The 126,809-nt window shown below is 44.9% G+C and overlaps 3 protein-coding genes across 5 annotated transcripts; all 3 read left to right on the top strand.

The window, feature by feature from the left end:
• The first annotated feature begins 34,520 nt into the window (after positions 1–34,520).
• Positions 34,521–57,087, top strand: LOC138819735 (dimethylaniline monooxygenase [N-oxide-forming] 2). The gene is made up of 9 exons (XM_070011290.1): positions 34,521–34,615; positions 34,959–35,096; positions 44,966–45,154; positions 47,888–48,050; positions 49,423–49,565; positions 49,869–50,068; positions 51,386–51,741; positions 53,243–53,315; positions 54,531–57,087. The coding sequence occupies exons 2-9, from the start codon at positions 34,965–34,967 to the stop codon at positions 54,880–54,882; spliced, it is 1,608 nt and encodes a 535-aa protein (XP_069867391.1). The 5' UTR covers positions 34,521–34,615; positions 34,959–34,964; the 3' UTR covers positions 54,883–57,087.
• Positions 57,088–64,630: 7,543 nt separating this feature from the next.
• LOC138819737 (flavin-containing monooxygenase 1) lies at positions 64,631–91,094 on the top strand. Of its 3 annotated transcripts, XM_070011292.1 has the most exons (10): positions 64,631–64,819; positions 72,058–72,223; positions 74,004–74,141; positions 80,323–80,511; positions 82,048–82,210; positions 84,687–84,829; positions 85,574–85,773; positions 87,613–87,968; positions 88,809–88,881; positions 90,222–91,094. In XM_070011292.1, the coding sequence occupies exons 3-10, from the start codon at positions 74,010–74,012 to the stop codon at positions 90,562–90,564; spliced, it is 1,599 nt and encodes a 532-aa protein (XP_069867393.1). In that variant the 5' UTR covers positions 64,631–64,819; positions 72,058–72,223; positions 74,004–74,009; the 3' UTR covers positions 90,565–91,094. The 3 variants fall into 3 exon arrangements, with proteins under 3 accessions (XP_069867393.1, XP_069867392.1, XP_069867394.1); XM_070011291.1 differs by lacking the exon at positions 72,058–72,223; XM_070011293.1 differs by lacking the exons at positions 64,631–64,819; positions 72,058–72,223 and adding an exon at positions 73,657–73,782.
• A 5,292-nt stretch (positions 91,095–96,386) lies between these two features.
• Positions 96,387–116,938, top strand: LOC138819662 (dimethylaniline monooxygenase [N-oxide-forming] 4-like). The gene is made up of 9 exons (XM_070011150.1): positions 96,387–96,723; positions 100,532–100,671; positions 102,609–102,797; positions 103,700–103,862; positions 108,129–108,271; positions 109,321–109,517; positions 112,298–112,650; positions 115,366–115,435; positions 116,270–116,938. Exons 2-9 carry the CDS (start codon positions 100,540–100,542, stop codon positions 116,691–116,693), a joined length of 1,671 nt encoding a protein of 556 aa, XP_069867251.1. The 5' UTR covers positions 96,387–96,723; positions 100,532–100,539; the 3' UTR covers positions 116,694–116,938.
• Positions 116,939–126,809: the final 9,871 nt, after the last annotated feature.

The following is a 126,809-nucleotide window of genomic DNA, read 5'->3' as shown; positions in this document are numbered from 1 at the left end:
CTCAAGTTCATCCCTTCTAGTTCACTCTTTCCTACAATCTTTAAGGAGTTTCTCGTGGGTTTTATTATACTATATCCGGGTACCTATATAATACACTCTTCTTGGTCCGTTGTGGGGCTCGAACTCAGGGGCCTCTGAGCTCTTTTTTGGCTCAAGGCTAGTGCTCTACCACGTTGAGCCACAGCTCCACTTCCTATTTTCTGGTGGTTAAACGGGGATAAAATTCTCGTGGACTTTCTTGCCTGGGTGGGCTTTGAACTATGATCCTCAGATCTCATCCTCCTGAGTAGCTGGGATTACAGGTGTGAGCCATGAGTGCCCACCTTATATAACACATATATAATATTCACAACCATAACACCCTCCCTAGTCCTCCTCCCTCTACCCACTGGTCCTCCCTCCCACCAGTCCCCTGTCACATTCGTCACTGAAGGAGGACAGAGATTTTATGGCCCCTTAACTCTCCCAGCCTTCTATTGAGAGAGCCCTGTCATTGGCAAAGCCCACACTACAATCCCTGAACTCCTAGAAGGCCATTTAATAAAAGCACTACTCCTTGAACACTGGAGATTTGCTAAGCTGCGTCCTAAACAGTGGCACAAGAAAACAAGGATCAAGGAACCTCTTTTTGGAAGACCCCATCTACCTAATTGTTGAGCTACGACTGCTACTAATCAGCTGTAAAGCTGATTAGTAAAGTGAGGAAAATGTAGAAGGAAGAGCCTGGGAAATAAAACAAACTACTACTTTGAATTTGGGATAAACTGCTGTCACTTAGGGATGCCTCGTGCAAGGCCAGGACGTGAAAGCTAACGGCCACAACGCGAAGACTTGCAGTCAGACCTCACGTGCAGAGGGAAGTGGAGGCAGAGTTCCCATGATTGTGTTCATGAGCAAATGTAGTTTTCACCGGTGTATTTACAACCACTGCACTCCACATCCACCCCAACCCTTCATGAATTACAGCAGCTCAGTGATCTCTGACCGGCGGCTCTACCTGACTGATGCTGCCTGCCCTCTGACACCTTTTGGTTTCTGCTCCTCAAACCCTTCCATTACAGGCGCTGATTCCCTCTATTCTACCCCTGTCATCACGAAGTAAGAGAGATAGCTGCCTTCTGGATCCATAAATGAGTGGAATATGGAGTGACAACACTGAGTGCAAGCGAGAGGCTCTTCCCTGCAGCATCAAGCTTACAGTCAGCCAGCAGCTCTCCACAGGCCCGCCTGAAGCTCTCCTGTGTGATATGTCCACGACGCAGTTCTGTGACGTTGCTCCCAGCATCAGTGATTTAGGCTAATTGGAGCAATGGCCTATGTGTTGACCTGGACTCTAGTCTGCCCTCGTCCCCACGTAGACCTGATCTCATCTGATGTTATACTTCCTTGTTCAGAATCCTTGAAAATCAACCACTGTAACCTAGATGGCATCCAGGTCTTTCAGCGCGGTATTCTAGCGGCCTTCCTAATCTGTGGCCTGCCTGTAGTTCACTTGCTAGTCCCACCCCTTTCAGCCCCTGCCACACAAAGCAACTTGTACCCTCCGCCATGCTCTCTTACTTTTCTGTGCACTTGAACATATTTTTCTCTGTTTGTTGTATGTTCCTTTGCCCTGACCCGGCAAACCCACATGTATTCTTCCTGCAAACCCAGCTTTCTTCTCCTGTCCTCCGGAAGTCATCTTACTTTCCTCCTAGATAGACTTAGATGTTCTTGTTCTTTCCTGGGTGTTTGCCCTCAACCTTGACATATGGTAGGCACTGGTTACAGTGTGAGGAATGAAGGAACGGAGTCAGGGAAGGAGAGAGAAAAAATTGGAAGGGCAGAGGTAGAAGGCACAGAGTCAGAGACAAGACTCCGTGGCTTTGCAATGCTGACCTTTTGAGTTACCAGTTTCACAGACTCACACCTGCAAGAGTTACCTCAACTTCTCAAATCCAGTCCTCCTGAGTCTCCAGAAACCTGACCTGCCTCGCGCTGTTAGCACAGCAAAATCTTTCCTTATAGTCCAGGTGCACAGAACGTGTTTATGTAGTCTATTGTTTCAAAGCAGAAAGAAATAAAAGAATGATCAGTCCCTTAATCCCCCAGAACTTTCAGCTTACGGCTCTGCTGACCATATCAGTTACGCTGCTTTATTTTATTTTTTGGAACCAGGACCTCATGCCATTCTCCAGAGGGCAAGGTGGGGGGTGGAGGGCAAGGTGCCCTCCCCCACACAGCCCCCCCTTCTCTTATTCCTGCCACGCTCGCTCTCTTTCTCCTAGGTTTTATCATGAAATAACAATGGATTTTTAACTCTGAGGAGAATGGATTCTCTTTTCTCAACACTTACATCAGAAGACCAATTAACAGCCATTCTTTCCCTCACCTGGAGACCTGCGCTGGCGGGTTCAGAAGTCAAGTCTTGGAGTCTGCCATTCCGTATGCACAGGGCTGATTTTGTACTGTGGGTTACAGGCAAAAGCTCTGGTTTCTACTTCTGACCCCTTTGTTTCTTAGCTCTGAAGACAATAGAAAATTAATTTTGAGTCCCAAGTTGTCAAAACTTCATTTGACCTTTAGTGCATTGGATGGATTTATGATCGTCAAACTCCTTTCTGGGTGGCATTTTCTGATTCTGCTTTTTGGTGTTTTTTTTTTTTTTTTTGTATATTGAATAATCGGGAGAGGAAGCCAGTTTTCATGTTTTATCATAGCAAAGGTGGTACAAAAAGCTGCTCATGAGTATCTATTCCTTCTGTGCTAAGGTGAAAATCCTGGTATGTAAACTCTGGCTGGTGATTTCTACCAAAAAGCTCTAAACACGAAAAGGCCTTCTTCTGAAGATGTCTCTTCCAGCTCTCAGATAGCCATGGGTGAGAGAGAGGCTGTCTTCGGAGCTGGCGTCAGGGGCACGGCAGCCGCACAGCGCCCTCTGGACGTGAGCTAGAGCACACCTGCTCTCAAAGCAGTGAGGGGATTCTCCGTGAGTGAATCCTCTCTGGGACAGAGGAAGGGGTGGCTTTCTTGGTGGGGGTGGGTTTCTTGGTAGGGGTGGCTTTCTTGGTGGGGGTGGGTTTCCTAAAACCCCGACTCTAGACAGCAAAATATTCCCTCTCCATCGCACTAACATCTGACCACTCAAAACTATTTCATAGCAGCAGAGATTGTCTACAAAGGGCATCCGCTCACAAGCATCGCCTGCTGGCCGCTGCAGCCCAGGCTTTGTCTTCTATAAAGAGCGTGAGCATTAGTAAATACAAATAAATACAAGCCTATCTTTCCATATAACTGAAAGGATTCTGAGTCTGTCGTTCATTGCTCTTAAATTCTAAGGATACAGTTGAGAATGAAAGGTCGCTCAGACTGGAGTCAGTTCTAGTCTCAAGTCAGGCTTCCTGGCACCTGTGATGTAAGCAACTTGCTCTTTTCTTAATAGACCCCTCAAGTGCTCACTCGTCAAATGCAGACATTGGGCATTAGGATGCCTCTCCTGTGCCTTCCAGTTCTAGCAGGATGTGATACCGAAACGGGCTTACGTGATATGCTGGTGTGTGTGTGTGTGTGTGTGTGTGTGTGTGTGTGTGTGTGTGTGTGTGTGTGTGTGTGTGTGTGTGTGTGTGTGTGTGTGTGTGTGTGTGTGTGTGTGTGTGTGTGTGTGTGTGTGTGTGTGTGTGTGTGTGTGTGTGTGTGTGTGTGTGTGTGTGCGTGCGCGCGCGCGCGATTGTTGGAAAGTCTAACAAGTTCAAGTTCAGAGAAAAAATGATCGTCCTTGCCATCTTCTTGTCTCTCTCTGGCTCTGTCGGTACACATCCTGCAGCAGGTGTGTCAGTGCTAATGCAGCGTGCAATTCATCTCAAGAGGTTTGTGCACGGTTAAACCAAAAGTATTACATGAGAAATAACATCACTGGTTCTTATTTTCCATTAGAGAGTAATCAATAGGTTTGCTTTTAGCTGGTTTTTTTTTTTTTAGAACTGCAATGTCTTTATTTGCGTTTGACCAGCTTAGACTAAATCATGATCTGGCTCTCCACTCCCTAATCAGTAATGACTGAATGCTGCATGGGCACCATGTTTGGGCAGAGTTTTAGGCGAGGGATCACAAACAATCACTTTATATAAATGGTTTCTTCATCATTTGATGAAGCAAACCATAAAATAAACCCACAAACCTTTGATAGCCAATGACAAGGACTCGTTTAGTAGCAAGGCCCTTCTGGAAGTCATAAGGTCAAAAGCCATGAGCTGAGTCAACGTGCAGTTCAATATTACTTGTGTACACTGTGAATGACCTACTGCACTGGGACCCCTCTGTACATCACCTTTACAATAAAAATGTTTAACATTTTTACAGCATTTGATCATGGAGTTTGTACCCTAGATCTTACAAGAAGTATTATGAAATGAAAATGAAAACCGTACACATTCTAAAATATAACTAATAACAAAACTGATTCTACAATATAACCAATGACAAACTGTATAGTCCTGGTGATGGTCAACGCCATGGACAGGACTTTGACACTTCAGGAGGGGTTTTCTACCGAAATCTTAGTAGGTCAAGGGAAAATTTCTATAGGGATAACACTTCGCTGAGCCAGAAAGGAAGTCTCAAAAGAAGATAGCCGAGCACTCGGTATGAAACCCCAGAGTGCCTTCATGGGGTAGTGTAGGACAGTTACACACACACACACACACACACACACACACACACACACACACACACACACACACACACACACACACACACACACACACACACACACACACACACACACACACACACACACACACACTGTGCGTTCATGGAGGGCGGGCCCGAACCACAACTACGGAAGAGACGAGCTGTGCGTTCAGGTAGGGCGCTGAGAAGGGAGGGATCCCCGAGTTCACCTGTGTAGCTACAGAGGAAAGTTTGTTTAAGGAGGGACTGCGCGACAGATCAGCAAATTTGGACAATAAACGCCGATGGACACGTGAGCACCTTCATCCACTTGAAATCTGAGCCTCCTCCACACATCACCAACCCTCCCTTCTCTCAGAGAAGTTGGTTGGCACAGTATGTGATCCAACAGGGAGTTTTGGAAAAGAAACAAACAGATTATATAAGCTTTTATCCTGCCAGGCTCTGCTAGGTATGAGGTGTGCCGGAAGGCAGAAATCTGAGAGTTCTGACCTTTTCACTGTGTGCCTGGTCTTTGAATCGCCTCTCCCTCCAACCTCCTTCCACACCTCCCCGAGTGTGTTCACAATCCTACGTTTTTAATTAATTGTTCAAAATATAGTATCATTTTCCCCTGCAAAGTGAACAACAGGACGAAACAATAGACCGGGACTATCAGAACTTTTTCCTGTCATGGGTCCCTCCACTCGCTCCACAAATGCCCCCTGAGCACAGGATGTAGGGAGCACTATAAGGAGTTGCTGCAGGTAAGGAGCACTCCAGGTAGTTGAAGGACCGGAAGTAAGATTGACATGTCTCTGACCTGAGTGAGTATGTGCTCAGAGTAGCAAAGGTGACGATGCCAGCAGCTGCTACGAGGGAATGAAAGGGAGGAATCATAAGGCAGCACCTGTTGTTTACGTTTTCCTTTGCCTTTGCTGGTTGGTTGGCTATCTTATCTTTTTTGGTGCTGTGACTCGAACCCAGGGCCTCATATGTGCTGGACAAGCACATTACCACTGAACAGCATCCCAGCCCCACCAGAGGCAAACTTTTGAGCTGGAGCTTCAGAGCATGTTTAGACAATGGGTGTATCTTTAGAAATGTGAGTGGAAGGCTAAGATGGAGAAGGGAAAAAAACGTAGGACTGTTTAACGAATGCCTGCTTGGCATTCTTGAATCAAACTCTGATCTTGCCCTAGAGATGCTTCCACTCTAGAAAGCAAGATGAGGGCTGTGCAGAGTGAATCCCGGGTTTACCATCGACACAATGGCATGGGCCACAGCCTCTGGTTTGCTGCTTCCGGGCCAGGGCTCTCAGCCAGAGGCAGCTTCTGAATCTAATTTTCATCTGCACACGTTGCGAGCATGGGAAGGCATGGTCTTCCGAACACTCATCCCTAGTTATATATTTGTCTTCCCTTTGGGTGAGAACAGTCCCGCAGAGAAATTTCCAACTGTTTGTGGTAGGCCTGGCTGGAATAAAGGGGGAACACAGCAGAGATTCACTCAAGATGGAAATAATCCCAGGCCTTATTACCGCTATTTCCCACAGTGGAGTCCCACACCAGACCTCGCTCCTCCCTCCCTCCTCTTTGCTAATCATCAGCAGGAGGCCCGAGCTGTGAGGGCCCGAGAAGGGCCGGGGCCTGTCGGGCATCGGCCTCCACCCTTTATCTGGCCTCCATACAAATTCCAAAGTGAGGCGTAAATGGTCAAAATCTCTGAGCTTAGAAATTTATGAGAGATCCCGTGTCCATGATTACAGGGGCTTGTAATTTCCATTTGAGGAGTAAACCCGAGGCCTTACGCAGCAAACCCTGCTCCCCAACACCTTCCCTGAGACACAATCCTGGCAATCTTTTCCAGAACTTTCTGTCTCCATCTTCCAGAGGTTAACTAGGGTAGGAGAAAGAAGTCTTGAATCCAGCAACAACAAGACATTCCAACCCTTTCCTCTATTGCCCAAGAATTCTTTCAAGCCTGGGAGATCCAGAGGCGTCCAGCTTTGAAATGTGTTTTCAGGGCAGCACATCGTGTCCACTTTTATCCGGTCCTTGCAGAAGACAGGAAATGTTTATTTTCGATTTAGCTTTCAACCGCTCCTCAACAAAAGACACTTTTCAATTACACAGTGGCTTTAAAACGTAGTGCCAAGATTTAACACATGCTCTGAAGCCTGTGGTTTCCTGTGCTACTCTGGGAGAGTGAAAACCAATAACTGGCAGTTACGAGACTTTTCAAGCACAGAATTCACCAGGACAGAGCAGTGGTTCTCAGTCTCGTTCCTGAACCACAACACTAGTCTCCTGCGGAACTTCTTTATGTGGACGGCTGCTTCCGTATGTTAAGGCCAGCTTGTACTTTTCTATTTTTTTAATAGTGAAAGGGTTTAGTCAACCAAGAGTTGAATCTTCTCTGCAGATTGGCTGCTTGTGAAAGCTTTGCCATTCTTCCTAGGACCATGTAGAACAAGGAAGAGCCACCATTTACCAGTCTGATTTCACCAACGCTTACAAAGACATGATTTGCTGTCCAGACTTCTCTTACCCTGGTGATTACCCGGACTACATGCGCCACAGCAAACTACAGGAATATATAAAGATCCTTACTCAAAAGAAGAGGCTTAGCCAGGCACTGGTGGCTCACGCCTATAATCCTAGCTACTCAGGAGGCTGAGATCTGAGGATCGCGGTTCAAAGCCAGCCCGGGCAGGAGAGACCATGAGACTCCTATCTCCAATAAACCACCAGAAAACCAGAAGTGGTGCTGTAGCTCAAGTGGTAGAGCGCTCGCCTTGAGCTGAAGAGCTGAGGGACAGCACCCAGGCCCAGAGTTCAAACCCCACGACCGACAAAAAAATAAAAAGAGGCTTATAAGATATAAACCGTTTGGGATAAGGGCCTGGCAACTTATATGGTTGACACTAATATGTTGTATAAGACAAGGAAGACTATAGCATCTGTTATAGAAGTCAGTACCAAATGTTCATCATCTCACCAGTTGCTGTTGCTTCTGATTATTCAAATATTCATGCATTGTTTTCCTTTCCCCCAACAGTGATTCTCCTCTCTCTCTGACACACTTTAGAATATGCTGGGCACTGTTTAAGTAGTATCTCCTTCTTCATGCTCCGATGTTTTTGGAATAATGTTTTACTGTTCACATTTAGATTCCTGTGGGCTCTGTGTAAATATGACATTTATGCCATTATGAAAAGAATAATAACTTAAATGAATGACTAATATAGTGACCATCTCCTTTATCTACTTAGCTCATTCGATTTCTCTTTGAAGACTTGTAAATATTTTGTGAAAGTGGCAAAGGTATTTTACATTTATTTGCAATTCTTAAACTCAATTATTTACTATGAAGTGCAAAACACATGCATCTAGGGAGAAAAAAGTATGAATTGGGGCTATAGTCACATATTTACCTAGGGTATTTTCAAATATACAATAATACACAATTGTATACTTGTCATTTCATCTCGTTCATTCCATTCATTCAATTGCGAAATCTTAAATGACATTTATGACATTCTAAATGCCACTAATTGCCTCAATTTATAGCAGTAACACCAATAAAGATTAATGAAGTTCCTTAAAAGAAGGCTAATAGTCCTCAAAAGGCTTATAATCTATAATTGGGGATTAAAAGTAATTTATAGGAAGTAAACAACAACATCAGATTCAAGTAAAAATTTAAATCAAGGGGCTGGGAAGGTGGTAGAGTGCTTGCCTCGCATGCATGAGGCCCTGGGTTCGATTCCTCAGTACCACATAAGCAGAAAAACCCAGAAGTGGCGCTGTAGCTCAAGTGGTAGAGCGCTAGCCTTGAGCTGAAGAGCTGAGGGACAGCGCCCAGGCCCAGAGTTCAGGCCCCAGGACCAACAAAAAAAAAATAAATAAATAAATAGAGGAAAAATTTAAAAACTGTCTATAATTTAGAAGTTAAATAATACAATGGAAATCATGAAGCATGGATCAACACTTTGGAGCAGATATTGTTCTGGAGAAGACAAAATTTGAGGAGTGTTTGGTAGATATCCTAGATAAGTGTGTGTCATAAAAACTACAGTTATTGAAAAAAAGGCCTTCTTTGTCTGGAGACCACTAAAAACAGAAGACGGTTAAGAGGAAAATTCATAAAGCTGATAGGATCAGACAAAATCGTGCAAATAAATAAACCAGTGTGTTCTGAGGTGAGGCTTTAAAAAATAGAGGATCGGGGTGGGTGTATCCAGTCAATAAGGTCAGCTTTAGCTTTCTTAGCAAGAGGCCTACATCAACACGGTGGCCTCCTGGTCCAAAACAGGGCAAGAGCTATAGAGTCATCACCCACCTCTTCCAGTGAGAAAAAATTAAATAGGAAACAATGCAGGGCAAAGGACATTGCTTCCTGCTGACTTAGCTCCCTCTCAGAAATTCCACTGAAGAGCCGATCCGGCGTTCCCTGACTGTGTCTCTGAGTATTGTTACACGGTCACGCCAAAATTCAGGGTTCTATGATTCAGGAAGAGGGGAGACCGTCTCTATCACAGAAGAGATGTAGAATATGAGAAAATAAGACCCCCCCAAAAAAAGTAATTTTGAAGAAAATGGTGTAAACTTTTAGTGATAGCATTAAGGATACAGAACCCGTTCTAGACCACAGTGACTCTGAGCCAGGAACACCGAACGCAGTCCTTTAGAGAGAGGACACTGACAGGCAAGGTGGAGGGAGGAAAGTAGGGAACCAGACGCAGAAGTCAGGATATTGGTAGACTCGTGAAGCAGTCTGGCCAAGAAGTTATCAGGACTTGAACCAAGACAGTATTAGCAGGGCTGAAAAGGAAGCGGGGGACAGTGAGATTCTGAGCTAAATGTTCATGTGCACATGAGGATAGAGAGCTCTAGCTGACCGCGAGCAGTATGCCTTCCAAAGAACCGGGAAAGTGGAAACACATTCGCCAGAAAACAGAAATATGTCCATCACAAATGTGCTTGATTTGGAGAAGCATAGAGGCCCTTCCAGACAGAAAGGTCAAGCCAGACGTGAGAGCAGAGGAGAGACCCGGGCTCAATGTTTGCAAAGACCTTATTCTAGACATTGCCCGTATTTCCCAGGAAGAACATTGTACAGAGCAAAGGAGAGGACACAGATCAAACCCTGAGACATGTTCCTATTTACTGGCAGAATCAAAGACCTAAAAGTCAGAACTAAGACTGATGTTGTTCTTATTTCATAGAAAATAATTCCAATAGAAGTCCTGACAACATATAGGGTCTATGAGCAGAATTAAATCCAAAGAAGTAGGGTCCAGGTAATAAGTAATTGAGAGAGAGAGAGAGAGAGAGAGAGAGAGAGAGAGAGAGAGAGAGAGAGAGAGAGAGAGAGAGAGAGAGAGAGAGAGAGAGAGAGAGAGACACACACACACACAGAAAAACACAAGATTCTAATTTCATTTTCATCTGCCATTTGTAAGTAAACTTTAGCAGCCTTGGTGATGTGTTTGTATGTGTGGTCTCTGCTAGCAAGGAAGTTCCTTCTACTGAAACCTTGGCAACTGCCAGCATGGATGAGGATATAAGTCAGTGTGTATGTTTATTTCTTGGTTATTCATTATTGGTTCTGGGTTGGGTGGTTGGTTGTTTTTCAGTCATGGGGCTTGAACTCAGGGCCAATGGGCTGTTTCTTCTTTTTGCTCAAAGGTAGCGCTCTACCACTTGAGCCACAGCTCCACAGCTGGTTTGCTGGTGGTTCATTGGAGCCTTTCAGACTTTCCTGCCCAGGCTGCCTTTGAACCATGATCCTCAGATCTCAGCCTCCTAAGAAGCTAGGGTGGCAGGTGTGAGCCACCAGCACCTGGCTATCTCTTGGCTTAATTTTATGTTCTGATGACCTCAAAAGCAGGATGCTCCTACTCAGGCTCCATCTTTACCTGACAATACTTCTTACCACCGCTCTACCAGGTGAGATGCACTGTGGTTGCCACTAAATCTCTGGAATATCAAATTTGGGGGTTCACCATCTCTTTTATTCAGTGGCAGCCAGTTACTAAAAATACAGTCACAAGTTAGCTAGTTCTTGACTGTGTCCTGACAGCCAATGAGTGATGGCGTGGCAGGCACGCAACCACCACAAAGGGAAGCGCGAGGCTTCCGGCGTAATCAGGTGCGCGGAGAGCCGCACACGGGACGAGAACTCACCTTCCCCGGGTCGAATCGCCATGGGAAGGGAAGCCACCTTCCCCGGGTCAAGTCAAGGGACATTCTCAGAGCACTGGGGCATGACCAGCAGGCCCTCCCCAACGAAGCCCAACATGTCTTCAAGGAAAAGTTACTCAGTAACTAAACTTTAAAGGCCATTTAAAAATCTAAAGTCTGAAAGTAGAATCCCTTGAGTTATCACCAAGATGGTAAACTAGCCCTGCAACCAGGCTTGCATTGGGCTGCAGCGGCTGCGGCGGTCTGGGATACAGGGGCACCTGGGATGTTAGGGTGTATGCGTATAGATGACTAGCAAAGGAAATGGGGACCGAGCGCAGGACTAAACTCTGGTATCCCGTCGGCCTGATTTAAATGGAGACTTAGCTACAGTGCCATACTCAGGTCACTGGTTTTCATCATCTACCACCCCGAGAGCCCACTGAGTTCAATAGTACCAACCAGACCTTCCATCTTAGTCTGCGGGCTTGTAAAGATCAAATGTGTAGCGTTGACTGCAAAGCCTTCTTACGTGAAGTAACACAATCCTAATTCTTTCAAGAACAGTCCACTCGTCCTGAGGGGCCCAGAAGAGTCTTGTCTCTGCCCTGTTTCAATGTCAGACGTCATCTGGGTTTACCTCCTCCATAGTGTTCCCACCAAAATACTGAAGAAAATGGATAGGAGGGCCCAAAGTATATCGTGTTTGCTTACTGCTTAAGCCTGTGCTGCTCTTCCCGGAAGCGGTTGCTGGGTCATGAGGCTGGCCTGGGTGATGACTGTGCTTGGCATACGGGAGATGTGACCCACTTTGCATCCTTCCTCCTAGCATTTGTCTCTGATTGGTTACATGTCAAGAAGACAAACAGGCGGTTTAGGGATGCATCCTATGGGCTGATTCCTTTCCATGGGTACTACAACCATTACAAGTTTTATTATTCAAATAGATGACTAGGTCAAGTGAATTCTTTCTCACTAGATATTATCTTAGCTATCCCACAGAGGCTGGTGGGATTAAAGACTCCATCGACGACAAGCTATACTCAAAGACCACGTATGAGTCAGAAATTTTTCTGAAGTTAGCCTAGTGGAGAAACAGGTTAAAGACAAAGGTGGCGTGGGGATCGATTACACACTAGGTCATCTTGACCTGGAGGATTCATTTAGGGTTGCTACAAACCATAGCATAGAACTTGGAATGCCTGGACTGGGAAGGTGGCTCAGTGGTAGAGCGCTTGCCTTGCATGCCTGAGGCCCTGGGTTCAATTCCTCAGCACCACATAAGCAGAAAGAAAAAAGCCTGAAGTAGTACTGTGGCTCAAGTGGTAGAGCGCTAGCCTTGAGCTGAAGAGCTGAGGGACAGCGCCCAGGCCCAGACTTCAGGCCCCACGACCAGACCCCCCCCCCCAAAAAAAAGAACTTGGAATGCCTAACAAACTCAGTTTGATTTTTGAAGAGCATCTTGACCAGGTTCATAGGTAAATGGGCACATCAATAGTAATATGTACTTCTCAAGTCTGTTGTGAGATGAAGACAGATATCATTGTAAATGATAAAGCTTCACAAAAAGCACCTAACAAGGCACCGTTATTCAACTTATATCAACAAGCAGGAAGTCTCAAAACAAAAGACAGTTCCCTTTATGTATGAAGTCTTCACAGTTTTGCAAAACAGGAAATATAGAATATATCACATAATAAAGATTCACAAAATTAATATGGCTTGTAAAATGGTAAGATTCATGTAGCTTCTTCTTTGGGATATAGAGCCCAATAAATTAATTAGGAAGGCGTTCTAGATAGAATAATCAGTATATCCATAGAATAAAAATAATATGTTAGTGGGTGGGAATAAGAAGAATTCACTAAGAAATTTTACCTCTGGCTAAGCAAAAAGTTCCATTGTGTTTATAGAAACTAGTTAAGGAAAATTAAGAAGGAACCATAAATCAGAATGCCAAATGCTAGATGTAGGAGCCAACTTCTCGTTCCAAGCCTTGAAGATGACTATATCACTAAAGACACAAAATACAAAGAAAAATGTTGATTTGAAACATTGGAAGTTATATTCAATATAATAAATGTTCCAATGCTTGATTTTTGTCTTCTTATAAGAGCAACTTCATGTGAAGCACTGGAGGATCACACCTGTAATCCCAACTATGCAGGAGGCTGACATCTGAGAATTATGGTGGGAAGCTGCTCAGGCAGCAAAGTCAGTAAGACCCTGATCTCCAATGAAGCTTCAAAAAAGCCAGAAGTAGAGTTGTGGCTCAAGTGGTAGAGTCCCAGCCTTGAGCAGTACCCGGACCCTAAGTTCAAGCTCCAGGATCGGTGTGCACACATGCACGCACGCACACATGCGTGCACAGACACACACACAGTAATTGCAACTTATATTCTGGCTTCACTGTTTAGACAAAACATCATTTTAGAAATCCATTCATTCTAAGAACTAAGCTGTCTCTCCCTGAAAGGAGTCCAATTACCCTAAACTGCTGATACTACCTTGCACCCCTCCCTCCTTGGGTGGAGTGGAGGAACAGGGAGAGAAAACAGGTTTTGCTGTGACCTGTTTCTTGTCACCTTTTAGAACAAAAGAAGAGACCTTAGAGACACAGAGGTAGAAAAGAGTGTGGAAACACATAGATCATTTCCAAATTCACCAAGTTTCTCTGTGTGTGAAATATTTAGAGGAAATTCCAGAATCTCTGAAGGAACCTTAAGTCAAAATGAAATATGTTGTGTGAAAAATATCATTCCTAGGATTTGGGCAACCAAAACACAGTATCAATGTTGTTTTCCCTGTTTTGTTATCACAGCTAATGGAAGAAAACCAAAGCAGGCAATAAAACATTCTACCACCAGGAATCAGATTTCCCTGTTTAAAACAGTACATTTACAGCAATGGTGTTTGCACGTGCCAAATGCAACAGCTTTGTAGTCACTTGATTCTCACAACAACCCTATGGGGAAGATTCTATCATTTTCCACACTGAATAAATAAGAAAATACATTGAGAATTAATGGTTAAAAAAAAAGATGGAAAGAGGTGATAAAATTGGACCACCTGCCTTCAGAGTCTAAGCTTTATAATGTCTAGAATTAATTGTATTCTAATATAGTGGATCAATCTCCAAGATAGATGGATATAGGTAGGTATGTATAGATATGGTATCTAACTCGGTATCTAGGCATATATAAATGCATGCATACATATGTGAGCTTCACATTTCAAAGGTCAAAAATTCCCAGACAGAAATCCTTAAGGACAGTAACAGACAGGAGAAGAGACGTCCGTGGCTTTGCCGCTGTTTAAATAACCAACTCTGGTTACAGTCGTGAGGGCTGTTAAAGGCGTTCTGTGGAAATAAGGCACTATGACGAGACGGCCTGCCTCCTGTTTCTTCTTCGTCCCTTGAGGAAAATCCCAGGGCTCGCAGCTCGCATCCTCTACGGCCAGCGTCCATCAGGCTACCAGTATGATGAAGTTCACAGAGACGCTGGGCGTATTTGAAGGTGGAACTGTGTTCGAGGCCACTGTCGGTGTCACCTCTGCCACAGGCTTCAGTTATGCTCACCCCTTTCTTGATGGCTCCATCGCCCACACAGAAGCTGTGGGTCACCCTGTTGAAAGCTCCCCGACTCGTGGAGATGGCCTGTTGGCTCTGGCTGGAGACGCTGACGTGCTTGCAAGCAGCCGCATCACAGGCTCTCACTCACTGGACAGTGGGTTACCACTCCGAATCCGTGCTAGGAATCACACGGGCGCAAGACAGACATGCTTCTTAACCTATGAAGTAACAGAAGGAAAAGCTCTGGGGAGTAGCACGGAAATGTGTGAAGAACTAGAAAGATGTCGGTGTCGGGCAATAGAAAGCCCAGGGAGGGAGGAGAAGGGTATGGAGGAGACAGGCTGTGGAGGAACAACAAGCGCCTTTAAAGAGCCTGGGCTCAGGGAAATCGGGAGAAATGGGCAAGGGTTTTGTGCATGAGCCACCCTGCAGTGGGAAAGCGGCAGCGTTGAGCTACTTGCCAACGTTGGGAGGACTCTGGTGGTAGTGGGTCGCAGTATGGCCGTGACAAGTACTGCTGGCCTGCTGCTGGCCTCCTATGAGGAGAGACCGGGGTGCTGCGAAGCCCCTGATCGCGCCGGGAGCCGTCACCCAGGAGTCTGAGTTAAGGAATGAAGCCACGGGCTCCCTGGAGCTGCTCCTCACCAGCACACCTCTGCCGGCAAGCCAGCCAGCGGGGCGGTGCAGGCCGTCCGCTGAGCTACGCTATGAAAGCCAAGCGAACACTCAAACATGCGTCCTGATACCTCATATTTCCTACCAAGAAAGAGATTTTCCCTTTTGGCTCATACAACGCGTTTTCAAGTGTAATATCAACGAGCGCATAAAAAGTCATTTAAGTGGCAAGAGACCCAGATATCGTAAGTGGAGGCGTTCGGGTTAATAATTCCTGCTAAAGACATGATGTTCAAGTTGCATCGTAAAATAGATTGAGAGACTAATTAAGCACCGATTACGCTTGGATGAAGGCATGCTTGTATAGGAGGCTTGCTTCGCTTTTCGAGACTCCAGCGTATCTCGCACAGAATGGCCCAAGGCAGACACTGAGGCGGACATGCAGTGCCCAGCTCGGGTAGAATGGCTCCCACGTGAGCTGATCCCATTCACAAGAAAGATTTCAGCAGTGCCAAAGATTCCTGCAGCTTGATATCAATACAAGAGGAGAGGAAGGGCCTGAGCTTACGGAAAGCCGGTCCTCCTACTTCTAAAGCAAAGGAGGCCAACTAAAACATAAAATCTACGTGAACACATTTCAACTTTATTAAAACCAGACCCAACCCCAATTTTAAACAAACCAATATAAAAACTTAATGTTGGTAGATATCAAGCAATGCCATATAAAGAATAATCACGGGATGACCAGTGAACTGAGGTGATGTGGAGATGCCGCTGGGTGGAAAAGCATTTGCTCTGCATTTAATCACCAGCACACACACACACACACACACACACACACACACACACACACACATGCACGTGCCACACGCACAAGTGCGTACACACATGCATGCACGTGCCACACACGCATGCACGTGCCACACACGCATACATGTGCCGCACACGTACATACTCACACACATGCACACACACGCACACACACATGCACACACACGCACACACATGCACACGCACACACACACGCTCAGCATCGCCACAGATGTGCTGGGCCTAGACATGCAGTCATGGAATATCTCACTCACACACTCACACGCACACACACACACACACTCAGCATCGCCACAGACCCCCTCCTTCCCTCCCTGCTCAGGTAAAATGAGTTCTGAGCCACTTTTTTCAGAGTATAAACAAGACAGAGCATTCCGAGCACATTTCTGATGAGAACTGTTCTCCAAAAGACTTTTCACATGCTGAAATAAAGCCGGAGACTGTTTAAGATAAAGAAAATCTGATGGGAAGTTGAAAAGGCATAAACAGAGGCCTCCAGACTAAACAAAGTTTATAAAGCTTTATAAAGAACATCTTATCTTATAACCTAGAGTATCAATCCATGTCATTTCCACAATCTTAACGAAAGTGCTCGAAAATAAACTAGTTTATACCGATACAACCACTTGGATAAAATGAACACACACCACAAACCAAATACAAAACCTTTCTGGCCAAGGCTTCACTAGTGGATACCTCTGAATATTTTACAAGCGGTAATGTCAGTTGTATATAAACTCTGTCAATAGAAAGATAACACTCCCACAATAATGCTCTACAGATATTAACAGTCTGATACTAAAACAAGACAAAAAATCAATAAAAATTAAATCCAGCTTCATATACCTCATACACATACATGCAAAATTACCTAACAAATGTCAGATATAATCCAGTGATATATAAAATGGATAACATATGTGACCAAGTAGGACTTATTTCAGAAATGGATTATTGGCTTAGTAATCAATATGATACACTTTATTAACAACTAAAAATGAAGAACCAAATAATAATTCCAATCAATGAAGAAAAAGCTTCTGACAACAGCCAACATCTATTCTTGATGAAAACTCTAGTAAGTAAACTTAGAAATGAACTTCCTCAGCTTGATAAAAGATACATATATGTTTATGTATATATATATATATATACGTATCTATATATGCATATATATATATATATATATGAAAAACCTGCAGCTAACATCTTAGTCAATGGTGGAATATGGAAATCCATATTCCTGAGATAAAAGGATGTGCTCTCTCCCTATAGCTATCCTATGTTTTACTACAGTTTATGCCAGTTCGATAAAGCAATAACAAAAAACAGAAGTCGTAAAATTGAAACAGAAGACAAACCTCTACTCTCAGACAATATGCTATCTGTATAGAAATTATTGGGAAATCTACTTAAAAGTAACTAAAACAAATTGCTTTATTTCTATGGACGAGCAATAAACAATAATACAATGGTTGGCTACCAGTTAAAATTACATCAAAAAAAATCCATGAAATACATGAAATAAATCTGGCATTAGATAGGTAAGACCTGTGCATTAAAACCCACAAAGCCCTGCCGAGAGAAAATGAAGACTTGGAGAGATGCATTTTGGAACACTCAAAGTTGCTGTGATTCCAGTTCTCCTATGAACTAATAATTTCAGCGTAATATTAATCAAAGTTTGCCATAGAAATTGAAAGCCTCTTCTGAACCGCATAAAAAATATAAAGGACTTAAAATTGCTGAAAAGGATTTGAAGGGAACAGGAGTGAATATGGAGTGCTAACAAAATCGCTTCAAAATTTAGGTTAATACGTAACCAGTGAAAGCCATGTGATAAATTGGGTAAAGATCAACAAATACATCAATCAAATAGAATGCACTTTCTAGGGGAAAAACTGCACATATCCAAACAAAAATGCAAGATACCCGGTGAGGACAAGAAGAGTCTTTCCACCAATGGTGCGGAAGCAAGGGACGCTCGCATGAGACCGGAGGAAAAAGAGCTGTGGGAAATTCCTTTCAGAAAGTAGCTCAAGATGATTACAAAACAAAAAACTAACACAACAAGCCTTTTAGAAGAACACGTAAGAGAAAAATATTTGGATTATACCCTAGCTGCAATACTAAGTTTATGATCCATTTTTTTAAAAAAAACATTCATTGGATTTCATCAAGACAGATAATAATTCCAACAGGAACCTTAGGAAAAGAAAACAGTAAATATATTGCTAAGTATGACATTTATATTAAGTGTGCATGTATCTAGTAGAAGCAACATGAATATTCTAACTCAGCTCATCAAACTGGAGAAATAAGCATCATGGAAAAGAGAAAGCTGGAGAAATAAGATAATGATTTGAGAAGATACACTCTACCCCAGTCTACCGCAATTTGTTTATAGGATGTGTGAATCTCCTTCTAGTAATCAAAAATAGATCAAACCAGGTGTGGCTCCGAAGCACTTCTGTGTGTAGCTATGTTTGTGTACATACACACATATTTTGTTTCGTGTGGCACTACATCACATAACAGGGCAAGCGCCTATAAGATCGGCAGTGTGCTTTGGAACGCCGTCGGTCCACGCTCCTTTGAGAGCGGCTATCTGTGCTTCTGTGACATGTTCAGGGGCTGAGAATTTCCTCTTCTGCTCAGACTCCCTCCGTGCCAGAAGGGTCCCCTCCCCGCAAACACACTGTGAATGTGGGGCTAGTGCATTGTTGCATCCTCCAGGTGTACAAGTTTTGGGGCCAAATGGAAACATTTTTGATCGATTAAGCCTCATACCTCCCTCAGAAGGATCACAATAATTTTCATTAGGCTAAATCTGATGGAAAGCTATTTGCAAGCTCGGCATGCGTGATTCTGGTCAGCAGCAGACGCAAGGACTCCCTTCCCCATCATGTTCACCAGTGAGGCAAATGAGAGGTGCACAGGGGATGCGAGCGGAGATGGTAGCCAAGAACGAGGAAGCACGCTAAGTCAAAGGACGTAGCATTCTGGGTACTCGGTGGGTGTGTCTATGTGGGTGTGGGCTAGACCAGTCATTAGCAACAAATAAAACCAGCTGGGCACCCGTGGCTCACGCCAATCATCCTAGCTACTCAGGAGGCTGAGATCTGAGGATCGAGGTTTAAAGTCAGCCTGCCAAGAGACTCTTATCTCCAATTAACCACCTACAAACTGGAATTGGATCTGCGGCTCGAAGTGGTAGTGCACTAGCCTTGAGCAAAAGAGCTCAGGGACAGTTTCCAGGCCCTGAGTTCAAGCACCATGACTGACAAAGCAAACAAAACAAAACAAAAGGCTATTTTACACTGCTTATTATCAACGATAATCATTGACTCACCATGTATTTCTAGGCTTGCCTCAAACGCTCAATCCTCTGGCCTCAGCCTCCTTTGTACTGGAATTACAAACATCCACACCCAGCAAAAGGCTACTTTTTATTAATGATACACTTTCCTTCTAAAATCCCAGCATTAATTAGCACCTGAAATGTAATAATAGGTCAGGGAATATGATGTAGAAACTTGTTACTGTTGATTATCTTCTCTGTGTTATGTTTATGTATTATGTCATGTTTAAATCTTGTACAAACATTTCTTCATTAATCTCTATGGAATTTCCTGCAAGTATTAACACTACCCTGCCCTGCTTTATAATGAGGAAATTAAAACTTTAAAGTAGCGCAGGGATTAGGAGCAAAGCTAACGCTCTTGCACTCTAATCCAGCAGTCAGTCAATGAGCTATTTCCTCTAAATTGCACACAAGTGCTTTTAGAACCAAGAAGACATGCTGGTGGTCACCTTGCTGCATCCTTCATGCATGAAGTCGGTAGTACTCATTAGAGATATGAATAAATGCATTGTGCCTGTATCTATATGTGCCCTACACACACACATATATACATATAGATAATGTATAAGGTACACAAAGTTACATGGCATATGTATATATAGAAAAAATGTACACATAAAAACAGATACAATGTAGTTAATCATATCTAGAAGTATCCTTTACAGCATGTATAAAGATTGTTATATGTGTACATGTGCATACATATATACACACATATGTGTATATAGTAGGTAATAAAATATAAACATTGTATGAAGATTGCCAAGGAGCTGTGAATGGAGTCTAGAGCTCCTTACTTTCAGAGTCTCCATGGTCTTCTGTCTCGGGCTGGGGATGTAGCACAGTGGCCAGGAGTTTGCCTCAGCATGGAGGCTGTCCTAGCTCTAAATCCCCAGCACTGAAAAAAAAAGTATCTTACACTTAATTGCTGTGACCTAGTTTTTCAAGTCTCCTCGGCTTACAATTAAAAAGGGATGCTTCACCAACTGCCTTTTTCATATCATGTAAATACAAATGATGTCGATATATTAATTATGTATCTTAGAGTGAAGCCAGAGCCCTGGGCCAGGTGGGCTGGCCTCCTCTTTGTGAGAGGGGCGTCGTCACCCTCAGGCTGACTTTTCTTTTCCAACAGTGCTGGATATTGGACTTGGGCCCTTGCTCGGCAGGCATTCTCCCGCTTGAGCGGCACCAAACCCCCATTTGCCCTGGTTATGTTGAGGGAAGAGCCACGGTGTGCCCAGCTGGCCGGGCTGTGTTCTCCTCTGTGTTCTGGGAGACAGAGGAGGCCATTACACTGGCCATGGGGCTTTCCCCGAAGAGGGGTCACAGGTGCTGCCGCTACACCAGCCCCCCATTAAGAGAAAGACAGTATACCAAAATGCTGAAATGCCAAAATAACAAAAGGCGGAACCAAGGATACAGGTTGACCCTTTGTAACAACGAGACGTACAGACACTACGTTGAACTCAAACTTTACAACTTGGGGGGAGGAGGGAGGAGTTGGGGAGGTGAGAGGGTGGGGAGGGTAGGGGAAAAACAAAGGAGGAGGTAACAATGCTGGGTAGGAAATGGACTCATTGCTTTACTCATGTAACTATAACCCCTCTGTATAGCATCTTTGAATTAAAAAAAAATTTAAAGATAAAGACTCATGACTGTTTATGCCTGGGCTAACCTTGAACTCTGATCCCCCAATCTCCACCTTCCCGGAGGCTAGGATTCCAGGTCGAGCCACTGGGCCTGGCCTCGACAGACACTTGAAGTGCTTACATTTACTTACCCTGTCCTGCGGAGCATCTAATGAGCATTGACACTTACTAAGGAACCGGCCCAGATAACCTAGGTATCATCTTCATGCTTTAGAGAGTTCTTGAAAGGTGCAGTTTTCAGGACAGTTGGCAAAACTGGAGATCATCGTGTTGCATGAGATCAGCCAACCTCAGAACACAAAATGTCACCATCACCTCCCAGCGGTCTCAGAAAAGCTCTGTAAAAGCCAGGCTGAAATTCAGAAGCCACAGCTGCCTGACCAAGAACTAAAACCAAGATCAACTAAAACCTCGGTCACTTCACTGCAACCTAGATTTCTTGAGTATAAAGCATAATTAATAAAAGCAAGTGAATGTGAACACTTGTCCTGACAGTCAGGAAAAACCGGAACTACCCCAAACACTCATCACAAAGTAAAATGGAATACAGTGACATGTGAGACCCACTGATAAATGTCGGTATGACTGCTCTCCAAATTATATTGGTGAAAAAGCAAGTAACAAAATAATATGCACAACATTTTCTCTTTTATGTAACTTTACTTGTATGTGTACATTGTGTTTGTCTGCATGGGTTGTTATGTATTACTTGTCTGTGCACATTGTGTTTGTCTGCATTGGGTGTTATGTATTACTTGTATGTGCACATTGTGTTTGTCTGCACTGGTTGTTACGTATTACTTGTATGTACACATTGTGTTTGCATTGGTTGTTATGTATTACTTGTCTGTGCACATTGTGTTTGTCTGCACTGGTTGTTACACATTACTTGTATGTACACATTGTGTTTGTCTGCATTGGGTGTTATGTATTACTTGTCTGTGCACATTGTGTTTGTCTGCACTGGGTGTTATGTATTACTAGAAATAAACAAAAGTCCATTCTCATCAGCAATGTCCTCTGAACACTGGGTTTACACAAGGAATGGGAGGAAAAGGGAAGGGAGGCTGATTTTTTCTATTTACTTTGGATGGGTTTGGTGTTTTTTTTTTTTGGTATCTTAGTAATGTTTTCGTGTAACTTGTGTTATTTTCTAAGGTTTTTTTTAAGAGGTATTATTCAGCCTAGAAAAATGTCTGATTGTTCCTTGTGAAGAGAGGAGAAAAAGAACTGTGTCCTACACAAAAGCCAGGCTCAAGTGGAAATCATCTCTGGCTTTCTAGTGGCCTGGTGTCCAGCCGTCAGGTTACCATGCCCGGGCTCAGATGGAGAGGGGTTTGGTCAGGGTTTGTTTGGTTTTCAATTAACATTACATAACAGTACCTGCTCCGCCACTGCTGGAGAAGCTGTGGACTCACTGGAATGCACTTCACCAGAACAAACAACTGCAGATGAACTAGATGAACTAAAAAAACAATCAGACCGGGGCTGTGGGCGGGCTGTCCACTCAGCACCCGCCCTGTAGGTAAATACTCAGGTGACTGTTCAGCAGCAACTAGCACAATAGAGGCAAGGCACTTGGCTCTGTAGATGAGAAAAGTAAACGCAGTGGACTTCTGAAGGTGCCCATGGCCTGTGTGCTTGGTGCTTCCTAAGGGATCACCCTGCTGAGCACCGTCCTGATCCCTCCTGATCGCTCTGATGCACTTGCCACAAATCATTCCAATCCCTCTTATCACCTTCTAACAGCGATCAGACTTCTGTATCCCCCTCTCCAGGAGGCTTTATTCAAACAAGGTATCCTAAGTCTCACCAAATCTCTCCGTAGAACTGACCCCACGCTACCCTGGGACCTCAGGTTTACTCTGGCTGGATTCGGGGTTTGGCTAATGAGATCATCAGGGGAAGGCCTCAGAAGCACAGGTTCTCTCTGATCTCTGTCTCTCATCTTTCATGTTCCCCAGAAGCAAACAAGAATTCCTCTTCCCACAGGGAAGGCATAAGAGCTAGTATCATTTTCCCAAACTAAGCCAGAGAGCCTAGAAATATTAGCCTACCTTTGACCCACCTGTCTACCTAAGAGCTGATCATAAAGGAGCTCTCTGCCTTGCCTGCCGGACAGTAAGTCATAAGATCCCCATTTCAGAAAGAGTCCTGAGCCTGCCCACAAAGGAATCCTGTACAGAGAGGCCAAGAAGATGGAAACAAACAAACCTACTTGTATTTTCTACATAGCTACCCAAGCTTCATCAAACCTAAGCATTTGTGGCCATTCACCCTGGTTGTGTGTTTTGTTAGGCTGTCCTAGGGTTTGAACTCAGTCTCACAAGTGCTCTACCACTTGAGCCATCATACTGCCTACTCTGGGTCTTACACCGTCCAATTTTAGAACTCCCATGCCACATAAAACTGTAACCAAAGGCATTTCATGCCTTTTCTCTTGTTAGTTTTCTTTTGTTATGAGTGTATCAGCCATAACCCTTTATACTGGCAAGAAAGGAATCCCCTCTTTTCTGACCCTTCTCTAGCTCCGGCTTCTAAGTTTGAAAAGCAAATGAGTAAAATGAGCAATTCAATGGAACCTTGAAATAAACTGCAACCAGGAACTATTATAACACAAAAAGTCCAGAAAAAATTTAAATTATAACAATTACAAACGAGTATCTCTGCTAAGAAGAAATCCCCACGACCCCTGCCACACATAACAACAATAGCACCGAGGTTATGGAAAAATAAATCATTATTTTAAAACTTTCCACTAAATTACACTGATACCTTAAATTATACTGGTATCCTACAAGGTAAACATTAGTCAGCCTCTTTGCCTAAAATCCAAAAAAAAGAATACCATAAATTAAACACTAGCAAGACTGTCAGCCATTTCTAGGTACTATATATATATATATTTTTTTGCTTAATGATCTCTTTGTGGGATCCATGCTTCTTAATATAAGCAATTTCATTTCACTTGTTTTCATCAAGTGAAACATTCCCTGATATAAATATGATTCAGCCATTCCTCCTTGATTATGTTCATGTCATTTCAGTTTCATTCTAATACCAACAATACTGTCGTAAACGTTATTGTACTCGCTCACTTGTGTGCATGTTCAAGACTTTGGGCAGAGTACATATCCACTCCCTCTTATCCCTTTCCCCCTCCTTCATTCCTCCCTTCCATTGAGCTATCTGTATACAGCTCATTCCCATCTTTCTGGATTTTATATTTGGTCGGTTTGCTAGATTCCACATCTAACAGTGCCCTCTTCTGAATGAATAGAAAAGTTCAGCTATTTTAGTCTTCTTTTCATTCATTTTAATTGTGGGGGAAAGTCCTCCTACTTTATGAAAGTTTTCTTTCTCATCTTAGAGGATTTTAATTTTTCTCTTCCATTTTTCTTCTTTTTCTTTTATTGCCAAATGTTAAAAGGCCTGTCTTCTTTATTTTTTCCACGTATCCCCTGTATATTACAAAGGTTTTCTGTTTAAAGGGCAAAGAACTTTTGAAATACGTTTTTAAGGAGCGTGAGTATAAACTGAATAAGAAAACCCCACTGAATTGTTTTGGTAAGGGAGGAAGAGGGGAAAGAACGATGCTGGAGGGGTGGGATGGTATTGGGCGATGCTGGAGGGGTGGGATGGTATTGGACGATGCTGAGGGGTGGGATGGTATTGGCTGATGCTGAGGGGTGGGACGGTATTGGACGATGCTGGAGGGGTGGGACGGTACTGGGATGGTATTGGACGATGCTGGAGGGGTGGGATGGTATTGGACGATGCTGGAGGGGTGGGACGGTACTGGGACGGTATTGGACGATGCTGGAGGGGTGGGATGGTATTGGGCGATGCTGAGGGGTGGGACGGTACTGGGATGGTATTGGACGATGCTGAGGGGTGGGATGGTATTGGCTGATGCTGGAGGGGTGGGATGGTATTGGACGATGCTGGAGGGGTGGGATGGTACTGGGCGATGCTGAGGGGTGGGACGGTACTGGGATGGTATTGGACGATGCTGAGGGGTGGGACGGTATTGGCTGATGCTGAGGGGTGGGACGGTATTGGACGATGCTGAGGGGTGGGATGGTATTGGGCGATGCTGAGGGGTGGGATGGTATTGGCTGATGCTGAGGGGTGGGATGGTACTGGGCGATGCTGAGGGGTGGGACGGTATTGGCTGATGCTGAGGGGTGGGATGGTATTGGACGATGCTGAGGGGTGGGACGGTATTGGAACCCGCGGGGAGTGAAGCACTGACATCTTCCTCCGGGTAACTAATGCAAGCTAATAAAAAAGCTCCTCTCTGAACATGGCCTGCCTTTAAATCACCCCCGTCCCTGCACACTGTGACAATTCTTTTCAGTACCCTCGGGTCCTCGGCAATTCCTTTTCATGAGTCTGTGCTCTGCTCCGATGTTCTTCCTGATTTCCTAGTGTGTGGTGAAGTTACTTCAGAGACGCTGGCGTCGCCCTTCAGACCCTTCCTGGCGTCCCACTCTGTCTTCTGTCACGCAGCTTTTCTTGGCCCTGGCAAAGTCTTGCAGCTTGAGAGGAGTAGCAGAGTGAACAAACACACTCACACACTCACACTCACACCCACACACACACCCACTCATACCCACACACCCACACTCACACCCACACACATTCACTCACACACACTCACACACACTCACATTCACTCACACACACTCACACACACCCACACACACTCACTCTCACACACACACTCACACACTCTCACACCCACACACATTCACTCACACCCACCCACACCCACACACACTCTCACACACACTCACACACACACACACACACACACACTCTCACACACACACTCACACCCACACACTCACACCCACACATTCACTCACACACACCCACACTCACACACTCTCACACCCACACACATTCACACACACACACTCACTCTCACACACACACACTCACACCCACACACATTCACTCACACACACTCACACCCACACACACACTCACACCCACCCACACACTCTCACATACACTCACACCCACACGCCCACACTCACACACTCTCACACTGATACCCACACCCACTCACACACTTACACACATACACACTCACACACACATACACACTCACACACACTCACTCACATACACATACACACTCACACACACACATACACACTCACACACATACACTCACACATACACACTCACACACTCATACATACACTCACACTCACACACACACACACATTTCTCCTTGCTCATAGTTATTTGACAGCCCGGGAATTCTTTAAGCTGTACGGGCCTGTTTTGGTGGAAAACTTTTTTTTTCTTCAGTTGCTTCAGTTGGATGAGGAGACCCTAGGAGACAGGACGCCATGTAGCCATCTTGACTCTCCTTTCCGATTTTTGTTTATATGTAGGCTTGTGCATATGCATTAATTTAAAGAATGAGTTCTTGAAAGGCAATATATAATTTCTTTTTCCTTATAATATACATACTAGGTGCTAAATGATTTGGATTAGCCCCTGCTAGAAACTGTCCCTGGAGAAATAAAATCAACTTGTAGCAACAGTAAAAAGAAATGTACAAAGGAAAATAGTTGTGGATGCGTTCACGAGTGTGTTACCTTTGGCAGGAAAGGAAGGATGAAGGCAGGGAGCGGCACAGAGGGGTGTAACCGGGCAGGGAGTCTTTGTGTATAAGTTCCATTACACCTGCCGTGTACTAAATGATAGTTAAATGTGTTTGTAATTTTTTAAAGAAATTTGTGTCTCCATATTTGCAGTGCCATAGGGAGTAGGGAGAGGCTGTCTCGAGATCAGATAAATACAGTGTTAGGCGGTAAAGGCTAGCTATGACAAAAATGATACTGCATAAAGGTGATCAGCAATCGAATACTGGCAAGATGAAGAAACAAAACCAGAAGAAATTCAAATGTTTCTGGACCTATAGAAAACAGAGATGTCCAAAACTGTTTTGTTAAATGAAAATCATTGTCATTTTTCTAGCTATTGTATTGCCTGCTGACTGTATTATCAGACCAGCCTTTCCACTGAGAACTATTAAAACTATAGAAAACATTCATTCTGAAGATTACTTCAAGAATCACAGAACTATCAAGACATGAAGAACCTAGATCCTAAACAAGAGAGGACACAGTCATAGCATTCGCTGTAAATAGGTGAAACTGGGAACTGGGAAAATGGGGGGGGGGTGATTGGTGCGGGTAGAGATTGGGGAGATGACATTGGTCCTCCTAAATTGACATGGTGAATTGCAACCCCTTTACACAACTAAAGATAATAAAATAATGTTTTTAAAGGACCTGTTTCTCTTTAACAAGTGCCACTTGGAAAGCAACACCGAGAGACTGGACGTTGGGAAATCCCAAGGGGCTGCAAAAGCAAACATTGAAGTTCAAGGGCAGGTAGCACTGGAAAAAACCGGAGGCTTTTGTGACCCATAAAAAGCGCTTAATCAGTTAAACCCAGCCTGCCTTCCAGAACACCCAAAATGATAACCTATGCCCTTGTAATAAAAGGAATCAAATCAAAACACAAATCACTGGAGTATAGAGAGTAAGCCAAACCACCAGCGTATAAAAAGGAACAACAGTCTGACAGACAAAAGACTAACGACTTCTCAACAGAAATAATGGAACTCAAAATAGTAACTAAGTAGTATCTGCTACGTGTTGTGTGAAGAGTATTGCCAATACGTCCCCTATACCTTTTAGAAATAGCCTTTTAAAAAATAAAGGTAAAGTACTTTATACCTCCAAAAGGAAATAAGATAGTCACCAACAGACTCATCCTGAAGGAAATAGTGAAGTTCTTTGGGCAAATGAAAATTATCTTAGTTAGAAGGTAACAGAAAATGTTGTGACTGAAGGTAGCAGTCAGTGCTATAGTAAATTAAGAACTCATCTTGTGATCACAGACGGCCTAGATTCAAAGCCCTGCTTGTGTAATTTTCATTTTACTCAATTCTTGCACAGATCCTACCCCAAAACTGCAACTAACAAGGTTAAAACTCTCTCCAAGGATTGTGCTAACAGTCAAGCAAAGTTATGTAGGAAAAAACTTAAGATAATCTCTGGCAAACAGCAAGTACTACATGAATGGGAAGCATCAGAAGTCCTCAGGGGAAAGGGGACTTCCCAGCTCGGCTCCCAGCTTTTTCCACCTGTCCCGACCCACAGCCTCTACCATCTCTCCCGACCCACAGCCTCCACCATTCCTCCTGACCCACAGCCTCCACCATCCCTCCTGACCCACAGCCTCCACCATCTCTCCCGACCCACAGCCTCTACCATCTCTCCTGATCCACAGCCTCTACCATCTCTCCCAACCCACAGCCTCCACCATCTCTCCCGACCCACAGCCTCCACCATCCCTCCTGACCCACAGCCTCTACCATCTCTCCCGACCCACAGCCTCTACCATCTCTCCCGACCCACAGCCTCCACCATCCCTCCTGACCCACAGCCTCTACCATCTCTCCTGACCCACAGCCTCTACCATCTCTCCCGACCCACAGCCTCCACCATCTCTCCCGACCCACAGCCTCCACCATCCTTCCTGACCCACAGCCTCTACCATCTCTCCCGACCCACAGCCTCTACCATCTCTCCCAACCCACAGCCTCCACCATCCCTCCTGACCCACAGCCTCTACCATCTGTCCCGACCCACAGCCTCCACCATCTCTCCTGATCCACAGCCTCCACCATCCCTCCTGACCCACAGCCTCCACCATCTCTCCCGACTCACAGCCTCTACCATCTCTCCCGACCCACAGCCTCCACTCTGGTGTGTCAAGGTAATGCCATACCAATTCTGATTTTCAGAAATTTCATCAAATCTATTCCACAAGTAGGCAAAGACTTATCAGATATGATACCAAAACATGCAAAAGAAAAAGAAAACAATACTTTGTCAAAAGGAAAACTTTGGCCGGGAGTTGGTACCTCACATCTGTAGTCCTCGCTACTCTGGAGGATGAGATCTGAGGATCACAGTTCAAAGCCAGCAGGTAAGAAAGTCTACAAGACTCATATCTCCATTGAATCACAGAAAAAGCCAGAAGTGGTGCTATGGCTCAAGTGGTAGAGCGCTAGCCTGAGCAAAAGCTCAGGGACAGTGCCCAAGCCCAGATTTCAGGCCCCAGGATCAGCAATAAAAAATAAATAAAAATAAAAATAGAAAAACTTTGGTCCTTAAATGACATCATCAAGAAAGTTAAAGAGTAACAGAGAGAATCCAGGTGAAAATCGTGCATCTGATAATGGACTTGCATCTGGAATATATAAAGAAGTCTCTCAAGTCATTAACAAAATGGACAAAAGATCTGAACAGACATTTCTCTCTCTACACACACACACACACACACACACACACACAATGAAACTCCACTTCATGCCTATGGCCATGACTAGAATTAAGAAAGACACGAGAGGACATGAGGGAATGGGGATGTCCACACAAGCCGGTAGGATGTAAGACTGTGCGGCTGCTTTGGAAACAGTTTAGCTGTTCCTCCAATGCCAACCGCGTGACCATATGAACCACCATTGCACTGCTGGTCCTATCCAAAACAAATGAAAACATGTGTCCCCACAAAAACTTACACACAAAGGCAGCGTTACCCATGCTGCCCAAAACGCGTACTCCAAGGTCTCACCGTCGATAAATGGATACGTAAAATACGGCATCCACACAATGCAATACTGTTCAACGAGGAAGAGACCCGCAGCTCTCACCGCGCGCTACACTGGGGATGAGCTCAGCGAACGAAGCCATCACCGAAACCCACTTTAAAACATGAATTGCAGCATTAACTTATTGTAGGCAAATCTAGGCAGAAAGTAACTGCGTACTCACCTGAAGGCCGGCGCAGGAAGTGGAGGGAAACAGGACGGGAAGTGGGATTGCCCACGGCGCTCTTTAGGGGATCATGAAGACGTTCTAAAGTCCATTTTGGTGGTGATGGCAGAATTCTCTGAATGGACGAACGCTGTTGAATGTGGCTGATCTACGTCATGAGTTGTATCTCAATAAAATACATTTTGAGTGTGTGTGTGCGGTACTAGAGCCCAGGCCCACAGCCTCATGCCTTCCCTTTGGCTGTCTTGCTCAGAACTGGCTCTCTACCACCTGACCACGCTCCTGAGCTAGTGTTTTACTGGTTACACGCAGATGGAGTCCCGTAGAGTTTCTACCCAGCTGCTTCAAATTGCAATCCTACAGACTTCAGCCCCCGACGTAGCTAGGATTACAGGCGTTACAACTGGCACCCAGCTTAAAACTGTTGTTTTGTTTTTCTCTTTTATTTAAAAACGAGTCCACAGAACATTCCCCCTCTCACAGCTGCCATAGTTTACTGCTTCTGTGTCGCTCACCTACGTCTTCCCTGAGATCACAGGGTGGGGTACAGGTGCTTGCTCATTCTCTCCCCTAATCCAGAGGCGACAGAAGCAGCTCAGAAAACACGTCACACGGGGACTACCTGGGATTAATACAGGATTATGCTCATCACACAGGAAGTACAAATGAGCCCCTCCAAACAGAAACCCCAGTCCAGGCCTGCGTCACACGAGCTGCAAGGTCTCAAGTGTCTTAGAGAGAGAACTCCTCCCCCCCCCACCCCTTTGCTCGTCAGCGTGGGTCAGGTGGTGCAAGTTTTCTAAGCTGAGCACAATGGCTCACACCTGCATTACCACTCAGGAGGAAAAAGATGGATGTTCAAGACCAGCCCAGGCCAAAGCTGCACAACCTATCTGAAAAAATAGCTACAGCTAAAGCAAAGGAGCTCAGCGGGTCGGGAGCCTGCCCACAGTGGCACAGGCCCTGATTGCAAACTCTACTCTTGGGTTTGTTTGTTTGTTTTCTTAAAAAAGGCAAGTTTTGCCGGGCGTCGGTGGCCCTCACATGTCATCCCAGCTACTCAGGAGGCTGAGATCTGAGGATCGTGGTGTGAAGCCAGCCCAGGCAGGAAAGTCTGTGAGACTCTCGTCTCCACTAAATGACTCCGAAGAGGCTGGAAGTGGTTCTGTGGCTCAAATGGCAGAGCCCTAGCCTCTAGCAAGAAGCAGCTCGGGGTCAGCGCCCGGGACCTGAGTTCAAGCCCCAGGACTAGCGCAACAGAAAGGAAAACAACGCGAACTTTTTGTTGAATCCGTAATAAAGAGAAATGGAAGAAGACACTCTGGAGATGACGGATGGAGGCCGACTATTCTCAAGGGAGTCTCCCCAATGGTTCCCTTGCGGGCATGGTTTGGGGGTGACTCCCGGTGCCCTACCATGTGGCCTGGTGAGTGAGGCCACCGGCCTGCCATACTCCTCGGGTCAGTGGGTACTTCCAAACCCCAAATCAGCTCGGCATCTCCAGGGCTGCCTCAGAGCTTGGCCGGATAGCGGTGACCCCTGCTTCCGGCCCCCCTCACTGCAAGTAGAACCGCTTTCCTCCTCCTCACACTCGCCCAGGACCCCGCTGCTTTCCACAAACATCGAATCCCTCTGCTTGCCTCTGACCACCTGACCCCTCCCAGTCCTGAGGACCCGACTCTCCCCCAGCGTATCCTGTCCAGGTGGGGAGGTGCATGCCGGCATCTCTGCTTCCCAGGTGGAGATTTGGGAGGATTCTGGTCCATACTGGCCTACGCAAAACACCAGCAAGACCCCATCTCAACCCACAAGCCGGGCGTGGTGTGACAGCCATGCCTATGAGCCCAGCTACACAAGAAGCATAGGTTGGGGGTTGAGATTTGAGGCTAGGCCCAGGCAACACTGTATAAACCCATCCAAAAAATAATAATAATAACTAAAGCAAGCAATTAACTTGAGCACTACCGTGGGCTGCGTAGCCAGGGAGGAAGCCCTGACTGCCACAGCCAGGACTGACTGCCAGAACACAAACAAGGAAAGCATCTCATTGTCTACCGGCACGGCATTGTGGACTAGAAAGTTCCTCAGCGGGCAGAGAAAAATGAGCGGTTTTGTTGGTAACATTCCCCTATGGGGTCCTAGACAGGCTTCTACTTCACGTAGAACAGAGCTGCTGATCTTTCACCTGGAGCAGCCTCCGGAGAGCAGTTACGATTCATTCAATAAACAAGTCCTTCTGGGATAAACACCTGACATTTCTTCAAGGGCTTTTTTTTTGTTTTTTGTCAGTCATGGGGCTTGAACTCTGGGCCTGGGCGCTGTCCCTCGGCTCTTCAGTTCAAGGCCAGCGCTCTTCCACTTGAGCCACAGCGCCACTTCAAGTTTTCTGGTAGTTTATTGGAGATAAGAGTCCCACGGACTTTCCTGCCCGGGCTGGCTTTGAACCGTGATCCTCAGATCTCAGCCTCCTGAGTAGCTAGGATTACAGGCATGAGCCACCAGTGCCCAGCTACAAGGGCTCTTGATGTAGAGGTTTTAAGAAAACTCGTCGCCATCCTAGTAACAAACTCTAGTAACAAGGAATGGTAGTTCACCAGGCCTGTCTCAGAACAGGCTTCATGAAACAGGTGTGGGTGGTGCAGCCTAATGTACAGCCAAGGACATTGTAAACAATAGTAAAGTCATGTATGTGGAAGTATTGTTACAATTTACACATTGTAAATATAAAACACTATTTAAACGTGTCTGCTTTCTTGAAGTCAACTTAGCCAAACATATTACAGTTTTTTAAAATGTGATTAGGAGACCCCTCTGGGAATCAATCCTATTCAAGCTTGTTAGAAATAAAGATGCCCCAAATCTCTACCTTCAAATTTGAGGAGCACTGTAGTCTTAAAAGTGTGCAAACACTTTGACCTGGCAATTCCTGCCTTGAGTATTTATCCAGAGAAAAATAAACATTGTTAGAATAGCAAGAACTTGAAGCAAAGGTTTACTAGGACAAAATCGTCCCAGTGCTCGGTTTGTTTGCCTGCACGCACGTCCTCTCTCAGGAAGCGTGGCATGTGGCATACTAATGCATGCACACACACACACACACACACACACGGACGTGTGCTTAGCCTGACATGCAATGGCTCTAGTGTCTCCACGAGGTCATCTCTGCCCACCTGTCTCTGTCCATTCCGCTTCACCGTGGGCTAAGGTGCGTATCTAGGTGTTTCTTCTTCCCCATTTGATGTACAATTACTACTGACCAGGCTTAATGATACCAGAACTAATTACAGAAGAGCTGCTGAACACATGATTAGAAAATTGTTCCTGAGCTGTTCCCAAAATCTGTGACTCAGCTGTGAAGGAGTCACTGAGCGTATTGTTCTCTGAGCCTGTGGAATGTGCTCAGCGCTTTTGTCTCACGGCCACTGGAGGTCATCTTTCTTATCAATTGATTGACTCAACCACTGATTGTTCTTTCCTCGGACGGAGAAAGCCTTTCTCGTGCTCAAGTTCAGTTTGGGAAATACTAGGGGCAGCGATGCTCCCCAAACGCGCTCCACATCATAAACTACCCCTGCTTTACCGTTGATGTTCTTCACAGTTCCCTCATCAGCTCCTTGTAACTCCATCTCACTGAATAACTGTCCGTCTCCCTCCATGAGCAAACCAAGTCAAGGAGTCTGGCTTGTTTGTTTATATCCACAGAACCTGGGCAGTGGCTGGCACCCAGGAAGAGTTCAGTGTTGATCTAAGGAGTGTGTGTGAAATATCTCAGCGTCCTTAGAACCATGGGCTTTATTGGCTTGTGGTACAGAGTCCTTTGCTTGTATCAGTTTGACGACATTCAAGCTATACAAGGGCTTTGTAGCCTCCTGACTTAGTGCCTGCCGCCAGACAGGAGAACTGTGACCATCGACTCAACAGGATTCAGGCAACTGTTAAAAGCATTAGTATGGAGCAGGGGGAGGAGGGGGGGGGCTCACGCCTGTAATCCTATCTTCTCAGGAGGCTGAGATCTTAGGGTTGCAGTTTGAAGCCAGCCTGAGCAGGAAAGACTATGAGACGTATCTCCAACTAACCACCAAAAAGCTGGATGCGGAGCTGTGGCTCAAGGGGTAGGCTTGAGCAAAGAAGCTCAGGGATAGTACCCAGGCTCCATTTATAAGCCCCAGGACCGGCACACACACACAAAATGTGTTAACATAGCCAGGCATGATGGTGAGTGCCAGCCATCACAGAAATTTGGAGAACATAAATAGTCACTGACAGGCGCGGGGCATGGCTCAGGTATCAGGCAGCGGCCTCGCGTGCAATGCACGAGACCCTGAATTCTGCTCCCTAGGGCGGAAAAAGAAATTCTTCCTTAGATCAAAAGTTACTGGCACAATGGAGGATAAAAACTCAAGTCAAAAATGAGGCACTATTGTTTCTGTGAATGTGTGTGTTATGATTAAGTTGTCGTAAGAACATACTGGAATGTTAACCCTAGCTGTGATTTCTCCCTGGTGGTCAGATTAGGGAGGATGTTCGTTTCTTTTTATTCACGCATTTTTACCAATTTGCTAATGCAGTTATTGTTTCCATTCTTTTAAAAAAAATGTCTTAACCCATCTGTGTGCCCGGTGTGTGGTGTATCGCTGTCAACATAAACACATTCCACACTTACGCTTCGTCTCAGGACAGGAGACTCTTGCTTGAGTTCAGGCCTTCTAGCAAAATCCTTGGAGGTCTACTGGCAGAGCAGGGAGGAGGAGGGGAAGCTCCTCCCATTTCTCACAGCCGCTTCCATCCCTTAAAAACTCCGGCCTCCACACACAACTGACAGAGAAACAACTCCACCCAAGGGACGGCGCCAGAGAGGAAAAGCAAAGGTAAGGCGATCGCCGGGGAAAGGGCTCAGCAGGAAAACCTCAGGTCTCTCCAGAACGTGGCCAGCCTTGGCTCTGGTCCCTGGCACTGGTTCATTGAATGGGTCGGCTCTGTCAGATGAGCTGCTTTTTAATGTAAAACCAAGACACTGAACACAAGATGCTCAGTGGGGCGCAGAAGGTCACTGAGCTTGCCTCAAGGGGAAAAGACAGTGGGATCTGGCTAGAGAAAGTGGTGCTGCCGACTGGATCATCACTGGGACGGCTGGGAAAGCCTGACGGACCGAAGCACTCTCTGAGCTGGGCCTGGGTGAAGCAGCAATGACCCGGGCTGATTCCTCCACAGGAAGCAATGGCCAGGAAGGTGGCGGTGATTGGAGCCGGAGTCAGCGGCCTCATCTCTCTGAAGTGCTGCGTGGAGGAGGGGCTTGAACCCACCTGCTTTGAGAGGACGGAAGACATCGGAGGCCTGTGGAGGTTCAAAGTAAGCCAGACTTCTTTCCCTCTCTCTCCTCTTGGGACTGGTGCTGCTGTCTGCCGGGGCACAGCGAGCAGCGAGGGACCTTGCTGTCAGCTTCCACTGGGTTGTAGCTCGGTGTATTTACGCAGGAATAGAGGCCGGGAGCAGCACCTTTCCCTCCCTGGCGACACTGTGCTAGCCCGGTGGGCCAGTCCAGGCATGTAAAGAATCTCTTCTTTTGTACCCAGCAATGGCGTTTCAGCAATCCCTGAGACACTACTCAGAGCATATACTCATATCACAGACCAATTTTCCACATAGAACTAACAGGGATTCTTTTCAAGATACCATTCCTCTTTCAGCTGGTGGGCCGCGTGCTTTCGTTAGGAAATACCTCCTCACTTCTGACAAAGAAACCGTGCTCGAGTCCGGAGCTTTACCGGCTGTACTCTAGCACAACTGTTTTGAAACTCTTCATTCAATGTTTTCTAATAATTTAAGGCACTCCGTTCATAATGCCAGCTGTCCTTCAGCGTTTGTGTTAGAATCAGAACGATCCGTAGACAGTGGTAAAGATGCATAATCGTTTCAGCCAGCAACTGTTTCAGGTGCTCACCACTGTGGTCCTAGCTACTCAGGAGGCTGAGATGGGGAGGCTTGCAGTCAGAGGCCAGCCCAAGGAAAGAGTTTGCAAGGCCCCCATCTCGGCCAACAGAAAGCTGATCGCTTACAAACTGACATGTGGAATGAAAACCCCTTTGTACAACTACTTAAATAAGTAGCCATCAGTAACTACTTCAACAGTACAAGATTAATCAGGGGGGGGAAAGCTTATAATTACAATAAAAAAATGCCTGTCAGTCATCTCAGCAATGCAGGAAGTAGAAATAGAAGGATGGAGGACCAGAACATCCAGTTGCAGAAGTAAGATGCTATCACACATAACAACAGCTAAAAGATCCGCAGGCACGGCTCAAGCGGTAGAGCGCCTCCCTAGCAAACACAAGGCTGTGAGTTCAAACTAAGTTGCCAAGGATTTATAATTATTCCTCCCCACCGTCCTGTGAACTGGCTTGCTACCTCCTTCCTGTGAGACACTGGGCAAGTTAGTTGCATCCCTGTATCTTTGTTACTCAATTTCCTTAACAGAAAATTAATTATCTCCTAGTGTAGTTTTGAAGATTAAGTGACATAATTCATGTAAAGAGCTTAAAGTAGTTCCTGACTCCTAATAGAGTTCTGTAGGGGTTAATTGTGCATAACCTCTTTATCTTATACACATATGCAAATAGAAAATAAGGGAGGAATCAGTGAATTATTCGTGGCCATATAGCTGGACGAATGTGCATTCGTGCCCAGACCCATATGACTCCAAGAACTAAGTCTCTACTTAGAACCATGACCCAGCCTTCATTCCTGCTTTGGAGAGGTTAAAGTTTTAAGTCCAGCACTCAAGAGAAGTAAGTTCATAATTGTGCTTAAGGTAAGTCTGAGTATCTTCCACATAGGAGGGAATGTATCTAGCTCTGTGAAGAGCAGATTCCCATGTTAGCAGAGCACATCCAAGGTTCTTCCTGAAGACAGACCAAGGTTCTTCCTGAAGACAGACCAGCCATGAGGAAGGCAAAGTCACCCAGCGTGCGTGCTCAGCTCTTCAAGCTGAAGGTCAAGCCCAGAAAGATTTCCTTCGTGTTAGCCTTCCCCAATGTATATGACCATTATCGTTTTTTTTGAGCTGGTCATGGGGCTTGAACTCAGGGCCTGGGTGCTGTCCCAGAGCTTTGTAGTTCAAGGTTAATGCTCTACCATTTGAGCCACAAGTCCACTTTTGGCTTTGTGCGTGTGTGTCTAATTGGAGATAAGAGTCTCACAGACTTTCCTGCCCAGGCTGGCTTCAAACTGCAATGCTCAGATCTCAGCCTCCCGAGTAGCCAGGATTACAGGCGTGAGCCACCAGCACCCGGCTTTCCTACAGCATTTTTAAAGATCGATTACCAGGCCTGCAGAATAAAAAAATCTCCTGGAGACTTCTAGTATATATTTCAGATAAATCCTATGTTGAGACAAGTTTGGCAAAGATGGTGAAAATACCAAGTGAGAGATTCATCCAACTAAACAGAGTTTATGAGAATTTATGGAGGATTATCTGAGCTAGATAGCTTTGCAAAGAACAAAACTGGAAGGAAAAAACCAGCTTGAGTCGTTTTGTTTCTTACTAACAATCAATGGTTGGGTTCGTGAGAGGGTGAGGAAACCAGGGGTGATTCCTGTGGAAACCAAGGACGTCTGTCCGTTCCGGGTCATTACAGAGGGCAGCTGGGGTGTGCTTTGGTCGCAACGCAAAGAATGAAGACACTGTAACCAATTCCATTCAATAATAAATCACTGCCGTGTCTCCTCACTCATGAGGGGATTCAGTATCTAAAAGCCAAGGTCCCTTATTTTATTATCTCTTATCTATTGGCAGAAGTAAGCGTTACTTAGAGCAATCTGGCAACAGTGAGACTTGATGAATTCCAGGAAATTACTTCGTGTCCCAAACATTTCATGAGCCAATTCCCAGTATCAGGAATTTCGGTGTTAGGAATACTCTCTTATGGACTGAATAAGTTGAGTGAAAACCTGAATTCACGGAGCTTCATTGGGTTTTTAGGGGTTAAATACACCTTGTCTAGAACCTGGGATCAACATCCCATCACAAGCCTCTCTCAAGACGACGCCCCTTAGAGAACCGTAAGAGAGTGTCTGCACTCAAAGGCAGTGTCTGCAGAGTGAAACCTGTCCGAAGCAAACCCGCTGAGGCTGATGGCGGCTAGGAGATGGGCCTGGCCTGGTGTGGGGGGAGGGGGGGGCTGACGCGAGGGTGGGGCCCGCTACCTTCACCTCAGGTGAACTTCGCCTCTTCACAACTCGACTGTTCCAGAATCCGTCTGGAAATGAGTTAGTCGTTCATTTCTCTGTGTGTGCACAATTCTAAGACAACTTCATAGACCTAATATATATATAATTTGTAAAGACACTGTACAGAGGGGCTACAGTTACGTGAGCAAGGTCCATTTCCTTTCGAGCACTGTTACCTCCTCCACTACCCCAAGTTGTAAAGTTCATTTTCAACATAGTGTCTTAACTCTGACAAGTTAAAAACTAAACAGAACTTTGAAATCTGTGAACCAAGGCCAGCTGTGATGATACTGAATGCCCCCTCAGAGGCTCTCCAGCACCCCCTGGTGTTTTTGGGGGGACATGGCAGGGGTGAGCGGCTAGCTCTGCATCCTTACCCCAGGCTTGGGGATTATACAATTCTTAACCCTTTGTGGATAGAAGCCGAGGGGGGGGGGGGGATGAACTCGCCCCAGGGAACATAGATGATAGACAAAGAACTAAACTGGATGTCTACATAGTTCTTCATGTGACTGAGGTATTAAGGAAGGAAAACAGGACTTCTTTTTCCAGCCATTTACCTGCCCTTCTTCCTTTGTTATTCTTGATACTTTGTATCCACAGGGAAATTACCAGTATACCTTGCTTTTCTAGCTTGGGAGGGTGTAATGGGTCAGTAATCTTAATTATTCTCGTCTAATCATGTCTAGATTTCTGCCTGCCACAGAATCTTTCCCCTGGAGCCGATCTGAAATATCATTTGTCTCTGTAAAATGTGACTCCAAATACATTAAATGTATTCAAGGTTTTTTAAAGTAGGAAGAGTGTCCCGGGCACTGCGGTGGGCCACAGAGGGCGGGTCCAGGCAGTCACTGCCCTCCGCGAATCTATAAACAACGGGCCTGGCGATTTCCCACTGTGGCTTATACCTCTCTTGGCTTAGATATTGCATTTCCACGGGAGACGTGGCGCTGTTTTGCAGCACTCGAGAAATAAAAGCGAGTGTCTGCAAAGTTAGAATCTGTAGAGTTGTTATGCACATTATCTTGTTTTATACTCACGCTAACTTCCTGTTTATTTATCCATTATCATGCCCCACGTACAGCCTCAAGTGGTGAATGATAAATATTCAAATGAGGCACAGTGCTGAGCTGTCACGTCTCAGCCTGGCTCCCTTCACATGACACCGACAACACATATTTATCTGGGGGTCAGTTAAAACTCGGGGCTCTTTTCTGTGTGAACAATTAACGATCAAGTCATTGTTAGCCTATCCTTGTGAGAGTAGTTTTCTCTTAGCTCTATTTAGATGAATTCACCTTTGTGTGTAGTGAACGTTGTCTAGACCCACGCTCTGGCCGCACAGCCCTGCAAGCCTGCATACCGGGAGGCTGAGATCAGGAGATTGCAGGTTGAGGCTGGCCTGGGCCAGCAGCGTGTGGGATGCCCTCCAGCCCAGCGGCGGGGCCGTGCGACGCAAGGGGTCTTCTCGGGTGGTGCAAAGGCTGCGCGCGGATGTCATGGCTACGGGCCAACAGAGACGGAAAAGACCCGAAGACACCATCTTAATGGAAGAAACGGGGTTCGGCCTTGCGTGCCTGACAAGAAGCTAAAACAGGCAGGTTTGGATCAGGCACACACCCAGGAAGGACAGGATATCCAAAGTAAACCATACGCAGAGGGCTGGACGCAGAGCTCGGTGGGGGAACAGCAGCCCACAGGCCCAAGGCCTCACGCTGGAACCCGCCACCAACAGAAGATAAACAAGCAGACAGACTATCGGACTTAGTCGCTCTGAGCTTGGGTCAACAAGAGTGTGTACGAAATTTCAATTTTGTCTCTGCTGTGAAGCACTCAGAAATATGGCCAACCGTGAAATTCCTGCAGCATTATTAGAATGTTGGTCGTAAGGCTGCTATCATGCTGGACTGGCGTCTGCAGTCCCCGTACTCGGAAGGCAGAGGCAGGAGGACTGAGTTCAAGGTCAGCCTGGGGTATAATGAGACTTGGTCTCCAGAAAACAAACAAACAGAACAACAACAACAACAACAAATGATCAAGCTAGGATGGTGGCTCATGCCTGTAATTCCAGCTGCCTGGGAGATACAGATCAGAGGATTGCCGTTCAAAGCTACTCCATACAAAAAGGAACTGAAACCTTCATTTCAACCAAAAACACTGGGTGTGTGGAGACGCACGTCTGCATCGACTCAGAGGGAGATATAAATAGGAGGATTTCAGTCAGGAAAAAAAAAATCTCAAAATAGCGTGGCGAGTGCCTGAGAGCCGAGGGTGGTGGGTCACACCTGTAACTCCAGCATGTTAGAGAGTGAAGCAAAAGAAATTCAAGCCAGGTGCCAGTGGCTCACACCTGTAATCCTAGCTACTCAGGAGGCTGAGATCTGAGGATCATGGTTCAAAGCCAACCTGGGCCGGAAAATCCATGAGACTCTAAACACACCAATAGAAAACCAGAAGTGGTGCTGTGGCTCAAGTGGTAGAGAACTCTCACCTTAAGGTGAAGAGCTGAGGGACAGCGCCCAGGCCCAGAGTTCAAGCCCCACAGCTGACAAAAAAAAAAAAAGGCAATTCAAATTTAAGGCTAACCTGGGCTCCATATAGGCGCTCTGTAAAATAACAACAACAACAATAATAATAATATAAAATGTGAAGCAGGTCCCCGGTGTATCACCTAAAGAGGCTTCCCATGAGACCATCTCCACTGGCCAGGAGCCCACACTTGGATCCCTGCTATGCCTCACAGCCTTCCTCTGTGTTATTTGGCCTGTGTTCATGATGCCCTGTTCTTAGAGCGAGGCAGGCTTTCCCTCAGAGCACAGCCATTTCCTTCCCAGAGGAGATAACAGCCTAGTTTTACTTGAAGAAGTTCTCAAAATTTATCACAGCACAAGGCAACGTAACAGATTTTTTTCACTCTGCTGCCTAATTAGGGAAACTACACTTAGGAGATATATATAACTCTCCAGACACTCAAGTATGTAATACTATGGTCCTGTTGGTCTCTTCCTAAATATCCAGAAATACTTCCAGTGATTTTCCATTACCTATTTTTAAATAGGTAATGTTTTCATGCACAGACTAGAACAAAACTTCTAGTATATGATCAGAAAAAAAAGTTGTTTGTTGTTGTATCAGTCATTGGGCTTGAACTCTGGGCCTGGGCGCTGTCCCTCAGCTCTTCAGCTCAAGGTTAGTGCTCTACCATTTGAGCCACAGCGCCACTTCCAGTTTTCTGGTGGTTCATTGGAGATAAGGGTCTCACGGACTTTCCTGCCCAGCCTGCTTTGAACTGTAATCCTGAATCTTATTATTATTGTTGTTGTTGTTGTTTACTTGTACAATTATAAACTCAGATCTCAGCCTCGTGAGTAGCTAGGATTACAAGAAAAAACATATATTTTCTGCATAAAACAGAACAGAGGGTTTTTTTTTTTAATAATTTGGTTTTGTGCCAGTATTAAGACTGAATCCAGGGCTCTCATTCTCCCTAGCTTTATCTATTTACAGTTGGTGTTCTACAACATAAGCCACATCTCCAGTTCTAGTACTTTTACTGGTAAATTGGAGAAAAGAATCTCTTGATTTGTCTGTCCAGGCTGGCTTCAAACCACAATCCTCAGATCTCAGGCTCCTGAGTAGCTAGGATTGTGTGAGCCACTGGTGGCTGGCTACATAGACGAAGGTTTATAGCACATATAAGCAATGCCATTTTCTTCCTTTGCTAGGCTACTCAACCCTCATTTTCATGTCATTTGTTTCTACTGAAGAGATAAAGGGGCTTCTATTCATTCCACAATGTACTGACTGCTGACTGTAATACTCCAGACGTACACATAAACAAATAGTTCTTATGGTCAAAGAGTTTGTACTTTGGAAAGGGGGAGAGGGTTACAAATGAAAATCCCTACCCAAGAGGCTAGCCTCAAACCTGCTATACAGCCAGCCTGGTCTGCAAGTTCATGCTGGGCCTGACTCTGCCTCCTGAGTGCTGGGACCAGACAATTTAGTTTTGTACAAACTCCATCATCATCATCATCATCATCGCCATCATCATCATCATCATCATATTATTATTATTATTATTATTTACAAAGAGGTTATAATTACAAACTTTGTATTTTAATAGAGCCAAAGACAAAGTTCAAAAGATCAGAAAGACCAAAGCAGTTCTCTGTGACCTTAGTTTTCTGCCATCTTAAACTTGAGTCAGGAAAGTCTTCTAACATATAATCTTAAACAAATTCAGACTATCTGTACTCATGTATAATATCATCTTAGGCTACATTAGTCATCTACATAAATATGTGGGCTGGATTTTTCCATTTGAAAGCGGCACCTCTCTGTCTTCTCTCTGTCTGTATCTGGTGGCCTGCGAAGCTTCTCTCTTGTTTTCATTTTCTCATTCAATGCTCACATCCATTTTAATTCAAGAGCAGTATGAAATAGTATGGCACGTGAAGCTAGATGTAAACTCATACTGTTTACATCTCATCCCGAAGTCCAAGCTTGGGACCAGGGCTGGATAGCATTTGATATCTATTTTGCTTATTAAGCCATTATGATTTCCCAGGATCATAAAGTTCTCTGAGAGACAAAGGCTGTCTTCCCCTTCCTCCATCCCCGGGGGTCCTGTGTGGTGCTTTACCACCCCAGACAGACAACTCTGTGTGTGCACGTGTGTGCCTGTGCATGTGTGCACATATGTGCACGTGGTACGTGTGTGTGCGAGTGTGTGTGCACATGCACTGGTCCTGGGGCTTGAATTCAAGGCCTGGGTGCTGTCCCTGAGCCTTGTTTGCTCAAGGCTAGCTCTCTACCGCTTGAGTCACAGCTCCACTTCCAGCTCCTCCTTAGTAATTCCGTGGACATCCTCCCCGGCTGGCTCTGAAGCAGCCTCCTGATGAGCTAGGATCAGTCAGGCATGTGCCTGACCCACACCCTGGCCACGCAACCTCTTACTGCGGTTTATCCGCCCAACCACAAAGATGGCCGCTCACTTCAGAAGGAGCCATGAGGACATCAGTGCTTGCTGAGAAACCACAAGTAAAAACCCCAGGGAAGAGTTTTGTCCTGGCCCTAAGATTACTCAACAGGCTAAGAAGTTAGACTCTGTTCTCAGACTCAGCTCCCCAGACGATTGACCTGACTGAAAAATCCAAGCACATGTTAAGCCAATTTATTAAGACTCAGAAAGAAAGAAAACAAAACAAGGAAAGGACCCAAGTTCCAGCTATAGATCACACTCTCACGCCAGCAGAATACTATGGCTGCTTCGGTGAGTTTAATTCGAATACGCTTAATGGCAGCAATTGCGAGAGAGGCAGACAGAGTATATACGTTGAAGTAGGCATCGTGCTAAGCGCATTTACAGAGAGACTTCCTGGATGCCAGAGCTATTCATGAGCCACGTCTTACAAGGGGAAATGAAGGAAGTGGGTCGGGTAACCTGTCCACAGTCCTGGAACCTTAGGGTGAAGGACTCAGTCCACTCGGTAGGGTCGTCAAGGCCCTGAACTATTCACAAAATGATCTGGGGATGTGGGGGAGGGAAGCAGTATTTCTAATGAAATAGTTCCCATTTTGAGAAGCTGGTTAGATAAGAAACGCAGGCATCAGTCCTGCCAAGGACATTGTGTTCAGTCATGCTGAACAACCAGAAAAAAGTTTACACATCTATTTGACCCTGCTATTATGCAATTTGAAGCTAGTGTTTGAAAAGAAAAAAAAATGCCATTTTTTTCATCCAAAGTTCAGATCTTTGTATGCCTGTATAGAAGCCAGAAACTTATTTCTATCTCCATGCTTTATTGTGAACTCTTTTAGGATTCAATACTTACCAATACACACCACAGTAAAGTCTAATTACCTAGAAAGCCGGTAAGTTGTTGGTGATAACACAGTTCTCACCACCTTGTCATTCTGATTCAAAAAAAGTGAAACGCACTGCTGGAAAAAGCCAAGGGTAAGCATGAGTGAGCAAACAAGTAAGTGGTGTGTGCTAGGCATGTGTGTTGTAGATTAAAAGCCCATTTAGGCCAGAGACAAAGCTTATTTAGAGTTACACAGTACCCTGTGCAGCATCCTAAGCAGATGGTAATGACCTAAACCCCTCTGGTTAAAAAGTAAAATAAAATAAATGAGTGAATGAATGATGCATACATGAACCCATGAGAAAAAGAGGTAGGAAGGATTGAGGGAAGAAGATACTGGGCATTGGGCACATGGCTCTTAAAGGACCTGATTTGAGAGCACACATTTCAGCTTCAGTACCTATAGTGGGTGTGGCGAGGCCTTACAATTAGGAAACGCAATCACAAAAACTCCCTCTTTTTATAATATTTTGGGGTGTGCCACTGGGCACGCCCCTGATTTAGAGATGAGGGAACCGAAGCCCAGGGGCACAGACTACCTCAGACTTCCCTCTAAAGGAGACAGATCCAATGGCCAACCTTCTCCTGCTACACCACACTGCGACTTGCTTTCTACTAGGCATTTTCAAAAACCTAAGGAATCTTGACTAAAGATTGGGCAGGGGGAAAAAAGGTCAGGTGCCCTTGATTCACATCCATAATGTTAACTGTTCCTAGCAAACCTGAGATTAGCAGGATTTCAGTTCCAAGCAGGCTGAAGGAGCTTTGGGAGTGAAGAGACTCTGTCTCAACTAGAACGGCTGGACATGCTGATACCAATCTGTCATCCCAGCAACAGTAAAAAAGAAATAATAGGAGAATTGTGGTCTAGACCAGACCAGGGAGACTGATCAGAGTGCAGAAATAACCAGAGCCAATGGGGCTCAGCAGCAGAGCTTCTGCCTACCTGGATATTTTAGTCATGCGACAGAGAGAGAGAGAGAGAGAGAGAGAGAGAGAGAGAGAGAGAGAGAGAGAGAGAGAGAGAGAGCGCCCATCCCTCAGAGCTGGGAGGTATGAATTGCCAGGAGCCACATCATTTGTAAAGAGCTGTGCCACTAATTGTCTTGCTTGATCCTCTAGGAACATGTGGAAGAGGGTCGAGCAAGCATCTATCACTCCGTCATCACCAATACCAGCAAGGAAATGTCCTGCTTCAGCGACTTCCCGATGCCGGAGGATTTCCCAAACTTCCTGCACAACTCTAAGCTCCTAGAATACTTCAGGATTTTTGCAAAAAAGTTTGATCTTCTCAAATACATCCAGTTCCAGGTATTATATTTGGGAGGTGGAGGATGGGTCTCTCTATGATGGTTCTGTTTGCATGTGAATGGAAAAGTTACACTGATGATGAAAGGAACGGTGCGCAAACTGCCCTCCCTGCTCCAATTCTTTGTGGAAAGATAGGAGCATGATACTGAACCCCAAGCGTCAGGCCATTGCCTCTGATACTGTTGTCATATGTATTAACACAAATGAGAAGATCATCTGTCAACATTCAAGGTTTGAATGATGGATCGATGACAAATTGCCTTTAAACTAGTATTTTCTCCCTCCAGCAAATTCTCCTAGCCTCACAGTCTTGAGAGAATATATGTAAAGAAATTATATATATATATATTTTTTTTTTGGGTCCGGTCGTGGGGCCTGAACTCTGGGCCTGGGCACTGTCCCTCAGCTCTTCAGCTCAAGGCTAGTGCTCTACCACTTGAGCCACAGCGCCACTTCCGGCTTTTTTCTTTTTGCTTATGTGGTGCTGAGGAATCGAACCCAGGGCCTTGAGCATGCAAGGCAAGCGCTCTACCACTGAGCCACCTTCCCAGCCCTATATTTTATTTTTTTAACTTCTGTATAGAAATGAGATTTCTTCACTGTGTTAAAAAAAACTTGCTACTTCCTATTCATCTCAGATGCACGAGGAAGTAAATTTTGCAAATTGTTTTTCTGGTGAAATCTCTAGCAACATACAGGTGATCTGACCATTTTGAAATACACTTGAGATTACCTCTTCCTTAACGTTCAAAACTAACAACAAAAATCATAATATTCTCATTAAATGTGCTATGTTTTGTCAATAACCTACACTCTGAAAAATAGTAACTGCATAGAAAATAAATTTTAAATCCTTTTCTGGAGCATTTCTGTTAGTAAGGCTTACATTTTTTTTACCATACTTTATTTTCTTACTAATTCTAATTGCATATGCACCAACCTTGCATTGTACTAATTTATAGTTGATTTTGATAGCAGTCTCTTTAAATACTATTAGAATGTCCAGTTTTCCTCAGTGCAGCATCCCTCCAATTCCTATGAGATATAGCCTATAAAGGACAGCTTCTTTATACCAGAAGCTCTGATAGGACTTTGTCCACTTATTATCAATCTACTTAACAAACATACTTTCTTCCTATGAGATGTAATTATAGCATCTGTTCTTAAATGCACTCACTACCTTACATATATATTAAAATTGGAAGAGAGGTATTTCTCTAGTGTTAGTGCCGCTGTTGTTTTCTGGAGGAGAAAGAGGGTTGAAAGACTCATATCCACTTGTCCATCTCTGGACTGGCACAAGTGATCGATGTTAAGGCCCACCCAATGAAAAACCTAGGCAAACAGAGAGAGGCTTGTTGCTTCATTGAGATAATGTGCTGTACCTCAACGCTTCTTGAGAGTTAGTGGGACACGACTTCCCTGAACAGCTTGTTAAAACATGGATTCTCACGCAACGGGCTTTGGGTGAGTTCTGAGTCTGGCAAGCTCCTGGGTGATGCCAAAGGCAGTAGTCCTGACATCACACTTTAAACAGCACCTGCGTCTTTAACCCTCCGCGGGGACCTGCCCCCATGCTCCCCAGTGCTTTCCCTGCCTTCTGCTGCTGTCCCTCATGCTATGCTCAAATGGAGACGGCTCTACAAGTCACTGGCTCCGAATAATTAAATAGCATATGACGGCTTTGAAAACCTGGCTGTGAGAAGTCAGCTTTCAGTCACTGTGGGAAACACGTGAGATAATCAAGTTTAATAAAGGAAAACAGACTTATTTCGGCGCACAGGTTCAGAGGTTTCCATCCGCGGCCGCTTGTCTTTCAGCCCATTGTCTTGGGCCTGTGGCCAGCCGAGCATCATGGCGGATAACACATGGTGGAGCCCCAGTATCCTCTTAAAGGGGATGATCCAAGGAACTAACCTTCTCTAACAAGCTCCACCTCTTAAAGGTTCCTCTACCTCTCAATAATGCATGGGAAGAACACCAAGCCCTCAACACACAGGCCTTCGGGGACACTTACCCAAACCAGGGAGAGCCAAATGCTTGCAAACAAGAAAAGGTATATGATACTTCTCTACAAGTGTGGCAAGCTTTGCTTCTGGCTGACATTGTTTCTTGATCATAGCACACAGGAGATGTCTGTAAACCCCTTTGAAAACTAATGGACCTCCAGAGTGAACTAGATTTAACAAACCAGTGAGCTGACGAATTCTTTGGTTCAGATGAAATCGTGAACTGTATTGCTAATGTGATGTACTGTTTGGAAAATAATGAATATTAACCACGACTATTCAAGAGATCTAATAATAGGCCAGTCACACTGTGGAGAGTTTCACATGAAATCTTTTCCTGAGAGCTCACACAGAAGTGGACATAGAAAAGCTTCTTGAAAAACATTTAACCCATGCAATGACTGACGTTACTTTGTGTCACTGGCCAGACTTGTCTTCCATTTCTTTTCTCACTCCAGTCTTTATTCAGTACTTGGCACCCTGAACATTCCGATTTCTGCTTCTGAATCCTCTCTTCTGCACGCAGCTGCAGATACTTAGTTATGCCCACCAAAGATTGAAAAGGACGTACTTGGTAGAGTTTGAACTCAGGGGCCTGCAATGCACTCAAAAGGAAACCAAATGAAGTTGGACATAACACTTTATTCATTGCTGTTTCCAAGCCCCAGACAAGACCCACGCTATGCTCGAGTAATGAGCAGAGCCTTTTCTGTGTTTGTTCAAGACGACCGTCCTTAGTGTGAAGAAACTCCCCGACTTCCCATCCTCTGGCCAGTGGGAGGTTGTTACCCAGAGCCATGGCCAGGAGAGACGCGAGGTCTTCGATGCGGTCATGGTTTGCAGCGGTCACCACATCATACCCAACATTCCACTGGATTCATTTCCAGGTGAGGCCTGGGGTGGGGGTGGGGGGCGCTCAGCTTATTGAGTGGGTCTCCAAACACATACAGTTACAGACCTATGCCGTTTGAGTTGGCGGATGGGATCACTGTCGTGACCGGGGATAGCAGCGAAGGTTGAACAGAGCTGGAAAGAAAAATACAATCCGAACACCATCTTGGTTCCCATGGCCTCGTGGGGACTTCCTGTACGGAGAACTCGGGGAGCCCTTCCAGGGTCCCAGAGTCTCTCCTCAAACTTCTGAGAATTCTCACGCACACCGGTTCTCTGCTGGAGAATCTGTTACCCACACACCCACCCTAGCCCATTTCTATCCTTCCAAACGCACGCCAATGTGCAGCATCCTCCGGACCTTTTCCATAGAGCCACACCCACAGTTCTGGATTCCCAGAGAGGATTCCTGGCAGCTAGGCTCAGAGCCACAGCACAGGGACGGAAGGGCAACGGCAGGGAGTCTCTGCAGCCCGACGCTCCCAGCCCCCTCCCTCAAAGCACATTTCCACCCAGGGCCCTCAGGAAAATATCCAACACGGTGTTCACATCTGCGGAACCACATTTGGTGCGTCCAAAGCCCTATCAGCTACGACTCCATTCTCAGAGATTCAAACGCTGTAGGGTAGAGCTAAGACCATAAAAGCTTGCTGAACTACTTTTAATATACAATCAAGGACTGCGTCTAAATTAATGCTCCATACACAGAACTATCTGGAAGGTTTAAAAGAAACACAAAATGCTGGCCCCATCCAGAATTTCTGCTTCCATAGCTCTTGAAGGATTTGTGTTTCTACCGAGCTCCCAGATGCTGCTACTGTTGCTGGCCGCATTACTGTATTTTAACTGACAATTCTTTGCTGGTTCTTTCAACTAACTCAAGCCCAAAAGACAAATGCTTTAAGAAACCACGCTTTTCTGGGAAGCATGAAAGTAGTCATTAGGAAAGAACACAGGTTTATATGCAATTAACCACCAATATGTTACTTACTTACTCATTCTACACATTTTGTTTACTTGGCTCTTCATATGTTTTTTTTTATTTGCAATGGTAAACTCACAATGGCATCAGTCTAATTAGTATACAATTACAACAACATACTTTCATGATTTTTTAAAAAAAATATTTGCTAGGCAAATGAAAAGAGACATTAGACAATCGAAAATAAGGAAATGACCAATTAGAATTCAGCTTCTGACTCTCATCAAAAACATGTACTTTTCTCTAATAAATATATGCACTTCTGGTTCTCTACAGTATGTACCATATGCACAATATCTAGTTTTTTACTTGCCCCCCCCAAAGGAAATGCTTGACATAATTGCTGGTTTGAACATTCATAGCCTCCTCTCCTCTTCTCTCCGCAGGTATTGAGAAGTTCAAAGGTCAGTATTTCCACAGTCGCCAATATAAGCACCCAGTTGGATTTGAGGGGAAACGCATCCTGGTGATTGGAATAGGAAACTCGGCTGCAGACATTGCTGCTGAGCTGAGCAAGAAGGCCGCTCAGGTGAAGTATTCTCTGCTTAGCTTCTGCTGGGGGGGGGGAGGGAAGGAGGAGGAGCAGCGATTGGGGCATCCCAAGTTTATTAGCCCCAACCTTGTCCCCCGTCTCCATGAAGTTCTCTGGGCTTTGCAGTAGCGTTCCTCCAGCAATGCGGGAGTCATGGGTGCGGTCTGTGAGGGCAAAGTGACCACAGGGCAAGGACAAGTAGGCAGACTTCGCTTTGAGGCCTCCGCCGACTCTAGGCAGCCATGCGTACGGCAGCGTCCTCCCCACGGGGACCCTGCGCTCACTGCATCTGTTTTCCAGGTATTTATCAGCACCAGACACGGTTCCTGGGTGATGAGCAGAATCTCGGAAGACGGCTACCCCTGGGACATGGTGTTCCACACTAGGTTTAGCTCCATGCTCCGAAATGTCCTGCCCCGGACAGTTGTCAAATGGATGATGGAACAGCAGCTGAATCAGTGGTTCAACCATGAAAATTATGGGCTTGAGCCTCAAAACAAGTAGAGTTATTTTGCTTTTTGTTTAAATGGAATACTGATTAGGAAACCATAGGTACCTCTCTTTAAAAGGTAGTTCAGATTCTAAAAATACACGTACCACATAGGCCATGGAGTTTGAATTCTATGGATCCTTAAGAATAAGAATGTAAGAAGGTAGGGTAAAGCTGAGTATGGTGGTACACTACTGTAATCCCGGCTCTGAGCCAGGCCAATCATGAGAGTGAGGCTGGTCCCGGCTCTGAGCCAGGCCAATCATGAGAGTGAGGCCAGCCTGCATTAAACAGTGAGACTCTGTCTCCAAAATGTTGGTATAGAATGGAAGTGTAATAAGCCGCTCCAGAAAGAAGAACTCAGATGTATAGGAAGAACTTTCTAAGACTTTAAAAGATGGTGACTTTTTTCTGAGGTGAAGGAGAGTGAATAACTCTCCATGTGACAAGTTTGTTTTCCTTACTCCACAAACCACAGGACTCTTCCCACAGGCAGCTTTTGGGAACATATTTCTTTCTCTGCCCAAAAGCCAGTATTTGTTGATCTTCAAGCTACACCTCATTGAAATAATAAGCACAAGCAAACATTATGGATGTTTATTTTCTTTAGTTGATAACAGCCTCTCTCCCTCAAAAAAAGAAAAAAAAAGACTTTAGAATTTTTACCAAAAGTCGTGTGACTGCTGTGTACTGAGATGTGCTATGGGAAAAATGTACTCTCCTACCCTTGGAAGGAGAGAACAATGACAAACCTGAGAACAAGACAGAAAGAACTCCCGAGCTACAAGCTGACTTCATTCTACCATCCCCGCTACCACAAATGCAGACGCCACAGACATCGTATAAACAATGTCACTAAGCCTAATTTTATAAATTCATTTTCATACTGATCCTATAGTAGGTCTCATGGTTAATATGGTGCATTTTCCCTTCTTTTTTTTCTGATCGGATAGGGATTACATAAATCAGCAAAATAATGAAAGGTAATAACCAAAAAAAAAAATGGTAGAAGTATCAAGGAGATACTATTTGCCAGCACACTGAGAAGTTCACCATAGGACTAGCATGTGTCTAAGCTTGGGGATGCTTTCTTCTTCCAAATACCTTTCACACACCTCACCCAACATCATCCTTCATTCACTGAGAGCTGTGTGGCATGAGAAGAAAGTCAGATAATAAGGTAGGACCAGGCCAACTGATCAAGACAGAGTGTTATGGATGTCCAAGAAAACCTTAATTTTCAAATATTTTCCCCTAGAAATATGTAGAGGATCCAAGATTCTCCAGTGACAGCTCTGAATGTTTTCATTTTTCCTGTGAACCTCAGGTACCTCATGAAAGAACCCATACTGAATGATGACCTTCCGAGCCGCATCCTCTACGGCGCCATCAAGGTGAAGCCAAGGATAAAGGCGCTCACGGAAACTGCCGCCATTTTTGAGGATGACACCGTGGAGGAGGACATTGACGTCATTGTCTTTGCCACAGGATATACTTTCTCGTTCCCTTTCCTTGAAGATTCTCTTGTCAGCGTGGAGAATAACATGGTGTCGCTGTATAAGTTCATGTTCCCCCCTCAGCTAGAGAAGCCCACCCTCGCTTGCATCGGTCTCATCCAGCCCCTCGGTTCCATTTTCCCAACTGTGGAACTTCAGGCTCGCTGGGTGACGAGGGTTTTCAAAGGTGAGTGGGCAGCTCAACCTCGCAAATCCCTATCAGGTTATGAAGCTGTTCAGAGGCTTCTCTGCGAACATCTACGTGGCACTTCAGCCCTCTCGGAAGACTTGTTTCCCTACCTCGGAGCGTTCAGTTCTATCACCTAAAAATGCGTTGACCCCCCAGCCTGTGCTGGGGCCTGGCGATGCGGAGAGGAATGGTAACGGTTGTTTTAACAAGGTTTGGCAGATGCTGTGAGACTCCTGTGAGAAGGAGTGAAAAGGTAGTTAGCGAATAGGATGACAGGAGAGCACGCAGGTGGTTGAGTTTTTCAGGTGGAGAAAAGGAATCACCTGAGCTAACGCACGGAAGCAAGATGTGCGCTGGGAGCTGCCGACGGCACTGCGGAAGCGCGGTGTGCGTGGCAGGAAGGACTGAGGTGGGAAGGCTGACAGGAATGGTGTGCTAGGGGAAGGATCCGAGTCTCTGAAATGCAAGTCGGTTCTTCCCAAATTTGGCCTCTTGAATTAACTCGGGCCTAACGGCCTGGAATCTGCATTTCAGAAAGCTCTTCAGCCAGTGGCCCCCAGTGAGGGAGTGTAAGTAAGAAGCAGGCCTGACCACATGTATATTCAGCCAGGTTATTCGCGCCTTAGTGTGAAACAGATTTAAAGGGGGGGGGGGGGAGGCTCCTTGGAGCTCCTGTTTCCCAGGTGCCAACAGGGACAGGCAGAGGAGAAATAATGAAGGACAGAACTAGCAGGACCGAATGATGGGCTCAGTGTGAAAGAGGGCGATAAGGACGCCCTATCGAGTTCCACGTGGGTCCTCAGTGGGACAGACGCAGTCCTGAGGACAGAAAGCACAGAGCCTCAAATGACAGAGGCGGTTAGGATTGCTTAAACTTGAGGTGCTGGCTGTCTGGGAGCCTGGCCATTGCTCAGCTTGCCCGAAGCCCAGGGACACTGTGTACAGGAGAGGAGCTCGGCACACGCACAAGGCTTCTGGCACCGATGCACATTCTTTGGCCCCAGAACCTATCCTTAATTGGACCCAGTTTCAACTCTCACTGCATTTACTTCTTTCCCCGGCCTCTTACTTGGTTTTCCTAACTATCAGGTCTCCCACCCTTGAGCTCATTTCCCTAAATTCAATAGCCAAACATATCTTTTCAGTTCTTTCAAGCCTGATCTTGTCACCTTGAACAGGAAACTGTCTCATAGGGTCTTAGGACCTCCAAAGCGGAGTCCAAATCACTTAGCACAGCTCCCAACCATTGAAGAGATGCTGGAGAGGTAGACCTGGCCTCTTCTCTTAGTCCGATCTACTTAATGCTGCAGACCATGCTGTAGACTGAGTTTGCAGGCAACATCAGTAAAGGCCATGGCAGACTTACCCTGGAGTTCAATAATCAAACAGTCTGATCTGATATAGAATGATTAAATAGCCAGATTTTTAATTCTCAAAACAAGCAACTAGGTAATGTAATGACACACTGTTCAAAACAACTTCTTTTGTTGTTTTCTAGGCTTGTGTAGCCTGCCCTCAAAGAACACTATGATGGCAGACATTATCAACAGAAATGAAAAAAGAACCGACCTGTAAGCATGTTTTGGGGGAAAAAAGTTATTTACATAGAGTAGAGGTGCTTCTCAAAGTATGGTGATCTAACTATCTATGAAAGCCACTTATCTGTCTATTAAAATGCAGCCTAGCTACACCCATCCCAACTGAATCAGAAGTTTCATGAATGAGACTGGGAATTTGCATTTCTGTGGCATTCCTAGATGATGCTAGTTTAATAACCGATTTCTTTTTTCTTTTTTTTTTTTTTGGGTCCGGTTGTGGGGCCTGAACTCTGGGCCTGGGCGCTGTCCCTCAGCTCTTCAGCTCAAGGCTAGCACTCTACCACTCGAGCCACAGCGCCACTTCCGGCTTTTTTCTTTTTGCTTATGTGGTGCTGAGGAATTGAACCCAGGGCCTCAGGCATGCAAGGCAAGCGCTCTGCCACTGAGCCACCTTCCCAGCCCCAATAACTGATTTCTTAAAGGCAGAAATTGTGTCTAATCAGAAGATTTTTTTCCTTGGAATAATATAATTCCAGATGTAAATGATGTTCATGTACAATTTCCCATCTTCCCAGGTCACCCACACGCTTGCTAACCAGGGAATCAAATGGGCAGTAGTGGTGACAGCAGCCTGAATATCCCTGGCAAGTTGGCTTGGGGTGCCCATGAGACCCATCACAGAGGGGTTGAGTGTGAGGAGGATTTGTGATTTTGCTGAGGTGGAAAGTGGCACAACAATGACAAAATACTCCTGGCAAGTTGGCTTTGGGGCCTTGGCATTTGCATAAGAGTTAACCCCCCATGTTCAAAGTCTAACTCATCCAGCATATACCAAATATCTATTCCGTGCCATCCCAACTTCAAGGTATTCACTCGTTTAACGTGTTGATATGAAGCATCTCCTTGGCGGAAAACGCCGAGCTACATTGTAATGTGCGTTAGGAATCTCTGCAGCAAGCCTCACATACTATATACTTGCCAGGAGACTTAGAGCAGATGCATGACTCTTCCATGCCAATTGAAGTTCTCAATATAATTAGATCAGTAGAGTTTCATTTTCAAGACTTTCCATGTCTAGTTTGTAGCCTACTCTCCATCTGAGTCAGGGCCTCCTGCGGGGCTAAGCTTACAGCGATTCATCCGTCCATCCGTACTTCCCTCCACTTTTCTCAACTGCTAGTGAGGGCCTTACATTCTTACGTAAGTGAGAACATTTTATGATATGTCTTTTTCGCCCTCTTCATTCAGGTTTGGGAAAAGCCAGAGCCAGATACTGCAGACCAATTACGTCGACTACCTGGATGAGCTCGCTTTAGAGATAGGAGCAAAGCCAGACATCACCTCTCTCTTGTTCAAAGATCCCAAGTTGGCTGTGAAACTCTATTTTGGGCCTTGCAACTCCTATCAGTACCGGCTGGTCGGGCCTGGGAAATGGGAAGGTGCTAGGAACGCCATCTTCACGCAGAAGCAACGGATCCTAAAGCCCTTAAAGACACGGGCTCTAAAACACTCATCTCGCTTCCCCTCTCCCTTCCTGCTGAAAGTCCTGGGGCTTTTCACTCTGATTGTTGCCTTCTTTTTCCATTTTCAGTGGTTCTGATCTGTCTGCAAACCACTTTTTCGGCTTTCTTACTTTCTCAGTACCTCTTAAAGAAAAAGAAGGCTTACAAGAAATAATATTAACTCTAAATGTTCACGTTAGAAAGACAAGTAAAAGGATTAATTGTAGGGAAATGGGAGAATTAGGTCTACATGTAAAACCAAAATTATTTCCTTGCCATTTTACCCTTCCCTCAAGGTAATTAGTGATTAATTTTGGAGAAAAGTACAATTAAATAAGCCCCGCCCAGATCAATAGCACTCTCAGCCTGGATAGGGCTTGAGCTATGTGATAGAATTACACAGAATGAAAAGCAAGATCTGTAGTGTAAATTACCAACAATTTTAATAGCGCTAAGGTATTGAAAACTCTTGCACAAAGTACTCAGCAGTGGTCCTATTATTATTATTATCATTATCATTAGAGATTCTACTATTTGATAGATCTCAGATGCTGTTGTGCGCCATTGGCTAGGATCACTAAAAAACACTGAATTGCAGAAAGTGGTGGTGACACACGTTTGTAAACTCAGCCCTCAGGAGGATTGAAACCCTGCCCCAAACCAAACCGAAAACACTGGAGGGCCTCATTACTAAGCAAAACAACGACCCTATAAATGACAAATACAACAAGTATAAAGCTCACTGATAAGCAAATAAGTTAAGAAAATAGTTACATTGCTTACATTTGGGGCAGAAAAAGAATATAAGTAAGAATATAAAATAAGTAAGATAAGAATATAAGTAATGATGTCATAATAGTTAGCTTAAAAACATAGATAATAGATATATAAGATGTGAAATGCTTATCATAGGCCAGATTGTGCTGTATATACATCATATATATTATATTTTGCTTCCCACAACAATTCTGAGATGAAAACAGCTGTAATACCCACTTTACAGATATAAAACTGAGATTCAGAGCAGTTGTATAACAAGTACAAAATCACATGTCTAATCCTAGATGAAGCTCAAATTGGAGCCCAGGATGGATGGACTTTAGAACTGAAGGTTATAACTTCATCCACAAGACACTTATTTATAAGACATCTACTATAAATAAAGTACTTACTAATCATTTATTTTAGCACGTTAGTTTTGAAGGCTCATTACATTACATGGAAATATGAACTACTTGATTTTATCTATAATATTTGGTTTATATTTCAGGTAGGCCAAAATATTCATTTAAAGGAAATTACAGTGAAAGATATCTAGATATTAACACTTAAGATAACCATTGAGTCAGCCGGGCACCGGTGGCTCACGCCTATAATCCTAGCTACTCAGGAGACTGAGATCTGAGGATGGCGGTTCAAAGCCAGCCCAGGCAGGAAAGTCCGTGAGACTCTTACCTCCAATAAACCACTAGAAAACCAGAAGTGGTGCTGTGGCCCAAGTGGTAGAGTGCTAGCCTTGAGCTGAAGAGCTGAGGGACAGCACCCAGGCCCAGAGTTCAAGCCCCATGACCAACCAAAAACAAAACAAAACAAAACAAAAAAAAGATAACCATCAAGTAACCAAACATGGAGGCCTCTGCCTATAACCTCAGTACTAGGCAAGACTGAGTAGAGAGCATTGTAAGTTTGAGGCCAGCCCGGATGATCCAGCGCCCAGGCTGACTTGGGCAGTATACTGAAACTGTTTCAACGACAACATGAAAGATAATTATGGACATTTTGAAAAAATAAGAATTGAAGAGAAAAGTACTATCTACCAAGTAGACGAACCATAATGATTGAGCCTTGTGTGTAGCACCAGCCTTACAGAACACCAGGCCAAAATGCTGAACTGAATGTTGATCTTTGCCATCTGATAAAAGAAAGCGTATCAGTTAGGAGAGACAAACATTTCCTTGGAACAGAAGACTAAAATAAGATACAAGCAATTCAATGTCCATAAACGCTGTCCATAAACATTCGGCTATGCTCTTTCTATAAACTAGGCTTTGAGAGACAAGTTGCACTGGTTTGGGAAACCAGACTAAAACCTCTAACAAGGAGGGTGAACAGTAAGGCAGATTTTCCTTCCTTAGGTCTCTCAAGCCTGTGTGAGCATCATTCTTAACTTTAGCCTGCCTTCTTCCCTTCACATTCTCACTCTCTACCAAGGGGAACTTTTTCTTTAATGTTCATTAAAATTACACGGTTGTTCCAGTTATACTCAATTTCTTTATTTTATAAATAAATTCCTTTAGACCAAGTGCCAGTGGCTCATGCCTATCATCCTAGCTACTCAGGAAGCTCAGATCTGAGGATCACGGTTCAAAGCCAGCCTAAGCAGGAAAGTCCGTGGGACCCTTATCTCCAATAAACCAGTAGAAAACCCGAAGTGGCACTGTGGCTTGCGCAGTAGAGCGCTAGCCTTGAGCTGAAGAGCACAGGCCCAGAGTTCAAGCCCTACGACCCACAATAAATAAATAAATATTCCTTTAAAACTCCCAAATGTGCATATAGTTTTAGTTCTTGATTAAAAAAATAATTACTTTCCCAAATATGAAAGACTGTTTACAATCCATTGTGTTAATCATAACTTTAGAAATTATCAAGCCTTATTAGAAAAGTCAGGAAACTACTTACTGCCTATGGACCAAATCCAGCCTATCATCTGTTTTTATTAATAATTTCATTGGCCACACCCCCTAATTTATCAGTGGTAGAGCTGAGTATGGGAAGCAGCAACTCTGCAGCACACAAGCCTAAAGTATCTCCATCTGACCATTTTAGAGAGGCTTTCCTGCCAGACCACCAGTGGGACATTGTTCTGATGGACTCTCCCAACTAGCTCCAGTGAATGATAACCATTACGCAGGAAATACCCGTGAAGTACCTGTGCGTCTACTTCTCGGTACAGAGACTCAGAGACACTTGTCAGGTTCATGTGAAACCTAGTGGGAAGAAAGCGTGTCATTAAAGAAACATTATTATGAAACAAATGTATAACCTTGAATAACTTTACAAATCGCTTGAAACCTCCCCCGAATATCTGGATACCTTTAGAACAGCATGAATAATTCATTCCTAGAAAGCAAACCTCGTTCAGACCACCCTCTCTCTGACTCTAGATGGTGTCCTGAATATAAAACTATCCATACCAGACATATTGTCTGGGATCATTTGTTTCAAATTATGATTCACAGAATAATGCTGAAGCTTTTTTTTTTTTTCCTGTCGGTCGTGGGGGCCTGAACTCTGGGCCTGGGCGCTGTCCCTCAGCTCTTCAGCTCAAGGCGAGTGCTCTACCACTTGAGCCACAGCACCACTTTCGGCTTTTTCTGCTTATGTGGTGCTGAGGAGTTGAATCCAGGGCCTCATGCATGCAAGGCAAGCGCTCTACCACTGAGCCACCTTCCCAGCCCCATGCTGGAGCTTATTGACAGAAGCTCCTTCTTGTAAATGCAGCAGAAACCGACTGGCCTCGTCAGTCTCTGCTGGAGTCTGCAGAGACAAATAAATCTATTCCCAAAAGATTCCTGTGCACATTAACTTTAGGAACTACTAAGAGTTGGGAGTCTCTCCCCTCCCACCAAAAAAAAAAAAAAGAAAAAAAACTGTTTCAGGGATTACTCCATAACATTTTCCTTTCCTGGGGGTCAAATTCCTCCCTCCGTTTGGCTCTGATGCTTCCTGCTATGGTTTACTAAATGTTTGCTTTTCCATAAGGTCACCTGCCACTGCGACCTCTCCTCTTCAGAGTCCTCTGTACTGACCTGGCATTTTAACTCCCTTCTCTCCATGCTGGTTCCTTCTGCTTTCTCTACTGAAAGTCACACATGGTGCCCTTGTTCTGTAGAGAATAAAGCAAACATATTTTTAAAATAATATTCAAAACACTGATCTGCAGTAAAATTGCAAACAACACTTCCAACTAATAAAAATGTTTAAGGGAAAAAAAAAAAAGCTGAACCCAGAGAAAGTTGCTTCCTTAAAACCGGGCATCTGTCCTGGAAGAGGCTGCTACTGCGGGGAAGGTGAGCAGGGGTCTTCCCCGGGGCGGGGTATGCTGACACTGAACTCACTCTTACGCACTCCACCCCGGGCCAGGGAACCCATCCATGAAACTAACCAGAAGTCCTGGGACAACTTCTACCTCCTCCAGGTCATATGCCAAAGTGAGGTGAAACACGGAAGGGTTTTATTCAGGAAAATACGTGTGTGAGAGAAAACAGAGAGAAGATAAGATTGTGATAGTCATCAACCCACAAGGCAAGGCTGATCCTGTGGGAAGAAGAGACGGAGGAAAGGTTGGATAGACGCCGTCGAGACTTCCGTGCAAAACAAGGAACACCCAGCAGTCACTGAGGCGTTATCCAGCAAGAGAGACCAGAGGGCCGGGTCTTCTCCTAGCATCAGTCCACGCAAACCACGGCAAGCACGGGCTGTTCTACTCCCGTGCACGAAAAGCCTCCTTGGAAAGCTCCTAGTTTAATGTTGTACTTCGGCGTCCATTTGCCTATGCTGTGTGTTCTGGGAGAAGGGCTTTATTTCTAACGGACAGTTTTATTGTTAGGTATCTGTGTACTTTCAGCTGCTTGCCAGTAGGAAATGATTGCATAAGATCGTGGAGCTTTTCTTGAAGTTCAGGGTCTTCTTTGTGTTTGTTTGGGGTCGTTTTTTAGTTTAGCAACCTGCATCACCTGCCTGGATAAAATACTAAGCTACTAGATATTATTCATAATTCAACCTTAATTCTAACCACCCATCCCTGTATCAGCTAGAGCACATGGCTTTCCCAGAAGGGTTTTATGACCAGAACCTTCCAGATCTCAAGTCTGAGGTATTAATTTAGACACAAAAGTATCTAAGAACCGACACTGAATTTATTTGGGAGAGATATTTACACTAGGCACCTAGAGAGAGGACGGTCAGCGTTTGGACAAAGAAATGGGTTCTTCAAGAGCAAAGAGAGAAGTAGAATTCTTTTAGAAGGAAACAGGAAAGAAAATAAAAGTTAAAAATGAGGAAGAGCCGGGCACTGGTGGCTCACGCCTGTCATCCTAACTACTCAGGAGGCTGAGATCTGAGAATCACAGTTCAAAGCCAGCCCGGGCAGGAAAGTCTGTGAGACTCCTATCTCCAATAAACCACTCAAAAACCAGCAGTGGTGCTGTGGCTCAAGTGGTAGAGCGCTCGCCTTGAAGAGCTGAGGGACAGCGCCCAGGCCCAGAGTTCAAGCCCCACAACCCACCAAAAAAATTTTTTTAAATGAGGATGGAAGCCAGCAGGGTGGCAGAGTCTGTATGGGGAGCGATGAAACCCCTCCTGTGGTGCTCTGAGTACTCAACGGAGGGACTGAACACGAGAAACTCTGGGTGAAAGTAGGCCTTCTGAAGCTGAGCTCCTGACTCACATGGGTTTGGGCCAGAACAAGAACAGCACAGTCAGAGGCCGATGCGAGTAGGGAAGACCACAGACACGTAAATGAAAGTCACGGGAGAGGCTGTGGTGATGAAGGAATGTGTCTAGGGACAGGAAGATCCCAGCCGGTATCCAAATTACACATATTTCACATGGACTCTCAGGATGCCAAGCTTAGAAGGTTTGATAAAGGGGTCTGTATCTCATGGTAAAACTTAGATCTCCACAAGCAAGCACATGACCAGTATTTATCCATTCGTTTAACTTAGTAAGCACTATTATACTATGTTGGGTACTTTACCCCGTTTGGTGATATTAAGACAAACAAAGCGAAGCAAATGTTCAGAATAATGAATTAAATTTTATGGCCTGTACTGAGAATTTCTACAAATACGATCTCACCCACACCTCCCACGGCTGTGTGTGTTAGCTAACGTAAGGGTGATTCTCCCAGAGCTCTGATTAGTTAGTATCCTCCTGCTGCACCCTCTACTACACTCCACTAAACCACATGATACACTGCACTACGCTGCTCTAAACAAGCCATGTAAGCATTCCTCGCTGACTAACCCTGGGACAGACACAGGCTTCGAAGCCTGATACAATAGTATCTAATACTGGTGGAGAAAAAAATACTTCAAGGACAGTAAATGCACTCAGTTGACTTATATTCCACATCCTTCTTGGTGCTTCTATTCTGTAGAATTGTTCAAAAGAAGGAAAGAAGGAAGAAAGGAAGGAAGAAGGAAGGAAGGAAGGAAAGGAGGGAGGGAGGAAAAGAGGGAGGGAGGGAGAAGGAAAGAGGGAGAAAAGAAAGAAAGAAAGAAAGAAAGAAAGAAAGAAAGAAAGAAAGAAAGAAAGAAAGAAAGAAAGAAAGAAAGAAAGAGAAAAAGGAGAAAGGGAAGGAAGGAAGGAAGGGAAAGAGAAACATAACTAAGTATGTAAGAGATTTATGGAATAATCTCGTTAGGAACATACACTTTTAAATAAGATGTTCCGTGTGGAAGTCCTGAGAAGTAAGGAGCTGTGTTTGGTTTAACTGTGTTTGTTGTGCAGGAAAAAGAAATCAGTTGCACTGGGTGGGTCTAATTTTCAACCAGGACTAAAACTAAATAAATCCTATGCTCTCTGTCAGCTCTGAAATTCTAAAGCTCTAAATATGAATCCAAAAAAAGGAAGAAATTAAGTGAGCTGTCAGATGATTTAAAAGCACAATGAAGCATCTTTCTAGGGTTTCGATCAGTAAGGGCTAGATATGATGCATTAATAAATAACCTCCACATCTCAACACCTTGAAGTAACACAGACTATGTTTCAATGATGTAGTTCCACTGGGGATCGGCTCTCTCCACTCACTCGGATACCCAGGATAACAACAGAGTGGTCTTCTTAAAGCTACTGGTTACCACATAGAAGGAAAAGAAAATCTTATAAAATATATACTGGTCACCAAGTGCCAGTGGCTCACGCCTGTAATCCTAGCTACTCAGGAGGCTGAGATCTAAGGATCGATCGTGGCTCAAAGCCAGCCCAGCAGGAAAGTCTGTGAGACTTTTATCTCCAATAAACCACCAGAAAACCAGAAATGGCACTGTGGCTCAAGTGGTAGAGCGCTAGCCTTGAGCTAAAGAGTTGAGGGACAGCACCCAGGCACATATATATATATATGTGTGTGTGTGTGTGTGTGTGTGTGTGTGTGTGCGTGTGTGTGTGTGTGTGTATATATATATATATATATATACACATATATATATATATATATATATATATATATATGTGCCTGGGTGCTGTATATATATATATATAATATGCTGGCAATTAACGCTCTGTCCCAGGAAGCACAGGCCACTTCGGCTCAGTGTTTTGAGCTGAATCCTCACATGGTTCTAATCAACCACTAGGGGGCCTGTTAGTAGAAGACAAATCTGTATTCCTTAAGGAATACTATGGTCTATAGATCTGTCTTCATAGGGCTTAGACCTACTTGAATAAGGGGCCAAAGAGCTTTCCTGAGCCTGTAATCTAAAGTGCCACAAGTGACCGATAATCCCTAAAAACAGAAGAAAAGTGAAGGTGATCCCGAAATGGAACATTCTTCACATCTGTACTTACTACAAACCTTTGAATAATCATAGGAAATGAGGTGATCGCATCTGCTCAGTCATCACTTTAAACTCCTCTGATATCCTATACCTTCGTCTTACGGCTTCTCCAGGATCCGCAGGCCCCCAGGTGTGGTAGGAGAGAGACATTCATGGTAACCTGACTCAAGGCTCCTGGCTCAATGTCAAACACAGTTAGGTTTAAAACACACGTTATGAACATTGTCACCCCAGTCTCGTTCTCTCCCAGTTTTTCCCTCCCAGAGCCACCCACAAGTTGTATAGTCCATTTTCCACATTGTGTCTGTGGGTACCATTGCTGCATTTGTTCACCGTTTCTGTCCTCCTCCCCACGCAGATACATGAACAAACAAGACAAAAGGAAAAGAAAACAAAAACAGCTACAAAGAAAAAAAAAACCCTTTCCATTTCCCGGAGTTCATGTCAACACATATTATTTTATATATTCAGATGCAACATAGCTATTGTGCCTTTATGATCCTCTCCTGAGATCATCTCCCTTCTTCTTTGTGTGAATTCCTAGAAATTTGTATAATTTATCACATCCCAGTGTTGTTGTTCTTTCTTTTACCATCCAGTGAGTTTGCTTGTAGATTTGTAGCACATTCTAGCTACCACAAATGAGGGAAACCTTGCAACCTGTGTCTTTGGGTCTGGCTCACATCACTTAAGATAATTTTTCAAAGTCTCTTCATTTTCCTACAGAATGTGCTCTTTATCTGACTTACGTAACTGTAACTACTCTGTACATCACCTCAACAATACCGATCAAGGAATGTAAAAATAAATAAGTGCAAAACCGAAGAATTACAATATAAAACTTAAAAATGAATTAGAATTAATTAAATTCAAATCACAGTTACTTGGTATCACTATCCATTTTTTCTGTGATTAAAAGAATCATGTACTCAGTAGATGCAATGGCAGAAAAATATGCAATCTTCACACACTGGAAAAAAATAAGCACACTCTGTTAGTAGACTCGAATGTTTCTTTATGGCTAAATATTGAGTTTGAAGTCATTCAAATACCATCATCTTCATAATTACCAGAAGGTAGTTGAACTCCAAGAGTTAACAATGCTATCTCCTTGCCAAGAAAAAATAAGGCCAGAAGTGAGCCAAAAGGAGCAGGTAATATACTTTGTGATTTATGAGGGCCTCCAGGTGCAAGCCAAAGACAAAAGACGATTCTTCCCAAGCCTTCATCTCTGGGTCAGCCCACCACTGTCTTCTAGAGTTTGCTCTTAGTGCCTGCAGGACGCGTTTCCATATTATCCACCCATCAACAAGTATCTGATCTGGCCATGACATCATCACCAACATTACCAACATCATCAGCATCACAGGCTCTTCACAGAAGTCACGCCTCATCTGATCTCACCACAACTCTCCAAGTAAGCCTCCTATGTCCATCTTAAGCTGAAGAAACTGCAGCTGAGAAAAGTCAAAGTTTTCCAAGACTACCCTGGTGCTATTTGGTGAACACAATACTTCAACCCAGGACAAGTGATTTCAAAAGCTGTGCTCAAATGAAATTTACAACGGGGGGGGGGGGGGAGGACAGGGGAGGGAAAGTGGTAGAAAACGAGGGAAGAGGTAACACCGTTCAAAGAGAAATGTGCTCATTACCTCTCTCCTGTCACTGTAAGCCCTCTGTACATCACCCCTCTACAATAAAATAAAATGTAAAAACAAAAAAATCTATGTTCTTCCCATATATCCATCTTCTATTTCCCAAATGCCTAAGCAGTCAGTCCTCTGCAGCTCAGTCAGTTGTGGGGCTTGAACTCTGGGCCTGTTCACCGTCCCTGCGCTCTTCAGCTCAAGACGAGCACTCTACTGCATGAGCCACAGCGCAACTTCCAGTTTTTCAAGTGGTTTACTGGAGATAAGAGTCTCACGGACTTTCCTGCCCAGGCTGGCTTTGAACCTTGATCCTCAGATCTCAGTCTCCTGAGTAGCTAGGATTACAGGCCACCACACAGGCTTCAAAGAGCTTTAAAAATTCAATCTACTAATACAGATAAATGCAAGACTTTTCATAAATATTACTTTTCTTTCAATACAAAATGGATGAAAAAGCTTCAAAGTGAATATTTGGCATGGCAGCTGTTAGCATACTGTTCTCTTTTATCCTAAAGCTGGCGGCCAGTGAGCATGTCTCTGGAGCTCGCTGGACCCTGGTCCACCGGTGGACAGCAGAAGGAGTTTAAAGTACACATCACCAGTGTTTGTCTTGGCCTATCACTGCTGGGATCAACCACACTGAAATATAAACAACAGCTAACACGGGGCTATAAGTTGTGCAGAATGCTTCTTATCTCTGGGCTGGGTTCATCCTGTGGTCTCTGAGACTTCCAGGCAAGCTGGCTCCCAGACCCTTTGGATTTTTGCTTACTCCAGAATCTTAACTGAGGAAGAGCTCCTGGCACGAGAAATCAGCAGTATATAAAGTAAGTACACAGATGTGAATCTCTGATTCCCTTGGATGGGGAAGGTGGGGCTGGAACTCTTCCTGTTTTGTTACTGTGCTTCGAGACAGAATCGCTTCACCAGAACTCCAGTTCCCTCTGCCCAGGAGCCTGGAAAAGCTATACAGCCACTCCTTGCTCCGGAGTACCGAGTGGTGGTTGAGTATTTATAACAGAGAGGTCAAGTGAGATATGTGCAATACAGCATATTAACAATGCATTATATATTAGTATATAAAGCGTATTAGTAATAACAAATGACTAATATGTGGATATTAGTAAGTACCCTGCTGGGTGAACTATTTAGTTGAGTTAAAGGGAAATTTTGGATTTCTAGTGCAGGGAACTTAGTTGTTTCCCTAAAGGGTTTCCATCAGCAGTCGCTGTCTTGGTTCTGAGACAACAGCGTGGGAGGTGGGAGGTTTGTCTATCACTTGCTGACATTTGGTCTAATTCGGAATCGAGAAGCCAAGATCCTTGAAACCTGATGAATCTGTGCCAGTATGTCTTAATTGTTCAGTTCTTACAAATGTTTCATGCTCCATTCTTTGTGGTAGAGTGAACACTTCTTGATTTTCTTATGCTTTTTTTTTTTTTTTTTGCTAATGTCCACTCCCAACTAAACTCACTTGGTTCTAAATATAACAGTTTGCAAATTACTTCTCAGCAGCCAGCTCAATGATATATATGTTATACCAGTGGACGAACTGAGCCTCCCTCCCTGGTTATTTCTTACGGAGTCCCCTCTGTCCTAGAGAAGAACCTGCTATGACATTAACTGGCAGGATGTGTGTTAAAGGGCAGCAGTCTAGAACAGGCTTGAGGAAGCACACTGAAGACAGAGGCTTCAACCCCAAATCATAGGCCTGCTCCCCCACAGGTGTGCCTGGCCTGTGCACCCAACACCCCCACCCACCGCCCAGCTGGATCTTCCCACAGGTGCGCCTGGCCTGTGCACCAAATACCCCCGCCCACCACCCAGTTGGATCTTATCTCTGATTATGTCTTAAACCCCATGGCCAACTTGAGGGCATATCATCCTATCATTATGTAATCTGTGTCAAACAGTATTCTCCCAACAGAGCCATTCTCACAATACACTTTTAACAGAAAAATAAACTAACCATGCCAGCATAAACTAGCCAGAAAGAGTGCACATGCATGGGTGCATGAGACAGACAGACAGACAGACAGACAGAGAACCTACCACAGTGTAGTACCTAACACGGTGCTCTGCTCTTACCTAATTGAAGAATCACACACAGCTTGAGGTAGTCTTTCTTGTACCTTCACCCTGGAGTAAAAGGACTTAATGCTTCTTCAGTATACTCGATACCATGGGTTCAGTATTTAGCTGGCCATTTTTTCATTTCATTTACAACAAGCCAATACTTATCAATGTATAATAAATAAATTAATAAACAGCACATCTGAGCACCAATGAAGACACTGCTCTCTCCAACAAGCAGAGGTGAACCCCACTAACATCTGTTAAACTCCGGCTGATCAAGCCACTGGGAGACATGGACTGATCTCCTGACACCAACAGATAAAGTCTCTGAGTTAAACTAATTACTCAGAAAGAAAAGATATTTGCCTGGAGTTTCCCAAGCATGTTCAGTTAGAGGGCCGCTTACTATACAAATAATTTCTTCACATTGTCCCTAAACCATAATTCCTCTTATTAAGTAGTTGGGTCTAATCAACCAAAGTCATTTAAACAAATAGTGTAAAAATGAAAGAAAAATATTTGTGTTTATTCTTGATCACAATGATTCAAGCATGGGATTCACATGCCTGCTGAGCGCCGCTCGACTTCCCAAACCTCGGACTGGAGAAGACATGACCTCCTCATTTCTTGTCCCCTTCTTCGCCTTCTTGAAGCAGCTGCCCAACCAGACGTCCCTAACCGGAATACTGTCCATCACATGCTAACCCTGTCAGAGGCCTTTAATGCTGAGTGCTCAAAGGACCATATTTCACTCTACTCTCCTCAAAATGCCCAGTCTCTCGGGCATCTCTGCAGAGTGGCATGAAGCCCCGAGCCTCAGAGCCCATCCTTCCTAGGTGAGCTTAATAAACGGAGGCATCGCTCAATCTGACTTTATTAAACCACATATCTGCATTTTACTTCTCTGAAGTAGAGGGCACAGAATTCAATCCACAGGGGGATAAAACATAGTCATTTCTAACCTTCTGGTTAAAATTTAGTAACTTTGTGCAAGTACGAGTGGCGTCCCAACTCATTTCACAATTTTGTGTGGCTGAAGGCACTTTATTTGCTTTTTGTTATAAATTCACCTTTAGTGAGATAGCTTTAGTTATTTTTTCATCCGTTGATTTCTTCTTTCATATTTACTTAGAATTGACAAAGCTCTCTCTTTCATTAAAAAAAGATAGATTTTAAAGGAGCTAACAAAGAAATAACAGGATTTTTACTGATTATCAATGTGCAGTGTAGAAAGTGGCACTGTGGCTCAAGCAATAGAGCGTTCACCTTGAGCTGAAGAGCGCAGGGACAGCACCCAGGCCCAGAGTTCAAGCCCCATGACTGACCAAAAAAAAAAAAACAATCAGCTATCAATGTGCAGTGTCATAATACTTTGCATTGTGAAACAGCACTCCAGTTATCAGCATGGAAGATGCCTTATATACTACTAAATAGAGTAATTAATAATAGAGTGATTGATGGCAGCCATTGACTAAAAATCATTTTGATAAAAAGATAAGCCAGGTGCCTGTGGCTTACACCTGTAATCCTAGCTCCTCAGGAGGCTGAGATCTGAGGATCGTGGTTCAAAGCCAGCCCTGGCAGGAAAGTCCGTGAGACTCTTTTCTCCAACAAACAACTCAGAAAACTGCAAATGGTGCTGTGGCTCAAGTGGTAGAGCGCTAGCCTTGAGCTGAAGAGCCAAGGGACAGTGCCCAGGTCCAGAGTTCAAGCCTCACGACCTCAAGATAAATAAATAAATAAGATAGAAAGGGGAACACTTTTTCTGAGCAAGCACTTGTATTAAATCACTTTGGTTTCATACAACTATCAGAAATCCTACAAGTGTTTGAAAGCACTGACTTTCCCTCAAGGAAGGTCATCATTTACACGTCTGCTTGAATCCTCATGGTTGGCTTTTCCCAGTGTGGGGAATGGGTCTGAATGGTTGGTGATGTACCAAGAAGCTGTTCTGAATCAAAAAGAAAACTCTAAGGGAAGAAAACCCTTTCCAAGTTATTTTAAGATTTGCTTTATGCCCTCCGTTCTTCTTTCTTTTTTTTTTTTTTGTCGGTCGTGGGGCTTGAACTCTGGGCCTGGGCACTGTCCCTCAGCTCTTCAGCTCAAGGCGAGCGCTCTACCACTTGAGCTACAGCGCCACTTCCGGTTTTCTGGTGGTTTATTGGAGATAGGAGTCTCACGGTCTTTTCCTGCCCGGGCTGGCTTTGAACCGTGATCCTCAGATCTCAGCCTCCTGAGTAGCTAGGATTACAGGCGTGAGCCACCAGCGCCCAGCAATTCTCCGTTCTTCTTTCTATCGCCCTTTCTCCCACCATCCACCTCCTATCTCCCACTCATTTCTGTAACTGTCTTTCTTAAGTTGTTGCTATTGTAGAGTGGTGCGTAGAGGGGTTACGGTCAGTACTGAGTAGATGATGAGGGTCAGCCCAGCTAATGAGTACATTTCTTTTTGAGCAGTATCACCTCTTCTCTTGTTTTCTCCCAGGTTTTTCCCTCCTGAACTCCCTCCTTCCCCCTCACCCCCAGCTCAAGTTGTATACTTTATTTTCAATATAGTGTCCAGTGAGTGTCACTGCTGAATTAGTTCACACTTTGTCCCACTATTTCTGTGCTCCCTTTACCCTCCCCCAAACACATAAACTGTACAAAATGTCCAGTTTAACTTTCTATAAAAAATCATTTTTAGGTTCATGTTTTTAGTTGTCTCCAATGGCTGATTCCAATATTCTATCACTTTGGAAATAAACCCAAAATTATCAAGGCAGAGAATTAAAAGAAAAAACTTGTAAAGATTTGAAAATAACACCTGCAGAAGAGAGGGTCGCATACCCTAGGTACAATGCTAACTGCTCCTTCTGCATTCGTTGAGTGCACCTTACACTGCCTAAGAGCAGTTATCCTATTAGTTTCATATTGAGAAGAAGGAAACTGTGGCACAGAAATTTTAAATTACTTGCTCAAATGTGTCCATGATAATGAACCAGCTTTGAACTACAAACCCAGACATCTGGCTCATAAGCCCCTAAAAGCCCCAGGAAGATTTTCTTCTCGTGGTAAGTTTACCTAGCTCATGCAAGAGGAAGATTTCCATGTGACGTACCATCAATGAGATGAGACAAGGCTATCAATGTGACAATACCCAGCAAATATGTGCTCAACTATTTTTAATTGGAAATCATAGAAGATCATGAATTAATTCACATCACCCAGTAAGAAATCGAGTCATTGCCAAAGATTATTGCAACAACTATTACAGCTCCAGCAAGCTGCTAGGAACTGTGATAAAGCAGATCCATTGAAGTACATGCCCTACTTTGGGGAAACATACAACCTTAGGCGGCAGTCAAGTTAATCAACAGCGCAATGCAGCTCCCTCCTGCAAGGGATACTCTGTAGTGGCTCCAGGAGCCAAAGAAAGGCAGGCTAGGGACTGGGCAGGTGGCTCAGTGGTAGAGCGCTTGCCTCGCATGCATGAGGCCCTGGCTTCCATTCCTCAGCACTGCGTAAGCAGAAAAAAGCCAGAAGTGGCGCTGTGGCTCAAGTGGTAGAGCGCTAGCCTTGAGCTGAAGAGCTGAGGGACAGTGCCCAGGCCCTGAGTTCAAACCCCATGACAAAGAGAGAGAGAGAGACAGAGAGAGAGAGAGAGAGAGAGAGAGAGAGAGAGAGAGAGAGAGAGAGAGAGAGAGAGAGAGAGAGAGAGAGAGAGAGAGAGAGAGAGAGGGAAGGCAGGCAGGCAGGCAGGCAGGCTCCTGGCAAAATAAGCAACCCTGACCTGGGCTTGCAGAAGTCCTACACATTCAACTCATGTTGCTTTCTGTTGCTTTCCTGCCACCCCAGTCGGTGTTAGCAGTGTTTCCCCAAAGCTTGTGATGGCAAACCGACGTTTCCGCACAAGTTACTGATGCGGCTGTAGCTGGGACAATGCCTGCTGGGGCCGAAGCGGCCCTTCAGTGTCTAGCAGGAGCAAGGGCTGCGTAGCTTCTCCAAGGCATCCACGGAACTGTCAACGCAGCTGGGGGGGGGGGGGGGTGAGGGAGTCCAGCGGCAGGCTGCCGTGTACAAGGGAAGGCCAAACAGCTGCCAGTTCAGACCTCAAACCAGTCTATCCTCTCTCACTTCAAGGAAAAATAAACAAATAAGGCCTAGCATGTGCCTTCATGGAATCTTGCTGACTTTTTGCTTAGGCGGGCCTAGAACTGCGAGCCTCCTGATTTCCGCCTCCCAAGTCGCTGTGGTAATAGGCATTGTGCACTACAATTGGCCAGGTATCTCAAATGTCCCAACAATCCTTAGTTCCTGTCCCAGCGGCCCCCAGAGAGGGGAGTCCATCTTACCGTCCGCAGAGCCTTGGATGAAAAGACACTGTTGATATGCGTTTCCTTTTCCTCCTTACCGAGCCAGCCTGGGTGCTTTCAGTCCCCCATCAACATCCTAGACATGGCAAGAGCCAGCAGGGTCCCTGCTATACCCACAGTCCATCTGTCTGTCTAGAGCACCTTCCCTGGACCCAACTGCAGGGTGAGCATGGCGGGCCTCTCTCCCCCTGCTGACCTCCTCTCCAGTTTCGGTGAAGATACAGCAGGGGATGGCCTCACCCTCTTTCTTTTTTTTTTTTTTTTTTTTTTTAAAATTGTATTTTATTTTATTTGAGAACATACTGTACAGAGGGGCTACAATTACATGGGCAGAATAATGCATACATTTCTTACCAAGCATTGCAGCCTCCTCCTTTGTTTACCCTTCACTTCCCTTCCCTGCCTCCCCCCTCCCCCCACCCAATTTTACCCCCCTCCCCCCACCCAATTATACCCCCCTCCCCCCCCCCACACCGAAATTGTAAAGCTGGTTTTGACATGACATTTTGTACTTCTCATTGTTGCAACAGGTCCACCTGAATCCTTAAACGATTTGTTTGTCCCCATCTCCTCCACATGATATACTGACATCAAATATAGTGAAAGCGGGGGTTACACTGTGGGGGAGGGACATACAAAGCAATAAAGGAATAATCTTATAAATGCATTAGAAATACATGCATGAAAGAAACGAAAACATTAAAATACATATTTAAGGGTTCATTTTCCTAACATCACATTATCTGGCCTTTTCCGCTTGACTCATACCTATACTAGATATTGCAAATAAGGGAAACCATGGGACCTATGCTTCTTTGGGCCTGGCTTACTTCACTTAATATAATTTTTTCCAAACCTTTCCATTTCCTAACAAATGGGGAAATGTCATTCTTTCTGATGGAGGCATAGAATTCCATTGTGTATATATACCACATTTTCTTGATCCATTCATCTACTGAGGGGCATCTGGGTTGGTTCCATATCTTAGCTATGGTAAATAATGCTGCAATAAACATAGTTGTGCTGGTAGCTTTAGTGTGGTCTTGTTTGTAAACATTTGGGTAAATGCCCAAAAGTGGGATTGCTGGATCATAGGGGAGATCTATGTGAAGTCTTTTGAGGAACCTCCATACTGCTTTCCAAAGTGGTTGAACAAGTTTACATTCCCACCAACAATGAAGTAAGGTTCCTTTCTGTCCACATCCCCTCCAGCATCTGTTGTTATTAGAGTTCTTGATTTTTGCTGTTCTAACTGGAGTGAGGTGATATCTCAATGTTGTTTTGATTTGCATTTCTTTTATGGCTAGGGATGTTGAACATTTCTTCATGTGTCTATTGGCCATCCTTCTTTCTTCTTCAGAGAAGCTTCTCTTTAAGTCTTTCGCCCACTTATTTATTGGGCAGTTGTTTCTTTGAGGATTTGTTGTTGGGTGGTTTAATTTTTTGAGTTCCAAGTATATTTTTGATATGAGACCTTTGTCCGTTGTATGGCTAGTAAAGATCTTCTCCCAATCGGTGGGCTTTCTATTGATCTTGCCAGCTATGTCATTTGCCCTGCAGAAGCTCTGCAATCTTATGCAATCCCATTTGTCCAACCTTTCTTTGATTTGTTGTCACCCTCTTTCTTAACCCAGCTCTTGGAAGAGGCTCCTCGCCTCCCAAAGCGAGCTGCCTCTGCTCCTGCTATCCCGCCCTGACCACCGATGTGGGGCTCTGATCACACACGCCGATTCCCAGTCATTGTATCCTAAAGGCGATGATCTCTCACGAGATGGCGGCCATGTCTGACAAGTAGCTTCGGTGAGTGAGGAAGCTGACGTTTGAAGGGGTGAGCAGTTTTCCTGTCACCAAGCCGATGCCTAATAGAACGGCGATCTGAAACAGATGGGTCTTCACCTAACCCCCGCCCTCCAGCCCCCTGTGTCCACCTCCTGCCCAGGGAGGGGCAGTTATGTAGAATTCTTGATTATGCAGCATCTATCAAGATCTAAAGCATGACTGCTCCGAAGAGAATCTACTACTAGCTCTTCCTGCGATGGGAAGTCAACAGCCCTCCAACACTTTCACAGACGCCACTAAACATCTATTATATCATGATCTATATGCTGCCTTGGACCACGGAGCACAGCAGAGAACAAAAAGATATAAAGTCGCTTTGGTTGAACTTCTCTCCGGTTCCCAATTCTAAAAATGCAAATTATTGAACTCCAGCTTTGAGGAGAGTTCATCTGTGGAACAAGGAAACAGCAAATGGCCTGGTGCACAATCTCTAATGAGCCGGACTCATACCTCCAATGAACTGCCAATAGGCTGGATGTAAGCTGTGCTCAAGTGGGAAAGCACCACTTGAGTAAGCAAGCTAAAGCCCAGTGCCCAGGCCCTGAGTTCAAGCCACACACACACAAACACACACACACACACACACACACACACACACACACAGCAAATAGCAAATGTTCAGGAAAATCTGTGTCTTTGGGGCACTTTCTTGTGCTTCTAAAAATCTAAAAACTTGGGCAGGTAAAATGATCTTGAAAACACGCTAGGAAGCAATATCTAACACCCTTTGATTTGTGCTCAATAGGTGTACTATTAACCATAAATGCTATAGGAATATAGTCATGTAAAAGGCAGATAGAAACACCAATTTTGGAACCACTTTTACCGTAGCAATGGCTTACATTTATTGAGCATTTGCTACGTTCCAGGAACTCTCCTGTGTCAATTCACCTGAGCCTCGTAGAATGCGGCAAGGAGGCCACTGGCGTTTTCTCCATTTCTAAGCTGCACAGAGACACTAAATAACTTGCCTCTGATCACACAGTAGCGGCTGACGTAGGTGACTGTACTGTCTCGGCGCACTGTACTGTCTCACGGCAGTCCTGCCAGCCCTGGCTTTTCACCCGTGGTTGGCACTCGATGTTTCTCTAGCTGCTGCCAACAGTGACTTGCCATGCTCCCCAAAAGTCAGTATTGGCTTGAAGCAGGAGGCACCTTGTTTCCCCACAAACCCTCACTGGCAGCCCTCCTCACCCTCCACCTCACCCCGCCTCCCCTCCCCCTGTGCAGAGACAGCTGTGCCGTCACGCAGCTGTGTGGTGGCAGCATCCGCAGTGGTCACAGTGTCCTGGCTCCCGGTCCCAGCCCCGCCCCACCGGCTGCTGGGTAAAGGCCCCTCCCCAGTCTGAACCTGGCTGCGGGACAGGACAACCTTCTCTTTTGCCGCCGCTCTCCCCAGCTCTAGGGCTGGAGCTAGGAGGTTGGAAGCAGTCCAGGCCAGCACGCAAGACTCTTCCAGCAGAGGGTCCGGTTTCAGCCACTTGCCAGAAGCTACACACAGCAATGATGCTGGGTGCCAGGTCTGAGTGAGGGGCGGGACCGTGACCAGGCTCAGGGGTTAAAGCCGTGACCCAGACTCTGCTTCCCTACACACACACACACACACACACACACACACACACACCCGCGGAAATCCTCTCATCATCCAAATTCTTGCTCTTCTCCCTGGCTTGTGAGAGCAGCTAAGGGTGGGGTGAGGCTTCTGTGAATAAAGAGCTCCGTTTCGCTTCCACACACACAGGAGACCATGGTGAAGCGGGTGGCCATCGTGGGAGCCGGGGTCAGCGGCCTGGCCTCCATCAAGTGCTGCCTGGAGGAGGGTCTGGAGCCCACCTGCTTCGAGAGGAGCGCGGACCTGGGCGGCCTCTGGAGGTACACCGTAAGTGGGCTTTCCATTGCTTCCATGTGCCGCTGCAATAACCAGAGGCCTGTCAGTGTTTTTCCCACAAGGCTTATTCTGGTAAAAGGCTACGTGTCTGCTCAATGTGGGGTCCGGGGAAGGGGGGCTTAGGAAAATATCAAAAGTAGAAACTAAGCACGGGCTGAGCTCTCATCAGAAGCATCAGCAGCTTTATCAATGTTATCCGGGCTGAAGAGGAAATGTTTCAAAGAAGCCCATAGCTATGGAAACGAAGTGAATGACTGGGGCAGGCATAAGGACCAGGAGCAGAAGAAGTAGAGGGTCTTCCGCGGGACCAAAGACCGCAGGGTTTAGAACAACCACTCGAACTGCAGCCTATGTCTGCAGGACTGAGCGGCTCCCACTGGCTTTTCTCTTTTCCCTGCCCCATTCCATCTGTGTCCGGGCGACAGAGGGGTCAGAATAAGATCGGTTCCATGACCAAGCTCCCACAGCCTGAGCCATGCCAGTCCATGCTAGAAAAGATCTATGCTAGAAAAGATCTATGCTAGAAAAGATCAGATGTTTTGGGTTTTTTTTTTTTTAATGGGTTTACCAAGCCTTTTTTGTTGTTGTTTCCTCAGAAGAAAAAAAAAGAGAGAGAGAGAGAGAGAGAAAAGTGATATCCTCTAATCTGAGCAGGATAACACTCTGGACTGGAGGAGACTGTAAAGCTCACTCTTGACTGGCCTGGATCCCAGGGGGTTTCAACAGCCCTGCTTCAGGCCCATGAGACCAGGGAGAGCAAGGGCTCTTTGAGCTCCAGGACTCAGCCAGGGGAGCATTCATGCCAGATCTCTCCAAAACGCACGCTTTTTTACTCCTTCCAGTCAAAAACATTTCCCATAAACATCAGATGTGCTAAGGAGAAAGTTGTCAGGCACAGTGAGAGAGAGCAAGTGTCAGATTCCCCAAGAAGCAAGGAGAAAGACTGGGCATGACCTCCCTCACAGAAGGAGTTTGGAACTGGAATAAACTAGTGATCTTCTAACTCACTAAGCAAAGCTTTCAGAAAAGCTAAATGGTTTAGTCGATACTTCTCCAGCAAAGGACAGCTTGACACATAAAGAACTGCATATCCTAAACTGTCTCCAGGCACCAACTGTGGGCATTAATGCATGGAGACCTTCAAAAGAGGACTGAGTAAAAGGACACACCCATTCCCATGATTCAAATCGTGTGTGTTCTGACAGGATGGTAGAACCTGTTACCTGCCCCAAAGCACTCCGCTTCTGCACTCAGTGAAGACACTACTAATCAAGCAATCCCCTAGCCAGTGGGGATTCTCAGATTTCTTCTTCACCCATGATCTAAGCACATCTAATTTATGAGTTAGCTTAAAAGAAGGTATGATCCAACTCAATTGCTCAAGTTTGGCTAAGGTAATTTCAGTTAAAACAAAGTGAGTCCAAAGAGCAAAGGTTATATACAAGTCTCTTGAGATACAAGACCCCCACACCAAAAAAAAAAAAAGTTCCTTATTTAGGTGACAGATGCCTAATAGTTGACATTAAAATTCATTAAGAGTCAAGAGACATAGGTTCAGATTCGACTGTGTACAACTGGTGGTGTAACTTGGGCAAAGCAAACCTCTACAACAGAAAGCACTGCAGGGGACACACAAACGAGAAGGATTTGCTCAGCCCCGGGGGGTTGTCAAGCAGAAGGAAGAAGGCTAAGATATTGCAAGTCAGAGCAGTGCTGTGAGCATGGGAATGGGAATTGGCTCACAGCCACCGGCAGGAAGCCAGGGGAAGCTTTGTGGAAAAGTTGGTGGAGGTGAGCTTTGAAGGATTTCAGTAAGCAGAAGAGATGGAGCAGTAGATGCCAGAAAAGGAAAAGGTGCCAAGCATGTTGATAAACTAAGACTTTATTGATGCATATGGCTTATGTAAGAGAAGCAGTGATAGGGAAACAGGTAGATGACTATCTGTTGCTATCCCGTTTCCAAAACAATGGGTAAGGAACATATTAGAGAGTCCTTATTGTGGTTGTTACCTTTGACTGTGTGCATGATGCAAAAGTTCAAAGGCATTTGTAGGCAAAGCGAAAACCTCTGGATTGTAGGAAATGATTGAATACATGAGATTAAACTGAGAAAGGATTCTGGCAAAAAATGGAAAGAATGTAATTATGGGCATAAATGGAGGAGTTAGTTCTGGATTGTAGGAAATGACTGAACACACGAGATCAAACTGAGAAAGGATTCTGGCAGAAAATGGAAGGAATGTAATTATGGGCATAAATGGAGGAGTTAGTTCTGGATTGTAGGAAATGACTGAACACATGAGAACAAACTGAGAAAGGATTCTGGCAGAAAATGGAAGGAATGTGATTACGGGCATAAATGGAGGCATAAGTTTTAGAAAGAAAGAAATGAGACACACCTTCCCCAGAGACTAGGGGAAGGGACGGTAAGCACAGGAGATAAAATGAGCAGAGATGCAACAGCATGCGTGTGTGCCCCACACACACACACACACCCTAGAGGCCTGGAAATTTCTTTCTGGAAATCATGGCAGTGTAGAAGGTGAAGAGGGCTTAGGGAGAGTAAGTAGAATTGGAACAACAGGAGAGTAGAGACCGCCAGGAGCAAGTTCTATGCGGGGATGTGAGATGCCGTCCAAATTTGGCTTAAGAGGACTGTCAGAGAAGGGCAGGGCTGACTGGTCAGCTGACACGTCGTTTCGCCTCTAGCGCCTCATTTATAAAACGAAAACCAGGAGCCAGTTTGAGAAACAGGTGAGTGCTGAACCACCACGGACCTGAAGAGCCCGAACAGCCCCGTCTGTATAAAGCAGACTTCCCTTGATATAGAAGCGTCTCGGGGGCACTGCTGTAATACCTTGAAATTCCCCTAAGCCCCACTAGGTGGCCTTGAGGGTATCTCTCAGCTCCAACATGCTATGAGTTTTCTGAGTCGTTCTGAAGATGTCCCTTTTCTCTCCTTCCCAATACTGAGAGAGACAGAGAGACAGAGATGCAGCATGGACACAGAGTAGGAAGCCCAGCCAAAGCCTGCAGAATTCAAGAACTAAAGCGCTTACTCTAACAACTCTGTGCTTGTCAGAGCTGCATAGACATAGTGTGGTTTCCTGGTGAGGTTATGAGCCTCCAGAACCCACGGTGCAAACAGAAGAGGCAAGACAGACACGCCATAAAACGCATGCACAGACAGTTCCCGTGTCCCGAAAGATAGATAAAGCGATTACACAAATCCCTGCCCCGCCCCCACTCGGGCCCACCACAGTAAAAACATCACGGATTGGGCTCTGTCTCTAAAGCTGCAGCAATCATGGCAGGTCTCATTTGACTCACGTGCTCATACCATTTATAAATTTCTTCTGTCTGTCTGGAGGGGCTCCTGACAGGCTCCTCAGAAGCTTAAATTCTTGGGGCTCCTCCGTTTTCTCTGAGGCTTCCACAGCGCTTCTGTGACGCAGACGGAGAGCTGCCCAGGGCCTCCAGGGAGTGTCTGACTTCCCAGGGAGACATCTTACTGCCTGTCCTCTCTTCCCTTCCCTCCCATTCTTCCTCCTCCCTCTGTTCTTCTGTGCTAGGGACTCAAACCCAGGTCTTTGCACACACTGAGCGAGCATTCTTCCTCTGAGCCATATTCCAAGCCCTCTGTTCTAAAGAAACAATGTTTCATGAAGAACAGGAGTTGTGAGCGTTGTGCATACAGACAGAAGTTCTCTGCCCATTGCAGGTGGCTCACACCTGTCATCCTGGCTACTCAGGGGGCTGAGATCTGAAGATCACAGTTCAAAGTCAGCCTGGGCAAGAAAGTCTGTGAGACTCTTATGGCCAATTAACTGCCAGGAAAAAAAAATGGAAATGGGGCTGTGGATCAATGTGGTAAAACACTAGTCTTGAGCTAACAAGTCCAGGGACAGTGCCCAGGCCCTGAGTTCAAGTCTCATGCCTGGCAAAAATAAACAAACAAACAAACAAACAAAAAGCTCTCTAGGTAGAGAACTTCTAGCTATGGCCCCTTTACATCTGTTTTTAAAGGAAGGAAAGAAAGACCTTTGCCCTGGTAATCACTCCCATTGCCAAAAATCTTCCCCCAAAGAACACAGAGCTGAAGAAAGACAATTTCGTGGGAGTTACAGAAGAACAATATGGATAGTAGTTAACCTGCACTGAGAGGCCGGTGGGCACTGGTATGGGCACCTTGTCACTCCGTTTCTGTTTATCCTGGGAGGTACCTGTTCTTGATGAAGCCACAGAGACACAGAGGGGTTAAGAAATTCCCAACACGACCTGAGGAGAATGTAGATGTAGCCTGGGCCTGTGCTGGCAAGAGCTACATTGCACGCCCGGCCTTGTCAGCCTCAGAACTCAAACCCGGACAACCTGACAGTGGCACACAGAAGCCCACCAGGTTTCTCAGCGGGTGACGGCGCCATTCTCACTGCACCGTTGAACCAAAGTGCACCAGAAGGCCAGAAACCCCACTATTCCGGTTCCTGTGCTTTCTGCTTCCTCTGCAGCCCGTTTCTCCCCCTTCTACCTCTCACTCACTTCTTCACCCTCCTGAGAACAAGACTCTGCTCCGAAATGGCCCTACCAATTCTCAGGGGGTCCTGTGCTCCCACACTTGGGAGTGCCAAAGCAACTGGCAGAGCCTCCCAGGGCCAGTGCCAGGAGGGAGGGCAGCGGAAGGGCTGGAGGGGGAGGGCCTGCGGGCCTGGGAATCGCTGGTGCAGATTTCCCCCTGAAGGAAGCGCGGGAGGGAAGCCCAGGACCCACAGGTCCCATTGACAAGGGACACACACTCAGACTCGCTGTGCATGTGCTAAGCACCACAGACCGTGCACTTTGCCAGGACAAACAGTCGGTGGGAGGAAAGGGAGAAGAGAGCAGAGTTCAATCTCAGATTCCACCCTCAGGGCAAAGTCTCCTTAAACTCTGCTAACATCTGTGATGCATTACCGAGCCACAGGCTTCAGCATTTCCTGGAAGCTTTTCTTCTTCCCGCCCTGACAATTATCTCCTCCAGTTTTGAGAAACAGCAAGGTTTTCACCTCCATTTTTGTGATTTATTTGCCGTAAGATGCCCTAACATACAGAGTTCCCAGGATTATCTAGTTCCACTAAGTCAGATGCGTAAACACTTTAAAATGCTTTGATTCTTTTAAACTATTTTATAGAAATCTTTACTAAGTGTAGACCACAAATCTCTTAAGTCTTCCTTAAACAGTATGATTGTGTGTGTGTGTGTGTGTGTGTGTGTGTGTGTGTGTGTGTGTGTGTGTGTGTGAAAGAAGAAAGAGAGAGGGGGGAGGGGAAGGGGAGGAGAGAGGGAGATTTAGCATTTGCAATGGGATATTTCTTTATCTTCTTGGAAGCCAAAAACACACGAATGAAATTTCGCCCTACACTAACTGATCCCAAAGTGTTTTCAGTTGATAGGGGTTGGTTTCCTACCTATACTATAGCTCCTTCTCTATTTACTCTCCCTTATCGGTATTATGGCTCCTTGTAACCATCATCTTATTCCCATAACCCAGAGGAAAGCTGAATAAGTCGATTGAATTTTGGACCCTTAACTAATCGCCTTCTATTCTTCCCTGCCCTCTCTAATTTATCTTTTATAGAAGCAGAATTGCCTTTCCAAATCATCTCCATTTTTAAAGCATTCAATACAGTGCCATAACTTTTCTATTAAAAAATCCAAATTCCTTAACTTTGTACAAAAGCCTAATCTTAACTTTGCTTTTCCTTAATCACTCCAAGAATGCCATAAAACTAAAACACCTAAAAATGGCCCATCCCCAAAAAAGTGCTTACAGGCTCTTGTCTATTTCTGTGTTTGCCTATACTTTTCAGTGATAGTATATGAATACAAACAGGTGAGTTTATAGAGGCTTATTTGTTACCATGTAATAAGTGAAATTATAAAAAACATAAAATTATGAATTAACAAATTATAAATTATATTATAAAATTTAATTAATTATAATTTTGCTGAAATCTAATGTTTGCCATTTCCTTGATGAAGAATATCAAATCCCATTAGAAAAACAGCAGGTAGAATATTTCATCTAGGTCATCTGTAGTATCATCACTGCTTGAGACTTTCAAAACATTATTTCCTGTCTGTGTGTCTGTGTGTGTTCATGCATGCATCTCATACCGTGCACTGTTTGCACAGGAATATGTGGAAGAAGGCAGAGCCAGTCTCTACAACTCTGTGGTCTCCAACAGCAGCAAGGAAATGTCCTGTTACTCAGATTTTCCATTCCCAGAAGATTACCCAAACTTTGTGCCAAATTCTCTCTTCCTGGAATATCTCAAAATGTATGCAAACCGATTTGATCTTCTGAAATGCATTCAATTCAAGGTAAGACATAAAATAAGTCATCCAGAAGTATTCTCTTCTAGTCTACTACCTCTCCGTAGGCTAGTTCTGGGTTCTTTAACTGAGATGTTCATCATTGTTTTTAGTGACAGTACTGGACTTTGAACTCGGGGCTATGCACTCGCTAGGCAGGTGCTCTAGCCCTTGGGCCTGCAAGAGTTTCGTCCTTGCCGGGGTCCCGTTTTATGCTGGGTTCAGTCTGGACTCCTATTTGTGCTTTCCTTTTGTGGCTGGGTTGATAGGCAGAGCAAAGCTGAGTACTGGGTTCCATTAGCAAGTAAGTAGATTGAATTTGGGACTCTTAATTAGTCTCTTTCTCTTTTTTTTCCCCTGCACTCTCTAATTTATCTTTTATAGAACCAAAATTATCTTCCCAAAACCATATCCATGTGTAAGCATTTAATACAGTGCCATAACTTTTCTATTAAAAATCTAAATCCCTTAACTTTGTACAAAGCCTTCATAATCTTAACTTTGCTTCTCCCTAATCATTCTAAGAATATCATAAACCCAAAGTATCTACAAATGGCCCATCACCAAAAAAAAAATGATAATAAAAGGCCTCAAATTGTGATCTCATCTCTACTCCCAAGTAATTAGGATTATGGGCTTGAACCACTGCCCCTGGCTAAGAAGACTTTTCCTAGGCAAGCACTCTACCACTTGAGCCATGCCCGCAGCTTATAATAATGGCTTTTCTGAAACAAAGAGTTGCTAATACAAATGTAGAAACCTAATAGGCATTTTGAATATTATCAATCAAAGAGCATTAGGAAACATATGAGAAGCCCTTGTTCTCTGATATTTTTGAAAAGAAGAAAAAGGCAGCAAAGCCTCATGGTAGGTGAATAACCTTTGCCTTTACATTTGGCTTGTGCTACATTTATTAAATGCATACTTCTTGGAGGGGAGTGTTAGAGTACTGCCTAGCTCCCCAGCATCATGAAAAACAAATATGCTTTCTAAATCAGTACATACATGAGGGAAATATATGTACTCAGTGAGCAAAGAAATAGACTATTTGAACTTTGGACTACTCCTAGAAACACCAGGCTGCAGTTAAAATAGTTCAGATCTGGGAAACTTCAGCAATGTATTCTATCAGACCTTTCTTTCTTAAGCTAAGATAGTTGAGGCCAAATTTATGTTTTCAGCTATAGATGACCGTATCTCTGTTACACTTAACTATTGTTCAAGAGGGGGTTCTGTTTAAAAAAAATAAGGTTTCATATCAGAAAAAAATCATCATAAAAAGACATCACTTGCAGGGAGAATTTGAGCAGACCACTTAATCACAATGTGAGCAAATCACAAATCCAAGGTTAAAATACTTTCATCCAAGAAATCACAGTGAGTCTGACAGCCTGATGAGAAGTCTAAGATGATACTTCCTAATTGTGTTGTGTTTGTTCTGTGCTCTAGAGCTTTCGAAGTGTCAGCTGGCACGTCCACCAGCCAGGTCTTGAAGGAAAGTGGAGAGCTCCTAGTTGTGCCTGTGATTCTCTCTTTTTTTTCCAGACCAAAGTGTGCAGTGTTACCAAGCGCCCGGATTTTGCCACTTCTGGCCAGTGGGAAGTGGTCACTCTGCATGAAGGGAGGCAGAGCTCAGCCACCTTCGATGCAGTCATGGTCTGCACTGGGTTTCTTACTAACCCTTCTGTGCCACTGGATTCCTTCCCAGGTAGAACATGTTCTGAAAACAACTTTAAATTGTCTGAAATGAACACCGACACGGGGTTGGGACAAGGATGAATTCCTAAGGCTCCTTCACTAAATGAAGTTTTAAAGTAACAGATTTTTTTTATAACTAGTACTTTTCTAGTCAGTGTTTCAGTTTCAAACAAGCTATGAGAACAAAGGAAAAGAATAAATAACTGACTAAGCAGTTTCACGGTTCACTAAGGTTCAGTGTCTGTCCTTAAAATGAGAGATGGAGCCAAAAGCTCTTTCGAAACACAGGAAGCTCAGACAAGTTACTTGAGTTAGCTACACATTACCAAAGTTGAGTTTGAAGGAAGCACAGGTCAATCTGTGAATAAAGAAAAAGCTATTTAATTTTTTCTTTACTTGTTTGTTTTATGTGATCCTGGCAGTTGGCTAGACCTGAGGTTTTTTTGACAGTGTGTCCATAGTCAAAGGGAAAATGAATCTTGGGGGATAAGTTAAGACATCATTGTGTCTCAGTTTCTTCACCTGGTTTTTGCATCCATGATTCATACTAATCTATGCTAGATTTCAAATGGGCTTCAACTCAAGGGAGTATAACATGTTATTGTTTGGTTCATTTTTACCTGCAGTTAAATATTCAACAGGTTAAAGTTAAGGAAACTTTTCTCCAAACCATGTAGCTATGGCCCAGAGTGATCCCAACACTTAATCTTACAGTAAGTATAATCATGCACAGCCCTTGGTCCCACATCTGCCCCAGAGATCACTCAAATCAAGTCAGAGTAGAATACAGCTCGTCCTGAAAACTGCCATACGAATGAATTAGTAACCTGAAAAAGAAATGATCCACTGCAAGAAATTGTTCTCCAAGACCCTGAGGGGGGCGTAGCCGGCCTCTGCTGGACACACACTCTGGGAGGGACTTTGGCCGTTCCACGAGGCAGCACAAGTTTTGAAATCTCTCCATCTCTCAGAAGGGAGGGCCTGTCATGGGTCGCCCCAACAATCTAGAAGGCTCCATGGCCCAGAGAAAACCACATTTATCCAATACCAGCCGTATATGTGTACTGGCTGCTAAGATCACAGAAATGATCACAGCACGTAGCCTGTATCAGAGGCACAGATACACTCCTGGGGAGAAATCAGTCCCCCTGGAGTGACCCCATCCCTCCCCTTCAGTACATCCACGCACCGCCCACGGTCCTGGGTCAGCTCCAGAAGCGTCAGGTTAGAACTCACTAAGCAATATGTATTCTTAGGTTGACTAAGCCATCGTCACCGAATGAGATTTCTCCTCTGTCCTTCTGCAAGATAAGAAGTCCATAGTCCATAGAAGACAGACATGCAGAGTCTCATTTTTGCCCATTTGTAACCCAAAACAGCTTGACGCAAAAGGAATCTGTGGCAGTCTCAGGATCTAGAGATTACGCTATGACCCTTCCTAGCCTTTCCAACTCCCCCTTTTCGAAGTCTTTAGATCCATTTTATGGGGTCCCTGTACTGAGCTAATATTTGAATTTGGTTGGGTCCATGTCAAATTCTAATGGTTCTTGATCATGTGAGGTTTTAACCAGGATTCAGGCTAGATTGCTCATGATTCAAGGACCATCAGATCTTGACAAGGACGCCTCCTATAAGTATACCCAGTTACCCCCAGAAAAACTAGGTATCTTGTCACTCTTTCTAGAAAAGACAGGTTCTGTGTGCTGATTGTGCCACAGGGCCTTGAGAGTCCAAAGCTGTCTATTTGCATTGACGTCTCCAGGGGCTTGGCACCAACAGCCTGAGATCTCTCAGTAGCCCAGTGAAGGTGATCCTGGTGTCACCAACATAACCCCTTCTAGTCCGTGCCAACTCCGCTGACTCCCCAAATGGACCCCAAGCTATAGGCAGTCTCCAGGACTGTCAACAAACTTCTACAACTTGTGTGGACCTTTGGGAATAAGAACCACATTTATTTTATTTTCCTCACAGAATTTAGCACACGGCGCAGATAGGCTCCATAGCAGATGTCCCAAATGAACGCCGCATTGAGACCCTGGTTCAGACTTTCCTTTAACTTCTTTTTTTTTCTTCTTCTTGTTCATGAAAAGCTGCACAGTACATATAAACAAATACTGGTAATTAGAGTATTATCCCACTGACTTCCATCAGCCTTTGAATGGCCATGACTCCTTTCACGTTCGTTTAAGGTGACTTTGGTCCTAAGAGGTCAGCTTGGTTGTTAGTCACTAAGTAGAACTAGAAACCCAAGGAGTAAGATGGAGTAATTTCCCATCTGTACACATAATTACATGGGATGAGTAAATAAATCCGATGACCTGCTAACTTCTTGTAAAGTCATTTATTCAGATTCCAGGTTTCCTCAAATTTGAGCATACTAGTCCAAGCAACCTCAGTCACATCAAAAGTATGTTGTCCAAACAGAAAACATATGTATGTTTTATTTCCTGATCCTATACATTCTTGACTTGGCTTTATTTTTCCAGGCATCAAAACCTTTAAAGGCCAGTACTTCCATAGCCGGCACTATAAACATCCAGATATATTTAAAGACAAGAGAGTCCTTGTGGTTGGAATGGGGAATTCCGGCACAGACATTGCTGTGGAGGCCAGCCACCTGGCCAAAAAGGTACCACCCTTGACTTGATATTAAGACTCCTGTCTCAAGAAAATTGCTTAATGCCCAGCTAAATGTTAAAGAAATAAAAATGCCTAACATGTAACTGATTTTTGTAGAATGTTTATCGATTACTCACAAAGTTTGCTGCTGCTGTAAAATTCCTGTTGTCCTGTATTTCCTCTAAAAACACTTTCTATGAGTTCTGGTTTTGTCCTGTTCCTAGGCACCCAATAAGAGGACAAGACACAGCCCTACACTTCAGAAAACCCTGGAGAATTTTTCCTTCCTAAGGGCTCCCATTCGCCTCCTCTTTAAAAATTTTTGTATTTCTTTTGGATCCAGTCCTGGGGGTTGAACTCAGAGCCTGGGCGCTGTCTCTTGAGCTTCTTTTGCTCAAGGCTAGCGCTCTACCACTTGAGCCACAGCCACAGTAGTTTATTGGAGGTACGAGTCTCACGTACTTCCCTGCTGGGGCTAGCTTTGAATCATAATCCTCGTATCTCAGCCTCCTTATATATAGGATGGTAGGCATGAGCTACCAGCATTCAGCTCTTTCCCTCCCTCCTTCGTGTGTGTGTGTGTGTGTGTGTGTGTGTGTGTGTGTGTGTGTGTGTGTGTGTGTGTGTGTGTGTGTGTGTGTGTGTGTGTGTGTGTGTGTGTGTGTGTGTACTGGGTCTTGGACTCTCTCTTCCTTCCTTCCTTCCATCTTTCTTTTAATTCCTGACCATTTCCCGTCTCTGTGGTTGCTTCCAGGTGTTCCTCAGCACCACTGGAGGGGCGTGGGTGATCAGCCGTGTCTTTGACTCGGGGTACCCCTGGGACATGGTGTTCATGACACGATTCCAGAATATGTTCAGAAATTTTCTTCCAACTCCAATTGTGTCTTGGCTGATAGCCAAAAAGATGAACAGCTGGTTCAATCATGAAAATTACGGTGTAATACCAGAAGACAGGTAAATATAACCTCTCTGCCCAAGAATGTTAGGAAGCCTGACTCTTTCCAGTCCTACATAGAAGCCAGGCAATAGCATGCAGAATTATGGCAATGCTTTTCAGTCATACAGATGTCTTAGGTAATAATAGCTTGTTTTGTAAGTGCTCAGTGAATAAAGTTATATATTTCACCTTTCCAACAAATCTTTAAGGTAGGCATTATTACGCGCTCCCTTTTGCTCTGTGAAAACTGAGACTCGGCAACACTCAGGCACTTACTCTCGCTCATGCAATACTACGTGGCCATGGAAAGTTCCTTGGGCCTTGGCTCCCACACCAAGATAATGATTTGTCTGTGGCTTTGTAGACGAAAACAACACATCAGCATTATTTCATTCTGCTGGGAAAATCCTATAATTGCCCTTCACCATCTCTTCTTGCCTTTGTGTGTCCCTCGAGTGACTTAACTCACTGACAAGAGCCAAAGCATTTCTTCTTCATTCATGGAGTGTGTGCAGGGACGATCCATCACCAGGTGACTGCAGCGGGAGCTCCCTCCTGCCCTCTCCGCGGGTTTCCTTCTGATCAGCACGGGTCTGTGATCAAGCCGCCCCATCGGGCATGCTGTCCCGCCCGTCAGCACGCCAGTCATTTCTCTCCGCCTTGTCCTCACTCTTCCCATTGCAGCTTATCTTCTTTCTTCTACCCCAGGCTCCTCCTTCCACCACAGCTTTTTCTATCGTAAGTTTTATCTGACCAGAATGATGCCTTGCAGGGTCTGAAGACATATATTTTTAGTCCTTTTCTCTTTGGTGTAGTAAATCCTGCGTCATTTCCAAAGTTTAAGATGATATGTACATATATATTTATATACATATGCACATATATGCAACATGTATAAACATACTCACACAAACACAACTTCCTATGATCTTTCATTCTATCCAGTGTTCAAGGATGCTATTACTACCTCTATTTTATAGGTGAACAGAAAAAATCCTATCAACACTGTAAAATTAGATCAAGCTCTGTAACATAAAAACAGTTGGAAAAGAACCCATGCTTACTACATTGTAATCCATGCTGTTTCCATGTTAACATATCATCTCATGTCTCTCTCCCTCCCTCCCTCCCTCCCTCCCTTCCTTCCTTCCTTCCTTCCTTCCTTCCTTCCTTCCTTCCTTCCTTCTTTCCTTCCTTCCTTCTTTCCTTCCTTCCTGCCTGCCTGCCTGCCTGCCTCCTTCCTTCCCTTCCTCCTTGCCATTTTGGTTTTTAAGACAATGTGTTGCTATATAGTCCAAGCTAGCCTAAAAGAACCTTTTTTGCCTCAGCCTCCAAGTGCTAGAATTGTAGGCATGGACCACTACACACAGCTTTTCTATGCACCTATCACAAGCTCTGCATGGCTTAGTTTCTACAAAACCAAATTCACTGTGTTAATCTTGTTCCTGAAGGTCATACAAGCCGTGTTCCTTCTTGGAAACACACGTGTTTTCCGTATGCAGCTGATTTATAGCGGGATGAGCACTGGAGGCAGCCCCCAGCAGCTCTCATCAGATATGGGAGTCCTGGCTCACGCTTGCCGGCTTTCAGCAGGACACCGTCTCCGCAATGCAGGGACGGCTGAATGCTGAAAACTCTGCAAGAGAGCCTGGAGCTAGAGCAACTCCAGCTTCCAGACTCGAGCAAATAGGTTGGCAGACTTTACCACCCTTGGACAGCACGCACCCCTTCATCAGAGGTTAACATCTCCCACAGCTGGCAGCTCTTATCCAGAACGGATGGGAAGGGGGAGGAGGGGAAGGGGCCGGCCACTGGGCTCACTGGCAGATGTCTCCCCTGTCTGCATTTCTGCTCAGGGTTCAGCTGAGAGAGCCTGTGCTGAATGATGAGCTGCCTGGCCGCATCATCACCGGGAAAGTGTTGATCAAGCCTAGCATTAAGGAAGTGAAGGAGAACTCGGTCATATTCAACAACACCCCAAAGGAAGAGCCCATTGATATCATCATCTTTGCCACGGGCTACACCTTCGATTTCCCCTTCCTCGAGGAATCGGTAGTGAAAGTTGAAGATGGCCAGGCATCACTGTACAAGTATATCTTTCCAGTGCATCTGCCGAAGCCAACGCTGGCGGTGATTAACCTCATCAAACCTCTGGGCTCCATGCTGCCCACAGGAGAAACGCAAGCTCGATGGGTGGTCCAAGTATTCAAAGGTAAACAATAAGAAATCACAAGGCACGTGCTTTCAGTTTCCCATGTGATAACTTGAGACTACTCCCTAGCTCCTCTTCCAAACAACAGAATCATTCAAAAGCAGGAAACACTCGATTTTTCTACTGCATGATCTTATCCTAACAACTTGTAACATCACCAGTACCAATTGGATCAAAATATAGAAGCTGGCTGGGTGTAGTGGTAAAGGCCCATAGGCCCAGCAACATGGGACATAGAAACGGGAGAATCAGCCCTGGCAAAGTTAGCACAAGAAAAAAAGAAACAAAACTAAACTAAACTAAAATCAAAGGTATTGGGACATAGCACAAGTGGTAGAGTGCTTAACTAGGAAGCATGAAGCTGAGTTCATTCTCTAATGCTGCTCTACTGCTGTGTGTGTGTATGTGCGCGCACATGTGTATTCATGTGTCCACATATATACCCACAAATATACATGTTTCTACATAGTATGTATATACATATTATAGATAGATAGATAGATAGATAGATAGATAGACAGACAGACAGATAGATAGATGTAATGCCATCCTGTTATTTTGAGCAGATCAACTGGTTCGATTAGAATTTAAAGGCCCAATCAAGTGATAAAGTTCAGTCAAACTAGCCGTGAGGTCGGGTAGTATCAGCTAGCTAGTGAGAAAGCTAGATGGTTAGCTTACCCTTTCAGCAGGCCACATTACTGCCAAGAGCACATCATCAGCCAGCTCAAGTCTGCATGCATTGTGGGATACTAGAAATAGAAGATGAATTCTAGGAAAGCACCTTCATCGTAAGCACTGAAATCTAAAGGGAAATTGCGTTCGTTGTTTACTTAATAGGTACCACTCTCCTACCACCAGCGAGCGTCATGATGAAGGAAGTCAATGAGAGAAAAGAGAACAAACCCAGTGGGTGAGTGAACGGGGGCATCCCTTCTGAATCGTAACTAAACTTGGTGACAGGGCCATAGCAGAGAGGTGGGACGTGTGTTGGAGAAAAGAAGGACAGCTGAGAGTTGGGGAAAAGGAGGAGGACTGGTTTAATAAGAAAGGAAGCAAAGGGAAATTGAGAACTTGTAATGCCCCCAGAATCAGCTCGAGCCCACAGTCACGAAGCATCATTTGGAGATCGGTTAACAGCGCGTATAACCAACCCTCACTGACATGTACATTACTGGAAGTATTAGCGCATTTGCCCACTCAACAAGTCTTGGTCAACTCAACTCTAGTGTTTTGTTGGAGGTGCTGCTGTAACACAGAGGTCAGTCAGCCACACCTCTGGGCCAGATCTACTTGAGTGGTTTTGCTTTTGATTTTGCAACCCTTGAAAATTAGATGAAGTTCAAACCAACGTGTCCACAGACACTCTTATGCAGTTTCCAGCGGCTGCTCTTGTTACCACAGTAGACTGAGCAGCAACTGAAGACCTGAAGGAAGCTCAAAGCAGGGGGATTCTGGAGCTGGCCTTTTGCAGAAGGTCTGGGTGTCGGCTCTCGGGACCCTGTGACAGCCATTCGAGGGCCAGGGGTAGAGGAGAAAGATGTTCTATCCTTGTCAAATTCCAAAACAAAATATTTCAATTATCTCCTCTTATCCTCACACTGGAATACAGGGTTTTGTTTTGCCTTATTATGCAACTCCTGTATAACAGATAAATAATTAAAATAACTACAAGTGCCCCATTCACATAATCCTAGCTAATCAAGGAGGCGGAAGATCAAGATTTAAAGCAGCTCAGGTAGGAAAGTCTGTGAGACTCTTACCTACAAAAAAAGTACTCAAAAAAGCCAGAAGTGAAGCTGTGGCTCAAGAGGTAGAGAGCTAGCAAAAGAAGCTCAGGGATGGTGCCCAGGCTCTGAGTTCAAGCTAAGGACTGGAACACACACACACATACACACAAATCCAACAACAATTTCAAAAACCCTGTTACACAGTGTAGAATGTTCTCGCCACAAGACTAAGCTGATGCTTCAAAGGACTCATTTCAGCAGGACAGAGCATTTTACCCTACACATTTTTGTGGCTCTTCATATTACACAAGTAAAGTAACCATTTAGTTTGGGAAAGTAGCATGAGACCATTAGAAAGCTGTGGATGTAAAGAAGAAAACACAGAAATCATTCCAAAATTTGCAGGACTATTTGTTTGCTTCAGACAAATGGTGAAAGATTTTCTTTGTTCTGTGATTTTCACCGTTCCTTTCTCCTGGTCTGCTGCTGCTGCTCCCGCCCGCCCGGTCCTCCTCCGATCAAGGTTTGGCTTGTGTTACTGCAAGGCTCTACAGTCGGATTACATCCCATACATCGATGATCTCCTGACTGCCATCAACGCGAAGCCCAGCTTGTGGTCTATGTTCCTGACCGACCCGCGGCTGGCCTGCGCCGTCTTCTTTGGCCCCTGCACACCGTACCAGTTCCGCCTGGCGGGCACAGGAAAGTGGGAAGGAGCCAGAAAAGCCATCCTGACGCAGTGGGACCGAGCCCTGAAAGTCACCAAAACTCGCACTGTGCAAAACCCCCCCTCTGCCTTTGACAGCTCGCTTAAACTCTTTGGCTTGCTGGCTTTGCTGGTAGCTGTGTTCTTGGTTTTCCTCTGAGTGAGAGATCATCCAGATGGTTTATCGACACAGGCTGTGCAGTGCACTGCTCTGACGCTTTTCACTGCAGAAGTCTTGCCTTCACATTATAAACCATGCCCCAAGAGCAAGGCTAGCCCTCTCTCCCTCTGCTATTCCCAGACCCCCCTCCTCCCCATCTCATTATGTCTAAGGCTCGAGGGTGCACCTGAAGGCTCTGGAAGGTTCCAAGTCCATTTTAGGGACAGAGCTGTGCCAGACAGAATTCTGAACAGGTGTCTCTTTATCCATAAAAACTACTTTTTATAAGTGAAGGAAGAGGTGATACCCAAGGAGCAGCGTACTCATAACCTGACTTACAAGATTGTAGCTCCCGTGATTGTACAACTCCTTAAAAATAAAGAAGGGTTTTCTGGGGGGAAAAAACTACTTTCATCCATCTAAACTAAAACACCATACCTCATTTGAAAAAAAAAATGGTTTGCACTAAGATGATGCTCATGTGCTATTAACTAACGAAAATTAAAAAAGAAGAGAGAAACCTGAAATTATTTCAAGTAGTCTTTTGGTTTGTTTCTCATTGTTGTTTCATTTTATTTGGGGCTCTTTTTGTTGTTGGTGGTGGTGTTTTCATGGGTTGGAGGAATAAAGAAGAAGAGGAGGAGTGTGTCAATAAAGCCAATAAAAGAGGCAGCACAGGGCTGGGAAGGTGATTCAGGGGTAGAGTGCTTGTCTTGCATGCATAAAGCCCTGGGTTCGATTCCTCAGTACCACATGAGCAGAAAAAGCCAGAAGTGGCACTGTGGCTCAAGTGGTAGAGCGCTACCCTTGAGCTGAAGAGCTGAGGGACAGCGCCCAGGCCCAGAGTTCAGACCCATGACCAACCAAAACAAAAAAAAAAAAAAGAGGCAGTACAATGAGCTAATCTGAGATTTTTTTTCCAAGGAATGTACTTATAGAAATGCTTATTATTCTCAATTAAAACCAGTACTCCAGCTGGTACACTAACACTCAAGTCAGACCTATTCCGTAGAGAACCACTATGTGGAGTGGGAAAATAGCTCCAAGGTAGAGCATTGTTCAGCATGCACAAGGCACGCCCTGGGTTTGAGCCTAGGCCTTCAAAGATGGAAGGAAGGAGGGAAGGAGGAAAGGAGAAAGAGAGTAAAGGAGGCAGGGAAAGACAATCAACTCTACCTGCTTTTAGAAGCAGCCTCTAGCAATCTCAGAAAAAAGATCTGCTCAGATCTGAGTCAACCTCTAGGTCTGAGTCAACCAAATTCAACTGGAATTCGTGAGAGACATAACACAGCCAAGAAGACTTGAATTAAGAGAGAGAAGAAAAAGGAAGAGGAAAGAAAACCAAAGCAAACACCACGTAAGAGCAGTTTTTGACCAAATTCAACCCAGGCCATCTCACGATCACCTGTAATGAACGTGTGGCACCAGCCAGGAAAGCCCCGCCACACTTCACCTGCCTCATGGCTCAGACGGCAAACCTCACCTCACAACGAGGCTCATGGACTGGCTGAGAAGAAGAGGATCAGGGAACTACAGAGACCGGCAGGCTGGAGCTCCGGAGTACATACAGGTCCACACGACCGCTTCTCCTTGGCATTCCAGTATGATGTCATCTCCTAATATTCCTCCCGAACTGCTCCACTGCGGCGCAGAGACATCAAGGAAAATGCGTCCCCGCAGAATTCACTCTCATTACCGGGGCGGCTTGTCTCTGGAAGATGAAGAAAGAAGGGGCATCAGTGTCCAGGGCTAGACGAAGGCACATGCAGGTCACAGTGGCCGAGCTGACGTGAACATCGTCTACTTCTTAGGGCGACTCGGTATGCAGTCCGACAGCTGTCAGATGTCTGGAGCAATGCAACTAACTCTGACCTACAACCTCTCAGCCATGAGATGGTCAAGGCAGTGAGGACTTGGTCAAAGAGGCCACTTCTAGTCGCACTCCTGCTTCCAACTCAGGACCAACCAAAGAAAAGCAAATGAGCTCTCCACAAGAAGCCCCAGACAATGCCTTGCTTCTAGTCCACCTCCTTCTGCCAGGGGAAGGATACCTGAACTTGCCATGTTTTTACTATTAAAAAAAAAAGAACCCCAGCTAGGAGGGAGGAGGAGATGAGAAGACAGACAAAATGTCAGCCAAACTTCCCTCTTAACAAACAAGCTAGGTAGAGTGATCCACACCTGTAATTTCAGCTGTGGAGGAGGTATAGGTAGGAAGAGCACAGTCCAAAGGCTGGCCTGGACAACATAGCAAAGGCCTACCCAGAAAATATACTAAAAGCAAAAAGGTAGTGTGGCTCAAGTGGTAGAGTACCTATCTAGCAAGCACAAAGCCCTGAGTTCAAGGCCCAGCACTGCCAACTGTAAATAAATAAAGTCTCTTGCTTTCCTTTAAATCTATGATAAACATCCATGACCGTGCTTGACTATCTTCCAACAGCACAAAACACACACTCTATTAACTTGTAACTCACTTGTAAACGATGGTGATCATTATAGTGCTGCATATTCTATACTGTTTCTAAGTCAATAAGGTGTCCAATACTATCCCCTTTGATTCTCATAATAATAATTCTGCAGTTTGGATGCAGTGTTCCTTTGTAATTTAACAAGTAAGAAGACTCAAACAAGAAAATGTCAGTTGATTTGTCCCTGGTAACTGGCAGGACAGGAATCTCTAAAACACAATCCAGGAAAACTCGTGGTTTCCAATGGACAAATGACCTGAAAAGTCACTTAGTAAAGTGAATTATACAGACACATGAGGTCATAGTAAAGTCATATTGTAAGGATGCTCTTCTCTAAGTGGATCATGTCTCTGTCCCTTCTTTGTGCCCTCTGAGTGTATATGGAAGCATCTGTCTGTCTGCTGCCTCTATCCATGTATATCTGCCCCCCAGTATCTATGACTGTACTTTTCCCTTCATATATGCCTTTATTTTTTCAGAGTCTCATAGACACCTTTTTCCTGTATATTCCTCTTTTGTTTCTGACTATAACTATAGTAGGTCTATGGCCATAATGGGAAACAGAGTTAATAAAAAAGCCTCCTAATTCCTACTCTAGAAATCATCCATTTATTACTTTGGGAAACAATATTATTTTTCCTATTCAGGAAATTAATATAAGGCAGGAGGTGTAGCTCAGAGACAGCGTGCTTCTATAGTGCACATGAGGTCCTGAGATCAATACCCAGTAGCGTGCACACACACACACACACACACACGCACACACACACACACACACACACGAAAGAGAGAGAGAGAGAGAGAGAGGAAGAAGAAAAGCACTTCCAAGAAATCTAACAAAAGAGGAAACGCATAGATTATTCTGGCTTTGCTGACTCTGTTTCTTGCATACCTTCTAAATTGGAACTTCTGAGACACTTCATGTGCATAGGTAAGTTTGTAATTTCTGAGATTCTTCTACTGTATACAAACAGCACCCCCTGCTGGCAGTCCTAAATAGAGATCTCTGTTGCCTAGGCCAACCCTCTGCGATTTTCTGCGTGGCCCGCTGTGGAGACCTGCTTGGAGAACCAGGCCCCATGGTTAGCATCCCAGGCTCTGCTACCAGTTGTGGGACTTTGACCAAACACTAGCAAAATGCAAGGCCTCAAGTTCAAGAGAAGAAAGAAAGAAAGAAAGAAAGAAAGAAAGAAAGAAAGAAAGAAAGAAAGAAAGAAAGAAAGAAAGAAAGAAAGAAAGAAAGAAAGAAAGAAAGAAAGAAAGAAAGGAAGGAAGGAAGGAAGGAAGGAAGGAAGGAAGGAAGGAAGGAAGGAAGGAAGGAAGGAAGAAGAGAGGGAAGAAAGAAGAGAGGGAAGAAAGAAGAGAGGGAAGAGAGAGGGGGAGGGAGGGAGCAAGGGAGCGAGGGAGCAAGGGAGCGAGGGAGCAAGGGAGCAAGGGAGCAAGGGAGCAAGGGAGCGAGGGAGGAAGGGACACATAGGAAGAAATGAAGAAAGGAGGGAGGAAGAGAAGGATGGAGGGAGGCCCAAAGACACTCAGCCCTGCCAAAGGTGTAGAATCAATGCATAAATCAGATGCATTCCTGTATACTAGTAACAAACTGTCCATAAAAGAAAAACTATCATGCTTTTGTCTATTGGGGAATGCTAAAACAAGATATCTTGGACTGGGAAACTTTTAAACAACGGACATGTATTGCCCAAACCTAGAGGCTGGGAATTCCAAGATCAAAAGGCCAGCAGATTCCAAGTGTGTTGAGGGCCAGTTTTTCTAATTTCTAATTTTGCTAATGCCTTCCCTTCACCCTCAGGCAGGAGCAGCGAAGCCCCTCGGCCATTAATCATTGACGAGGACTCTACCCTCATGTTCTAGTCACCCATCCAGGGCTCGCTCCACATAAACCAACTAACATTAATGAAATACAGAAACGATAAAACATAGAGGGATAGAACACTTCTCATTGCTCTTGGTAGTGTTTTTCTTTTCTTCTTTGGCCATAACAAGAAAAAAAAAGTACAGGCAGAAAATGAAGAGATAGACAAATGAGAATTATCAGACTGAAAAGTGTGGATATGGCCAGGAAGACAATAGTGTGAGCCACAACTCCACTTCTGGGTTTTTGGTGGTTAATTGGAGATAAGAGTCCATGGGCTGGCTTTGAACTGCAAACTTCAAATCTCAGCCTCCTGAGTAGCTAGGATTACAGGCGTGAGTCACCAACACCAGACAACCTTTGATACTTTTGCAAAGGAAAATAATAGTACCTTACTAAAAAAAAAAAAAGATTGCATAATAAGCTGTGGGTTCACCACTTCTTTGGCATGGTGATACAATCCCCTAAACCGAGCATTCAGGACACTGAGGCTGGAGCGTTTCTGGTGCTCCACGCTATTACACAGTCAGAGCTTGACTCAAAATAATTAAATATTTTTTTAAAGAGAGAAAAGAAAAAGACCTTAAAGCCTTATGATCTTGGGGCTCACACTCAATAGTCAAGGAGTGGACTTTCTAGTCAAACCTCTGACCCACATTCTTCACTTACATTACCTGCCCGGTAGGCAGGTGTCCGCGGCCTTCTGACTTCTGCTACTGAAACTGTTCAGTAAACCATGCTGGGAAAGGACGCTAAACACAAAGCTGAAGATGTTCTAGTGTGGCTTCCGTGTTCTGAGTAGAGAAAATAAAAATGAACACTATGTAACGTATGCTTACCGCTACCACTGCCCTAATGGCTCTTCCACTCTTCTTGTGTGAGGATATCTCACACCTGTAATCCTAGCTACACAGGGAGCTGAGACCTGAAGCTGAAGGATCACAGCTCAACATCAGCCGGGCAGGAAAGTCTGAGAGACTCAATAACCAGCAAAAAGCAGAGGTGGAGGCATGGGTGTGTGTGTGTGTGTGTGTGTGTGTGTGTGTGTGTGTGTGTGTGTGTGTGTGTGTGTGTGTGTGTGTGTGTGTGTGTGTGTGTGTGTGTGTGTGTGTGTGTGTGTGTGTGTGTGTGTGTGTGTGTGTGTGTGTGTGTGTGTGTGTGTGTTGCTTTCTCAAATACATTTTCCATCTCCTCTGTGTGTGTGTGTGTGTGTGTGTTGCTTTCTCAAATACATTTTCCATCTCCTCTGAATTCCTTATAAATCCTGAAGTTTAAACCTCATACTTCAGGCATTAGAAAACACCAGTCACGAAAGAATTTGACCTAATTATTATGCTGTCTTCTTTAGAGAAACGGAAGAGTCCGGGCTTTGAAGCTGTCTAAAGGTCGGGGGCTGTCACTGATATCGCTGTGGTTTTGCACCCTCTAAAGGCAGCGAGGACAACAGCACTGCTCACCCTGGCTTTAGTCTCAGGCTTTGCTTGAAAGCTGCTTCCAAGGGAGGAGAAAGGGGAAGAAGTCCCTAGGTCTGTCCAATCCAAAAGCTGAGTTCTAACACGCGTTTCAGCCCTCCCCGGAGATCAGGGAAGTACCAAGCTCACGTTGATTCACAGCGTTTTTTCCTTGGGGAAACTACTCCCGGCTGTCATCCGAATAACAGAATAAGCAGAACAAACGGCTTTAGTTTTAAACAGACAGCACTTTGGCCAAAGTCAATATTCTGCTTAGAGAATTTGGTCCATTTTTTAAAACGACAAATATTACCTTCTTTCGCTCTTCGGCTTTGGGAAATAGCTCAAGTGTCTACAGTATACTAACAAGGTAAGTGTCCTGGGCTTTTTACTTTCCAGGGAAAATGTTTCCAGTCACTGCTTCTACAGAGTCTGCGCGTTCTTGAAGCATTGATTCCCTAAGCCAGTGATTTGAGGCCTCTTGGTTATCAGGAATGCCACAGAGCTAACAAGCAAGTGAAAGTTGTAGAGAAACAAAGTTAATCTGTGGAAGAAGTATTCAGAAAGAAGAGTAACAGAGCAGGGTCCCTCCGTGGTCCTCGATCCACTCTGCTCTACAAAGAAACAGACGTAACAGGTAGGAGAGGGGAGCTCAAAATACTACTCCACAGGTGCCAGGTCAGAAAACACCACCATAAGCTGCAGAAACGGGGTGATAAGAAAAGTTACCTGACCAGATTCCAACCGTGTAGAACTCATCACTGATTACATTAGGAGGAAGAGGGGATTTGGGTTTCAGAATTTTTTGTTTTTCCTTTTGGGTGTTTTTTTTTAAAGGGGGAACACAGAAATAGAAGGGGAAAGGGTGGACAAATGCAGTCTCAGTATCCAGTATGTGGAAAATGAAGTCGGCAACTTGTAGACAGAGACAGAAGGGTTCCACAAGGGGAAAGCAAAGGACAGTATGCATGACATTATCCAAAAAGGATTGAACTCACTACCTGGTTTATGAAATGAGGTCATTATTGTTAATAGTAACAATACAATTATAGTTTTTCAAACAGGCAAGAACAAATTTAGATAAATGCTATGTTTGGCTTTTCAGCTTTGAGAAAATATTGAGGTTTAACTATCTGCTGTCTGCTAGCACCTGTGTCTCTCCATATCTCCAAAGTTACCACTAGCTGGCCAGGTATAGGGTGGTATTTTGCTATTGTACAAAGTCCAGCTCAGTAAACCAGATCACCATTCTGTAAATGGACCAAGTACAAGTGATCTTTAAGGAGGAAAGTATTGTATGTTTCCTAAAATACTTCACAACTGACATAGGACGTATAGCTCCCAATTCCTCACCTTTCAGAAAAACTGCATCACCTCCATCTTTGCATTCATGTGGGCTTTTTGTTGTTGTTGTTGTTGTTGTTTAGGTTTGGGGGGGACTAGATTTGCAGACAGAAAAACCATTTTTAAGATAGAAAGAAAATACTGTAATCCACTGTCTTACAAATGTAGAAACAGTAGATAAACAAACACTCTGTCCACGGTTACAGGCTAGCGGCAGAGAAAGAATTTGAATTCCAGTTTCTCACTTTCTACTTTGCTCAGGACCTTCCCTTACTTGATTTAGGCATGTTTTGAAATGGCTGCCCCTGCTCAGAAATGTGCAGTTTGTAGATATGAACTTCATTTTAAAGTGTAGATTTTGCCAAACTGTGGTGGCTCACACCTGTAATCCGAGGCTGAGATCGGAGGATCGAGGTACACAGCGAGCCTGGGCAGGAGAGGCCATGAGACACTTATCTCCAATAAATTACTCAGAAAAAGCCGCAAGTGGTACCGTGCTCAAGTGGTAGAGCACTAGCCTTGAACAAAAGAGGTCCAGGGACCGCAGCCAGGAGAGAGTTTAGTCAGTCTTTTCAGAGAGACATTTTTTCCAGCCACTTATCCCATTGCCCAAGTCTAGACAGGGCCAAAGAGCATCTGCCAGCATCTGCAAGCACGTCTGTCTGGGCCATCGATCTCTATAGGACTTCGTCCACGTCCCACCTGTTTATCGTCTGGGCCTTCGATGTCTGTAGGACCTCGTCCACATCTGCCCTGTGTATCTGATTGGTGCTGGTCATTATTCCTGGTGACTCCACCAAATCGACAGGAAGTATTTGCCTACTTGCTTCCAACCTTGTTGGGAAAGCTTATCTATATGAACTGCTTTTTTAAGGTGACAGGAGGGAAGGAGGGAGAAAAGTTGGGGCCATAGGAAGTAAATACAGAGTAATATCTCGACATCTGTGCTTAATATGCAATATGCTTAATACACAGTCCTGTGGGAGTCTTTTTTATTTCAAAAACGAACCTATCTAATGGTGTTTCAGTAGCTTTCTCAGGGTGATATGACTAGTCAGTAGTGGAGAGGAAGTTGGAACCCACCTCTGCTGCCGCTAACACCCTCTCTCCTTGCCCCAGGGCAAGCCTCTCAAATGCACTAAGAGCTTAAGGGGGAACGGTCTGAGTTCTCCACAGGAGAGGAGCCAGTCTTACCAGGGCAGTCCCGGGAAGTCCCTCTGGTCCGCATTCAAGTCCATGAGATGCCCAGATTCAGCTGGCTCTGAAAGGCTGGAGATCTCAGAAGTGCCCAGCTCCCAGTAGTCGGTAAACCACTTTCCTTCCTGGTGCTTCTGACCGTGTTAGCAGGCAAGACGCAAAACCACCAAGACAATTCCGACCACCTCCCCAAAATGCGTAGCCGCAAACCCAGGCTCAGGTTAAAAAAAGGGTTTGAATAACAGCATTCCCGGGACGCCCGGGCTCTCAGAACAACAGCATGTGCACACCCTGGCTTCCAAGTCTGAGACACACACGTGCTAAGGCACAGCCCAGCTACCACTAGCAGCCCAAGCTTCCATGGGAAGACCATGCTGTGTGCGCCACTGATGGGCCCTGTGGGCTCCATGTGTATTTGTTCTCTTAGTTCCCTAGGGCCAATGCCACTATAAGTGACAATGACTACAAAACTCACACAGGGGGGTTTATAACTTGATCCTGCCCCCCCCCAAATACCACAGGGTCAAATGTAACACCAGAGGAGTCAGATAGTTTAAAAGCAACTACGTGGATGTCCCAACTACCGTATTCGTGTTTCGGGAATGGCCAGGGGGTTGCAGGAAAGCAGCATGGGCGGTGAAGGCCTCTTGCCACAGCACCAGCACCAGGTGGACCTGACTTACTGCCGCCAAATGACACACCTTCTGGTCAGGGCAAAAGCTAGGCTGAGGTCTGTGGAAGTCTGAAGCGTAAAATGAAAACAAGTCTAGTTCTCTGCTTGAATAGATAAAATGCTTTAGTGAATTCCCCTCCCTACCCCATGTTACAAACCAGTAAAAGTCCAGCAAGCAGCAAACAATCCAGGAGAACACTTAAGAAAGAACCTATGCATGCTTATTATATAGACTATGCTTATAAGCAGATAATAACAAAGAAACATCCTAATTGGGGAAATTGACAGGAATGAACGATTTACAAAAGAAGACATACCACTAGCCAAGAAGCAAAAGAAAATCTTTTTTTTTTTTTTTTTATTGTGAACATACTTTACAGAGGGGTTACAATTACATGGGCAAAATAATGAGTACATTTCCTATCAAGCATTGTAGCCTCCTCCTTTGTTTACTATTCACATCCCTTCCCAGCCTCCCCCTCCCCCCCCCCCCCCCCCCGCTTCCCCACAAGAAAATCTTTTTGATACCCAAGCAATTGGATTTCAGAGCCTGTTTTGTTGTTGTTGTTGTTTGTTTTTTGGTCAGTTGTGGGACTTGAACTCTGGGCCTGGGTGGTGTCCCTCAACTCTTCAGCTTAAGGCTAGTTAGTGCTCTACCACTCGAGCCACAGCACCACTTCTGGTTTTCAGAAGGTTAACTGGAGATAAGAATCTCATGGACTTTCTTGCCGAGGTTGTCTTTGAACCTCAATCCTCAGATCTCAGCCTCTTGAGTAGCTAGGATTACAGGTGTGAGCCACTGGCATCCAGCCAGAGCCTGTATTTTTTTAAGCAAAACATAATTCTACTTCCTCTCAAAGATGAAAGAAAAATGTTTTTCCCGCGACAGTGGCTGGGTCTTGTTCCGAGGTTTCACTTCTAACGTGGTCATACAAGGAAGCTGTGTCTGACCTTCTTCCTGCAGAGGAGAGCATGGCCAAGCGAGTGGCGGTGATCGGGGCAGGCGTGAGTGGCCTGTCCTCCATCAAGTGCTGCCTGGACGAGGCCCTGGAGCCCACCTGCTTTGAACGAAGCAGTGACTTCGGGGGACTGTGGAAGTTTACTGTGCGTGCCCCTGCCCGCCTCCCCTCCCCCCTCTCCCCCCGCCCCTCCCCCCGCCCTCCCCCCCCCCCGCCCCCAGCTCTCACTCATACTCTGCCCTTGGGTTTGAATCCGCTCGAGACTCTGTGGTTGTCAAGGAGAGTATGTGGGGTGCATCTGACCAAGGAGGAGAATAGACAAGGGCATGATCCTCGGTGTGGAAAAGAAAGGAAGAGAGAGCTATAGCTGATAAATAACTGTATGCAAGTTGATAATGATGTCTGGAGCATGAACATTTAAAAAAAAAATCAGTAGAGTGTCAAGTAAGCTGGACTGCCTCCGTGAATTAAGCAGATTGAATTCTAGAGAAGGGAGAAGGTGGCATCCGTTGAGTTCCAACTCCCCTCCATCATCATTGTTTGGGGTTGGAAGAGAACAGGCTCTCGACAGGATTCCATACCTCCGCAGACCCGGTGTATCAGTGGGGTGGGGGAGGAGCTTCACACCATCAGAATAGAAAGAACCCAGGAAGTAACGAATCTTCCTTACAAGGAGCACCTGCAGCCAAGTGTGGAGGAGCTACCGGGGTTCCAGGGGCTCAGGGACCTGCTCCGGTGGTGTCATGTTAGATGCCAGAAGACAGAATCTAGACAGACCCAAAGATCAAGTGTACTTGGGAAAAGAAAAGGGCAACATCTACTTAACTGTTATAAGTCAGGGAAGTGTTTGTGGAAGAGATAGTGTTTGTTGCAATCCTAAGTAAAGGCAAAGAAGGCAGAATAAGCCTTCCTGTGTATCATCAGGAGTGGTCAGAGCCTCCACCTTTTCTGTTATGTCATAAGCTGAATGAAGCCACCAAATGTCCAGGTGGGAAAAAAAGCTACTCTGGTTTGTGTAGCTTCTGGTATTTAACAATATAGTTGGTGTATTTTTTCTTATTTTTTAAAAAAATAATACTGGAATGAAGGAAGGAAAATGCAAATTAAATATGATAACAATGCCTGTAGGTCAGCACTATTAAAGTTTTGATGTAACTTTTCCAGTCATACGCACTTTTTCTAAAATGGCAATATTATCTATCATTCGGTCAACATGTACCTCTTCAAGGGCCCAATGGCACAAAAGACAGACAGGGACCCTGCCCTCATTTCCAGTCCCACTCTGCAGTGTGATAAAGTCCGTGGTAGAGGTTATTGCTCTGGGGCCATGACAGCTCCCACATGCAAATCTGTGGGTGAGGGAAGACTTCTTAGGGAAAAATGGCTGCTGAGAGAGAAATGGAGATTCGTTTCAACCACAAGAAATCCATTAGCTTTAGTGTTGAGCTTTTTGTTTCTGAGTGCTGGAGGTCAAGACCTGGAGACAAGTTCAAGTATATGGGAGAAGATAGAAGCTACCAGGGCATAAGGATTCTTCCCTGCAGACCAAGACAGGATGGAAAGAGACAAGGCTACAAGAGCATAGAGTTGTGAAGAGGGTTTGTTTCTAAAATGGAAGTTTTGGGGGGTGAGGTGCTAAGGAGAAGGAACCAATTAGACAGATTGACTGAAAACAGAGAGAGAGAGTAGTGAGGAAAAGCTGGCGAAGGCTTCTCCAAGGCATGGAGGAAGATGTCCAGAGTCGGAGAGGCATGAGTGCCGGCGACGAGGGAAAATTCCACAGGCAGCCAGCACCAGCTCAGGGACCTGCATCCAGGGAGCCATTCAGGGAGGCTGCTAGTCTTGGGGAGCCCTTTAAAATTTACTCAGCGTCTTTGTGCTCTGGAGAAGATATTGCACTTCATTATCCCAATCCTGCTCATAGTGTCTCAGCACCAAAGTATGGAAGCCACTGCTGAGTTTCCTGTACTTAAGATTACACGAGAGCCCTGTTCAGCTAAGCTGGCTTGACCGACTGACTGAGATCTCTGTTCTCTCCTCCTGTCCCCTGCATTCCCTCATACAAACTATGCCCTGCCACAGGAAGATTCCAAAGATGGGATGACCAAGGTCTACAAGTCGGTAATGACAAACATTTGCAAGGAGATGTCATGTTACAGTGACTTCCCTTTCCAAGAAGATTACCCCAATTTCATGAACCAAGAGAAATTTTGGAACTATCTCCAAGAAGTGGTTGAGCATTTTGGCCTCCTGAAATACATTCGTTTTAAGGTGAGGTGCGTTGGTGATGGGAAGTCAGTGGATGGGGGCCAGCCTACCAGCACCCTAACGGAAACAGCCTGGGTTAAGCACAACTCCCTGGGTTTTTATCTAGATGAATAACACAGACCATATTCTCCTCACTTACCCTGGCTGCTCAAATCAATCCTTTTACGGAAACCAATCACTAAATTACTACTGAACTCCTCTAAATAGCCAAGTCTCCTTTTGAATGAAATTAAGAATCCACTTTGTTTCATGAAACCCATTTTGTTTGTGAAATAACTACAAGTCTGAACCACAGAAATTATAAAGGGAGAGAGGTCATTTTTCTAAAATTTTTCAATAAATCAGGAATCCTAACACATGATTTTGCCACAAATAAAAATTGACTGCTTCTGGGCACCGGTGGCTCACACCTGTAATCCCAGCTACTCAGGTGGCTGAGAGATCTGAGGATGGCAGTTCAAAGCCAGCCCAGGCAGGAAAGTTCCCTGAGACTCTATCTCCAATAAACTACTCAGAAAAATCCAGACGTGGCACTGTGGCTCAAGTGGTAGAGTGCTAGCCTTGAGCACAGAGAGACTTAGCAACAGAGCCCAAGTCCTGAGTTCAAGTCCCAGGACCAGCAAAATAGTAATAATAATAATAATAATAATAATAATAATAATAGTAATAATAATAATAATAAATTGACTGCTTTAATCCTTCCAATGAAATGATTCTGATAGCTGGCCCCTGATCTAAGTTTGTGTGACTTACTTAACTTCCTGAGAACAAATTGGCCCAGTCTTTACAGGACCTGTGCTAGAACTTGGTTTACTTAAAGAACAGACCTGGGTTCTGGCACAGCCATACCGGGCTTCTGGGCTTGGTAGAGGATGAGTGAGTGAGTGAGTGTCTTCTGCTCGCAGACCACAGTGTGCAGCATCACCAAACGCCCAGACTTCTCTGAAACTGGTCAGTGGGATGTTGTCACAGAGACGGAGGGCAGGCAGGACCAAGCTGTCTTTGATGCCATCATGGTTTGCACTGGATACTTCCTGAATCCCAATTTGCCTTTGGAGTCATTTCCTGGTGAGTCCACCTCAACCTGACACCATGAATAATTCTTTTCAGTTCTTCTAGAAGAAGAAGAAAATACTGCTTTCTAATTAGGACCCCTTCCTCATGATTTGACAGCTTGATGATCACTCTGGAGAATAATATGCACAAAATTATATTGAAATTGCAAAGAATGCTGTGGGTGCTAGATATTGCTATGATTAGTTATTACTATTAGTGTTATGGTCTTCACTTGATAATACAGAGCTGCTTCAAGTTCAAGGATCATAATCATAAGCTCTATCATAAAAGCAAAAAAGCAGGCTTTGATTTTCAGGCTCACATGATAGGTCATTTGAAACAAGACTATAATTCAAGAATGCAAAGAAAGTGATAAGGAAACACACTAGAAAATGCACATGAAAGTGACTAAATCCACTCTTCAAAAGAGCAACCACAATAGTAATCAATTACACTTCCTCCTAGAACAGGGCTTCTCAAAAAGGAGTTTTAGAACTCCCTTCTGGAAATGCTTCTAACTTCAACGTTCTTTTTCTTTCTTTCTTTTCAATATCAGAGTTTGAATTCAGTGTCTCCTGCTTAAGCCACCTGCTGGTCCCAACATTCTTTTTAAGATCTTCATGACCAGAAAAATCTCCATTTTTTAGGAGATTATTTGGAAAGCTAGTATTTATCTAAATTCAGGTGTGCAAAATGAAACTAGTCGAATAAGGATTACTAAAATTCAGAAAAGTTACCCTCATGTCTCTCACTCTCTCTCTCTCTCTCTAGTAACCTTAAAAACAATTGAGTGATTCAAGTTTTGAACTCTATTTTAGCAATTGAAAAAAGACTAATAAGAAGAACTGTGAATAATAAAAGTTGGGATCCTTGGCATGAAAATAAAATATAGGGCTGGGAAGGTGGCTCAGTGGTAGAGTGCTTGTCTTGCAATGCATGAGGCCATGGATTTGATTCCTCAGCACCACATAAGCAAAAAGAAAAAAGCCGGAAGTGGCACTGTGGCTCAAGTGGTAGAGCGCTAGCCTTGAGCTGAAGAGCTGAGGGTCAGCGCCCAGGCCCAGAGTTCAGGCCCCATGACCAGACCCCAAAAAAAAAAAAAAAAAAGAAATATAAAGCTGATTAAAGCGAATCACAAGTAAACAGAATCTCCTGTTTTAAAATGTATTTAGCAATCGAGGAGGAGTTTAATCCATAATTTCCTAGGAAGCAGTGCTGTGAATGGCAGTAAGGCTTCAGCTTGGTGCTGTTCTGGGAGTCCCAGCCCTTCTTATAGCCATGTTTCTGCAGCGCAATGTGTCACATGTGCAAACAGACCACTGGTTAGTCTTATCGCCTAGTCAGTTGCCACATTGTGCAAAGTCCTTTTTTCTTTCTTTCTAGTAGTCTTTGCTTATAATTTTGCTATGTAGTATAGCTAGTCAGTAAGTATTTCTTAATAAGCTCATGACTTCATGGCTGAATGGTAGAAGAATGATATAATCCAGGGGAAAGTGAACCTTCCAGGGCACTGCCTCACCGCAGTGCAGCCTCGGCTAGGTCTCTGGGCCGCTGGCTTCCCTGTTTTTCCCTCGCCTCTCCTCTCCCAGGCAGGCAATCACTGCGTTCACCACCGGTGTTTTCTCTGTCGCCTCTCAAAACTCCCACTGTTACCACCAAACAAAGTAAAAGAAGCACAAAGTATCTGTAACATGAGTCTACAAGAATAATTATTTACAAAACAATCTGGCACCAACTTTCTTATGGAAAATATTAGTGGAATTAAAATTCAATTTGCCAATGTATCATATCCACAAAACACCATCCAAAATGTATTACTTTATGTGCTTCTTGGTGTTTTGAAGCAGCGCCTTGCTACGTGTACCTCAGGCTGGTCTCAAAATTATCATCCCGCCTGAGTCTCCTCAGTGCCGGGATTACAGGTATGGTATGCACCGCCACACCAGCTTAAAATGTATTTATTTTTAATTGACATGAAGTTGTACTACTTATGGGGTGCCAGGTGATGTTTTGATGCATGTATCAATTATGTAATGTTCAATCAGGATACACAAATCTATTTCCTGAAACTTTTTGTCAGTTCTTTGTGTTAAAGTACTCAATGGCCTTTCTTCTAGCTTTTCTGAAATATAAAGTACATTACTGTTATCTGCAGTCAACTCCTGTGCTTAAGAATATCTGTAGTTATTTCTCTTATCTGGCAAGATCCACCTTTCCTCAAGCCTCCTGCATGATCTCCTCGGTTCTAGTAAACACTGTTCTACTCCCAGATTCTAAGATCAGCTCTTTTAGATTCCACATACAAATTCTACTAAATGGTGTTGGTCTTTTTGTGCCTGGCTTACTTCAAGAGACATAAGGACCCCTCTTCCATCTGTGTTTCCTCAAATAACAAGAGTTCATCATCTTTTTTGGCTGAATAGTATTCCACTGCGTGTGTGTCTATACCATATTTTCTTTATTCACTTATCAATCAACAAACATTTAGATTGTTTATGTTTGTCAGCTCCTGTGAGTAGTGCTGTAGTAAAACATGGGAGTGTCCGTGTCTCTTCAACATATTGACTTCATTTCCTTTGGATACACGCCCAGTAGTGTGATTGCTGGATCAAATGGTAGATCTATTTTTAAATTTCCGAGAAACCTCCATACTGCTTTAAATAATTTCTACACAAATTTACTTTCCCATCAACAGTGTGTAAGGGCTCTGCTCTCTCCACATCCTCTCTAGAACCAGGATTTCTTTTAATTTTGAATTTTTTAAAAAAGTAATAGTCATCCTAACTGCAGCAAAATATTTCACTATGGTCTGAGATGCATTTCTATGAGGATTAGTAATTTTAAGCATCTTTTATGTATCTATTAGCCAGTTCATTACCATGTCTTCACTGGAGAGAGGTCTGTTTAGGTGTGTTGCCATTTTTTTAAAAAATAACCAGACTTCTTTATTTTTTTATTTGTCTATCGAGTTTCTTATATATTCTGAATGTTAGCTACTGATCAGATGTGTAATTTGCAACTATTTCCTGCTATTCCACAGACTGCTTTGTAATTTGATGCAATCCCGTTGACTTTTGTTACTTGTGCTTTTGGGATCTATCCAAAACAACTTCATCTATGTTTCTTCCAATAGTTTCATAGTTTCAGTTCCTACATTAAATTCCTTAATTGATTCTGAGTTGTTTTGCACAGGGTAAGTTTCATTCTGGCTTTATTCTTCTGCATGTGAATATCAATTTTCCTAGAACAAAGCATTGATGAGATGTGTGTTTCTCACACTGTAACTATGCAGGTCTACAGCTAGATTCTGTTGTGTTCCACTGGTTTTCATCTGGGTTTTTTAATAACGATGTTATGCTGTTTTGATGACTGGTCATCTTTGTCGTATATTTGGACGTCTACTCCTGTGATTGCTCCCACCTGTTTTTTTTAACCTTAAGATTACTTTGACTCTTTTAGGATTGCTGTTGTTCCATACACGTTTTAGGAGTTTTTCCCCCTAGTTCTGTGAACAATGTCATTGGCATTTTGATAGGGAGTGTATATAAGATACGCAGGTTGCTGTAGTGTGGATATTTTAACCACATTGTGTGCAGTACTGAGGCTTGGATTTGGGACCTTACATTTGCTAGGCGGACAGGCATTCTGTCATGTGCAGCACAGCCCAGCCTTTTAACTCTATTTATTCAAGAAGGTTCTTTCCTTATGCCTACCTGGATTATGATCCTCCTGGGATGACAGGCACATGCTACCCTGCACAGTGTGTGTGTGTGTGTGTGTGTGTGTGTGCAGTGTGTGTGTGTGTGTGTGTGTGTGTGTGTGTGTGTGTGTGTGCGCGCACGCTGCTCCTGGGGCTGGAACTCAGGGCCTGGGCACTCGCTGTCCCTGAGCTTTTTCACTCAAGACTTTTGCTCCACCACTTAAGCCACAACTTCACCTTCACCTTCATTGGAGATAAGAGCCTCCTGGACGTCCCTGCCCAGACTGGCTTCAAACAGAGATCCTCAGATCTCAGCCTCCTGGGTAGCGAGGATCACAGGTGAGCACCACCAGCTCCCAGCTCCCTGCACCGCTGTTTATTAATCAGAATGAGGTCTTGTGAGCCTTTGCTGGGCTATTCTAGAACGCTCGCCAAGCCCCAGGAAAGAGAAACACCTCGTGCTGCTTGTATATACTCCTTCCAGAAGGAAAGGCCGCCGTATTTCCAGGATGTCCCTTTTCTGCAGGACAGTTGGTGCATTGGAGGAGGCTTCAGACTGGTCTTTTCTTCCTCCCCAGGAATCCGTGACTTCAAAGGACAGATCCTACACAGTCAGGAGTACAGGACCCCGGACGCCTTTCGGGGCAAACGTGTCTTACTGATGGGTCTTGGCAACACTGGAGGGGACCTGGCGGTGGAGCTCAGCCGAACGGCAGCCCAGGTACACCACTCCTGAGGAGGTCTGGCCACCCCTGCCCATCCCCTGATTGCTCAGTGACACTGAAAGCTCCCTAGAAAGACTCAGGGCCGCTCCTAAGTCTCTGGACTACTTAAAAGGCCACACCTTACAGAAGCATCTCCAAAAAGCAACCAGGGGAAATCATGTGAATGCCAAATGACACCACAGATTTCAGGACAAGGCCAGATGTCCCACAAAGGGCAATTTCCCCTTCCTCCCCCCCCTCTCCTTCCCTTCCCTTCCATCCCTCCCTCTTCTCCTCCTCCTCCTTCCCCTTCCCCTTTCCACCTCTTCCTTCCCCTTCCTCTTTCCCTCCCCTTCCCTCTCTCTCCCTTCCTCCTCTCTCTTCCTCTCCCCCTTCCCCTCCCTCTCCCTCTCTCCCCCACTCACCTCTCCTAAGCCAACCTCAAATTCATGCATTTCTTGTCCAGGCCTCACCAGTCCTAGAATTAGGTGTTAGCTACAGCATACACTCTTTGCAATTCTGGAAAATACCCTGTGTAAGAATAGAAAGGGGAAGTTGTTTCCCAATTGTCTCAAAGTGTTGTCTTAGAAATCGGATTTGCACTTATTTAAGGACAAAAAAATCCCTAATGCACCAAGTATATATGATTTTAGAAAAGGCTAAATATAGACTCACCAATTAAAATTTATCTATTCCATTTTAGCATAAACTGTAGGAAAGCAGTTAGATCTACAAAGAATGCATTTATATTTCATTCAGTTAAACCTGTCCTTCTGAGCCTTCACTTGAAATTCTGTATTACAAATGAACGATTGTTCACTTACACATATTAAATTCTATTGTTCTAATCCTATAAATGCAAAGAACACTCTTAACGGATCTCCATCAGGTGACACGCCTCTTTAGAACAGTGCCAAGTACAGGAACACACAGTCCCTATGTCCATCTAGGCACAAATTCACCATTCGCTGTTCTGAGGCGGAACTCCGTTAGCCTTTGAAACACGTGAACACATCCTGGAGACAAATGGCGGGCAGGCCTGCTCCTCTCCCGACTTCCTTCTCAGGTGCTCCTCAGCACGACAACCGGCACGTGGGTCATCAGCCGCATCTCAGACTGGGGTTACCCGAGAAGTATGGCCACTACGAGGTGGCAGTCCTTCATCAAGAAAACGATGCCTGCGTCGCTCCTCAGCTGGATGCAGGAGAGAAAGATGAACAGAAGACTTAACCATGAAGATTATGGATTAAGTATTGCAGAAGGGTAATTTCTGTTCATTGCTTGCTCGGTTGGTTGGTTGATTTGCACTGCTGGAGGCGGAAGCCACGGTCTCGCGCAAGGTACACAAGTACTCCTCCAGTGAGCTACACCCTCAGCCCTACTTATGTTCTTCAGGTTTTTCTTCTGTGTTAATTGTACATATCAATGAGGTTCCACACATGCATGTAGCATACACTGGTCAAATCCAGCATCATTTTTCCTACACCTAGTCCCTCCTATACTCTTCCTAATCTCTGATAGTCACTACTTCCTTTCAGCTTCACGTCTGAGAGAGAACACGCAGTACTTGCCTTTCTGTGTCTAGCTTGGCTTACCCAATGTCCTCCAAGTCCATCCATCTTGCTTCACAAGATTTCATTCTTCTTGATAGCTGAATAATACTCCACCATGTATATATATATACCGTTTTCTTTATCCAGTTATCCGTTGATAGGCACCCAAGTTAATTCTCTATGCTAGCTACTGTGACTAGTACTTCCATAAACATGGCCAGGCTAATTTCATATCCTTTGGCTATAGTCTCAGAAGTAGGATAAATGGATTAAATGGTAGATCTATTCATTTTTTTTCCTTTTCTTGTTTTGATGGTGCTGGGGTTTGAACTCAGGGCCTCGTGCTTGCTAGGATGGTGGGATATTGCTGAACCACACCTCCGGTCTGCTTTTTTTCTGATGATAGGTCTCACCTCCCACCCAGGCATGCGCCTGACCATCAGTCCACCTTCCCTTCCGTGGAGACAGTCTAGGGGACTTCTCTGCCCAGACTGACTCAGAACTACAAGCGTCCCATACTCAGCCTCCCGTGTGGCTTGAGATGGCTGGGGTGACTTCTGCATAGAGATATGGGATGAGAACTTTTCTGTCCAGGTTGGCCTTGAACCACTCCCTTCCCATTCTCAGGCTCAATTAGCTAGGATTATAGCTGTGAGCCACCACACCTGGCTTTTTCTCAGTTTTGTTTTGTTTTCAAGGAGACTATACTGTTTTCCATAATGGCTGTACTATATCAGTGATTTGTTCCTTTTTCTCCATTACCTCTGCCAGCATTTTTATTGCTTTCTTGTAATAGCCAAGCTAACAGGGGTAAGATGGTATCTCACTGTGGTTTTGATTTTTCATTTCTCAGGGGGTATTCTGACATCAGTATTTCTCATTCTACAGTTTTAAGAATTCAAAATGTCTCATAACTATGGCATTGCCTTCTTTTTGGCGGGGGGATGGGGGGGTGGTTCAGTCATGGGAGTTGAACTCAAGGCTTGGGCACTGTCCCTGAGCTCCTTTGCTTAAGACTATTGCTCTACCATTTTGAGCCACAGCTCCATTTCAGGGCTTTGAGGTAAGAGTCTCACAGGGATTTTTCTTCCTGGGCTGGCTTCGAACTCTGATCCTTAGATCTTAGCCTCCTGAATAGCTAGGATTACAGGTGTGAGCCATTGGCACCCAACTGGACATTGGCGCTCTTTATGCTGTTACAAACATATCCCTGAGACAGTGTCCATTAAGTTCCACAGCAGCTCTTGATATGGAAGCATTCTCTGTGCACTAACAAAAGTAGTAAGAGAAAGGATGATAGCTACCCTCTCCAGTTTGAAATTTCAAGTATTTAAATTGGCTGTGAACTCTCAGAACTGCACACACACAAACACACACACACACATACACACACACACACACACACACACACACACACACACACACACACACACACACACACACACACACACACACACACACACACACAGACCACGTCGGCAGCTCTGCTGTGTGTAGACGCCACTCCTTTTTTTTTTTTTCCAGGGATCAGGGTACACTCAGAAGACAAAGGTCCCTAGCTCCTCTCCCACTAGTTACTTTTTACGAAACTAGTGCTGACTAAAGAAGTTTCTTCTCTAACACAAAGCAGGCATCATTCTGGTAGAAAAGTAACCCTGAGCTAAAATAATAAATAACTGTCTACCCTAACTGAGTGATTAAATATATGAATATATAGTAGAGATCTTTGAAATTATATATTTTAATACCTCTCTGTATAGAGTCACATATGGGCCAGAAAAAGAAAAGTTTTGAATTGCATGAAACGTCATTAGATGTAGTTTATTATGCTTTATTCATTAACAAACTATATTTCAAATTATTAAAAATACCAAAAGATTTCTTGTCAATTTTATAGACAATGTTTGATATGATAGGTAGAATGAGGTATTCAAAACAACTTTACTTAACAGTCTATCTAGATTCATGCTTTTGTTTTTAGTCAAATAGTTTCTTGCAAATTTTCTCTTGGTTTAATGTCATTCCTGAGAGCCTGGGTGAAAGAAAACCGTTTGATCCCAGATCGTTTATTATGTGCTTTTGCTTGACAGGAAGGAAGGAAGGAGAAGAGAAGAATGGGAAAAACACGGAAGGGAGGGAGTGAGGGAGGAAGGAAGGGAGGGAGGGAGGGAGGAAGTGAGGGAGAAAGGAAGGGAGGAGGGAGGGAGGGAGGGAGTGACAGAGGGAGGAAGGAAGGAATTCCAGGAGACAGATAACTGTAGATAGAGTCAGGAAAAGTGTAGGCTTAGTTATTTTCCACATGTCTTCTACTGAAAGTAAGGAATCAAAACAAGTTCTGAACATACAGTCATGGAGACAGCCTTGAATTCAATGCAGGTCAATTCACTTCCTTGGGTTGGCAGATAATTTCCTTCAACTGACCAGATAAATCGTTTGCTGGAGGGTCTCAAAGATATAAGTACAGTGAATATTTTTTCTCTTGTGTCTAAGAAAAACTCCGAAATTTATTGTGAATGATGAGCTTCCAGCCTGCCTCCTCTGTGGGACGGTCACTATGAAAACCAGCGTGAAGGATTTTACAGAAACCTCTGTTGTCTTTGAAGATGGGACAGTCGAAGCCAACATCGATGCTGTGATCTTCACTACTGGATACATATGTTCTTTCCCCTTTTTTGAAGAACCTCTGAGGAGCCTTTGCACAAAGAGGGCCTTCTTATACAAGCAAGTCTTTCCCTCAGACCTGGAGAGAGCCACGCTCGCCATCATTGGCCATATCAGCCTTAGTGGGTCCATCCTAGCAGGCACAGAGCTGCAGGCCCGGTGGGCTACAAGAGTGTTCAAAGGTATCGTTGCGCTGTCTAAAGCCAAACATGGTCAACTGAATCTTAAAATCAGTGTACTGTTTACAGTACACTGTCACAGAGATTTTGCCCGGTGTATGTGAGGCCCGGGGCTCCATTGCCGGCTTGCCACTTAGCATCAGCTACAACCAAACAGCTATGAGCTAAGATAATAGGAAGTCGTAAAAGAACATAACAAGCAATTAATTGTATATGTATGAAGTATCACAATGGGCATACTATGTCATTCCACCTGAGTGGAAAAGATTTGACTGTGAATGAGATAAATTTAGACAACAGGGTGTAATCAATTTTTCTAGATCTTTTTCTGCTCTAGTCCAGTCTAATTACTTGTTAGTCTTTTCATCAATGATCAGAAATAGAATTTTATACTGCTTGCAAAGAAAGATAGTATTCATACTATGAATAAAAACTAAGAGAGACTCACCTTTAAGACAGGCTCATGGAAGACCGAGCCAGTGGCTCACACGTACAATCCCAGGCAGCAGACAGAGATCAGGAAGGCCATGCTTCAAGGCCAGTCCAGGCAAAAAGTTAATGGGGCTCCGTCTTAACCAATAGCTGGGCATAGTAGCACGCACCTCTCATCACAGGTATGTAGAAGGTTAAGATCTGGAAGACTGCAGCTCTAGTGCAGCCCAGGCAAGAATCACTCAGGAGAACCCCTCCCGCCAGACACACAGGATACAGTAGCGCAGGCCTGTCGGGTACAAATGAGGACTTCTGCCCAGGCTGGCCTGAGCTGATAACACATGCATGCATACACATACATGCATGCATGTATGCATACATGCATACATACACATACATGTGTGCATGCATGCGTACATACATACACATGCATGCATGCATGCATGGATACAAAAAAACAGCAAAAAAAGACTGGAGATGCAGCTCACATCATGCCTAGGAAGCATAAAGCCCTGAGATCAATCCCCAAGGCCACCAAATACATAAATGTACGTGACATCAAAGCACTTTAGACCCTGGAAGCAATGCTGTTACCGCACTCACTTGTCATAACCCAGGAGCACAGAGGCCAGAGATTGCTGGAGTCATGGCTGGTGGAATTCAACCCCAGCTGTGAAACTCACTCCCTTTGTGAGGGCTTCTTTACATCTCAGCCCTGGTCTCCCATTTTAAAAAAATGAGCATAACAAACCCTTTGTCTCTAGGATTTTTTTTAAATAAATAATGTCTGAAAGAGAATTAGCAGAGTATTTGACAGACAGTACAAGCATTCAGCACCATTGCTCTCAGGCATTGTCATTCCTATCTTCTATTCGAAAGCAGGGTAAGGTTTAGATTAGAACATGCTTTAAAGATCCACAGTTATATTGTGTCTCAATATAAGCAGCACTCACGCTTCAGCCAAGCAGCTCTCTTTACTGCGTGAAATCAATTCCCAATCATTTATAAGCAGTACCTAGCACAGTATGAATGGGTGCAGACAGCTATTCCAGCGTGACTGTAACAGTTACTGACCGTATTTAAAACCTTTTGGCCAACATGTTAATTGAGTCAGGGAGGGGAAAGGAATTGCTTAGGAAATCATTATTTTATTTAGAGGAGGGGGAAAATCCTGGTCCTTCATTAAATTATTACAACTGTGTGCTCTTAAAGGCCAATTAACACACTATCCAATTATATTAGAGCCTTTAGTATTGTAGGGTTTTTTTTTTAAGTATTTTCTAATGAGGTTGAAGATACTTATTAGGATAGTAAAGCTGATACAGACAGAACTCTACTAGACAGATCCCATCATCCAAGTTGCCGTGGCCCTCCCCACAGAGCTTCAGAGAGCCAGGCAGGAAAGCGCCAGGGCTGACTAGGTTTTCACAGATCAATCAACGCAAGGCCTGCAGAAAGTTCAGCTCAGCACTGCGCTAGGTCAGTAACTGCTGGACAGCAAACCTACACCCAGGGTTGGCACGGGGTGCCTGGCAGATGCCATCCTGCCCAGAATGGGAGGGTGGACAGGCTGGACTGGGGCCCCTTAAGGGGGCCGGGGGGATGGAGTGACATTAGAAATGCAAAGGAGAGGGGGGGGGCAAGAACACAAGGTATCAGCCTGGGATTTCAGACTCTGGGCAGCCGGACAACTGCCGAGAATGGCCGGAGCCCAGAGCCCAGGCTGCCAGGACAACAGCGGGCAGGGAATTCAGAATGAGTAGGAGCAGAGGCGAGGGCCCGAGGGTCTCAGCTGGAGACTGAGAACCAGAGTCCTCACAGCCATTCCAGTGGACACACCTCTGTGCCAGGGGCTGAGACTCCCCACAGAGCGAAGCTGGGCCGGGCCCAGGCAGTTTCTTGAGTTTCCACTTAAGCTGCTGCTAATGGTCACAAGACACATCCGGATAATACTGTATGTGAACAAGAAAAAATAGGCCGTGTGGTGAGGGAGGGAGGGAAGGAAAGAGGGAGCGAGGGAGGTGGGGAGAGAGGGGGGGACACAGGAACTGAGGTCAGACACAAAAGGTGCAAGCTGAGTCCTAGGCCATCACAACTCCCTGGTGAACTGAGTTAGGAGAGAAACTGTACTTACGCACGTGGATTTCATTCTTGGCTCTGGCTTTCACGTGCTCTGAGGGTGGGGCAGTTGGAGGCTAGAAATGAGAGGAAAACAAGCTTAATTTATTTATTTATATAAAAAGCCACTAGGTTTGACTTAAATGTTGCTTCTGATTTTTCTCATAGGCCTCTGCAAGCTACCTCCACCCCAGACATTAATGGCCGAGGCCAGGAAAAAGGAGCAGCTCATTAAGAGGTACAAACTACCACTGGTGATAGGGGAAGCCCAGCAATCAGTTCCGTTGAAAGAACCCCACCACAATCAGGGACTCTCAGTGTAGATGCTATGAAGCATTCTAAAGATGCAGAAATAACTGCACTGTGCATCAGAGGGAGATATTTTTAGCTCCAACTCTGCCTCCAACTAAACATGTGGCCCCAGACACACGGGGGTGGGGAGGGGGGGTACCAGGTGTGCAGAGAGAGACTCGAGAGCCCGGTCCTTTCTAGAGTAGCCATCTTCACTTCGCCTCCAGAAACTGACTCTGCCCTGCCGGCTTATCATTGCTCAGGCTGGAATGTCTTGTGTATTTCATGTTGTATTTATTTATGTGCTTATTTATGTATGTAATGACACTGGGACATCATGAACATATACCCGTTTCCCACACACACTATGGTCACGTTAAGGTCAAGTTCAATCCTTGGATCCACATATAGTCCTCTCAATCCACAACTGATATCAACAACAAAAAAAATACATGTCCATCCATACATGTGAGGCTCTTTGGTCCTGTTTATTCATCATCGATTCTGTCATTTGGACTAACCAAATTCCTATCAAACTCAGGAAGGCCTCTCTTCAAAATACCTCCATTTAGCCCATCTTTCAACAAATTTCCGCTAAAGATACCCTTGGTATATAAGCTTCTTTTACTTTGCCTTTCCAACAGAGAAAAACACATGCCCAAAACAGTTTTCTTTTGAAAAGGGAGTAACAAAAGAGTAAGAGGAGGCGTGGGTCTTGGAACTTGAGAAACAACGGGCATAGAAAAATTAATGAAATGCCGCCATCTTTATTTCTTCACAGGGCTGTGATTAAAGATCCCACTCCAAGAATGACCGACTACATTTATTACATGGATGAAATTGCCACATGCCTTGGCTCGAAACCCAACATCCCGTTTTTGTTCCTCACGGATCCCAGACTCGCCTGGGAAGTTTTCTTTGGACCATGTACCCCTTATCAATACCGCCTAATGGGCCCTGGGAAATGGAATGGAGCCAGAAAGGCCATCCTGACCCAGTGGGACAGGACCCTGAAACCTTTAAAAACGCGAATCATCCCCCGCTCCCCCAAGCCCCGTTACTTAATAGCTTGGGGAGCACCTGTCCTCGTTGCCTCTCTTCTACTTATCTATAAATCCTCACTCTTCCTTAAATTGGTGCCAAGCAAACTGTATGATAAAATCTCCCCTCACCTAGTGCTGCTGTGCTCTGGGTACATCCCCTGAAATCTATGCGGTGTTGGAAGTGGGGAGCCTTTAACAGGAGGTGTCTGGGTCCTGGGAGTCCGGTCCTCACAGACGGACCAAATGCTGGATTCCTTATCACAAGCAGATTGTTGTAAAACTGACCTGCTCTGCTTTGGTCCCCTCCTGATGTATTTACTTGTCCTTCCTTTCCACTCTGTACAAAGCTCTCACCACCATGCCCTTCGATTGTGAAAAACGAATAAACTTTCCTTGCAGACTGCTTACCTCTTCCACCGTGATACTCACTGGACGCCATGCTGAAAATACGCTAAACGACTTGGGGGCAGGAGGGTGGGAAGGGGGAAAACTGGGAGAAAATGAGTGAGCAGGGTGACACTGTTCAGAAAGAGGGGTATCACTACCTGGCTTAGGTAACTGTCACCCCTCTGTACGTCAGCTTTACAATAATTTTAAAACGCCCGTCTCATGCGCTCTGTAATAGCAATGAGAATAGAGCCGGACGCCTGGTGTCCGGAATCCGGTCAGTATGCGGGTGGCACCAACTCATGGCCACTTTATCTCCCAGTATCAGGTGTACTCCTTTGTTTCCCATCCTAACTACCAAGTTCAGAACCAGTCTTTTTTGTCAGAACTTTTGTACTGCATTGTTGTATGTGATCCTCGGGACTGGTATTCCCTTTTTGTTTTGTTCTGTGTATCTCCCCCATCCTTCCTCCCAACTCCCACACCACCCTCAACAAGCTTCCCTGTTCCATTTTCATACTTGTACAGAAAGCGCCCTCCTTCCCTCTGTCCACCCCACACCCCACACCTTGTACCCGCCCCCAGACAGTACATGCTTCAACTTCTTAACATTCATATTTGAAAATGCAGGTTAACTGTTCACAGGGGCGTCACCATAAACTGTACTTTGATCAGGATGTATCTGTCCTCATCTACTCTCACCCTCCCCAGCGCCCTCACCCATTTGATTTAAAGCAGCCTCGATCACCAGGGCCTTTTCCTGGCATCACTCTTCTTGGAGAAGTAGAGTCAAGACATGTTCTAAGTGTGATAGCTGACGTCTGTCCGAGCGGTAGAGTTGCACTGAAGAAGGCGCTGGCAGACTCAGGCTTCTGAGGCGGTGGTGAACAAGCCACAGTGCTGACAAGCAGTGGAGTTTGGAGGCAGCTGGGGTAGGTATTTCTCAGGACGGCTGGGGAGGCAACCCTGGCTATGCAGGGTTGCATATATTTTAGTTCAGATTGTCATTCTGTCTCCTACTTGTGTTAACCTGAGAAGATTATGTCTCTGGTTCTTTCATTTTTTTTCCCTGATGGTGCTAGGGCCTTATGCTTGCTAGCCAGGCATTTGACCACTTGAGCCAAACGTGGATGGTATGGGTGATCATGCCTACTTTAGTCTTTGATGATTTCTTCCCAAATTTGTACTTAGAAAAAAAAATGCACATTGTAGTTCTAAGTCATGGTGAGCTAATAAGTGTTGCTCTGTCCTGCAAAAGTTATGTAAGAGGTGTCTTCTTCTTTGCCCCCTATTTTGTGTTGGTTCTGGGGCTTGAACTTAAGGCCTGAGTGCTATCGCTGAGCTTCTTAGGCTCAAGGGTAATGCTCTCCACTTGCGCCACAGCTCCACTCCTGACTTTTTGGTAGTTAATTAACAATAGGAATCTTACAGAGTTTCTGCCAAGCTTGGCTTCAAATTCAGATCCTCAGACCTCAGCCTCCTGTGTAGCTGGCATGAGCCACCAGCACCCAGCTCAGCGCAGCACATCCTGTAGGTAGCTTAAAGCTAAACCTGTTGGTCATTTTTATTTCGTTTTTTAAAGATTCAAAACTAGGTGCACCTTGTACCGAAGATTTACTGCTAGTAAAATAGCAGACACACTGACCAGGTCTAACAGGAGGCCAACACCTACCACTGGAGCACAGTTTCTCCTTTGCTAATGGTTACCTGCTTGCACATAAGTGACGGAGAGTGAAGCAAGCTACAAAGCGCTGCCTGGAGACTGCGGAGAGCAAGGGCTATGCCTTCTGATTGCACAGCAGAGAACAGAACCAAGCAGCTTACAAACCCTTTAGTCCAGAAAATACAAAATGCCCTCCGAATACACACTGGGGGTTACTGTGTGCCAAACTCCCGGCATTGTCTCAGTGAATGCTCACCTCATTACTGCCTTCTTCCAGGTGAAGGCACTGAGGCTTAGAGAGGTTCAGTAACTTGGTCAAGACCTCATCGCTAAGACCAGAGCTGGGATTGAAATCTAGATCTCATTCTAGAGTGGTTGTGTATTGTGGTTGTAACTGCCATGGATATTGTCTTTCACGGATAAACTTCCCTGTTAATGGATGGTCAAAGAATGTCAGTCGTGACTGAATCACAAGTTAAAAATCAATCACGTTAAAAATTAATCACGTTAATTTTTTTCAATTATCAGTGTTTGGAATGAATAATTTCTTTTTGGAACTCAAATTTTACTAAGAGACAGATACAAAAAGAAAAGATCAAGGACATGTACAAGCACTCAAGCCTGTCATTGTGGGGTGGAAATCAGGGGACTGTGGTTTGAAGCCAGCCAGAGCAAAACAGGAGTTTGTAAGATTTTATCTCAACCAACGCCTTGGTGTGATGGCCTATAACTGCTGTCCCCATACATATGCATGGCCTATATATAATATCAATGTCTATTTCACAGTCTAACACATACCTATTTGCAGCGTGGGAATGTTTGAAGGGATCAGAAGGGGAATAAAACGTTAGAGGGTGAACAGCACTGAAATACTTCATGGGTGAATGAAGCTGGAAAAAAAGGAACCTTCTGAAAGCTGTTGAGTCCTATGGGGGAGGGCGCTGGGGAGGGTGGGAGTAGATGAGGAGGACAGATACATCCTGATCAAAGTACAGTTTATGGTGACGCCCCTGTGAACAGTTTTAACCTGCATTTTCAAATATGAATGTTAAGAAGTTGAAGCATGTACTGTCTGGGGGGTGGGTACAAGTTGTGGGGTGGGGGATGGACAGAGTGAAGGAGGGCGCTTTCTATACAAGTATGAAAATGGAACAAGGAAGCTTGTTGAGGGTGGAGAGGGAGGTGGGAGGAAGATGAGGAGACTCGCACAAAACAAAACCTGCACTCGCAGGAATTGCCAACATGTGGCAATTTAGCTGAGAAAGAAAACCAACTCCTTTCACAACCTCCTCTACTTCACGGTCCACTTTCAAACCAGATTATAGGATTAACAAGTCTTGATATTCAAAGCTGTCAGTGATTTTGGGGGCCAGGTGTTTATTTTGGCTCCTTCCCTACCATCTAGAATAGTACTTGAACATAGGAGGCGCTGCTCTGTAAGCGAGTCACATGTGCCAATTCTGTCCATTTTCTTTCAATGATTTAACTCTGTTAGGCCCAGATTTGCCGATGATTTCTCATTTCTCCAATATTTCCTTAGCAGGGTCCTGCTGTTGCTACCTGTGGCCACTGAGCTGAGATGACTGAGCCAGGAGGGAATCATGAGCTCATGCTCACTGGGCCTTTCCTGCCTCTGCAGGACCCTCTCACGTCCCTTCTGAGAACAGACAGCGCGTAGGCCTGTCCTCCTAGCACTAAGTAGGCTCCGCAAGAGAGTGGTAAGTTCAAGGCTAGCCGGGGAATGAATGAATGGACAAATGCATGAATGAATGAGTATCCTTCCTCTTTTTTCATTGTAAAGGTGATGTACAGTGGGCTTTCAGTGCTGAGTCGGGTAGTGAGTCCATTTCCTCTTAAACAGTGTCATCCCCACCCTCATTCTCTCCCAGTTTTTCCCCTCTCAGCTTTCCTCCCCCGAAAGTTGCGTAGTTCATTTCCAACCCAGTGCCTAGGGGTTTCACTGCTGAGTGGGTTCGCCCTCTGTCTCACCGTTCTGTGCTTGCTATGTCCTGTTTGTCTGGGCCACACAGGCCTTTCCCTATTTCTCCCGTCTTTGGCTTTTCCAGCTTGTATGTAGCTCCATGCCTCTGCCAGTCCCCAGCCCTTCAGCTTCACCAGTCAAAGCTAATTAAGGGAGATGGTTACACAGGAGTACCTGTGATCTACCTTCTTAAAGATCCTCTGAGCTGGTTGCGTAAAATGCAGAGGTTTGAACTTCTAAAAGACCACATATTAAGAGATTCTCAAACCATACTCTAGACTCTGGTCTGTAAGACTGCTTCTATAAAACAGCCCTCGCTCTGGCTTTCCACCTGACCGTGAGCTCTTTCTCCCCCACACATTCTCCCAAGCACGCATTCAACTATGGTGGTGCTAGCTACCATTAAACCTTTACCAGGGCCAAGACCATGCTGTTTAGACTTTCAGCTTCCAATAAGTCTCTTCTTTAGGTACTACTATGTGTTATAGTGACGGAAAATGGCAAACATTACAGGCAGTGATACAGAGAAAGAGGCATAGGTTTTAAAGCCAGAAAAACCCAGAATCAAGTATGATTGTGTCTACCTTCTAGACTCACTCTTTTCCTCTAAATCTCATTCTCTGTCCATGATATTAGTGTTGTTCCTATACAGGTTGTTGTGAGAACTCAATGTTCTGGGATTTAGCATACTAATGCACAGGCACTGGTAGGTACGTAATTATCTTCTCTTTCCTTCCTGCAGGGGATTGGTAAGTGCTTAATGGTCAGCTATCCAAAACAAAACCTATGTTTGCACATTTCCACGGCGTAGATTCTCCTGGTGAGGCTGATTTCAACCCACTAAACTGAACACAACGCTGGAAAGAGAAAAACACAGCATCCCTGCAGGCCAACCCAAGCTGCCCCTTTCTCTCACTCTTCACTTGTACCTCTTCCTTGTTTTCAGATCTCATTCAAAAACTTCTGGTCGGCATGGAAGGTGCATGCCTGCGATCCCAGAACTTGGGGCAGAGGGGTAAAGCGTCCATGGCCAGGGTGGTGTGCATTCCGTCTCAAAACAACAGCCATGACATGGTGATATTCTTCCTGGAGGCATCCCAAGATGTGAGCAGCCTCCTCTGCTACTTGTTCTGCCGCAAACACAAGCCAATCCCAATGGAACAAGAAAACCGTGGAATCGATCCCAACAAGTCCCCCCTTGCAGTAAACTGAAGCCATGTAACTCGTTCCCACTAGTGGAGTGTGCGCAGAAGAAATGACTAGGTCAACCTAAGGCCAACACGTGTGGGAACTGGGGCATGACCCTACAGAGGCCGGAGATGCAACACAGTGGAGACTTGCATCCTGAATTGTAAATGACAACAGAGGCAAAGGCTTCCACCAACACACGCTGCACGTGGAGCTTGCCGAAACCAGCTCAAAACCACTGCAGTGGCTCCTCAGCATGACCCTACCAATCCTGACTGACTGCACCCGGATGGTGTGACCCGGCCACTCTCCTGTGGGGAATTCCGTATGCATGATTGATGTCGTTCACGTGCCAATGACATACAAAGAAAAGCAAGGACCATTTGGTGTGGTGAAAATTTTTCTACCAAGAATCTTAGGCTTGAAAAAAGGTTTCTTTTGAAACATCCTGTAATAATGGGATATGTGTGGAAAAATAATAGAACAAACATCAATATGCCAGCCACACAAGTGTGACACAGTTTGACCTTTACACTTCCACTCTTCTTAACAATAAAATATTATATCAAGACTGTAATATAAATCACCCCTTAGAATTCATAAAGGATTTGCTCCAGGACTACTGTGATATCAAAATCTGAGCATACTCAAGTCTCTTATAAGAAAACAGGGCACGATATCTGCAAATAAACCCATGCATATTCTTCTTTTTGCTTTAAATCATCTCTAAAGTGCTGATACAGTGCAATGCAATGCACTGCGATGTAGAAAACAAAAATCTCCTAATCATATGAGTGCCCAAATTTTTAGACAAAAATCAAATGTCCCATTGTTGTTTTCTCACACAGCCCTCTGGATCTCTATTTCAAACCTTTCTTTTAATAACTCATAGTATTAACAATATTTATACTTACCAGTTACCTAGCAACCATTAGACTGTGGATAGTGACCACAGCTGTTCATTTCTCCACATTTCCCGTGGAAGGCGGGGAAAGCCAGTGTCCTGGAGCCAATCCCCTGAGGACACAGAGGACATCCACAAACACCACATGTACAGTGTGTACAAGCATCATAGGACATGGAACATCCTGGAACACAGCCCACAGGGGCAAGGGAAGAGCTCTGTGTGGGTAAGAAGTGACAGCTGGCTTTTGTCAGGTGGAGCTTAGAAAGAACGGCGTATCTTTCAGAAGCATCCATTTTATTCATACATTAGCGTCTCGGTGTGGTGAGATGATGAGAGATCAGGATATGAATAACTGAGGTGTTGAAGTAATGTTTCGTTTAAAGATGAAAGGAAGGATGGACAGTCTGTAGAACAGAAGACAGTATACGCATTAACTCTTACCTAAATCCAAAGACTTCAAAGAAATTAGGGCAAGCTTGGGCTCTGTGTCCCCCTATTCCTGCCCTCTGAACCCTCACCCAGTGCTCAGCTCAAGACTCAGTAGTGCTGCCCGGACTTCCATAAAGTCCATACACCATGTTCTGCGTAACAGGTGAGCACTCCTGAGCAAGCAGCTCCCCATGCGGCCTGCTCAGGATCTACCCTAACCCGTGAGCACTCCTGAGCAAGCAGCTCCCCATGCGGCCTGCTCAGGATCTACCCTAACCCGTGAGCACTCCTGAGCAAGCAGCTCCCCATGCGGCCTGCTCAGGATCTACCCTAACCCGTGAGCACTCCTGAGCAAGCAGCTCCCCATGCGGCCTGCTCAGGATCTACCCTAACCCGTGAGCACTCCTGAGCAAGCAGCTCCCCATGCGGCCTGCTCAGGATCTACCCTAACCCGTGAGCACTCCTGAGCAAGCAGCTCCCCATGCGGCCTGCTCAGGATCTACCCTAACCCGTGAGCACTCCTGAGCAAGCAGCTCCCCATGCGGCCTGCTCAGGATCTACCCTAACCCGTGAGCACTCCTGAGCAAGCAGCTCCCCATGCGGCCTGCTCAGGATCTACCCTAACCCGTGAGCACTCCTGAGCAAGCAGCTCCCCATGCGGCCTGCTCAGGATCCATGGGCCAGCCAGGAGTGCCTCCAGGGAGTGTTCCCCAGACACGTCTGTCCTGCCCCACATACGACCCTCATCTCCACCAGCACGGGGGCTGTGTTACTGTTCTCTGCACCTGGGAGGAAATCTCCACTGCCCCTTCTCAGGATCAGTTACAATGTGAAGAACCCACAGACGGCCTTGAAACATTTGCTGAACATGCATATTCGAGCTGAGATCACCAGAGGAATTGTCACTTCAGAAAGGTCTGTTGGCTTGTCTTTCCTACAGGAAGCAGGCCACACAGGTTTGGGGGAGGGGGGCTGGGGAGGAATGTCTTGCATATACCAAGCCAGAAAATAGCCTTGACCACCAAGACAGTTGGTTCATGCTATAATAAACCTTAAAAGACAAATCTACCCGAATAACCCTTATTTTCCACTAACTGCTACATACCACACTAAGAGATATCTCTTAGTAACATGTCTAGTATTTACTACACTCATTCAGAGATCATTTGTCATATTATTTACTCATAAATTTACTGTTCATTTAAAATGTGTGAGTGTCATAAAGCCCTCAAGGGACCACAGATTTTTTTTTTTTGGGGGGGGGGGGAGGTGTTGGTCGTGGGGCTTGAACTCTGGGCCTGGGCGCTATTCCTCAGCTCTTCAGCTCAAGACTAGCGCCCTCTACCACTTGAACCAGTGACACTTCCAGTTTTTTGGTAGTTGATTGGAGATGAGAGTCTCACAGACTTTCCTGCCCAGGCTGGCTCTGAACCTCGATCCTCAGATCTCAGCCTCCTGAGTAGCTAGGATTACAGGCATGAGCCACTGACACCCGGCTTGGGACCATAGATTCTTGATGGAGAAAAAAACTGAAGTATGGCCTTCTTCAGCTGAACTGTTTCTCTTTTTAAAGAAAGTGGTACTCTGCTAAAAATTTGTAAGCCAACTGAGATGGAGCTCTATGAATAAATGTTAAACTCAGTCATCTTACTCCCGTTACTGGGAGTATGTCCACATGGAGAGGCCCATAGCTGTTGGTACGCTGAAAGCAATTCTGGGAGGGATCAGCATAGTCCAGGGCAAGTGAGCAGGCACCTGCTATTCTAGAAGGGCTGCATGTCCTGCAGAAATCTTCCCTGAGGGATACTCCTTTCAGGGCAACTCTTCACAAGAGTGACTGCTTACGAGATGGCATTGATGAAAGGCTGTCTCTCTGCACTTGGACCATCAGGGCCATGGGTAGATACGGAAACACCTAGACGATTGTGAGAGCCCGCACTTCTATCCCATAATGTTTGCCTGCAATGCCTTTAACCTGGATGATTCTCTGAACACATGTTACCAACTGCTCAACTTGGAAAAACAAAATTTGAAGAAAAAAGTATAACACTTCAATGCGGTGTTTTCATTTTTAATTGGTCATATTCTTCGTGGGGACCCTCTCCTCCCAGCATGTGCCAATCCTGTGTGATAAAGTAAACTAGCCTGCTTGCTTGTTCTCTACAAACCAATTAAGTATTGGAGGTCACATACTGAAAATAAATATAGGTTGCTCTTACATTAAAGAGACTCGAAGAAAAATAAACAAATCATCACAAAATAAATACTCAATTGTAGATTATTATAGTCGGAAGACCCCTACTGAGGCAGGCAAGCCCACTCGTCGTCCGGAGTGACAGAGCCCACCGCAACAAAGCTGTTAACAAAGAAGCAACTTGATTGAGAAGGTTCCTACACTGACTGGCCAGGGCTGCAGCACAGGCTCGGGAGCTGATACTGCGATCCTGAGCGGCCCACGTACTTTGTTTTTTAAAGGGAAAATTCACGAGGTCAAGCCTGGTCATGTGCAGGTGACCAATGAGATCGCCACACACACAAAAGATTGCACAGTCATACTAGATCACATGCGGTGGCCAATGAGGTTACAGTTTGTCACATAATGGCTGTTTAAACCAGCCAGTCACTTTTGGTTCAAATGACTCACAAATTCAGCAGGTAAGGCGGGGCTTCCGGTAAGCACGTGGAAAAAGTGGAAAAAGTCGGAGTGTACAGTAAGCTCCTAGTGTTGCCAGTTTGAGCCAGATTACAACCTGATTTACCAGTCAGTCCTTAACAGAACAATCAAGGTGGGTTAGGTTGTTAAGGGGAGGGGAAGCTAGGGAGACCTAGAGGCTTCTTTCCATTCAGGAACTGGGCTGGTTGGAGCCAAGGTCTAGTTTACCTTGTTTAAAGGTTTTTTCCTCCTAAAATCCCTAAAGCAAAGACAAAGCCTGGAAAGAAGCTATGCCAGCTCGAGTCTCCTCTCAGGGCCTACTTCAATTATGAGAAATGTTTTGAGGGAACAGTCTGAGAAAATGACAGGGCGGACTAAACTAAACCATGAAGAGGTAGAGGTAGGTTTCATAAGATCTCTTTGAGGAAATGAAGCATAAACCAAGATATCAAGAATTAGTGATAGCTCTTCAGATAAGAAGGATTAAGGATTAGTCCTGAGGGTACTGAGGGTCTTCCAGGTCGAAGAAGAGCAAGCAACAAGTCTCTGGAACACAGACGAAACCAGAGGCCAGCACATTAAGTGAAATAAACAGACACAGAAAGACCAAAGCCACAGACTCAGTCATTTGTGAAAAACAAAAAGTTAATCTCATAGAAGAATGGAATGGAGGCTTGGTCCCCAATATAAAGGGTTGAGATGATGGAACTGATTCTGCAATGAGTTCTGATTTTCTTTTTTCTTTTTTGTTTTTGTCGGTCATGGGGCTTGAACTTTGGGCTTGGGCGCTGTCTCTGCAACTCTTCAGCTCAAGGCGAGCACTCTATCGCTTGAGCTACAATGCCACTTCCGGTTTTCTAGTGGTTTATTGGAGATGAGAGTCTCATGGACTTTCCTGCCCAGGCTGGCTTCGAACCGCAATTCTCAGATCCCAGCCTCCTGAGTAGCTAGGATGACAGGCGTGAGCCACCGGTGCCCGGATGACTTCTGATTTTCTATAGCATGAGCATAACTATTGTTTATAGCAATATATACTTTAAAATAACTAGAAAGAAGAGCACAAAAGTTCA

The sequence above is a fragment of the Dipodomys merriami genome, unplaced genomic scaffold, assembly GCF_024711535.1.
Source record: "Dipodomys merriami isolate MVZ:Mamm:240054 unplaced genomic scaffold, mDipMer1.0.p SCAF_81, whole genome shotgun sequence".
NCBI classification, from domain to species: domain Eukaryota; kingdom Metazoa; phylum Chordata; class Mammalia; order Rodentia; family Heteromyidae; genus Dipodomys; species Dipodomys merriami.
This window is presented reverse-complemented; position numbering and strand designations above follow the sequence as displayed.

What these genes read in the sequence shown, in the direction of transcription:
- LOC138819735 (XM_070011290.1), top strand. Translation starts at nt 34,965, where the DNA reads ATGGCCAGGAAGGTGGCGGTGATTGGAGCCGGAGTCAGCGGCCTCATC. An exon ending in TGAGCAAGAAGGCCGCTCAG is followed by an intron (nt 49,566 to 49,868) that starts GTGAAGTATTCT and finishes TCTGTTTTCCAG; the next exon opens with GTATTTATCAGCACCAGACA. An exon ending in GGGCTTGAGCCTCAAAACAA is followed by an intron (nt 50,069 to 51,385) that starts GTAGAGTTATTT and finishes TGTGAACCTCAG; the next exon opens with GTACCTCATGAAAGAACCCA.
- LOC138819737 (XM_070011291.1), top strand. Translation starts at nt 74,010, where the DNA reads ATGGTGAAGCGGGTGGCCATCGTGGGAGCCGGGGTCAGCGGCCTGGCC. An exon ending in GGTGGTCCAAGTATTCAAAG is followed by an intron (nt 87,969 to 88,808) that starts GTAAACAATAAG and finishes TTTACTTAATAG; the next exon opens with GTACCACTCTCCTACCACCA. An exon ending in AAAGAGAACAAACCCAGTGG is followed by an intron (nt 88,882 to 90,221) that starts GTGAGTGAACGG and finishes CCTCCGATCAAG; the next exon opens with GTTTGGCTTGTGTTACTGCA.
- LOC138819662 (XM_070011150.1), top strand. Translation starts at nt 100,540, where the DNA reads ATGGCCAAGCGAGTGGCGGTGATCGGGGCAGGCGTGAGTGGCCTGTCC. An exon ending in GGGGACTGTGGAAGTTTACT is followed by an intron (nt 100,672 to 102,608) that starts GTGCGTGCCCCT and finishes GCCCTGCCACAG; the next exon opens with GAAGATTCCAAAGATGGGAT. An exon ending in GGATTAAGTATTGCAGAAGG is followed by an intron (nt 109,518 to 112,297) that starts GTAATTTCTGTT and finishes CTTGTGTCTAAG; the next exon opens with AAAAACTCCGAAATTTATTG.